This window comes from Oratosquilla oratoria, chromosome 31 (genome assembly GCF_046742065.1).
Source record: "Oratosquilla oratoria isolate Oo_2021 chromosome 31, ASM4674206v1, whole genome shotgun sequence".
Taxonomy (NCBI): Eukaryota; Metazoa; Arthropoda; class Malacostraca; order Stomatopoda; family Squillidae; genus Oratosquilla; species Oratosquilla oratoria.
In genome coordinates, this window is record NC_134807.1 from 18,803,513 (window position 1) to 18,916,450 (window position 112,938).

At 39.9% G+C, this 112,938-nt stretch overlaps 3 protein-coding genes across 11 annotated transcripts in view; 1 reads left to right on the forward strand and 2 right to left on the reverse strand.

Moving 5' to 3' along the window:
* Nucleotides 1-207: 207 nt before the first annotated feature.
* LOC143041468 (ral GTPase-activating protein subunit beta) lies at nucleotides 208-73,753 on the reverse strand. 5 transcript variants are annotated; one of them, XM_076213366.1, is made up of 34 exons: nucleotides 73,685-73,753; nucleotides 65,732-65,887; nucleotides 65,148-65,288; nucleotides 54,281-54,482; nucleotides 53,500-53,664; nucleotides 44,679-44,787; nucleotides 44,172-44,296; nucleotides 43,903-43,986; nucleotides 42,612-42,788; nucleotides 42,357-42,443; nucleotides 40,041-40,172; nucleotides 39,445-39,613; nucleotides 38,366-38,519; nucleotides 36,588-36,815; nucleotides 35,795-35,930; nucleotides 31,982-32,086; nucleotides 29,338-29,463; nucleotides 28,335-28,388; nucleotides 21,709-21,849; nucleotides 20,525-20,610; nucleotides 20,258-20,398; nucleotides 17,451-17,558; nucleotides 16,993-17,191; nucleotides 15,239-15,452; nucleotides 14,629-14,722; nucleotides 12,882-13,040; nucleotides 11,583-11,753; nucleotides 11,330-11,465; nucleotides 9,848-10,009; nucleotides 9,306-9,418; nucleotides 8,046-8,184; nucleotides 7,260-7,395; nucleotides 6,127-6,243; nucleotides 208-676 (listed from the first exon to the last, which is right to left on the reverse strand). In XM_076213366.1, the coding sequence occupies exons 2-34, from the start codon at nucleotides 65,810-65,812 to the stop codon at nucleotides 559-561; spliced, it is 4,509 nt and encodes a 1,502-aa protein (XP_076069481.1). In that variant the 5' UTR covers nucleotides 65,813-65,887; nucleotides 73,685-73,753; the 3' UTR covers nucleotides 208-558. The 5 variants fall into 5 exon arrangements, with proteins under 5 accessions (XP_076069481.1, XP_076069483.1, XP_076069482.1 ...); XM_076213368.1 differs by lacking the exon at nucleotides 29,338-29,463; XM_076213367.1 differs by lacking the exon at nucleotides 28,335-28,388.
* Nucleotides 73,754-74,071: 318 nt separating this feature from the next.
* NP15.6 (NADH dehydrogenase [ubiquinone] 1 beta subcomplex subunit NP15.6) lies at nucleotides 74,072-78,217 on the forward strand. Its single transcript, XM_076213372.1, has 3 exons — nucleotides 74,072-74,282; nucleotides 76,526-76,659; nucleotides 77,921-78,217. The coding sequence occupies exons 1-3, from the start codon at nucleotides 74,103-74,105 to the stop codon at nucleotides 78,069-78,071; spliced, it is 465 nt and encodes a 154-aa protein (XP_076069487.1). The 5' UTR covers nucleotides 74,072-74,102; the 3' UTR covers nucleotides 78,072-78,217.
* An 8,686-nt stretch (nucleotides 78,218-86,903) lies between these two features.
* The window catches only part of LOC143041470 (rho guanine nucleotide exchange factor 3-like), a 497,332-nt gene continuing 471,297 nt past the window's right edge, over nucleotides 86,904-112,938 (reverse strand). For all 5 annotated transcript variants that reach the window (XM_076213374.1, XM_076213376.1, XM_076213375.1 and 2 more), the window contains 10 exons: nucleotides 111,745-112,044; nucleotides 104,702-104,938; nucleotides 104,173-104,332; nucleotides 103,856-103,986; nucleotides 100,510-100,650; nucleotides 99,025-99,182; nucleotides 98,733-98,880; nucleotides 97,284-97,468; nucleotides 96,270-96,408; nucleotides 86,904-95,844 (listed from right to left, as the gene is read on the reverse strand). In XM_076213374.1, the coding sequence (XP_076069489.1) occupies nucleotides 95,653-95,844; nucleotides 96,270-96,408; nucleotides 97,284-97,468; nucleotides 98,733-98,880; nucleotides 99,025-99,182; nucleotides 100,510-100,650; nucleotides 103,856-103,986; nucleotides 104,173-104,332; nucleotides 104,702-104,938; nucleotides 111,745-112,044 (1,791 nt within the window). In that variant the 3' untranslated portion in view covers nucleotides 86,904-95,652. The remainder of the gene's footprint in view (nucleotides 95,845-96,269; nucleotides 96,409-97,283; nucleotides 97,469-98,732; nucleotides 98,881-99,024; nucleotides 99,183-100,509; nucleotides 100,651-103,855; nucleotides 103,987-104,172; nucleotides 104,333-104,701; nucleotides 104,939-111,744; nucleotides 112,045-112,938) is intronic.

Here is a 112,938-nt window from a genome sequence, read left to right on the forward strand (position 1 = left end):
CCTCCCATCCCCCTTGATCTACATACCATCCTTGCACATCTTGTCACTTCCTCCTTGAAACAAATCTATTCCTCTTCTACTCTGAAATCTATCCTTCACCACTTCTCTCAAAAACTTCTGGTATTTGTTCTCCTTTTTCTGTAACCTGTACTTAAATCTAATATAGCATGTTTACTTGCCCAGGGATACGAAATAATTATTAAGTGATTAAAGCCATATATGGTTTATTCAAATAATGAATGTAGACAAAACAATTATGGTTACTCATGGGTACATTATTATACTCTGAAAATCTTAAATCAAGTAACAAATTACTTCATATAACTAGCATATATTTTTTGTGATTAACAGAAAAAAATGCAACTATTGGAACTTTTAAAAATCTTATCTGACCATATGAAACCAGACTTGCCTATGCCTGATTTCTGAAAAGAAGCACAACCATACTATTTCTTTCTAAAAAAATATTTTTGATTGTGTTATCTGTCCTTGATTAATAAAACACAACCACAAAAAAATATTTTCTTTGGCAATTACAGGAGTTACAGAGGAAGATGTCTAACACAATGGGCTTGTGAAGAGCTGGGTGTAGAATTCAGATTCTGTCATCTTGCATCTGTATTTGTGCACAATTTCCTGAATGCGAAGTTTCCGCCGTACATGAGGAGGCTGGTAGCTGTATGAAAAGAAAAGAAAAATGAAGAAAGAATCCAACTTATAAATCATTGTATTTACATGAATCAGATCAAGATTGGTACACAATTACCCATTCATTATATACTTATGGAATATATATTTCTATTTGTTAAGATGATGAAAGCAGGTAAGGCACCTGGTCTGGATGGATGCAATGCAGAATGTCTGAAAAAGGGAGGTACAGTGATGGTGGACTGGCTGGTGAGGTTATTTAATGTTTGCTGGAGAGAGGGTAGAGTGCCGGAGGACTGGAGGAGTGCCTGTATAGTTCCTCTTTACAAGGGAAAAGGGGACAAGTGTGAATGTAGTAGTTTCAGAGGGATTAGCTTGTTAAGTGTAGTTGGGAAGGCTTATGGGAGGATCTTGATTGAGAGGATTAGGAGAGGAACAGAGGGAGTAATTGGTGAGGAACAGTGTGGATTCAGGACAGGTAGAGGTTGTGTAGATCAGATCTTTGTGGTAAGACAGATATGTGAGAAAGCTATAGGAAAGGGGAAGGATGTTTTTTGGGCTCTTATGGATCTGGAAAAGGCTTACGATAGGGTAGACAGAAAGGCACTGTGGGAGGTTATGCAGATATATGGGATAGGAGGAAAGCTTCTAGGAGATGTCAAGAGTTTTTATGAGAGTAGTAGAGCTTGTGTCAGGATTGGAAATGGAGAGCGAGTGGTTTGAGGTAAAGGTGGGACTTCGTCAAGGATGCGTTATGTCGCCCTGGCTGTTCAACTTATACATGGATAGGGTGGTGCGAGAGGTAAATGCAAGGGTAGTGGGTCAGGGATTGGAGATGGTTAAAGAAAATGGAGAAAAGTGGGAGGTGAGCCAGCTGTTGTTTGCGGACAACACTGTGCTTGTAGCAGGATCGGAGGAGGGATTGAGGAAGTTGGTGGCAGAGTTTGGGAGAGTATGTGATAGAAAAAAGCTTAAGATAAATGTGGGTAAAAGTAAGGTGATGAGATGTACAAGGGGTGAAAGTGGCAGTAGACTGGACGTGAGCATTAAGGGAGAGCGACTGGAGGAAATGGATAGTTTTAGATACTTGTGTGCAAATGTGGCAGGAAAAGGTGGAGTGAAGGTGGAGGTAGAATGTAGATTGAGAGAAGCGAGTAAATGCCTTGGTGGATTAAAAAGTGTAATGAGGAATAGACATTTGGGAATGGATGCTAAGAGGAGACTGTATGAAGGAGTGTGCCAACAGCACTGTATGGGGCAGAAACATGGAACATAAGAGAAGAAGAGAGAAGGAGTTTGAATGTGTTTGAGATGAGGTGTCTGAGAAGTATGATGGGGGTTACTAGGCTAGATAGAGTGAGAAATGAGGAGGTGAGGAGGAGAACAGGGGTGGAAAAGGAGCTGGGAGATAGGGTTGATGAAAGAATATTAGGATGGTTTGGACACATGGAAAGAATGAATGAAGAAAGACTAGTAAAAGAGGTATGGAAGGCAGATGTGGAGGAAGTGAACATGAGGGGACGTCCTAGAATGAGGTGGATGGATGGGGTGAAGGGGGCTTTGGGGAAGAGGGGAATATCTGTTGAGGCAGGACGAGAGAGGACAGGAGACAGGGGTGAATGGAGAATGGTTGTATATGGATGATGTTGTGATTGCATGAGGTGGAATGGGCGGGGGGATGAGGGGTGAGGTAGTATGTGTGAGCCAAATTTGACGCAGCCCGAAGGGATTTCTCCCTGTCTTCTCCTTTTATGCAATGGGGGGACGGAGAGGGGGGGGGTCGCCGATTTAATGAAGCGGCCTTGCTTTGGATGTGCTGTGTCTTGCGACACTGCTTCTGACCCAGGGCAGTGGACAAAGTGCAGGGATGACCCGTCATCCAGGAGGTGCTAGATAAGAGGGAGGGTGGAGGGGTGTAGAGTGTATTCAGGGATGGAATGGGTGGAAATGATTTTATGCCTTTTCCTTTTTGGCTACCTCCCTTGTAAGGGGCAAAAAGACTTGGTATATGTATGTATGTATGTATTTGTAAATGCAAGGGTAATGGGCCAGGGATTGGAGATGGTTAAAGAAAATGGAGAGAAATGGGAAATAAGCCACTTGTTTGCTGGCGACACTGTGCTTGTAGCAGGATCAGAGGAGGGATTAAGGAAGTTAGTGACAATTTGGGAAGGTGTGTGAAAGAAGGAAATTAAAGATACATACATATACCAAGGCTTTTTCCCCCTTACTAGGGAGGTAGCCAAAAAGGAAAAGGCATAAAATCATTCCCACCCATTCCATCCCCGAAACACTCCACACCCCTCCACCCTCCCTCCCATCTTAGCACCTCCTAGATGACGGGTCATCCCTGCACCCTGTCCACTGCCCTGGGTCAGAAGCAGTGTCGCAAGACACAGCACATCCACAGCAAGGCCGCTTCATTAAATCGGCGACACCCCCTCTCCGTCCCCCCATATAAAGGAGAGGATGGGGAGAAATCCCTTCGGGCTGTGTCAAAATTTTGCTCACACACACTACCTCACCCCCCATCCATTCCACCTCATGCATCACAACATCTTCCATATACAACCATTCTCCATTCACCCCTGTCTTCCGTCCTCTCCCGTCCTTCCTTAACAGACATTCCCCTCTTCCCCAAAGCCCCCTTCACCCCATCCATCCATCTCATCCTAGGACGTCCACTCATGTTCACTCCCTCCACATCTGCCTTCCATACCTCCTTTACTAGTCTTTCTTCACTCATTCTTTCCATGTGTCCAAACCATCCTAATAATCTTTCATCAACCCTATCTCCCAACTCCCTTTCCACCCCTGTTCTCCTCCTCACCTCCTCATTTCTCACTCTATCTAGCCTAGTAACCCCCATCATACTTCTCAGACACTTCATCTCAAGCATATTCAAGCTCCTTCTCTCTTCCTCTCTTATGTTCCATGTTTCTGTGGAGCCATACAGTGCTGTTGGCACAATCACTCCTTCATACAGTCTCCTCTTAGCATCCATTCCCAAATTTCTATTCCTCATTACACTTTTTAATCCACCAAGGCATTTACTCGCTTCTCCCAATCTACATTCTACCTCCACCTTTACTCCACCTTTTCCTGCCACATTTGCACCCAAATATCTAAAACTATCCACTTCCTCCAGTTGCTCTCCCTTTATGCTCACTTCCAGATTACTGCCACTTTCACCCCTTGTACATCTCATCACCTTACTTTTACCCACATTTATCTTCAGCTTTCTTCTATCACACACTCTCCCAAACCCTGTCACCAACTTCCTCAATCCCTCCTCCGATCCTGCCACAAGCGCAGTGTCGTCCGCAAACAACAGCTGGCTCACCTCCCACTTTTCTCCATTTTCTTTAACCATCTCCAATCCCTGACCCACTACCCTTGCATTTACCTCTCGCACTACCCCATCCATGTATAAGTTGAACAGCCAGGGTGACATAATGCATCCTTGACAAAGTCCCACCCTCTCCATTTCCAATCCTGACACAAGCTCTACTACTCTCATAAAAACTCTTGACAGCTCCGAGAAGCTTTCCTCCTATCCGCATAACCTCCCACAGTGCCTTTCTGTCTACCCTGTCGTAAGCCTTTTCCAGATCCATAAAGGCCCAAAAAACATCCTTCCCCTTTCCTATAGCTTTCTCACATATCTGTCTTACCACAAAAATCTGATCTACACAACCTCTACCTGTCCTAAATCCACACTGTTCCTCACCAATTACTCCCTCTGTTCCTCTCCTAATCCTCTCAATCAAGATCCTCCCATAAGCCTTCCCATACCATACCATATACCAAGGCTTTTTCCCCTTACCAGGGAGGTAGCCAAAAAGGACAAGGCATAAAATCATTCCCACCCATTTCATCCCAGAAAACACTCCACACCCCTCCACCCTCCCTCCCATCTTAGCACCTCCTAGATGACGGGTCATCCGTGCACCCTGTCCACTGCCCTGGGTCAGAAGCAGTGTCGCAGGACACAGCACATCCACAGCAAGGCCGCTTCATTAAATCGGCGACACCCCCTCTCCGTCCCCCCATATAAAGGAGAGGACGGGGAGAAATCCCTTTGGGCTGCGTCAAAATTTTTGCTCACACACACTACCATTCCCCTCATGCATCACAACATCATCCATATACAACCATTCTCCATTCACCCCTGTCTTCTGTCCTCTCCCGTCCTTCCTCAACAGACATTCCCCTCTTCCCAAAAGCCCCCTTCACCCCATCCATCCATCTCATCCTAGGACGTCCTGTCATGTTCACTCCCTCCACATCTGCCTTCCATACCTCCTTTACTAGTCTTACTTCACTCATTCTTTTCATGTGTCCAAACCATCCTAATACTCTTTCATCAACCCTATCTCCCAACTCCCTTTCCACCCCTGTTCTCCTCCTCACCTCCTCATTTCTCACTCTATCAAGCCTAGTAACCCCCATCATACTTCTCAGACACTTCATCTCAAACACATTCAAGTTCCTTCTCTCTTCCTCTCTTATGTTCCATGTTTCTGCTCCATACAGTGCTGTTGGCACAATCACTCCTTCATACAGTCTCCTCTTAGCATCCATTCCCAAATTTCTATTCCTCATTACACTTTTTAAACCACCAAGGCATTTACTCGCTTCTCTCAATCTACATTCTACCTCCACCTTCACTCCACCTTTTCCTGCCACATTTGCACCCAAATATCTAAAACTATCCACTTCCTCCAGTTGCTCTCCCTTAATGCTCACTTCCAGATTACTGCCACTTTCACCCCTTGTACATCTCATCACCTTACTTTTACCCACATTTAGTACAAAAGATGTAGAAGGCAGAGGTAGAGGGGAATGAACATGAGGGGGAGACCAAGGATGAGATGGATGGATGGGGTAAAAGGGGCATTGGGAAAGAGGGGACTGTCTTTTCAGGAATGAAGTTGAGATAGAAGATAGGAGTGAGTGGAGAATGGTTGTGTATGGATGATGCCGCAGTGCATGGGAGTGGGTGGGCGATGGGGGGGAGGTGAGGGAGTATGTCTGAATGGTAATTTGACACAGCACGAAGGGATTTCCCCCCGTCTTCTCTTTTTCTGCTTGAGGAGATGGAGGGGAGGTCACAGATTAAATGAAGCAGCCTTGCTGTGGATGTACTGTGTCTTGCTACATTGCTTCTGACCCAGGGCAGTGGGCAGGATACAAGGATGTTATGTTATCCATGAGGAGCTAAGATGAGAAGGGGGAAAGGGTGGTAGTAAATGTGTGCCTTTGACATAGCTATCTCCCTTACAAGGGGGAAAAAGCTCTTAGTATATAGATAGAAGATCCAGTGTCTTTGATGACATGCCACCATATGTAAGTGTAAAGGTGAGAACCAATGACAAAGTCACTTATGCTTCTACCCTTCCAGTACTTTCATATTCAATAAATACATGTCAGCTATTGTGTTCTCAGATTACATGCATATTAGAATTGATGGCCTACCTATCACTTTCTAGTCTTTTGCGTCTGCACATGTTGAGGGAAGTCTGACGAACTAAGGAACCCAAAACTCGTCGACTCACAACTTGTCCATCTACCAGTGGTCCTGCCATACTCAATCTGCAAAAAATATAAAGATGTAATCTAAATATAAATCATCCAGATAGTCATAATCACGTAATACTCTTAGAATTTAATGCATATATCTGTTTGCACAGTATCTACACTACTAGCTTTACCATATGGATACTATATTGGAAAATGCCAATATAATATTAAGTCTTGGTTGAAAACTGCAATAAAATATTCTTACAAACCTTATGTCCTGGTTACTTTCTTCTATCTATATACCAACAAGCTTCTTTGCCTTAAGTCTCTGCCTCATACAGTGTTGTGGGCACTATCCCCCCTTCATACAGTTTTCTCTTTGCATCCATCCCCAGATACCTATTTCTCATGACACTTTTCATTACCCCAAGATATTTACTTGCTTCCCTCAGTCTACAGATTACCTCCACCCCCAATGCTCCAGTCCCACTTCCTCTAACCTCTCTTTTTTTTTATGACTGGACTCCAGCTCACTACCACTCTTGCCTCTTGTATATCTCATCATCTTACTCAATCAATTGTCATTTTCAAAACTTGTCAACACAGTTCCTGAAGGTGCCACCCTAATGAGCTGGCACTTTATGCTCTGGGCTCCAGATCTCTACCAACTTCAATTGTATTTTCTCTATCTTTCCGTGTAACAGAGCTAACAATGGCAACAGCTTTCCTCCTACAACTGCAAGCTTGTGACACAGAAATAGTTCCCATACTGACCTATGAAGTGCCTAAGGAACATTGTCAGCCAATGTGGGGCTGCAGGTTTCCAGCCACTGAAACTTGAGGCAACAATTATCATGACTCTTTGACTGTGGAAATAAAGTTATATGTTTTACTGATGCTACCAGGAAGATAATTTCTTTGAATATATATCTGACAAGATCACCACATGCAGGTTCCAATCACTCACAAGTCCCAAACCAAATGAAGGCAAAGTAGTACACATGTATATCCATTAGTTAATAATCAAAGAACCATAATACCCATTATCTTTCATTTACACTTTGGACACATAATACTAGTTTCATTACTTTGTATTGTGTCCATGAAGTTTAATGCGGAAAAGTCCATTGGCAAGAGCCTGGATGAAAATGATGAAGACATTGGCCTCTTTCTCTCTCCAACCAGTTCCTTCCAGACCAGTTGCTGTCTCACCATACAGATCAGCTGAAAAAGAAATATATATAATAATAATGAGTCAGTTTAACATTGCAAACTCCTCGCTATCAGGTAGCTATGACAGTACCCTTTATAGAAGACTTTGTAGTGTGGAATTTAATGAACCATACCCTTGGTCCAATTTATTGGTATCAGGGTTCAAATTGCCATCACCTTGATCTCTGACACAAGTAGCGACACTCTAATCTGCTCAATCAATGATCATCTACTACATCATAATAATATAATACAAATAGTAATAATAATAATGTGCATGGTTGTGGTAAAGTTCACAGTAAAATGAAAGAGATTGACAGTTTTTGTGAGAAATAAGATGGATGTGTTTGTATTAAATGGAACTAAGTTGAAAGGGAGGGGCAATTTTTAATATGGAAGTGTGGTGGGGGAGAGTGCTGGGAGTGAGGAGGGGGTATGGGAGGGAAGAAGTGGTAATACTGTTAAGTGAAGAGATGGGAAAATACATGATGATGGGAAATGTCTTTATGGATAATGTGTGATGAGAGCGGCGGGTTTTTGTGAGTGGGAATGAGAGGCTGGCACTTGATCTCCAAAACTGAGCCCCAGATCTCTCCCTCTGAACTTCAAATGTATTTTTTACATCTTTTCACAGAAAAAAATCAAAAAATAAAACTACATACCTGTGGGGAAAGTGCTGATATCTTCAAAGCTCTCTAACCACACAACCATTACTTTATGGTCGCAGCATAACATGGAACTTGTCTGACGTCCTATTTTGCTACGTCGAGGCTCTCCAACACCTGAATGACTTCCAGATGTCTGACATGGAAAAATGAATGATAAATGAGTAAATAAATAACTCAATAATTCAAGATAAAAGGCAGCAAAGGGAAGATGGGTGGAGTATTTCTAAGAATTGCTGAATGTGGAGGGTTGTGTGATGTAAGAGGAAAATGACATGGATATATGAAAAGATGTGCACATAGTACCGAAAATGATGAAAGCTTGTAACACACCTGGGTTGGATGGATGTTGTGGTGTCTGACAAAGGGAGGAATGGTGATAGTGGACTGGATAGTGAGGTTGTTTAATGTGAGCTTAAGGTGGGGAATGAGCCAGAGGACTGGAAAAATACTTGTATAAATCCACTTTACAAAGGAAAAGAGAGTGCTTGGGGGATGGGGGGGTTAGGGAGTTGTTATGTGTGAATGACATCTTGACACAGCCCAAAAGGATTTCTCCCTGTCTTCTCATTTTGTGCATCAGGAGACAGAGAGGGAGGGTCACCAGTTAAATGAAGCAGCCTTGCTATGGATGTGCTGCCTCTTGCTGCATTGCTTCTGACCCACTGGAATGGGTGAGATGCAGGGATGACCTATCATCCAGGAGGAGCCAAGAAAAGAGGGAGGGAGGTGTGGTGAATGGGAGTGGAGTGGGTGGGGATGAAATAGGTGGGAGTGGAATTATGCCTTGTCTTTGTTGAGTGTAGTTGGAAAGGCATAGGGGAGGGTGTTAATTGAGAGGATTAAAAGAACTACAAAGGTAGTGATTGGTGAGGAACAATGTGGGTTTTGGAGAGCTTGAGGACGCATGGATCAAATTGTTGAGCTAAAGGCAGATATGTGTTAAGATTTTGGCAAAAATTAAGGATGTATTTTGATTGTTTATTGATCTAGAGAAGACTTATGATAAGGTCAATCAGAAGGCAATGTGGGAGGTATTTGTTGCCTTGCTCCTGACCTGGGCAATGTGGGTGGGAGGCAAGGATAGCCCTTCATATACAAGCAGTCAAGATACAAAGGAATGTAATGGGTGATAGATGGAAGTGGGATGCATGAGGGTGTGTGCATGCCTTGGCTGACTACCTCCTTTATAATGGGGAAAAAGCCTTTTGGTATACAGATAGATAGATGTACAAAAGGAATATTTATTCAGCTTACCTGTGATGCCTGGGAAGACAGAGAGGATGTTGCCTCCACCTCTGGATCAACTATAGGAAGGGAGTCGCATTTTTCCATTACAAAACGCTCTGGATGATCCACTGCCATGGAAACTGGAATAATTGGTTGGAAGGGTCTGTGTTAAAGTCCTGACCAATGCTAAGGGTAATATATTTCATCAATCAAGCTTATAGGGTCTTGTAAGTACAAACGATACTCAAAAGTATTTGGTGGATATACCTAAAATGTTACACCTAGGTCTCTTAATCCAACACCTGCCAATTGCCACTTGTGTGGACATTTGGGCCCAGGACATAAACCCACTTTGGGAATTAGTGTTTTATGCCCTGGGCTAATTCCTGAAGTGGGTTTATGTCCTTGGCCCAAATGTTTGCACAAGTGGCAGTTGATGAGCACCAGTCTGCCCTATTTAGTCACTTTTTATAACGTGCATTGGAATATCGTGGCAGCATTCTTATCCCTAACTACAGGAGCAGTTTTCAAACACTATTTTAAGCAGTATAAAAACAACTCAATCATACCATTTGGTGCATCATGGGAGCCTGTGCTGTTTGGAGGACTTGGATGGCTTGGCACAACTGATGGAACCACAAAAGCCATTTCACTGAGTGCATCTGCCCAGTATAAAATGTGGGTGCGTCCACTGTAAAGGCAGCCTCCATGGTCAGGACCAGGTGCTATCACTGCAAAAATAAACACACTTTAGTTTTGACATGTACTACATAACATTCTGTGCCAATCATATCTATCTGAATAAGAAGGGCTTCTTCCCCCATATAAGGGAGGTAGCCAAGTAACTGCTTCTGACCCAGGGCAGTGGACAGGATGCAGGGATGATCTGTCATCCAGGAGGTGCCAAGATAAGAGGAAGGGAGGAGGGTGGAGGGGAGTGGAATACATAGGAAATGGAATGGGTGGGAGTGGTTTCTATGCTTTTTTCTTTTTGGCTACCCCCTGTGTGTGGGGGACATCCTTTGGTATATGTATGTATGTAGCTAAGTCAAGGGTATGCACCCATTCTACTTCCATAAACCACCCTTTCCCCCCTCTCATCTTAGCTCCTTGTGGATGAAGGGTCATCCCAGTCTCCTGCCCACTGCCCAAGACAGGGATGACCATGAGGAGCTAATCATACATGTTTCAAGGAGGAAGTGACAAATGTGCAAAGATGGCAAGATGAGTTCAGGATACCATCCAGCATTAAAACCACACCAACACAAAAGTAGGCCTGACCACAAAATCCAACTGCCCTAGTTGCAACCACTGCACATAAGACATCATACAACCTCATCCTACAATGTCCCACACTAATAATTCCTTGACAACCGTATTTCTTCCCCGAGTGACTTTAGGCCAGCCCTGTAGCTGTACCCAATTACCTGGGAGTCATGTTGCCTGCAAGAGACACCTGGAATAATGAATTAACTGATTTTGTAAGTATGTGTTGTGAGGAGCCAAGAAAAGAGGGAAGGAGGGGTGGTGAATGGGAGTAGAGTATGTGGGGATGAAATGGATAGGAGTGGATTTATGCCTTTGACTTTGGCTACCTCCCTTACAAGGGGGAAAAAGCCCTTGATATATGTACGAGTATGTATGTATGTGTCATGATAGATAGGAGTAGAATGGGTGGGAATGGGTGCATGCCTTGACTGGCTACCTCTTCTATAAGGGGGAAGAAGTCCTTGGTGTGTGTGTGTGTGTGTATATATATATATATATACATATAGAGAGAGAGAGACAGAGGTGTTCTGGGGTACTGAGAGTATGTTTTAAAGATTTGTGAACAGAATGTTGCTGGTGTGAATTTCTTGTTTCATCCTTAGGATGTGCTTGGGGATGTAGGTCTCTTGTAAATGACTCGATGAAAAGAGGCAGACAGATTAAATATACCCATGCAGAGGAAAATGCGTTTTCATTTCATATAAATTCACGAATGATATGGATCAAAAGGTCTCCTGTCGGCATGCTCCGCCTTTGTAAATCCTTTGATGCTAATTACTTACAATTGTCTGGTGGAGTTGTCACAGAAAATGCTGTGGCTATAGATCCTGTCCATCCTGGGTGGTGATGAACATTTACTGGCCAACCAAGTGAGGAGAGGAACTCCAGAAAATGTGGGTGCACACATTTTGACGAAACCTATAATAATTTTTTTTTTCCAAAGTTAAATTCTCAATATTAAACTGCTTAAATATATGCAATAACCTTTCAGAATAATGAACACAGGTGAAAGGAAGAAAAAAAAAAAATACTTACAACATTGCTTAATATTTCTTGAGCATTACACTGACCATTTCTAACATAGAATATATGTACTGTGTCAACAGTGCGATTATTTGTATGGTCTAGTCCATCTAGATCATGACTGAAACCTTGAACTGAAGCATCAATTGCCACTAAGGAAGGAACTGGAGATGTATCACACTCCTGTAGGCAAAAATATAAAATTTCAGTATTTCACACACACACACACACATATATATATATATACATACATACACACACACACATCCAGCACAAAAGAGAAAATTAAAGAAATTAGAAAGTATCGAGAGAGCAACAACAAAGATGGCACCAACATTTTCAAAATTGACATATGAACAAAGATCGTCCAAACCAGAACTACCAACCCAGGAACAAAGAAGAGAAAGAGGAGATCTACTGGCCATTTACAGAATCATGAAAGGCATGGAAGTCCTTGACAGAGAAGATCTATTAAAGTGGGATAAAAGAAAAACAAGAGGGCGTGAAAAGAAACTCAAAAAGGATAGTTATAGAAGAAATCTAAAAAGTTTCCCGCACAGAGTGGCGGATGTCTGGAACAAATTGGATGAAACAATAGTATGTGCAAAAACCATACAAGAATTTAAGCACAAACTAGATGCTGAAAGATACAGACAGATTTCTACGAGCATAGCTCCCTTCCCATAAAATACAACTACATAAATACACATATATAAATATATGCATACACACCTACACAGCACATCCACAGTACTTCACTTACTTGGTGACCTTCTCTCCTCATCCCCCCATGCAAAACTTGAGAAGACAAGAAATCCCTTTCAGCCACATCAAGTTGTTGTCCACTCTCAACCATTCTCCACTCACACCGATCCTTTGTCTTCTCCTTTCCTTGCTCAAGAGACATTCCCCTTTTACTCAAGGCCCTTCACCCTTTCCATCTATCTCATTCTTGGTCTTCCCCTCATGTTAACTCCATCCACCTCTGCCTTCCACACTATTATTAATCAAATGACATACATACATATACCAAAGCCTTTTTCCCATTTACACGGGGGTAGCCAAAAAACAAAAGCATAAAAACCACTCCTATCCATTCCATCCCTATCACACTCCACTCCCCTCTACCCTCTTCCCTCCCTCTTATCTTGGCACCTCCTGGATGACAGGTCATCCCTGCATCTTGTCCACTGCCCTGAGTCAGAAGTAGTGTCGCAAGACACGGCACATCCACAGCAAGGCCACTTCATTAAATCGGTGACCCCCCCCCCTCTCCGTCCCCTCAAATGATATAACTCATTATATTCTTACATTAAGAGCTTCAATGGAGAGGAGTCCAAAATGAGACAGTAATAATCTGGCAGTCTGAAATTCGTGGCAGAGTGGGGGAGCTGAGCATTCTGTCTCCACATCAGGATAATGACTGGGGCGTGTTTCCACTTGTCTTCTTACATTTTCTTCGAAGGCAATCTGAAAAGTTACAAGCTGGATAAGAATAAACCTAAACTTTTAATCACATAATTATACCAATGTCCAAGAAAATCCTTGCCCATTCTATTTCTGCTCTTCTGAGTAGGAACATGATCTAACATTTCTTCTTTCTTATTTTTTCTTATCTACTGGCTTCCACTTGTGAGGTAGCATTACCATTTTCAAGAGAATGAGGTCATTATTCATGAAGTGTGAGGAGTGAAAGTGGAGGTAGAATGTAGATTGAGAGAAGCGAGTAAATGCCTTGGTGGATTAAAAAGTGTAATGAGGAATAGACATTTGGGAATGGATGCTAAGAGGAGACTATATGAAGGAGTGATTGTGCCAACAGCACTGTATGGGGCAGAAACATGGAACATAAGAGAGGAAGAGAGAAGGAGTTTGAATCTGTTTGAGATGAGGTGTCTGAGAAGTATGATGGGGGTTACTAGGCTGGATAGAGTGAGAAATGAGGAGGTGAGGAGGAGAACAGGGGTGGAAAGGGGGTTGGGAGATAGGGTTGATGAAAGAGTATTAGGATGGTTTGGACACATGGAAAGAATGAGTGAAGAAAGACTAGTAAAAGAGGTATGGAAGGCAGATGTGGAGGGAGTGAACATGAAGGGACGTCCTAGGATGAGGTGGATGGATGGGGTGAAGAGGGCTTTGGGGAAGAGGGGAATGTCTGTTGAGGAAGGACGGGAGAGGACAGAAGACAGGGGTGAATGGAGAATGGTTGTATATGGATGATGTTGTGATGCATGAGGTGGAATGGGCGGGTGATGGGGGGTGAGGTAGTATGTGTGAGCAATTTTTGACACAGCCCGAAGGGATTTCTCCCCGTTTTCTCCTTTATGCATGGGGGGATGGAGAGGGGGGGTCGCCAATTTAATGAAGCGGCCTTGCTTTGGATGTGCTGTGTCTTGCGACACTGCTTCTGACCCAGGGCAATGGACAGGGTTCAGGGATGACCCATCATCCAGGAGGTGCTAAGATGAGAGGGAGGGTGGAGGGGTGTGGAGTGTATTCAGGGATGGAATGGGTGGGGATGATTTTATGCCTTTTCCTTTCTGGCTACCTCCCTTGTAAGAGGGAAAAAGCCTTGGTATATGTATGTATGTATGTGAGGATTATTGGAATGTTTGTGAGGAGAGGTCTCCGCTGATCACCTTATCATGGGCCAACGAGAGTGCAAGGTTTAGGGAAAGTTTGTTGGGTCTTTCTTAGTGTGTGAGGTTGATCTACCAGGACCCAGTCACTTCATGTAAAGCAAGGCCTGCAGCTCCTTGACTTGTACATTAATGCTGGATTGTTTGTTTGAATGTAGATGGCTTCCAGGAATAGCTGCCAGTGTTCATGTCTAGATATTTTCTTGTAAATGTTTAGTTGTGTGAGGTAGTGTAGTGTGACTAAGTAGATTCACTGGATGGATGGCAAGTTAAGTATCATGTTAGTTTTGTTGTTGTTATACCAATATAGGTGTGAGGTTTAAACTCCTCTATTACATTTGGTCTTCCTGTAATGGTGTTTTGGTGATGTTGGGTTGGTTGTGTATTACCACATAACAAAGAAACCTATCAAAGCTCACCTGATGGTCTAAGATCTGTAGAAGTTTATCATGTTCAAGAATGGACTTATCATCACTCATGATTACACTCTCTAATGAAGGAATACTTTTATCACTGAAAAAGAGGAAACAACTTTTAAATAAAAATAATGTCTTCTACATTATAAAGTAAATACACTATGAACTTATGATAAAGTTTTTGGAATGTATTCAGTACACTTTTCATAAATCTTATTAGCTGCTGTCAATTCATCAATCCATTGCTCTGGGAAAAATGTATCTATCTGGAGTGACTGAGTATAAGACAGTGAAAGATAGTATGTTTTGCATCTTTTGTGTGGCACTTGCATCGAGGGTATTTTGCATCTAATGCCAAGCTAATTCTATATAGGAAGTGTTAGTAATGGGCAATGACTTGATCTTTGGTGTGCTAGCATCATACTTGTGTGTCTTGATTCCTCCTAAACATAATATTACACTGTCCTACATTCACTATTGACAACTTCACAAAAGATCTTCATTGAATGACCTATTGGCTGAATCAGTGACCATGGCTGATTTCTTAGGGGCCATGGGTTTCTTGAATTGGACTAATCTGAAAATGTCTTATGCAAACTTTTAATTGTCTTACACTTTACACAATGGAATTCTGTCAACACTATCTGGAAAGAACTTTGGTTTGACATTGTGTCGGATCCCAACATCATTCATAGGCAGAGGTCGTCCAGGATTTGCGGTGTACAGTTTGGCTGACGACTTATGGCGAGGCAAATGCCTAAGCTGCATTGTCCATGCAACACGACCGAATGGACCACGTATTAATGCAGTAACAGTTGGTTGTGGATCTGTCAAGGAAAGATTTCACATAAATACCAGTGATCGTCACTTATAATCAATATGTCCAATACATTCAGTATTACTACCTAAATCAATACATTGCTTATGTTCAACCATTACTAGTATGTAGGGACACCCTCTATACAAGTATTACTGAGGTTTGGTTTTCTATTGCAACAGTGTACAACAGGATGATAATGAGTTGAATAATATTTATCAACATCACAATTTTTTTTTAGTCTCTTTACAATGTGAAAGGTAGTAAACACTCCCAGCAGAGGTAGCAAATGAATTCAACACAAGTAGATTCAAAACAAAATCCCATAACATGGATGTGCTGTGTCTTGCTGCATTGCTTCTGACCTGGCCAGTGGGCAGGAGACAGGGATGACCCCTCATCCATAAGGAGCAAAAAGAAGAGGGAAACAAATGGGTGATAGATGGGAGTGGAATGGGTGGGGGTGGGTGCATGTCTTGGCTATACCTATCTATCTATATACCAAGGGCTTTTCCCCCCTTACTAGGGAGGTAGCCAGGTCAAAAGGCAAGCACCCTCTCACACCCATTCCACTCCCATCCACCATCCTTTCTTCCCTCATTCTAGCTCCTCATGGATGATGGGTCATCCCTGTATCCTGCCCATTACCCTGGGTCCGAAGCAATGCAGCAAGACACACCAAGGCTGCTTCACTTAATCAGCAACTATCTCTGTTCCCTCATACATCATACATCAATCATACATAACCACTCCCTCTCCCATCCTTCCTCAACACATTCCCCTTTTTCCCAATGCCCCTTTTACCCCACCCATCCATCTCATCCTTGAGTGCCATTAACAGCTTTCCCCAGATCCCATATATCTCCAAAACCTCCTACAGTGCCTTTCTGTCTACCTTGTCATAAGCCTTTTCCAAATCCATAAAATACCAAAACACATCCTTACCTTTTGCTAAAGCTTTCTCACATATCTGCCATACCACAAAAATTTGATCCACACAACCCCTATCTTTCCTAAGCACACACTGTTCCTCACCAATTACTTGCTCTGTTCCTCTTCTAATTCTCTCAATTAAAGCCCTCCCATATGTCTTCCCAACTATGCTCAACAAACTAATCCCTCTGAAAACTACTACACTCACATCTGTCTGGTTGGCTACCTGCTAAACATATAGAGGTGAGCACACATTGAGTGATACTACCTTACTGTTCAATACTCTGCTTTATTTACCTTACCATTGTGCCATATCCTCTTGGGCTTCGGTAACCATGGAGCGCCACCGTTCACAGTCCCTAGTTACTTGTAACATCTGTGCTGGTTTGAGTTGTTTTCCCGTCGCCCTCATCAGCCCATCCATATACTTCTCCCTCTGCTTTCCTCTTGCTCTCCTTCCCTCCACCATTCCTGTCATCACCACCTCTTCCAACCCTTCCCTCCTCATTATATGTCCTAAGAATCTGCTTTATTAATCCCCTTATATTACTTTAGACAAACATAACATTATAAAACCATTATTGCTTTATCCTTGTAAAAAAAAAATACATGCTTACCTTGATGGTTTCCTAATGGCTGTTCCAAAAGAGCCAAGATGATAGTGTTCTGAGCCACAAAGTATCGAAAATGTTGTGTAGCAAGGTCTTTGGTGATGGACTCTGGACCTCCCCATGTGTTGCAATGCTTCAGTAGAGTCACCTCATCCAACAGTGAAGACAGTGACTCAGCTCCACATACAGATGGAAAATTACCAACCTGAAAGTAGAAATTTATCAATTTTTAAGACAAATCGAAGTCTATCCTATCCTTATAAAGGAGGTAGCCAAGTCAAAAGGCAAGTGCCTACTTCCGCCCATTCCGCTCCTATCCACCACCCTTTTCCTCTCTTTCATCTTGAGCTCCTTGTGGATGAAGGGTCATGGAAGGAAGAAAGGAAGAAGGAAGAGAGGAAGAAAGGAAAAAAGAAAGAAAGGAGAGGAAGAATCCCTCGCTGAATATAACAATTATGCTTCACCTGTGAGAGAATGCAGGACAACAGTGCTTCAGCAGCTTCCCTGACTCTCATGCTTGCTGGTTTGAGTTCCTTTTCATGTTTCAATTTTGGTGCTTCTCCTGGTTTTAGCTGGAAAATACAATTAAGAAAACTTTATAAAAAAATTGTGTTAAATAATCTAGACATTTTTATTAAACCTAGGATGCATATGAGTGATAGACACCTATCAATCTATTCTATATATACAAAGGGTTTTTCCCCCTTACAAGGGAGATAGCCAAATCAAAAGGCAAGTACCCACTTCAACCCTTTACACTCCCATCCAGCACCCTTCCCTCCCTCTCACCTTAGTTTGGTACTCTAAGGGGCACACTCCTACAAGAAGTCAAGATAGAAACCCAAAGAAAGAAAATAAACCAGAGCAAAGGTACATACATACATACATATACCAAGGCTTTTTCCCCCTTCCAAGGGAGGTAGCCAAAAAGGGAAAGGCATAAAAACACTCCCACCCATTTCATCCCTAAATACACTCCACACCCCTCCCACCCTTCCTCTCATCTGAGCACCTCCTGGATGACGGGTCATCCCTGCACCCTGCCCACCGCCCTGGGTCAGAAGCAGTGTCGCAAGACACAGTACATCCACAGCAAGGCCACCTGTCAATCAATTACTCAGTTAACCCAGTTCTCTCTTGCAATAAACCTATGGCATGGGCACTGGCTCAGCCCTTACCTACTTCAGTATGACTCAAATTCTTGTGCGCAGCATCGGCTGCCATATGTAATTTGCATCACACTACTCTCATTATAAAATATGAAGTCACTGATGTACTACTCATTCTCTTTTACTCTGAATAATAATACATACATACATATACCAAGGCTTTTTCCCCCTTCCAAGGGAGGTAGCCAAAAAGGGAAAGGCATAAAAACACTCCCACCCATTTCATCCCTAAATACACTCCACACCCCTCCCACCCTCCCTCTCATCTGAGCACCTCCTGGATGACGGGTCATCCCTGCACCCTACCCACCGCCCTGGGTCAGAAGTAGTGTTGCAAGACACAGTACATCCACAGCAAGGCCGCTTCATTTAATCGGCGACCCCCCCTCTCCGTCCCCCTTTGCATATAAGGCGAGGACGGGGAGAAATCCCTTCGGGCTGCGTCAAAATTTACTCACACATACTACCCCGCCCCCCCACCCCCCCGCCCATTACTCCTCATGCAGTCACAACATCATCCATATACAACCATTCTCCACTCACCTCTGTCTTCCGTCCTCTCCCTTCCTTCCTCAACAGACATTCCCCTCTTCCCCAAAGCCCCCTTCACCCCATCCATCCACCTCATCCTAGGACGTCCCCTCATGTTCACTCCCTCCACATCTGCCTTCCATACCTCTTTTACTAGTCTTTCTTCACTCATTCTTTCCATGTGTCCAAACCATCCTAATACTCTTTCATCAACCCTATCTCCCAAATCCTTTTTCACCCCTGTTCTCCTCCTCACCTCCTTATTTCTCACTCTATCCAGCCTAGTAACCTCCACCATACTTCTCAGACACCTCATCTCAAACACATTCAAACTCCTTCTCTCTTCTTCTCTTATGTTCCACGTTTCTGCCCCATACAGTGCTGTTGGCACAATCACTCCTTCATACAGTCTCCTCTTCGCATCCATTCCCAAATGTCTATTCCTCATTACACTCTTTAAACCACCAAGGCATTTACTCGCTTCTCTCAATCTACATTCTACCTCCACCTTCACTCCACCTTTTCCTGCTACACTTGCACCCAAGTATCTAAAACTATCCACTTCCTCCAGTCGCTCTCCCTTAATGTTCACTTCCAGTCTACTGCCACTTTCACCCCTTGTACATCTCATCACCTTACTTTTACCCACATTTATCTTTAGCTTTCTTCTATCACATACTCTCCCAAACTCTGCCACCAGCTTCCTCAATCCCTCCTCTGACCCTGCCACAAGCGCAGCGTCGTCCGCAAACAACAGCTGGCTCACCTCCAACTTTTCTCCATTTTCTTTAACCATCTCCAATCCCTGACCCACTACCCTAACATTCACCTCTCGCATCACCCCATCCATGTATAAGTTGAACAGCCAGGGCGACATAACGCATCCTTGACGAAGTCCCACCTTTACTTTAAACCACTCACTCTCTCCATTTCTAATCCTGACACATGCTCTACTACTCTCATAATAAACACAGAAAATATTATCAAACCAGTTCACAGAATCCGGGAATAACTCATTTAAAACTACAATAGAATATATACATAATCAAGACGTTGATGCCGGCATCCTCATCTACCCACTCTTGCCTCATGACACCATCTTCGTCTCAAAGTGGTTAAGTTACTCACTTAAGAGATTCTGTGAGGCTGTTTGGAGCAACTAAAGGACAGAGTTCAGTGACATGCCACTGGCTAGAACCATAGGTATTTTTCTGAAAATTTTAATGGTGTTGTTTGTACTCCATGGACGTGAGGAGATTGACACCTTCTTCTTCTCTATGTCTGATGATGGATTTACATTTCAACAACAGGTAATTTATGGATTTATCAATAATTTCTATGGCTGGCTGTTAAGTTTGCAGATAGTGACATTTGGAGGTGGGATGTTGTTTTGTTAGTACCATACAGCTCCCTGTCCACATTACCCTGTTTTGTATATTGCAACTGTGGGTAATTCACTGGTTACTGTTAAACACATTCCCAAGTAAGAATGAAAAACAAGACCAATAATTATATCAAGGTCTTCCATACTTAAGAAATACATATTCACCTTAGCTATGGGATAAAGTTACCTGAGATTTAGAGCCTGATATACCAAGTTCTACCACTTCTAACACCGTTGCTAAACATTCTTTATCCTGAAGCAAATACGGATGTGCAACCAACCATACACTGGCACAGTTAAATGCTGCTACAATGGTTGAATGCAAGTCCTGAAAATTATGAGAAATAATTGTGAAAGGCATCAGGAGTACAAAATATTGTGGAATGTTTTTAAGTATATTAATGTCTTTTATAAACTTAATGCATGATACACAAATAGAATCTACATGATCTACCTTGGAATGTGCAGGAGGAGGTCGAGAACACTGGTAGACAATGTAATCACACAACCACTTCACTGCCCTTTTACACTCAAGACCATCTGGTATAGACAAGATACATTCTGTTTAAACTTAAAGGATAATAACTTAGGAAATAAAGAGAGAGTATCACATTCATACAATAAAACAAAAAAATTCATTCAATGATCTGACAGAAAGCTGTATATTGTAAATGTTGTTTTATCTAAACACCATGGCTAGAGTATATAAATGTTTTCAGTAATACCTCTAAGTTATTATAAAAATGTCTTGTTAACCTCTTCACTCCGGGGCACATTGCACGTCTGGCAGCATTAGCTGCCCGACATACGATGTTGCGTCATAATAATCGTATTATAAAAAATAAAGTCAGTGCTCAATCGTTCCTTCTCTTTCACCCATGAATTTTGATGACCATAGAAAATATGATGAAGCCAGTTTAGAGAGAATTGAGCTTACGTAAGTACGACTACAATAAATATAATCAAGATGCCGACGTCGGCATCATTGCATACCCACTTGCTCCTCATGCCGCCTACGTAGGCGTCACCATATGGAAGTGGTTAATATACACAAGTGATTATAGGTCCTCCAGGTCCCCTCTCACTTACTCAGTCTTCTTTCAAACCCATCTTCACCTCGAACCCTTCACTCTCTCCCTTCCTTACCTTAATACAAGCTCTAATACTTGTGTGCAACTTTTTTTTTACTGCCCTCAATAGCTGTCCTCCTAGACCATACATCTACAACACATCCAACAATGCCTTCCAGTCAACCCTGTTATATGCCTTCTCCAAATCCAATAAAGCCCAAATGACATCCTTATCTTTTGCCACAAATTTCTAACACACCTGCCTTACTACAAAAATTTGATTCGTCCACCTTACCTTTTTACTTCCTTCATTTCCTAAACCCATACTGTTCTTCCTTAATTACTCCTGTCCCCATCCTAGTCCTCTCAATTAACACCCACTCATATGCCTTTCTAACCACACTTAACAGAATTCTCATAAGGTACTGCATTCATATTTGTCTTCTTTTCCTTTGTAAAGTGGAACTAAAAATGCAATCCTCAAATACATAAAGAATAATCAAAACAGTTATAATTCTTATCAGTTTAAAGAAGAAAATCTCGGTTTCAAAGAATAATGCATGGTTACCTTGTTCTGGAATGTTGAGTCTTGCCAACCCTGACAATAATTCAAGGCCTGCTAGTGAAATATTAACATCTGACTTCCATGATGAAATCAGCCGATGGCATACGAGATATATAGATCGGACAAACAAAGCATGGGCTGAATCTGCAAGAAGAAATAAACAATAATGATAAATTTTACACATATACATACATACATACACACACACACATACATACATATATATATATATATTTATATATATATATATATATATATATATATATATATAAAAGTAACCACTATTTTGTGAATCACATGTTGTTTGTGATTTCTTTGCATATATATATATATATATATATATATATATATAATCCCCCTTATAAGGAGGTTTATTTCATGTAAAAGATGATAAACATGTGAAATTTAATAAGACACACTGAAAGGATCGCCATGTGCATAAGAAAAAAAATAAATATAAAAAAAGAGCAAATCCAACTGCAACAAACTGGACAAAAATACTTAGATAAGTACAACTTCAAGCAAGCAAAGCTTCTCTAAAACTACAACACATTTCTGCCAAAACATTAATATTACTGAAAAAAGTATAAAAGCATAACAGAATTTAGAAATTGATTTACTTCTAATTATTGTTCCAAAATAAAAAATTACTCTATTGATAATATACACCAAATAATGAATATTCCTACTCCTTTAAAATCACAGGCATACGCACGCACTCATGCACACACGCACACATGTTTGAGATAGGGCCCCATGAACACTGTTCCTTTCCTGTATATTAGAATTAGGTAAGTGTGCACACACACAAATACACAAACACAAACACACACACACACACACACACTAGCACCCACTCTTTCCGAACTAACATATGAGCAAAGACTGTCCAAATTAGAACTACCAACTTTGGAACAGAGAAGAGAAAGAGGTGACCTGCTGACTATCTACAGAATAATGAAAGGAATGGAAGTTTTAGATAGGGATAACTTGTTAATATGGGACAACGGTGAAACAAGAGGACATGAAAAGAATCTAAAAAAAGATAGTTACAGAAGAAATTTAAAAAGGAACAGCTTCCCACACAGAGTGATAGATTCATGGAATAAATTAGACAATGAAACAGTGTGTGCAAACACTATACGAGATTTTAAGAAAAAACTTGATGCTGAGATACAAAGACAGGTCACCACGAGCATAGCTCCCTTCCTGTATAATACAACTAGGTAAATACGCACATACACACATATAGTTTTCCATATGGATGTATATGTGGAATAGCTTAGGTGATATAACCCAAGCTTAAACAATAAATGAGTTCAAATCTAAATATGATAACTGGAAACCAAAGATATAGATTAAGTTGGGACCCTACATGAATTTGAGTCGAGGTATGTTAGAAAATTAGAGAATTGGAGACAGGAATCAACAAACATTGCTCCTTTCCTGTATACCACAATTAGGTAAATACAATTAAGTAAATACATTAGATGAGGAAACACCAAGTGCAAAAACTACACAAGCATTTAAGAACAAACTTGATGCCGAAAGATACAAAGACAGGTCACTACGAGCATAGCTCTCTTCCCGTAAAATAGAACTAGGTAAATACACACACTTACTGATGCACACTGGAAAGGTCAAACGAGGTTGACGCAATGATCGACACTTCGAATTTTAGTCTTCTTAAAATCCTCAAATGGATAATTACCTATCTAGTGTACAGGGTGGAAGCTATGTTATTTAGGGTTAGTGTTGAAGCATGGAATTATTGGTTCCAACTTTGGGAAACCATGCCCTTGGTCCAGCAAAATTGAATCAAGGGCATATTTCTTTAAAGTCCATGCTATAAAGTCCTCTGTAACGGGTACTTGCCTCTTGATACAGGGGCAGGGGAGAGTATATGATGTTAAACTAAATCAATCAATCAATCAAACTTTGAGAAAAAGTCTGGGAAGGAAAATAGATTTTTCTTTTTCTTTTTATGTTGTTCAAGAAATAGCATTTGTGCATTTTTACCTAACAGCAGTATACATGAAAGGAGCAACACTGTCGGAGTGTAATTCACCATGGTCTTGGACCACATGTTGGACTCATGATTGACAGCTACTACCCTCCTGGATGAGAGCTCAGAGCTTACGTATAACCGATCTATGGGTAATGGTGACCTCACACACACACACACACACACCCAACTCCCCACCCACAAGATTTGGAGTAATGGCTTGCAGCGCAGCGATACTGAAATTATTTCAGACCTGGGCAGGATTTGAACTCAGACCACTGGGTTAGCAGTTGTGAGCACTACCACTGTACTGCCGAGGTGTGTGTGTGTGTGTGTAAACTTTGTCAAACATCTTGTTTATGCATACTGTTACCCTAACCATTCTTTCTGATGGAGCTTTCTTGTTAAATCCCTTCAGCACTTGTGTGATGTTTGTAAGAAATGCATTAGTGGAGTGGCCCTCTTTGACTTCATGTTAGTGGGTACATAAGTTATGCTTCTTTCTGTTATTAGTCATCATACTGATTAAACAGTCTTTGTGCTATCCTTGTTTTTGTTCCTGCAAAAAGACCTTGGTGCTTTATAAAACAACTGCACCAGGTTTATGTATGCCATCATTCCAGCTATATTTCTTGCTTGCAAAACCATCATTTTAGTGATCACTACAATACCTGGTGACTATTTACCCATGTAAGGGGGAAAAAGCCTTGGTATATGTATGTATGTATGTATTTAACTCATCCTCTAACTCAGGCTATTTTCCTGTATGTCAGATGTTCTCTATTTCTCAATTCCTCCTCCTATTTTCTCCACTTTTTTTAAAGTCTCTGTAGATGGGGCTAAAAATGTTATCCAAGTGATCAATTTCCTTTTTGTTTGGCATTTTCAATACTTTGTACTTTAGATCTTATTGTATAAACATTACTATTTTTTACTACAATAAACTTTAGGTATCAGAAAAGGCAGATGCAAAACTAATGTTTGCATGCAAACAACTACTTCCCATATCTAAATGAACTACATCCAATATAATAATATCAAGACTACCTCCTTTATCAGGGGGAAAAATCCTTTTCATATATAGATAGCATGCAAAGAATTGACCCGACATGAGACTTGAAAAGGTAGTTCATACTGCCTTCCATATAGCAGTTGTTTAGCTATCATTTGCAGAGTTGAACCACACAACAACAAAACTTAACCAAAGAGAAACAAACACCCGAGCAAGACAACAGCCATATTCATTATGTTAGCCCAGATTCATCTGAGCTCTTATTTAGGCCAACCTAATGTACCATAACCCAATGTTTTTTGATACATGGTGATTTTTAAGATAATTTTTGTGGAGAAAAATTGTATCCTTTGGCATTAGAAGCATGGTTGATTTATGGATAGAGAGAAAAAATATGAATGGCAAGTTTTAAAGAAATCACATCTATAATTCTGAGTGATGACTCAAATGTGCAAGATTAAAGTGAAGATGAGGTTGGGTTATGTCAGTACATCAGATATAGAGCAAGTCTGTTAAAAATCATAGTTAAGTCGCAAATCACGGCAAACAAGTTAATTAAGAGGTCTTAAAGGTTAGTATACAAGACAAACTTAAGAATAAATGGATAAGAAATGATGAAGTGTCGGAGAGAAGCATGGTGGAGTAGAGGGAAATGTCTCCGAGAGTAATACGAGCGAAGGTGAAATTGGGATGGGAGATATGGTCCTGGTATAGTGAGAAAACTGAAGAGAAGAGGGAGACTTTTTGAAGGTAAATGGGGTTCACTCCATCTACCTCTGCCTTCCACGTTCTTTTGGTTAGTCTTTCTTCACTCGTTCTTCCCATGTGCCCAAACTACCCCTGTATTCCTTCATCAAACCCTATCTGCCAGCTCCCTTTCCACCTCTCCTCACCTCTTCATTTCTGATTCTATCCGTCCACATAAGCCCCACCATACTTCTGAAACACTTCATCTCAAACACATTTAAATTTCTCCTTTCTGCCTTTCTGACATTCCAAGTCGCTGCCCTATACAGTGTCATAGACACAATCAAGCTTCAGTATAAACTTTTCTTAGCATTAATCCCCAGATTCCTATTTCTCATGACACTTTTCATTCCCTCCATGATGTTCACTTGCTTCCTTCACTCTACACTTTACCTCCAAAAACACTACTCCATTGCTCGTTCCATGCGACCCTAACTACTTAAAACTATCCACCTCCTCTAGCCTCTCTCCTTTAAGATTTATCTCAATTCACTGCCACACTCACCCCTTGTGCATCTTAACACCTCACTTTCACCCACATTTACAACTTCATCCTACCACATACTTTCCCAAACTCTGTCATTAACTCCCTCAGCAAACAACAAATGGCTCACCTCCCACTTCCCTCTATTATCTCTAATTCCCTGACCATTACCCTTACATTTACCTTCTGTATCACCCCAATGTGTACACTGAACACCTATGGTGATGTAACACAACCCTAGTGCAAATCCACCTTCACATCAAACCATGCACTCTTACCATTTCCGAGCTTGACTGCTCATGTAAAAGCTCTTGACAACCCTTAATTTTCCCCTTATCCAATACATTTACAATACCTCCCACAGTGTCTTCCTGTTGACCCTGTCATAACCTTTCTCTAGATATATAAAAGCCAAGAAAACATCCTAACATTGTGGGTTTAGGAAAGTTAGAGGGAATACATATAAAAAAAATTCTAGTAAGGCAAATATTTGAATTTGGCAAAAGGTACATACATATATTGGTGTATGTATGTACCTTTTCCCAAAAAATTCAAATATCTGCCTTATTAGAAATTTTATATATATATACCCTCTAACTTTCCTAGACACATTACTCCTCCCCAATTACTCACTCTGTTGTTCTACTAATCTTCAAAATCAACACCTTTCCAATTATACCCAACAAACTAAACCCTGTGAAACTACTACATTCATATTTGTCTTCTTTCTTTTGTACAGTAGAACTATACAAGCACTCCCCCAGACCTTTCTCCTCCCTTAGGCACATATTAAACAACCTCACTAGCCAATCCATTATAACTCTTTGTCAGACACTGCACGACACTAATCCATCCCAAGTGCCTTATCTGCTTTCGTCACTTCCAATGCTGTCTGTATTTTATTTTTTCCTGAGCCCTGTCATTTTCTATTCCCATCTGTTATTTTTCTATCTCCACCCACAACCACAATTAACCTTCCCTAACTACCTCCACATTGAACAATTCTGTGAAATACTCTAACATATTCGCCTCACAGCCCTCACTTCTATTACCACCTGTCAATCTCTACCTTTTACCTTTTCCTTTCTATCTGACTCACCTCATTCTTCACTTCCTTCCGAAACAGCTTATTAATATTTTCAAAATTCTGTCAAATCCTACCCCATTTCTCTTCTACTAGATAATAATCTGATATCTTTATATTAATTCAAAAATTCTCCATCAAATTCTTACCCCACCTCACATCTATTCTCCTCTTGGTCTCCCCCACTTTGTGTTTTCCTTACAACTTTTTTACTCTAACTCTTAATGGTTCTGCAAGATGAACACAGGAGCTGACCATTTTGAAACTCCATCTTCAACCCCATCACCTCTATCTGGAGGTGCAGACCTGAGGGGCTGTCACTTGATCTCTAAACTTGGCCCAAAATCTCTCCCTACCAACTTTAACTTTTTTTTTTTCCTTTTCACACTTGAACAACTGCCGGGCTCAGGGACTGTTGCCAGCCACTGTGGGGTTGAAGGTTTTCCATTTAGTGAAACTCAAGGGTACTTGCCTTTGGACTTGGCTACCTCCTTTGTACGGGGAAAAAGCCCTTGGTATATAGACAGAAACCCAAGGGAACAGTTATCATTATCATTACTCTACACCTCTCATATGGTTCCTCATTTCCTTTTTTACAGCCATTCCTCATATGTTCGTATCTCTGCCACCACTACCCTCACCTCTTCAACCCACCATAGACTGCTTCTTCTGTTTCTTCCCATCCTCCTTGTCCCACACTCTTTGTGAACTTAAGCAATTCCTTCTTGAAACATCCACATTATTCCTCTATTCCTGTTTCTCCTTTACCTTTCACTACATCCCATACCTCTCTCAGCATTTCCTGGTATTCTTTCTCTTCATTAAACTTGCTCACAACCTCCCTTCTCCCCTTTTTTCTTCCCCTTTCAATTTACGTCCCACCAGATAATGATCAGTCAATCCACTGCACTCTCATGCAAACTCATTTACATCTGGAACTATTAAAACCTCTTTCTTGGCTGCACTACATAATCCATCAATACCCTCTCAACTACCCTCCTTATATAATATAAGGTCTGGTTAATCTCCACAGAACTATTAGGTTTACAACTGTATGGGTTGAAAGGCCGATAGAAAAACTTAAACGGTAGTATTGCACTGAACATGTTAATTTCTATATAAATGGAAAGGTTGCTCATCTTAAATTAGGACTGGTTAGTAGCTATGTTACATAAAAGCTGAATGGTTATGTCCTAAATAATAACATATTTCTATCAGGTTCCTTGGTTAGTGGATGAGCAGAGAGGTACTATGCATAGCACAGCTACAAAAGGATGGGCAAACAACATCGTTTTACCAGAATCCTCCAGGCTTGTGTGACCTTCACTCTCTGACCCTGACATCCCTCCAGCTGTAATAAAATTCATTTATAAAAATCTTTATATTTGTTGACTGCAGTGACTCAAAATTTGGAGGGAAATGTAACACTTGGTTACAGATTTATTGAGAGCAAACAAATGCACACATCTGCATTGTTTCTGCTATCGGGAGAATGGGAGAATCACTTGTGTCCTTTCCTTTCTTAGGTATATATTTCTTTATCAGTTTCTTTTTTAACTATCATGCGTTGGATATTAAAGACTGAGAAAGTCCATAAAAAAAGCAGTGAAATTTTCAACAGGAATATTATTACTACAAAAAGAAATTGTTTTGGTGAAAAGAAATAGATGTCACTGATGTATATTTACAACAATCTGGTTCCTTTACCATTTTGTGTTTCTACATCAACAAAAATAGACGATACAGTCACTAGAAATTAAGTATAGTATTACAAAAATTAGCCAAGTGCTAAAACCTAGTATAGCTTTCTGAAATTCATATCTTGGTGAACAAGAATAAATAATAGATTTTGAAGTACTACTGAAAACAAAAATGTAATTACCCATTTTGAATTATTCATAATTGTAGGTTTGGGTTAAAAAATGCATGCATCTTTACTCAAATTGCAAAGTGATAAACATGGACCTGTACTGAAAAAAAAGCTCCTTGATGATCAAAAATATCTATTATGAAACATGTGCTACTAAATGTATCAATATTCAAAAGAAATGTAAAAGAAAATTCTTTAGAGCAATGCTTACTGCACTACATGCAAAATAGCTTACATATATGAATGGAATTGAAAACAAACTGAATAAAGTATCTATTTCACTATGACAAAAAAGAGAAAAAAAATATCTAAAGATGAACAGACTTTCACAAGGCTTTCCTTCCACCATTTTAATTTCATGTCTCCCACCTCTTCCTGAAATGACACGAGTCTGCAACCTGTGAATGTCAAGGCCCCTGAGAAACATTACCATTGCTGATGGTGATCGTAGAGGATATGGACGTTGACAGCGGAGTTCCCTCCGATGTGAGGTTAGCTGGATCATCTGTCAGGCTTGGGAAGTCTCCACCATGAGAACTGACTGTATCAGAGGCACCTAGAGGTTCCACACACATTATACTACCTTGCCACAATATAAAATCTACAGCAGTAGCAATAGATTCATTTGTAAAAGATAAAAGCAGAAGTAATGCTTCGTAGCAAAGGAAAAGATAATTTCAGGGTAGGGAACTTAAAGTTTAAGGGATAGTAAACCTTTATTTGCATCAGTTGGCATGTTAAGGGAACACATCCTAATTAATAAAGTAAAATCAAGTCATTCAGGAGGAGCCAAGTAAAGAGGGAGGGAGGGATGGTAAATGGAAATGGAGTATGTGGGGATGAAATGGGTGGGAGTGGATTTATATCTTTGATTTTAGCTACCTCCCTTGTATGTAAAATCAAGTCAATGGCAAATACATTAAATAATTATTGTGATACCCTGCTGTTTTTTTTTTTTTTTTTAGAAACCACTCCCTCAATTTCTTATCTACCACTATCTAATAAAACTGTCCTCTCCTGTTTGTTCTTTATCTCATTTCCCCGACCCCTTGGCATCTACACCCATTTTTTCTCTCTTGGTTCCTCTGTTCCATCTCTTACCTAAACATTCCAGAAACTCACTATATCCACCCTTGTACTTCTCTCCAGCTATCTCTCCTTCCTTTACTTGTGTTGTTTTTTTCACATATGGAGATCAGTCCTCAAGTGCCTACCCTACCACACCTCCTACTAGCAAAAAAAAAAATTAAAATAAACCCAGTCCCATACACATGATCTACATGTACAAAACCAATAAGCTACAATCACACATTCATTAAATGCAACAGCTGCCACTTCTGGTTCCACCTCACATGCACTAAGCTCTCCAACACAAACCAATACACAAAGAACTGGAGCTGTAAATGTCACACAACACATATACCCAAAAACACGCTACAAATAAACAGAAACAGATTCACTAACAAACAGAGCTGTTTCAATCCCTACATGAACTCAACACTCACAAAGCTTTAATCCAAGAAACAAAACTGACACTACAAAATACACTACCCAGTTTCACTAATAACACAATAATATGGGAAGACAACACAATACAAAAGTGAACTCACAACACTAATACACAACAACTTATCCTTTTCCAAAAAAATAACAAAAGAAACTAAACAACCACAAAGACACCACAACAGAGATAATATCTATCCAAACAAATAAAACAACTTATAACATTACAAATATTTATATTCCACCCATTACATCCACCCCCACCCCTAGCTGAGGCTGAATCCCACAGCTCCAACCACTGAACACATTAACACATTACATATTAGCAGGTTCTCTGAATACACACCACTCAATATGAATTGACACACAAAGAACAGATGAAAGATATCACAAAATACTAGAGCAACTCCATAATCTAACCATAATAAGCTTCAGCAACACTCCCACTAGACAAACCCTATAATATAACCAACTAGCAATGTCCACAATGTGTTCACTCTCCCTACCAACAAACAACATGGGAAACCATGAAAGACCACTTCTCACACCACTTTCCAACAAAGATTACCATTGAACTGGAAGAAAAATACAACCTACAACAAGAGAACTACCCGCTGAATATAACAAAAGCACCCCAGCAGCTCACTACTTAAATATCTACAAGAACCTACCACCAGAACCCTACAATGCATCCACACAAAAACACATTCACACTCAGATCACTAAACAAACTCTTAAAGACAGACCACCAAACTCAATATTTCAAACCCTCCTCCCCCTGACATCAGCTCCATGGAAAAACTCTCTCTCAAAAGAAGCAAAAGCCACACTTTGTATACTTGCATTCTGGACATCATCCAGCACTAAGGGAGTATCAATGCAAAATAGGCCTCACCATTGAATCAAACTACCTCACATGTAGACACCATTCACAAGACATTGAACAAATCATCATACAATAACCGGCACGAACAATCCCTTGACAACAACACAGTATTTCTCCCCCGGGTGACCTGTGGACCCAACCAGTGGCTGTTATCCTGCAATAGAGACCTGGGCTAACAAATTGATTGACTGTTATAATGACTCTATCATTCCGCAAACATAGCTTCATATGATATTCAACCAACTGAACACTAACTGTGCATTTAGTTTAGTATCCCTCTAAATAACTATCCAAGTCAGATATAAATTATATTTAATGCCTGAAATTATCACAAGTCTAGGGGAGTAAACTGAATTAAATGAAAGTTTAGCAAGGATTGAATTCTATCAAATGTCATAAAACTATGAGCCAACCAAAAATACTACTATTATAGGGAACTTTATTAACAAGGCTAGAAGGTCGCTTAATTCAAATTTAAAAATTTTATATGCCATTCCTTAGGACAAGCAATCATCACATAAAGCATACAAAACATGAACTTAGACAAGCAAAAGTTTATCATTCTACAAGACAATGACATACCCTGTCAATATTCAGGGCATTAAAAACAACAAAGCAAGTTGGTAACATTCGTAATTTGGTCTTAAGAGTGCCAAATGAGTACTGTATATATTCATAAACATACCTGAAGACATGAGGTTTTGTTCACGATCTGAGGCAAAGTTGTGTTGCGAAATGGAATCCATTGCTTCATACAGTGATGCATCCTGCACACAATAAAGTAATCCTCCTGTAGGAGTAAGTAACCAATGTAGTAAGCAACATTATACAAATATTTTAAAATTGTAGTGTCATATACAAACTTAGCACACAGAAAAAAAAAATTAAATTATCTGTAAAAGCAAATATTAGATATACTTTGTTCTCATCCATGCTCTCTGATTTTTTGTTCATTCTCTACTTAGTTGAGCAGATCAAAAAGAAAAGAAAATAACAGAACAATGTCTGTGGAGAAAGGACGGGAGAGGACAGAAGATAGGGGTGAATGGAGAGGGGTTGTGTATAGATGATGCTGTGATGCATGAGGGGGAGTGGGTGGGGGATGGGGGGTGAGGAAGTATGTATGAGAAAAAAAAATTGACGCAGCCCAAAGGGATTTCTCCCCGTCTTCTCCTTTTGTGCATGAGGGGAGGGAGGAGGGGTCGCCGAATTTATGAAGCGGCCTTGCTGTGGATGTGCTGTGTCTTGCGGCACTGCTTCTGACCCGGGGCAGTGGACAGGATGCAGGAATGACCCGTCATCCAGGAGGTGCCAAGATGGGAGGGAGGGAGGAAGGTGGAGGGGAATGGAGTGTATGGGAAATGGAATTTGTGGGAGTGGTTTCTATGCCTTTTTCTTTTTGGCTACACCCCGTGTAGGGGGAAAAAGCCTTTGGTATATGCACGTATGTATGTAAACATAAAATTCTAACACCCACTCTACCAGACAACCTCCTTAATATAACCAACAAGCAACCTCCCTTGACATAAAAATGTGCTCAGCCTCCTTCCCAATACAAATTATATACATACATACATATACCAAGGCTTTTTCTCCCTTACAAGGGAGGTAGCCAAAAAGGAAAAGGCATAAAATCACTCCCACCCATTCCATCCCTGAATACACTCCACACCCCTCCACCCTCCCTCTTATCTTAGCACCTCCTGGATGACGGTTCATCCCTGCACCTTGTCCACTGCCCTGGGTCAGAAGCAGTGTCGCAAGACACAGCACATCCACAGCAAGGCCGCTTCAGTAAATCGGCGACCCCCCCTCTCCATCCCCCCATGCACAAAAGGAGAAGATGGGGAGAAATCCCTTCGGGCTGCGTCAAAATTTGCTCACACATACTACCTCATGCATCCCTGCCCATTCCACCTCATGCATCACAACATCATCCATATACAACCATTCTCCATTCACCCCTGTCTTCTGTCCTCCCCCATCCTTCCTCAACAGACATTCCCCTCTTCCCCAAAGCCCCCTTCACCCCATCCATCCACCTCATCCTAGGACGTCCCCTCATGTTCACTCCCTCCACATCTGCCTTCCATACCTCTTTTACTAGTCTTTCTTCACTCATTCTTTCCATGTGTCCAAACTATCCTAATACTCTTTCATCAACCCTATCTCCCAACTCCCTTTCCACCCCTGTTCTCCTCCTCACCTCCTCATTTCTCACTCTATCCAGCCCCATCATACTTCTCAGACACCTCATCTCAAAGACATTCAAACTCCTTCTCTCTTCCTCTCTTATGTTCCATGTTTCTGCCCCATACAGTGCTGTTGGCACAATCACTCCTTCATATAGTCTCCTCTTAGCATCCATTCCCAAATGTCTATTCCTCATTACACTCTTTAATCCAAATTATATGATATGGTTTAATATTACAAACTCCCCTCTATCTGCAGGCTCGGACAGTGCTCTTTTACAAAGGACATTGAAGCATGGAATTTAATGAACCATGCCCTTGGTTCGACATTGCCGGTGGCAGGGTTCAAGCCGCCATTCCTTCAACCTTTATTGCAAGTGATGATGCCCTAACTCACTTGGCCTGCGAGCTACCAAAACACATAACATGAGAAATTATGCATAACTTCCCTTAAGACCTATTCTATCTTCATACCAAGAGGTTTTCCCCTTATAAGGTAGATAGCCAAGTCAAAGGCACAAACTTACTCCCACCCATTCCACTCCCCTCCACCACCCCTTGCTCCCTCTTATCTTAGCTCCTCATGGATGATGGGTCATCCCTGTATCCCACCTACTACCCTGGGTCAGAAACAATACAGCAAGACACAGTACATCCACAGCAAGCCTATTTCACTTAATAAGTGACCCCCCTTCTCTGTCCCCTCATGCAGAAAAAGAGAAGATGGGGAAAAATCCTTTTGGGCTGCATCAAGATATCATTCACATATACTCCCTAACCAGTATCAAATTTATCAGTGCAAAAAAATAACACAAATAACATGAAAAATTATGCATAACTTCCTGTAGGATCACTTCTCAATAAAGATAACAATGGAACAAGGAGAAATCTATATCTATCTATATACCAAGGGCTTCTTCCTTCTTATAAAGGAGGTAGCCAAACATAGAACTAGAAGGTACAAGAGAACATTCGTAACTACACAAAGCATGAATGCACAGCAGAAAGAGAAAAAAATTAATAAACCTTCAACATAATCAGTTTCCATCCAAAACATCAATACAGTTTCACCATCAATCATTTATCTAAAACAAGTTTCAAATCCACAACTCCAGAAAATTGAAAAATAATAAGAGGTACAAAAATTCATAGTAGACACAGATTACCCCCAACACTCTTCTCCAATAAAGATGTGTCAAGGGCAATAAAGAAAAAGAAAAACTCCCATGATGAAGGCCAAGATAAGATCTCGAGCATCCATCTAAAACACCTTAGCCCAGGGGCATCCACAAGAATTTTTGTAAGGGGGAAAATTAAAGATATTATATATATATATATATATATATATATATATATATATATATATATATATATATATATATATATATATATATATATATATATATATATATATATATACATATACATATATATATATATATATATATATATATATATATATATGGTTAATAGTATTGGGTTATATCAAGATAATTCTGATCGGCCACATAGGTATATATTCACATTATCTACATAAGTTACATTTTGACTTTCATCAATCATACAATGATATACTATAACTTGAAAATTCAATGAAGTAGCCTTGCTGTGGATGTGCTGTGTCTTGCGACACTGCTTCTGACCCAGGGCAGTGGACAAGGTGCAGGGATGACCCGTCATCCAGGAGGTGCTCAGATAAGAGGGAGGGTGGAGGGGTGTGGAATGTATTCAGGGATGGAATGGGTGGGAATGATTTTATGCCTTTTCCTTTTTGGCTACCTCCCTTGTAAGGGGGAAAAACCCTTGGTATATGTATGTATGAATATGTGACAACCAGCAAAGTTCCAAACACATCCTGGAGGTAGCCGAAGTCAAAAGGCATAATTCCACTCCCACCCATACCACTCCAATTCACCATCCCTCCCTCCCTCCCTCTCATCTTGGCTCCATCTGGATGATAGGTCATCCTTCCATCACACCCATTGCCCTGGGTCAGAAACAAAGGTTTATGCAATAAGTCCTCGTTATACAGTATATATGCGTTCCTGAAAACCTTACTGCAAATTGAAATTACCGTATACCGAACCCATTATAACATGTAATAATAGGATATGGCAGATGTACCTTCTCCCTGCTCTTTCCTCTTCAAAATTTTCTTACCGTAAATAGAATCAAGGGTAGTAATTACCAAATACTGTAACTGTGAATTTACTGGATAAAGAAATACCGTATAAGGAGGACTCACTATACCACAGGCATTACCTGCACACTTCCAATATTTACACCTGCAATGTTTTTTAACTAACCTAACAGCATTTGTGTGTTAGTTGGATCTGTTTCAACTTGGAGTGCATTGGATAGTAAGTTAACCAACTGAGGACGAAGCTGTAAGAAAGTAATTCTTTCTGACATTCCGGCTCCAACCTCCTTCACTGGCAGACCCTGGAAAAAAAATTAAATTAAATTAAAGAATAAATCAGTACATTTCACTGTTTTCTGAAACAATAAACTGTCAGAAGTAAGGAACAGGGGGGAGGAAGAGGAGAGAAAGGAGAATGACACGCAGAGGGTGAAGGAGAAACAAAAGGAAAAGGAGGAGTTGGAGGAAAAGAAGGAGGAGGAGGAAGAGGAGAAGGAGGAGGAGGAGGAAGAGGAGAAGGAGGAGGAGGAGGAAGTGGTGGAGGAGGAAGAGGATACAAAGGAGGAACTGGAGGAGGAGGAACAGTATACAAAGAAGGAGAATGAGGAGGAGGAGGAGGAAAAAGAAGAGGAGGAGGAAAAAGAAGAGGAGGAAAAAGAAGAGGAGGAGGAAGGTCTAAGATCTCTATCATCTTTAACTATCCTACTTTTTCACAGAAATGAAACAGATAAACTGTCACTGATCCCGCCCTTCTTCTTCCAAACAGCAAGTAACACAATTAACTGAGTGCGAGACCAACACACTTTCAATCATACCACAGGAAGTTTTATTCTTCTGAAATATAAATACTAGATAAACTAAGCTATAATGGCTCTGTTAAATAGATACATTATAGGTAATAAAAGAACTTACATATTTTTAAAATAACTACTTTAACAAAAAAAATGTCATATTCATACCTGGAAATGAAGGGGCAGAGGCAAAAGTGAGAGCAGCACATGAATCCCAGCTCTCCTAAGTGTCGTGGTAGAAGTATTGGGTGGTAAGGCAACTTCCTGGTCTGGCAAGATGGCCTCAAGCACAGCTAAGATTGACGGTACAAGAATGACCACTCCTTCCAGGTCCAAACGAAAGAGATCCATACCATTGATAAGAATGCTTGCTGCTGTTTCACTGCATACACCCATCTGAGGACAAATCAAGATTTCATATGAAATACATGGGAACATAAGAACATATGAATGAAGGAGACTGTAAGAGACCATAAGGCCTACACTAGGCAGCTCCGTATCCATCACCACCTGTCATCCCCATCCATAAGTTATCTAATCGTTTCTTAAAACAACTAAAATGATAACATACCTAGTCACTAACATCTTAGTTGTATGATGTTGCCATGGATGTTCAATATATACATGAGGCCCTTTCCCATTTGTACAAGGACAGCTTAGTTCAATCACATACCCACTCTTCATTCATCCCACAACTAACCAACAGCCTAGCTTAGCTCCTTGTGGATGAAGGGTCATCTCTATCCCCAGTCAATTGCTCAAGTCAGATGCAATGCAGAGAGCCTAAGCACCTTCACAGCAGGGTCCTCAACAACTCAAATATTTACAGAGTAGAGAAGAAGAAATTCTCTATGACCACACTAAATCATTCATAACTACTGTCCACCCATACCTATTTTTTTACCCTCTCCATTCTCTCCTCAATGGACATTTCCCTTTACCCCATCCATCAAGCAATCTAAGTGTAGGCCTTATGGTCTCCTTCATTCTTACTCTTGGTCTTCCCCTCAAGTACACTTCATCCACCTCTACCTTCCACATTCTTTCAGCTATTCTTTTTGTACTCACTATTCCTATATGCCCAAAGCATCAAAGTATTCATTGATCAACCCTATCTGATACCTCTCTTTTCACCACCACTCTGCTTCACCCTGTCATTTCTCACTCTATCCATCCTCCTAACCCCCATCATACTTCTTAAACACTTCATCTCAAACACCTTTAGGCTCCTCCTTTCTGCCTCCTTTAACCATTTTGGTACAACGATGTCTACGTGGGCGTCATGAGGATGCCAGCATCGGCATCTTGATTAAATACATATATATATTTTTTGCAGCTGTACACAAGTTACCCCCAGATTCTATGTTTATTATTATTCAGAGTAAAAGAAAACAAGTAATACAGCAGTGACTTTATATTCTATAATGTGAGCAGTGTGTTGCATCATACATATGGCAGCTGATGCTGCACACGCAAATTTGACTCATACTGAAGTGGTTAAATTCAAAGTTTCTATCCCATTCAGTGTCATGGGCACAATCACCCCTTCCTACATAATTCTCTTTGTGTTCATCTCCAAATAGCTATTTCTCATGATGACATTTCTCATTCTCCCATAGACATTTACTGGTTTCCCTTACTCATTAATCCACCCCAACTCACTAGCTATAAGTGCCACATTTGGAGAAAAGAAACACTGTTGAAGGTGATCCTTATATTATGACCAATGTCTGTGGATCTCTTCAGAGGGCTACAGACATACCTAGTTCTTAAGACAGCAATCACGTCACCTCCTCTGAATAAGTATGTGGAATACACTTTATTTATACATATTCTTTTTCTCTCTGAACCTGAAATCAAATGTTCCTTCCTTTAAGTCATACATTCTTTCTTAGCTTCTCTAATACAACATTCCCATTAACATCCAACTTAATTTCTGAACTTACCCTGGCTGACTGGTAAAATCTTCGCCTACCAGTGTCTTCTTGTTCTGGATGAGAAGGGTCATAGACAAGAGCTAATCCTTGGGTCACAGCTATGTAGAATCTTGCCAGGTACACAGGAAGAATTTCCTCTCCAGTCTTTTTGGCACAAAATATTCTAATGCACAGAAGAAAAAAAAGTCAGTATCATAATCAACATCATGATAGCAACATAAAAACAAATTGAAGCACTATGTTAATTGTTAATCTATGTTTAAGCAACTAGGAACCTGCAACCCTACCGTGGTCAGTAATGATTAATCATAAGCCCACCCATATATCTCTAAGTAGTTGCTGGTTGTCAGCTCTCTGTGTGTGTGAAAACTGGTGAATCTAAAAATAACTAACCACCTTGCTTTGTGAGAAAACTATACTAGTTTATTGCAAAAGTTAATTCACTCTGAGCAGTTAAATAATCAGGCATCATTAACTGCCAAACAGGGCTGCCCACCCTCTAACCCCCCTCTCCCACCCGCCTGGATACTTGCTAGCCAAGCAGGTTAGGGCATTGCTACTGTGATGGAAGTCAAGGTGATAGCAGTTCAAACCCTGTCAGTTGCAAGTTGAACCAAAGTTATGGTTCATTAGTTCATTAAATTCCATGCTACAAAATCCTCAAGATAGGGGAGAGTTTCGTGATGTTAAACTGAATCAATTACCATATAGTGTATTGACTGCATAAGCTCTAAAGGGCTGACACTCAGTGTCCAGACTGGGCCCAAGGTATCTCTATCAATTTTAACTGCATTTTTTAAACATTTTCACATATGGAAAGCTGACAACTGGCGACTACATGGAACTGTCTAGTGCAGGCCTTATGATCTATTGCAGTCTCCCCAATTCTTATGTTCTGCCTCCCTCTTCCTACAGCTTTCAGCCAGTGAAACAGAAATAGTCTTAGGTTTCTTACAAAAAAACTGTGGAAGGACCTGAGGATCATTGCCAGCCATTACGGCGTTACATGTTTATCCACTTAGAGAAAGACAAGGTAACAATTATCAATATTACTAAGAAGATATAATTATCAGCCATAGTATACCTACCTACAAAGTGCCCCAAGGGCTTCAGCACGTCCTGCCTCAAATTGTTGAGGAGACAGATGTGCTGGACGATCAGGGTGAGAGTCTTGAGGGGTGGAAGAGTCACTAGATTTACGTCCTTCTGAGTTTGTGTAGACAGACACTGGGCGTCTGTTGCCTCCACTTTCGTTCTCTGGATGAAAATATTAATACAATAATATATGACATACACATAATGCTACATGGCGTAATTAAAAAATAGGTATGACATTTAGTAGAGGAAAAAATATATATATATTAGTAAAGGTGGTCAGTAATTTTTCCTTGATACATATTGACTTGAAATTGACCACCACTTCATCTTGAGCATGTTTATTGCTCAAAGACTCCATCTTCCTAATTGCGTATCTTTCTCCCTTAGAGTCAAAACAAAAGATTACTGTAGTTCACGATTCCAAGTCATGACATTTTGCTCTGCTTAACTTTTTCTTTCCTTTCTTTACACTGCTATCTGCTTTGTGATGTAGTTAGTACATCAAAATAGTGCAGAACCATTCTTCCCCAAAGCTATAAAACTAAATGTTAAATCTAATTTCTTGAAGATGGAATATATTACTTACTATGTTGACCAGATTGACTGATCTGAATACTACAGTTAATAAGGGCTGCTTCAAAAAGCCATGGTCCAAAGAGATGTAATACACTGTTGCACTTTGCCCGTGCACTTGCCAGGCCAATATCAACTTCATTTTCTAAAACAAGAACATAAATACATTAGTGCTTATGAATAAATATATAAAAGCACAATTACAATGCCAGGAAATGCATATTTACAGTTCACCTAATAAACCAAGGAAATATTGATCAGACATCCAAATAGAAATAAATACATGAAGGGAAGCATAACAATGTATACATTTTATCAAGTTAAGGTATGTCATCACACTTAAGAATTATATTCTTGCTAATGTCAGACAGTTTCATTTAGAAACAATCTCCATTCCCCATAGGGTTAGTGTCCATCTCAACTAACTTCTTGAGAAGTGTCGTTACACTTAAGAATTTCATTTTGAATAATGCCAGATGACCTTATTTAGTTTGGAGAAATATCTACTCTCCAAAGGGTTAAAGAATACATGCATCAACTTTGAGTAAATACAAAAGCAAGGACATGGTCAATTAATAACTGCCTCACTTTTTTCTTGTTAGGGACTAGGACCTATGATAGGGACCTGTAAACAGTGGTCCTGCAAGACACAGGTAGGATAGAACAGTCTCCCTGCATAGTGAATGACTGACTGATCAGACAGAATTTGGTGCCTACTGAGCCATAAAAACAAGCATGGAGAGATAGTTAATGAGTAGGTAAAAGCAGAAAGTTTAAAAGCCCCAGCACTGCTTTTCTTGTACTTATTACTATGATAACTGAGGTTTGAAGTCTCTTCCCTCAATATTACCAGTACCAATTCTGTCATATCCAGAAACTAAGCAACATACATACATACATATACCAAGGCTTTTTCTCCCTTACAAGGGAGGTAGCCAAAAAGGAAAAGGCATAAAATCATTTCCACCCATTCCATCCCTGAATACACTCTACACCCCTCCACCCTCCCTCTTATCTTAGCACCTCCTGGATGACGGGTCATCCCTGCACCTTGTCCACTGCCCTGGGTCAGAAGCAGTGTCGCAAGACACAGCACATCCACAGCAAGGCCGCTTCATTAAATCGGCGACCCCCCCTCTCCGTCCCCCCATTGCATAAAAGGAGAAGACGGGGAGAAATCCCTTCGGGCTGCGTCAAATTTTGCTCACACATACTACCTCACCCCCCCATCCCCCCCACCCATTCCACCTCATGCAATCACAACATCATCCATATACAACCATTCTCCATTCACCCCTGTCTTCTGTCCTCTCCCGTCCTTCCTCAACAGACATTCCCCTCTTCCCCAAAGCCCCCTTCACCCCATCCATCCACCTCATCCTAGGACGTCCCCTCATGTTCACTCCTCCACATCTGCCTTCCATACCTCTTTTACTAGTCTTTCTTCACTCTTTCTTTCCATGTGTCCAAACCATCCTAATATTCTTTCATCATCCCAGCTCCTTTTCCACCCCTGTTCTCCTCCTCACCTCCTCATTTCTCACTCTATCTAGCCTAGTAACCCCCATCATACTTCTCAGACACCTCATATCAAACACATTCAAACTCCTTCTCTCTTCTTCTCTTATGTTCCATGTTTCTGCCCCATACAGTGCTGTTGGCACAATCACTCCTTCATACAGTCTCCTCTTAGCAACTAAGCAACATACATACATACATACATATACCAAGGCTTTTTCCCCCTTCCAAGGGAGGTAGCCACAAAAGGAAAGGCATAAAAACACTCCCACCCATTTCATCCCTAAATACACTCCACACCCCTCCCACCCTTCCTCTCATCTGAGCACCTCCTGGATGACGGGTCATCCCTGAACCCTGCCCACCGCCCTGGGTCAGAAGCAGTGTCGCAAGACACAGTACATCCACAGCAAGGCCGCTTCATTTAATCGGCGACCCCCCCTCTCCGTCCCCCTTTGCATATAAGGAGAGGACGGGGAGAAATCCCTTCGGGCTGCGTCAAAATTTACTCACACATACTACCCCACCCCACACCCCCCCCGCCTATTCCTCCTCATGTCGTCACAACATCATCCATATACAACTAAGCAACTAAGCAACTAAGCAACTAAGCAACTAAGCAACAGATCATATAAATTCTATTTGTACTCTTACTCTAACTCCAAGCAGATGATGTGTATCGCTAATTCACTACCATTCTCAGAAAGGAATAGAAAAAAGAATGGTGACACTAACTAGCTAAAACCACACAAAACAATCTATCTTAAAACACTGCATGATTAGTACCTTTCAAGTTAAAGATTATCCATACCTGCTTTGGAATCTGATGCAAGCGATGAAGAGGATGAGGAAGAAGGATGCCGTACAGCAACACCACCAACAATGCCAGTCGGACCACCTTTGACACCACATGGATCAATAAAATTGTTAGGCTATTTGTGAATAATTTAACTTCAAAATGCAAAGATCTATTATACAGAATAAAACTACACATAAAACACTTAAACCCAATCAATATTGCAATTTAAGTAAAACGCAGCAACGAGTGCAACAGTGTATAATTTACCTAGAAATGCATCTACAAGTCCTGATACACCTTTCATTGCTGAGAGAAAAATGGTGGGCAAAGCTTGCAGACACGGATGCTGGCATGGTTCTATCACCAGGTCAGATGTGATTGCATATTTGAGAAAAGCCGGAGTCTTACTTATGACTGTATGACGACTCAGCTCCACGGGGTTACCTTTAGAACAAGAAAATATTTTCTAATTCAGATGGTGTTTATTGATCTTGAACTTCAAAAGAAACCAGGCTGTTCACTCTCAAATGAAAATGGACCACTGCCTATTGATAAAGGCCTTTGATTCAGAGTGAAACAATGGAGGAACCACAATCAGTTGCATGTAATCTCCTATCCCAGGCTTATCTTAATGAGTTAAAAATAAATAAATAAACAATCAAACACATAAGGAGAGAGAGAGAGGGAGAGGGAGAGGGAGAGGGAGAGGGGGGGAGAGAGAGAGAGAGAGAGAGAGAGAGAGAGAGAGAGAGAGAGAGAGAGAGAGAGAGAGAGAGAGAGAGAGAGAGAGAGAGAGAGAGAGAGAGAGAGAGAGAGAGAGAGAGAGAGAGAGAGAGAGAGAGAGGGGGGGGGGAGAGGGAGAGGGGGAGAGGGAGAGGGGGAGAAAGAAAGTGGGAGAAAGTGGGAGAAAGAAAGTGGGAGAAAGAGAAAGGGAAGGGAGAGAAAGAGAAAGGGAAGGGAGAGAAAGAGAAAGGGAAGGGAGAGAAAGAGAAAGAGAAAGGGAGAGAAAGAGAAAGTGAGAGAGAGAGAGAGAGAGAAAGGGGAGGCAGAGAAAGGGGAGGGAGACAAAGGGAGAGAGAGAGAGAGAGAGAGAGAGAGAGAGAGAGAGAGAGAGAGAGAGAGAGAGAGAGAGAGAGAGAGAGAGAGAGAGAGAGAGAGAGAGAGAGAGAGAGAGAGAGTATTCCTTCTTACATTAGCTATACCATTAAAGTAATGCAGTCAATGTCTTATACAAGGAGAGACGGGGAGAGGTGAGAGAAGGTGAGATGGGAGAGAGATGGTGAGAGAGAAGAGGAGAGAGAACAGGGGGAGAGAAGGTAAAAGAGAAAGGAAGAGGGAAGGGAAGAGAAGGTGAGGGAGCAGGTGAAAGAAGGGGAGGGAAAAAGGTGGGGAGAAGGAGGGGAGGAGAGGGAATAGATGGAGGATGGAGAAAGAGTGGGGGGGGTTGATTGGAAGGTAATAGGAAAGGGGAGAGGATGGGAAGAGGAAGAGGAAGAGGAAGATGAAGAGGAAGAGGGAAGGGGAAAAGGAAAAGGGAGAGACAGGAAGAGAAACTCACCTATTATGTGTAGCAGTCGATACCAAACCTGAGCAATACAATCCCTGCTCATTGAATTTGGAATAATATTCAAGTCATCTTCAGCTGTAAGAAAATTACCTGTTCAGTTTCTATTATTGTTTCCTTCTAAGAGATATATATTACAATGAATAATGCACCAATTCAAGCTTTTTCTTTTAGACTGTCCAAATGTATAGTAATAAAGATTGTGAATGACAAAACTTTGTAAAAACTTAAATGTGAAGATAAATGATGTTGCTATCTCTTACATATTGATATTTTGGGGAAATTTGGTCCATACATAAACGCAGTAAGTTTGAGAGTGAGGGCATAATTAATGCGGTTCCATTGGTCGATGAGTCCTGCCCGATGTCGCCAGCACTGACAGCTTTTTCTGTAAGAATCCAAACACATTCATCTTGTCATTAAATGGTATCAATGATACTTGATCCTAAATATATAACCTCAGTAACAACAATGACATACACCAAAGTTTACTTCAAACTAAAGAAAATATTAGTTACATAAAATAATCTTGAGAAATTATAGAGAAAGTAAATTCAAAATCATGGTTTTTGATTGAATCAATCAATAACAATGATATACATCAAAGTTTACTCCAAAATAAAGAAAATTATTATAAAATAAAATAATATAGGGAAATTATCATGAAAGTAGTATGTATGTATTATCAAATAAAATAATCTAGGCAAATTACAATGAAAGTAAATTTAAAATATCTACTGCATCATAAATAATCTGATGCTCACTCTTACCTTAAGGCATTCCATAAAGGTGGAGGTGGGAAGCAGCGATCACAAGCCAAGAGCCAGGTTTCAAACAGAACACTCAAAACACGCTCACACAACTGCTCACCAGCATCATCTATGTTTGGATGGCAATGATTAATTAATTTCTGTTTGCTATGAACTTCACAATATATCTACAAATGACTATCAACAAAGGGTTATATGATTATATTATCTACTCAAAGGAAACTATGCACACTTATGTTTCAAGACATAAGACACATATGAATAAAAAGTTTACCATTTCCACATGTAAACATCTCCTACATTCTCCAATATATTAAGTACATTTGTGTCTGCAGGTGTGTATATGCAGTGTGTTTGCAGGTGTATTTACCGAGTTGCAATATACAGGAGGGACCACTCCCTAACCCCTCTCCATCCTCTGCCCCCTCCCTTCCTTGCATCACAGTATCATCTATACACAGCCATTCTCCACTCACCCCTATCTCCTACCTCCTCCCTTCCTTGCTCAACAGGCACTCCCCTCTTGCTCAACGCCTCTCTCGCCCCATCCATCCATCTCATCGTCAGTCATCCCCTCAAGTTCACTCCCTCCACCTCTACCTTCTACACCTCTTTCACTAATCTTTCTTCATTTATTCTTTCCATGTGTCTAAACCATCCCAATATTCTCTTATGAGCCCTATCTGCCATTTCCTCTTCCATCCCTATTCTCCTCCTCACCTCCTCATTGCTCACTCTATCCAACCTTGTAACCCCTACTGTACTTCTCAGACATTTCATCTCAAACACTTTAAATTCTTCCTCTCTTAAATTCCAAGTCTCTAACCCTTACACTGCTGTCAGCACAATCACTCTTCATGTAATCTCCTCTTTACATCCATTCCCAAATGCCTATTTTTCGTGACACTTTTTAATCCTCCAAGGCATTTATTTGATCATCTCAAGTCTACACTTTACCTCCTCTCTCTCTCTCTTGCCACATACGACCCAAAATATCTCAAACTATCCACTTCCTCCAGCCTCTCTCCTTTAAGACTTACTTCCAGCTCCCTGCTATCCTCTCCCCTTCTACATCTCATCACCTTACATTTACCTTCAACTTTCTTCTATCGCATACCTTCCCAAAATCCGTCATTAACTCCTTTAGTCCCTCCTCTGACCCTGCCACAAGGGCAGTGTTGTCAACAAACAACAACTGGCTCACCCCCACTTTTCTCCATTTTCTTTAACCATCTCCAGTCTTCTGCCCATTTCCCTTGCCTTTACCTCCCGTACTACTCCATCTATGTACACATTGACCAGCCAATAATTAAAAAAAATTCTGGTGTTGTCGGCTTGATACTTCTTTTGGAGAAATGCTTGTTGATGTGTTGCATTGCCGTTTTAGTGATGCCACTTTCCCCTGTGTTGCACCAACTGCTTCATGGGGGGGGGGGGGGGTAGATTTAATTTTGACTTTTTCATGGTTTTTATAGTTCTTCACATTTTGTAATTATAAGTTTTTACATCTACTTTGTTGGTTAGTTTTCCCAGTTTTATTTCTGTTGTTTATTAGGTTTGTGAAATTTATATTTAATTGTTGTTCTTTTTCTTGTTTTGTTAGATTAAATTTTTTTTAATTTAATCATTTCTCTTTATGGTAGCTATCTCATATGTGTAGCTGGGGTTGATGTGTCACAATCTACCCTTTACAAATTTATACAACTGTTTAGGTTCATTTTTATATTTATCAATAATTGTTGAATGGGCTGTTTAAGACAGACCACCAATCTTAATACTTCAACATTCCCAGACATTGATATAGCAAAAGGATCCCTCTCACGTGAAGTGGGTACTATACTGGTGCACTTGCATTCAGGACATCAGAACAGTGCCAACTAGATAGGATTGGCCACAGATACAACCACTGCACAGAAGACAGCATCTCATTCTATGATCCCCCACACTAAAACTCCCTAAACAACAACACTTCTTCCCTGAGTGACTTTGGGGCTGCCCAGAGCCCATTGCAGGAGGCTATGGGTCTCCTGCAAAAGATAAAGGGCAACAGACTGACTGATTATCAATAATCCCCTTTTCAATTTTTTTTTCTCCTAATTCTTCTTTTTATTCCTGATACTCTTGTATTATGTTGGTGTCTATGAGGTACACTTTCAAGTGACAGCAATGACATGGTGGACAGAAGAAGGATTCATGTCCCCCAACACCCTAGAAGATTCAGTCACCAATCCACTATCCACATCAATTCATCTGAAATTGCAACCCCAAGGAACCAGTATTTGGTCTATAAAACAGGAACACTATAATTTGTTTCCATCCTATATTATTTTAGTTTATTTATCTGTCTTACTATTACTAGTTTTCTCTGCTAGAGAAAGCACCTCACCAGTACTTGCATGCTAGCAACATGAAAATAAACCTAGGCCCTTATATGTCATAAATGTACAAGATCTTTCACATATGCACACACATCTTTCCACCTCAATAATTACCACCCTTAGGTCCACTATGAATGCATATACACATTCTTCTTGTGGGTGGAAGCAAAGAGACTGGCAACAAAAGGGGCTTACCTAATATCATTGCAGGGTTGGGGGAATAATGGAGTCTCAGATGTGGAAAGAGTGAAGAGTGAAATAAAAAGAAAATCAGAAGTAGAATGAATTAGATGAAACAATCCAGGCTGACAATATAAACTAATTTAGAGCAAAGTTTGATAAAAGGAGAGATAGAGATGAGACCCCATGACCATAACTCCAGTCCAGTACACTGTATCACTGTTAATTATATAGACTAAAAAAAAAAAACAATACACAGCAATGGACCTGCTGTCTGCACACACCTGAACCCTAAGCCAAAAAACACCCCAACACAAGACATGCTACAAACATGAAGTCACAAACACACAGAGCTGCAAGCTTTCCTTTGCAAACACCATGAATACCTTAGCTGCACATTGTGATGAAGTTGAGCATGTCTTCAAAGAAAACATGAGAGAAAAATCAATCAACCCATCTGTTGTCTGATCTCTTGCAGGAGACTCATGGCTCCCAAGTAACCAGTGATGGCCTCCAGACAGGCCTATATGTCACTCAAGGAAAAAATATTGTGTTGTCATCTGAGGACAATGTATAGCATGAAATATTCAGTGTCCTCTGTGTGATGGTTGTTTCTAAGGAAGTTTGATTCTCTGGCCAGAGCAGTTTTAGAGCAGGGTGAGGTCTTGAATGCTAATGCAGTTCTTATTTATTTTGGGAGGGATTCTTATGTGGGACAGATATTGTAGGGGGGGGGAGTTCAGTATAGGATGAGGTTTTCAATGTATTCTATGTGGTGAGTGCGTCTTGAGCCATTTTAATCTACAGCCAAGCTGATTCTGTGTTGGTACTTCTTTAGTGCTGGGTGTTGACCTGAACGTAGTCATACCAATGGATTATTGCCTTTGGGGGAGTAATATCTTGGGGAGTATGGTATAATACTGTGTTCAGGGGTCTGTCTTGGAGTGTCTACTTTGTGATCTGGGTGCATTTTTCTGTTTGGACACATTCTGGGGTATTGGTGTGAGGTTGTATGATGTATTTGCATTTGTGTTGTGTGATGCTGGAGTTGATTTTTCTGTTGTGTCTCACTGATCATATTTATTTGATTTCAAGCTTTCTTAAAATTGAAATCACTTTATGAGATTGTTTCTTCATTGCAGAAGGAAGCATTGTAGAAGCCATTTTAAAGGCTTAGAAACCAAAAACAGTTTACCATAAGTGCACCACACTTACAGGAGTTGTTGCTCATAACAGACTTATTTTCACCATTATTACCATCTCACCCATGAGTATGGTACCTCGCCTTATGGGAGGAATAAAATATGTTGATGTCGCAGCAGCAAGATGGCTGACAATTTAGGTGCCCTTTGTTACATTTTGGGCAAAATACCAAGAGGTTGGAAATCTCTCAGAATGGGACTATTTCATAAAAGTGCTTGAATCTATTCTGTTTTGGTGCTGTACAATAACACATGTGCCTAATCACACAATCATCTCTTACATAACACTTCTTGTTCACTTCCACTCAATTATTTTCACCTCTACTTCTTAAAATGTGTACAGAGGAAGAAAGTAACTTCTGCTGATAGACCAGCCAACATAGGAGTTGGCAGAATTCTTTTCCTTGCTAACTAAAGCTCTTGTAAAAAAAAAAAAACTAACTAACTAAAGCTCTTGCTACTTAAAACTACTTAAAAAAAAAACAAAAAAAAAAATCCTTCAAATATTTTGTGTGAACCTACATGATGACCCCAATGACTATCATCCTAGTAAGCTATTAGAGATCATGATTTTTTCAAAAAAAAAATTTTTAAATGTACCCCAGTATACGTTCCCTTTTTTCTCTTCCTTTTTGCTTTTCGGAGATCTATTTTTTCTATTATATTTATTCTCAATACAAAACTGCTACAGATAAATGATAAAAGCACTATTCAATTTCTAAAATAATATATGACACTTGCCTTCCTGTTATCATTGTTTACTACCTCCATCACCCCAAGCACCTACGTCTATGTATTTGTGTAGAAAGTACACGCAGAGGGAGGAATGTTTCCACACCTTCAGGGAGATAATAGTACCACTCTTGGTTCACCTACAGTATATTCAACAGTCTTTTCCCTATATTGAAATTTCTATGTATGCATTTTATACATTTTAACAGTATTTGTTTATATTATTTTTTTTACATAAATCATACATGCTAGTCTTGGGCAGGTGTTATATCAAAGATCTGATGCAAATACATTTGAAGTCTGAGATATGTGTTAATCCAAACATTTTTAATCATTCATATCACAAAGACTGACATATGCCCATGTTGACTTACAACTGGTTGGTCAAAAGTAACCTGGTTGTAAAATGACTACTAACTTTATTGTTTGATTCTCCTATTATCATGTTTCAGTTTAACATCATGAAACTCCCTTTAATCAGGAGGCAAGGATGGTACCCCTTACTTTGTATTGTGGAATTTAATGAACTATGCCCTTGGTCCAACTCGCTGGCAGGAGGGTTCGAACTGCCATCACCTCAACCTCTGCTGCAAGTACTGATGCTCTAACCTGCTCAGCCAGTGAGCATCCTCCTATTATCATACCTCCTTTTAAATGTATGTATGGTCTCAAGTTACATACATACATACATATACCAAGGCTTTTTCTCCCTTACAAGGGGGGTAGCCAAAAAGAAAAAGGCATAAAATCATTCCCACCCATTCCATCCCTGAATACACTCCACACCCCTCCACCCTCCCTCTTATCTTAGCACCTCCTGAATGACGGGTCATCCCTGCACCTTGTCCACTGCCCTATACTATTCTAGGAGTTTACATTAGGATATGGAAAACTTTATTTTTTTCATCCTTTAGACATATGGTCTTATGTATATGCTAAATGTGAGTACATAAGTATGTACTTGTGTATATGTATGTGTCTTCTACAAGAGAAAATAAAACTGCATAAGAACATCACATGAAATGCATACAAGTGTTAGTTTAACATAAAACAGCACAGCATACCACTCTGAATTATGCTTATTAAAGCAAGCACCATGAAATATCAAGGAAGCAGGTGAATATAAGAGCAACAATATGCAAGCTCCTGAAGGAGTTGTCTGTAAGAGAAACTCCAAACATGCACAAGCAAGTATGTCCCCGACCACCAACCTTACCTTTGACTAAGGAACCATCCAGGAAGGCAAAAACAGGGAAGGAAGAAACCATTTTGATTAATAGACCCAATTCATCAGGCATGCATGACAAAACATGATCATTGGTCTAATTAGTCAGAACTATTAGTAAAAATTTACTTAAGTCATTTATACAGTTTTCAATGTCACCAACCCACATGCACATAAAAGAGTAAGTAATTCATGTACAATACTAAACTTGCATTAATTCAGGCAACTGTTCATCCTAATTAATGCAGTCACTAATGCATCTTGCATCAGTTGTCCAGTTATGATTTAAATCAAGTAATTTCTATTTTATCATTCAGTCTACTTCTTATCAATAACAAATATGTACACAGTTACTCTTAATTTATGTGAGGGTTATGTTCTTGTAGACCACATATAATAAAGAAATAGCATAACATTGAACATAACAATACTATATGGAATTACAGTACATCCTATTCCCATTAAAAAGTAAATAAATGAAAAAATAATAAAAATAAATAAATAAATACATAAATAAAAAATTATCCTTCCCACCTTAACACATTGTGAATGAAGAGCAATTTCTGACCTCACTGTTTAAGTCAAAGACAATGCAGCAAGACACAGCACTTCCGCACCAGAGGTTATATTCCATATGTGTACCAAAATATCCTGACTCACTCTCCTCACTTCCTTCCAAAATACATTTTTATTGTTTTCAAATTTCTCTGTCAAACACCTACCCATTTTATATCTGCCCTCCTCTTTGCTTTCCTCACCTTGCATTTTTCTTCTCTTCCATTATTGTACTTCTTATATATCTCCTTTGATCCACCTTGCAACCAATCCTCATACACTCACTTCTCTTCCATTACAACCTTCATCTCTTCATTCTATCATTTGCTACCTCTCCTGTTGTTCCCTCTTATCTTTCACATCATACATACCATCTTGGCAGCTTTATAAATCACACAAAATAAATGTAGTAAAAACAAACAAATCAAACACAAGGATTGCCATGTAAGTGAAGTGGCCTTCCTGTGGATGTGCTGTGTCTTGCTGCACTGCTTCTGACCTGGGCAGTGGGAAAGAGACAGGAATGACTCATCCATGAGGAGCTAAGATGAGGAGGGGGGGAATGGAAGTGGAATTGGTGGAAGTGAGTGCATGCTTTTGACTTGGCTTTAGAGGAAAGAAGCCCTTGATATATAGATGGATAAAAATCAAACAAATACATATACACAGACTAAAGGCATTGGGTGCCAAAACAAGTGCTGTGAACTGATTTCTGGCCTTTCTCTAAAATAAACAAACTATGATGCACAGCCTCATTTGGTAAATATGCATCTGTTGTGAACATTGTTTGCACACAATGTTCCCATGCCATGCACAACACCAATGTTCTCCTGCCTCATCCACATGACCTACAGTCCCTCAGTTGATGCATTTGCCTCATGATGAGAGTGCCACCAGCAACATTATAAGTTTTTGACAAAATTTGCCATTTCTATGCAGTCATAAATAATGGTCACAAAAATGAATTAAATAATTATTGCCTAAAGTTTTACTAACTGGAAAAACAATGCCCCACAGTGGCAAACCAAGGCAAATACCAACCCCTCATCCATCCAATACCTATTTGCTTCCCTTTTATCTTGGCTCCACATGAATTAAGGGTTATTCCTGTTCCCTGCCCACTGCTCAGGTCAGAATAATGCAATAAGACACAGCACCTCCACATGAGGGCCCAACAGCCAATGCTGGTTTATCTCCAATGCTTTATTACATGGCAGCCTCCCCCCAGCATCTACTCCAGATTCTATAGAGCAGACAAGAAGGCACATCAATTTACCATCCATTCACAATCACACCTATCTCTTGCCCTCTCCCTTCCCTATCCAAGACCTCCTTCATCCATACATCCATCCATCCTGTTTTCTGTCTTCTAATCAGGTTTATTCCCTCCATCTCTGCCTTCTGCACCCATTTTTGCAAGTCTTTCTCTCTCTTCATTCATTCTTTCCATGTGCTCATACCATCTTAGTTTTCTTTCATCAACCCTATCTGCCAGCTCTATTTCCACCCCAACTCTTCACCTCACCTCTTCATTTCTCATTCTATCCTATCCACTAAGAGTAAACAACGTTGATAACAAAATTACTGATCATGTGGTCATAGAAACTATTGATGTAATATCTACTACTGGACATCTAGTCATCTCTATCTCACAAGCACAACCAACAGAATGGAAAAACAAATCAACAGCATAATACTTAAACATCTACAAAAATCTACCACCCATACCACACAAAACATCCTCACAGAAACATATTCATGTCCAGATAGAGATCAAGCCTTTCAAGAAAGACCACCAAACTCAATACTACAACAACAATCCCCAGATATAAGTCCCACAGAGAAAACCCTCCCACACCAAACAAAAATCATGCTAGCATGATTGGACTCTGGACACATTCTATCACTAAGACAACACAGAATAGTCCTGACTACAGATTCAAACTGCCCCATATGTAACCACACTGGCAATACACAGACAACACAATACATCTTCTCTAAGTGATTTATGGTCCTGAACAGAGGCTGTGGGTCTTCTGTAAGAGACCTGGGGCAATGGACTGATTGACGTCTAGTAATGAAGTCCTCCGGTCTGGCCACTGTCTGGTGCAGCAGTGTTTTCAATAACTGAAATCCATTACTATGAAGTCCATTATACTGAGCATCTACTATTTACATCCAATAATAACAAAAGCTCATAATATCACAATAAACCTGTGATGCCAACTACAAATATCTACCAATCTCTAAATCTTAATCACAATCTACTTAAAGGTATTCCTACACTATCATTCCATAGATTAATACCGAATAAAAAAAATAGAAAACAAGTATGTGTACTTTAAGATAAAAAAATTCTAACACTACATAGACTACAAGGTATACATAAAGTTAATCATACATTTCTGTTAATAATGCTTAAGATATAGGAATCTAGAAAACAAGTACATGATACTAATTTCTATGTTAATAACTAAAATCATGATTGTTCTAATACAAATAAGCCAAGCTATAACAATCCACATTGAGGAAACCCAAACATTTCTTACCCTTAACAGTAGGAGGAGAAAGTAGAGCTGTGTTGATATGAAGCAAAAAATGTAGCAGAGTTTGCCAGGTCTCCTCACTCAGCATGCAGGAGTTCTGAGCAATATTCTGCAAGGTCCTTAGTACTCGATGGCACAGCACTGCTTGACGATTGATCACGTCAGGACCTGCACAGAATGACAAACCCAAAAAATGGAAACACAAGCTCCAGCATCTTTATTATTTCTGTACAAAATAAGAAAAATACAGTATCAACATTCACATTAATCCTAACATTTGTAAGTCATTACCTAGTGCCATTTTTTTCCCCCAAAGGCATCTATCCCTTTACAAGGGGAGTGAAAACCATATACTATAACTCATTTAAGTAATGAAATGTTCATATCTTAAGAGGTAACACCAAAACTATTATGTATGCATAGATGATTTCAAAACAATTCATGCAAACCCAAATATTTAGATCTGTGTCTACCCAAGAGATTGTATGCTAATAGTTCTTGCTTTCACATCCAGTGATCAAGAGATGGTGCTTGTACACCTGTAAGCTTAGATTGCTATATATCCCATGCTGAAACAATCCATAAATTTAAATCTGAATATGAAAATTGAAAAATAAGGCTATAGCCCAAGTTAGAACTATATATGAATTTGAAGACAGGTATGAAAATTGGAGAACAAGAGGAAGGACCCCATAAGGTTTACTTCTTTCCTGAATACTATCATTAGATAAATACAATAAATAAAACTTATATGAAACAGTTTAATATGCATCCAAGAACTTACCTTCTACCCCTCTCGGTACAAACAAATAATAGAAATGGCTAATAATGATGCGGGCATAATGGTTTGGATCTTGACGAATTGGCTGAGGTACACTGATCTTTGCATTAGGCAAAAGTGAAGTTAGCCACTCACAATAGACAATCACACAATCACGAATGATATCGATTTCTGATAATGGAAAACTTAATCCATATCCAAGAGCCTGCAATACAAATAAAATCAAATCAATTCAAATCAATCTTTTATCATACTTAACACATATTCAGAGAAGTAAATTATTATATCTATACTCATTGGTGGCAGGTAGAACATGGATTTTGCTAGTATGATTCATATTCAATACAAGGAGGGCAAAATATCCTTGTCAGTTTTATATATATATATATATATATATATATATATATATATATATATATATATATATATACACACATATATACACACATATATATATATATGTGTGTGTGTGTGTATTTACCTAGTTGTATTTTACGGGAAGGGGAGCTATGCTCGTGGGGTCCCGTCTTCATATCTCATTTTATCTAAACTATTTTTAAATTCATGTATTGTTTTTGCACACACCACTTTCTCATCTAACTTGTTCCAACTGTCTATTACTCTGTGAGGAAAGCTGTTCTTTTTCAAATCTCTTCTATAGCTGTCTTTTTTTATTTTCTTTCCGTGTCCTCTTGTATTTCTGTCATCCCATTTTATCAGATTCTCTCTATCAGTAATTTCTATGCCTTTCATGATTCTGTAAATAGCTATCAAATCTCCTCTCTCTCTTCTTTGCTCTAGTGTCTGTAGTTCAAGTTTTTGTAGTCTCTCTTCATATGATAGTTTTGAGAGTGTTGGTGCCAATTTTGTAATTGCTCTTTGTATTCTTTCAAGTTTTTTTATACATTTTTTTGTACTTGGTGACCATATCGTTGCTGCATATTCCAATCTTGGTCTTATCAGGGTGGTTAGGATTTTCCTCACCATTTCTTCATCCAGGTATGTAAATGCAACTTTGATTGTTCTTATTAAATTATAAGTTTCTCCAAAAATCTTATTTATATGCTTCTCAGGTGACATATTATTCATAACAATGATTCCCAAGTCCTTCTCATTTTCTACTTTTTTTATTCCTTCTTCTCCCAAATTATATGATCCTGTTATTCTGTTTTTGCTTTTTCCAAATTCCATTATACTACACTTTTTTGTATTGAACTCCATCTCCCACTTCCTACTCCATTCCTATACTTTATATAGATCTCTCTGTAGTGATTCACAATCTTCTTCTGTTTTCACTCTTTTCAGTAGTTTTGCATCATCTGCAAAGAAGCTCATATAGCTTTCTATTCCTTCATCCATATCATTAATATATATAGCAAACATTATTGGGGCCAGAACTGTTCCCTGCGGAACACCGCTTATTACTTCATCCCATTTTGAGTGCTGGTTTCTTATCACTACTCTCATTTTTCTTTCTTGCAAAAAGTCCTCCATCCAATTTAGTAGCTTGCCCTGTATTCCTCCTTCAGTTTCTAATTTCTTAAGCAACTTCTTATGTGGTACTTTGTCAAAAGCTTTCTTTAGATCTAAAAATACACAGTCCGCCCATCCATCTCTTTCCTGTATTATATCTATTAGTCTTGAATAGAAACATATTAAATTGGTGATGCATGATCGTCCTTGTCTGAATCCAAATTGCCTTGGATTTAACACTTTGTTTTTTTCTAAATATTTTACCCATCTACTTTTGATAATTCTTTCACAAAGTTTTGCTATTGTACTTGTTAGAGAGACTGGTCTATAGTTGGTAGGTTCTTCTTTATTTCCTCCTTTGTATATAGGTACTATGTTTGCTTTTTTCCAATCTTCTGGAACTTTTCCTTCTTTCAAGGAACTATTTAGTATGCTATGTATTTTGTCTGCCAGTTCATTCCTGCATTCTTTTAGTATCCAGTTTGCTATTTCATCTGGTCCATGCGATTTTCTGACATCAAGATTACTCAAGTGTGTTAATATTTCATTCTTTGTTACTTTTATTTCTTCCATAGGGGGGACTTTCTCTTTCCATTCGTTCTCTTCAAGTTGTATGTTCTCCCTTGTAAACACTGATTTAAAATGTTTGTTCATAATTTCCGCCATTTCCATTTCCTCAGTGTATTCAACTCCCTCCTGTCTTAATTTCTCCAAGTCTTGTTTGTTTTTCAGTTTATTGTTTACAAATCTGTAGAATAGTTTCGGTTGATCTTTACACTTTTCTATGATATCTTTTTCATATTTTCTCTTTTCTTCTCTGCACATTTGTACATATTCATTTCTATAGCAGGTATATATATTCCATTTTTCAGGTCTTCTGTCTTTTTTCCATCTGGTCCAGGCTTTGTCTCTTTTGTCTTTTAACTCCCTACATCTTTTGTTGTACCAGCATTTTACATATTCTTTTTCTTGTTTTTGTCTTGGGACATACTTTTCCACTCCTTTTTTGTAAATTTTTGTCAAAATATTCCATTTCTCTTCCACTGATGTTTCTTCTTTGTATATTTCTTCCCAGTTTTCTTGTTGGAAGAATTCTCTTATTTTATCAAAGTTTGTTTTTTCATACATCATTCTTCCTTTTCTATATTGCTCATTTCTTTTCATATATTTTTCTTCATTAAGTTCCAGTTCAATCAATATATGGTCACTTTTACCTATTGGTGTTTTATATTCAATCTTGTCCACTATTCTAGTTTCAGATGTAATTATTAAGTCTAGTCTCGATGGTTTTTCTTCATTTCTATACCTAGTGTTCTCCTGTATCCATTGTGTCATTGAATGGTCAGTAATCATCTCAAGTAGAGCATTTCCCCATGAGTCATCACCACTCTTTACTGTCATTTCTTCCCAGCAGATTTCTTTGCAATTAATGTCGCCCATCATAACTATTCTTCCTCCGTCTTCCATTATTTTATTTAATGCTATCTTTGTGTCCTCTAACATACTTTTATGTTCACTCTCCTCCCATGAGGCTGTTTTCGGAGGCACATAATTGATCACAAATTTTCTGCTCTTCTTATCTCGGTCTTCCACTTCTATCATAATCATCTCTACTGTATTCTTTCCATATATGACACCCCTCACGTTTATATCCTTCTTAGTCAGGAACATAACTCCACCCCCTTGTTTTTTCTCTCTGTTTCTAATCCAACAATTGTATGCATCATGTCCTACACTGTTGGGTGGTAGTGGGCCTTTTAATTTTGTTTCTACAATTCCCATTATGTCCGGTTCTTTTTCCTTCAAATAATCATTCAGTTCATTCAATCCTGTTATTAATCCATCTATATTTGTGTAAGACGCTCTTAGTTTTCTGCCACTTCCATTGTGTTCTCTGTTTCCCTTATGTTTTTCTTTTGTATGTCGAACTGCTTTATTTTCATGTTCACTACTCTCCAATAGAATCTCTCTTTCTCTGACTCCGTTCTTTCCTCGTTTTTTGCCTTAGCTTCAAGTCTTTTCTGCTTTTCTGCCTCTCTTTCCTCCTTATTCATTTCTCTTTTTATCCATACCTTTTTATATTGATCACTTGTTGTTAGTTTCCCTGTTTTGGATAGAATTTTCTCTGCCGTTGTTTGTGACCTGAATTTAATCTTAATTGGTCTGGTCTTATCTGTACTATATTTTCCGAGTCTGAATTTTTCCTCAATTTCCTTCATAATTTCTGGTTCATCTTCCTGGACTAATTTTAATAAACTGCTTACTCTTTCATTTTCCTCATTGATTCTTGAGGTTCTATCTGGGTTATGTTTCTCTTCCATTCCTAATATAATTATACATTTCTTTTTGTCAGCTAATTCTCTTACTATATTCTCCTTCTGTCTCATCACTTTAATAACTGAGTCTTCATTATCTTTCAATTGCTGTTTGACTATGTCAGTGAATGAAACCTTATTCCCTTCTTGGGTTGTTCTCCAATTTTTAGCTTCTGTAGCTATTTTCTCTCTGTTTTCATTACTATTCTTCTTCAATTTCTCATTCTCCTCCTTTACATTTCTTAATTGTCTTTTTAGGCCCTCTATTTCATCAGTTAAGTTTCTGTTTGCCTTCTCTAGTTCTTCCAACCTTTCAACTCTCTGGAAAATGGAGTCAACATTACCTAACCTACGTTCCAAGTCCTCGATCACCTTATCAACTCTCTCCTCTAGTCTTATCAGTCGGGGGGGTTTGTGTCCCCCCCACCCTCTTTAAATCCCTGGAACATATTCTCGTCACTTTCTACTGTATTGCTCCTCTCTATACTTCTAATCTTTACATTTTTATTAGCCATTTCGTCGTCACTGAGTTGGTCCGGTGGTCGTTTCATGTTGACCTTACGCTTGTCTGCTTGGGCCAAGTCCTCCACTTCCTCATTTCCTTCCATTTCCCCAGCAATCCCTCCCCTTCTCCTCTTTTCCTACTTACCCACTGCCCCACGAGCAATTTCCCCCCCACCCTGTAAGTACAAAAAGGCACTTCTCTTTGCGTTGGGATCCACAATCGGCACTTTTCTTCAGAACGTTCTTCAAGCCGTCCGTTCGTTGAAAGTGTGTGTGTGTGTGTATGTTCAAATTACCAAATTTCAAATAACAAAATATAATTTTTTCCCCTACCTTTATGTAGTTTAGTTAGAATAATGAGTATGTATATATCTATTTATATTTTATATACCAAGGGCTTCTTTCCCCTCATAAGGGAGGTAGCCAAGTCAAAGGCTCACACCCACTCCCATCCACCACCCTTATTTCCCTGTCATCTTAGCTCTGTGTCACATTCTTCATAAATACAGTGAGACCTTTCATTAACAGATGTTAATTAGCTGTGTTTGCGGTGTTTTTGCTGTGTTTTCGGTGTTTTTGGTGCTGTTGTTTAGTGCGTGCAATCACTATGCCACCCAAAAACCACTCCAAAACACCGAAAACACAGCGAAAACACCGCAAACGCAACTAATTAACGTCCGTTAATGAGAGGTCTCACTGTACCTATAAACATACAAATTCAAATATATGTGATAAGTGCTTTAACACAGCCATCCCTCCTCATAAAGGAGAAATGTATGTATACACACACACACATATACCAACAGCATTTCCCCCCTTACAAGAGAGGTATCCAAAAACAAAGGCATAAAATCCACTCCCACCCATTCTATCCCCACATACTCTACTCCCTCCCTCATAACTTGGCTCCTCCTGGATGACAGGTCATCCCTGCATCTTACCCACTGCCCTGGGTCAGAAGTAATGCAAGACACAGCACATCCACAGCAAGACCATTTCATTTAATTGGTGACCCCCCCCTCTCTGTCCCCTCATACAGAAAAAGAGAAGACGGGGAGAAATCCCTTTGGGCTGCATCAAAATATCATTTACACATACTCCCCCATCCCCTACCCACTCCCTTCCATGTATCATAGTATCAACTATACACAACCATTCTCCACTCACCCCTATCTTCTGTCTTCTCCCTTCTTTCCTCAACAGACACCCCCCTCTTTCCCAATGCCCCTTTTACCCCATCCATCCATCTCATCCTTGGTTGCCCCCTTCATGTTCCACATTTCTTTTACTAATCTTTCTTTACTCCTTTCCATGTGTCCAAACCCTCCCAATACACTTTCATCAACCTCTATCTCCCAACTACCTGGCTACCACTGCTCTCCTCCTCACCTCCTCATTTCTCACTCTATCCAACCTAGTAAACCCTATCATACTTTTCAGGCTTTTCATCTCAAACACATTTAAACTCCTCCTCTCTTATGTTTCATGTTTCTGCCCCATACAGTGCTGTCACCACAATCACTCCTTCATACAATCTCCTCTTAGCATCTGTTCCTAAATGTCCATTTCCCATTATACTTTTTAATCCCCCAAGTCATTTATTTGCTTCTCTTAATCTAAATTCTAATTCTACCTCCACTCCTCCCTTTTCTGCCACATTTGCTCCCAAGTATCTAATGCTATCCACTTCCTCCAGTCTCTCTCCCTTAAAACTCACTTCCAATTTGTTGCCATACTCTCCCATTGTACATCTCATCATCTTACCTTTACCCACATTTATCTTCAACTTCCTTCATTTCCATACCTTCCCAAACTCCATCACTAACTTCATTAATCCCTCCCCTGATCCCACTACAGTGTTGTCAGCAAACAACTGGCTTATCTCCCATTTTTCTACATTTTCTTTAACCCCTTCCATACGGTGCCGCACACGTAGGCGTCATGAGGAGCAAGTGGATTCGCGACGCTGCCATATCGGCGTCTTGATTATATTTATTGTAGTCGCCCCTGTGTTTTTACATTCTCCCAAATGCGCCCTTAATCCCATTCTCTGTGGTTTTCAAAATTCGCGGGTGAAAGAGAGAACGATCGATATAAGCGGCGACTATATTTTATGATGCGAATATTAATTCGTTACGTCATACGGCTGGCATTGGCTGCTGCCCGCGAGATTTAAGTCCCGTATTGAAGTGGTTAACCACTGCAACTACCTTTCTCTCCCTATCCTCCTTCACATTTAGCAACTCCCTAAAATACTCTGCCCATCTTCCTCTTACTGCCATCTTTCCCATTATCATCTCTCTCCATCTACACCTTTAACCTTTTCTTCTCTACTTGATTTGCCTCCTCTTCCTCTTAATTTCCTTCCAAAACATCTTTTTTATTACTTTCAAAATTTTGTCATACTCTTACCCCCATTTCACATCTGCTCTCCTCTTTGCCTCCTTTATTTTATGCTTTACTTCTCTTTTCTCTGTAACTCTCATATGATTCTCGTCTTATTTTGTAACTAATCTGTGAATGCTTGTTTCTTCTCTTCTATAACCTTCTTTGCTTCATCATCCCACCACTCACTACACTTCCTTCTATTTCCTCCTGTCCTCCTTGTTCCACACACCATCTTTGCACACTTTGTGACTCCCTCCTTGAAATATCCCCATCCCTCCTCCACTCCTAGTTCTACTCTATCCTTCATTCCCTTCCACTCCTCTCTCAGCTTCTTCTTGTACTCCTCCATTTCTTTCTTATTTAAGCAATTTACTCTAAGCACCTCCCTACCTTCTATCCTTTTCCTCTTTCTCCACCTATCCTCCACTCTCAACTTACCTTCCACCCAAAAATGATATGATATTCCCCCACCCTCTCCCCTTAGAACATGTACATCCAAAACTCTCCCCACTCTTCTCCTGATTACCACTACATAATCCATTACAGCCCTATCTACCACCCTTCCATCCACCACCCTCTCCCATGTGTACTTATGCTTGACTTTCTTCATAAACACTGTATTTGCTATCATCAGCTCTCTTTCTAGACACATCACCATTATCTCTCCACTACAATTTTTTCCTGGAACTCCACATTTCCCAACCACTCCATCTATTGGTTCATCTACCCTAGCATTAAGATCTCCCAATACCAATATATTGACATTTCTCTCTAAACCCTCTGTGCTCATTTAAATATATCCAAAAAGTCTCCCGTTCCTCTACACTCTTCTCACTACCAGGCCCATATGCACTTACAAAAAACAACATCACCCTTCCCCATATTACCTTCATCCACATCAACCTTGAAGAAACCTCCTTCCATTCCACCACAAGTTTACCTATCTCGTCACTTACTAGTATAGCCACTCCTCTCCCTCATCCTCTCTTCACTCCTGACACCCTCCTAACTACACTCCCAAACTCAAATTTGCCCCTCCCTTTCAACTTGGTTTCACTTAATGCCAATACATCTATATTTCTTCTCACAAACATACTGCCTGCATATCTCTTCCCTTTTACTCTCATCTGTACCACATCCATGCACATCAAAAGACCCAAACTTTAGGGTACTGGTTGGAAAATTCTTCCCAGACCCTCTTATGCTTTTGCTTTTTTTAATGTCCCCATTGGGGCTACAGAGAGTAGGATGTCTAGTCATATCCCTGTTCTGGTTTTGTCACCTTTTATGACTCATGTGGGAATACTCAGTGGTAGTATTCTTCTCCCTTACCACAGGGTTCAGCAAAAAAGGAAATGAATATTCAGAGAAGTGGTACAAGACAATACAGACGCTCCTCTACTTACGTTCATTCATTTTACGTTTTTTCGATTTTACATTTGAACCGACTGTAAAAAAAAAAATTGTAAAAAAAATTTTTGAGTGAATTTTTAGTTTAGCACGCTCTCCGTAGTTCAAACGATACTTACGCATGACGCTGCGTCCATTGTTTACATGGCACAAACGACAGACTGAACGTGCCTTGCCTCCTCCTCCTCCTCCACCATCTCAATTTATGTTGCTTGAATTCAATTTATTTGAAATTAATGTTATTATTTTACAATGTTATGTGTATAATTAATGATTTAGGGGTGTTTTATAAGATACGGTAATAGAATTTACGGATGTATAGTACAATAACAACTTACGTTCATTTTCAACATACGTTCGGCCGTTCGGAATGTAACTAAACATAAGTTGAGGAGCGTCTGTATTAAGAGTGGGGGGACAGGATAACAGAGGGACAGTCACAATATAATAAAGTATCATCATTTTTCTATGAATAGAGATTTCCTTTATCACAGACAAAATGATGTGTGGCTCTGATCCATAGGGGCTTCCCAATAAGACCCTAAAGTGTCAGCTGCATGCTACTGAGGAGCTTTTAACCCCACAATAACATGCAGCCAACACCCCAGACAGGGAAAATATCCCAGCTGAAATATCCCAGCTGAAATATGATTTAATGTATATGTGACTACTGCTGCTTTGCATTCAGCTGGTAAATCTTGTAACTCTTTTCTTATATGTTCCCTTTTGTCATTGAGTTCTACTTCAGCTCTGATCCAAGCACTGTCCAGTAATCTGCTTTTTATCCTGTCCTCCTCAAGCATAGCTATTAATTCATCTAGTGGCTTATTTAGGTTGCTATCAAAACAAAAGATTACTTGTGTAGGGAAATCATAAGCTCAGTACACATAACCAATATGAACTGCATCTGAGTTTGTTTCTACAAATCAATGTATTCTTATCTCCTCCATGAATCTTGTAGCTTAACCACTTCAGTATGAGTCAAATTCTCATGCACAGCATCGGCTGCCATATGTATGATGCATCACACTACTCACATTACAAACTAAAGTCACTGCTGTATTACTTATTCACTTTTACTATGAGTAATAATAAACACAGAAAACATGTACAACTACAAAAAAAAAAATATTATCAAGAGACCAACACTGGCATCCTCATGTACCCACTCACACCTCATGATATCTATGTAGACATTGTCATACTAAAGTGGTTAAACAAATTAAATTAATAACTGCAACAGATGTTGGATTGTTAACACTCTTGATTGACACAGTCCTTACTGTCTGTACAGTATCTTCAAACACTGTTATATCTCTACAGCAAATTTCCTCTACTTCTTGAACACGTGTAAATACACTAAGAGTTTCTGAAATACCTACATGCTATCCCCTAAGGTATTTACTTGCTTCTCTCAATCTATAATTTACCTCTACCTCCACTCCTTTTCCTGTTACATGCGACCCCAAATACCTAAATTTATCCACTTCCTCCAGCTACTCTCCTTTAAGATTTACTTCCAGTTCACTGCTGTCCTCTCCCCTTGTACACCTCATCACCTTACTTTTAACCACATTTAACTTTAATTTTCTCCTATCGGATACCTTCCCAAACTCCATCACTAACTCTCTTAATCTTCCCTCTGATCCTGCCAAGAGCAAAGTTTCGTCAGCAAACAACAATTGGCTCACCTTCCACATCTTTCCATTTTCTTTAACCATCTCCAGTCCCCTACCCATTACCCTCGCCTTCACCTTCCTCACCACCCCATCCATGTACACAATGAACAGCCAGAGCAACATGACACATCCCTGATCCAGTCCTACCTTTACCTCAAACCACTCGCTCTCTCCATTTCCCATTCTAGCATAAGTTCTACTATTCTTGTAAAAACTCTTGATTGCCCTTAAATTTCCCCATCTAGCATCTGGGAATGGATACACAGAGAAGATTGTATGAAGGAGTGATTGTGCCAACAGCTTTGCCTGGGGCAGAGACATGGAATTTAAGAGAGGCAGAAAGGAAATGTTTAAATGGGTATGAGATAAAATGTCTGAGAAGTATGGCAGAGGTTACTAAGCTGGATAGAATGAGAAACAAGAAGATGAGGAGAGTGGGAGTGGAAAAGCAGATGGCAGATAGGATTGATGACAGATTATTGGGGTGGTTTGGACACATGGAAAGAATGAGTCAAGAAAGATTAGTAAAAGAAGTGTGGAAGGCTGAGGTAGAGGAAGTGAACTTGAGGGATGACCGAGGATGAGATGGATGGATGGGGTGAAGGGGGTGTTGAGAAAGAGGGGAATGTCTGCTGAGGAAGGAGGGGAGAAGGCAGGAGATAGGGATGAGTGGAGAATGGCTATGTGTTGATGATACTATTATGCAAGGAAGGGAGGGGCAGGGGATAGGGGGTATGGTGTGCTTATGTGTAAATGATATTTTGACACAGCACAAAGGGATTTCTCCCTGTCTTGTCTTGTCCTACATGAAGGGATGGAGGGGGGGGGGTCGTCAACTAAGTGAAGTGGCCTTGCTGTGGATGTACTGTCTTGCTACATTGCTTCTGACCCAGGCCAGTGGGCAGGATTGAGGTATGACCCATCATCCAGGAGGAGCTAAGATGAGAGGGAAGAAAGGGTGGTGGAGGGGAGTGGAATGAATGGGAGTAGTTCTCTACCTTTGACTTGTCTACCGCCCTTGCAAGGAAGAAAAAGCTCTTGGTATAAAGAATACATATATATTACTTCATTCTATTTAAAGAAAAAAACAAAAACACTTACTGGCATAAGAACCTGCAGCTGTTTATCTTGAAGTATCTTACTATGAATAGGAGGACCTGGTTTTGTGAGACCTAAGCATGTTGCTAGATGCTTAGCTGTTCCAGCAACAAAATCTCGTCCAACGTTCCATGGGACAGCATCCTGAATATTACAATATGGGTGAGATGAGGCATTTGTAAAAGAAAAAAAGGATCAATTGTAGAATCTTCCCTCCACAAACACACACCTATATTGACTGACAAAGGTTCAGAGCACTCATGGTAATGTTTTTCTATTACTTAATTTATAGTTCAGTTTGGGAGCAGTTAGGCTTGGGAGGAGTTACATTACATTAGATTAGGTGTTTAAAAAAAAAAAAAAAAATCATCCACAATCTGAGTGACAGCATGTGCCCAAGTGACAGAACAGATTGATAACTGAGCACTCCAGACCCCCACCAATCAGTGTGTGTGTGCGCGGGTGCTGGGGAGATTTTACAATTGATAAAAAAAAATTAATCCATAAAGGAACTAAATGTTAAATATCAAATAATTTATTTACACATTTCTACCCTACATATCAGAGTATAAATTTTGAGTCCATACCTTAAATGCAGCAATTGCTGCTTCATCACCCCAACCCTGCTGTGGTATAAGGTCTGAAGACCAATCATTGAAGAGGCTCATCTTCAATTTGTTGCTGAGTTTACATGATCCAAAGCCTTACATAATGCCTTTGGTAACAGTTTATGATGGCCAATACTGAAAAAGTGCAATATATTTATATTAATAATAATAATGATAATAATAATAGCAATAAGAGTAATGATAACCAATAGACCCAAAAGGATTTCTCCTTCTCTTCTCTATTTTCACATGAGAGGATTAGGAGGGTTGCTGTGTAAATGAAGTGGCTGGCTGGTTCTGCTGTCGATGAGCTGTGTCTTGCTACATTGCTTCTGACCTGGGCAGCAGGTAGAGAACATGGATGACCCTTCATCCACAAGAGTTCAGATAAAATGGAAATAGATGAGAGGTGGGAGAGGAATGGTGGGGGGATGTGCATGCCTTGGCTGCCTACCTTCCTCACATGGGGGAAGAAGCATATCAATTAATACCCTCCCATATGCCTTTCCTACTTCATTCAACAAAATGATCCCTGTAAAACTACTATTCACATTTGTCACCTTTTCATTTGTAAAAACAGAACTATGCATGCACTCCTCCAGTCCTTTAGCACACTCCCCTCCCTAAGGTACATAGTAAACAACCTCACCAGCCAATCCACTATAACTCTCCCATTTATCAGATACTCTACATGTTAGATTACTTTAAACATACATCTCATTGAGTTAAATTTAGTTTGGTAGTTCCAAAATCCAAAATTAATTTTTTTGCCATCAATCAGAATAAATGACAAAATCCATGAGATGCAGGAAAGATATCAATCTTATGCCTAACACTACCCCTTAGCTCAAAAAAATTATCTGGAGGTAGTAAAAATAAACTATGGCATAGGATTTATTGTTCTACTTAGTTTTTCATCAAACAACTTCATTCATCTGAGGGAAACCTCCCATATTCTAAAGGCATAATTTACTGCATCACTGTAAATTGCTATGAAGGCTTTGATACATGGGTTCCCAATAGGGGGTCATGGCACCCAAAGGAGTCATAATGTAGTTTCTGTGTGTGTGTGTATTTACTTGGTTGTTTCTTACAAGAAGGGGAACTACACTCATGCTGTCCCGTCTTGCAGTGTCTAGTTTGCTCTTAAATTCATGTATGGTTTTTGCACACACTATTGTTTTGTCCAGTTTGTTCCATACATCCACCACTCTGCGTGTATTTACCTAGTTGTATTTTACAGGAAGAGAGCTATGCTTGTGGTGACCCGCTTTTGTATCTTTCAGCATCCCATTTGATCTTAAATTCTTGTAAAGTTTTCACTGTTTCCTCATTCAATTTGCTCCATATACCACCACTCTGTGTGGGAAGCTATTCTTTTTCAGATCTCTTCTATAACTATCCTTTTTAAGTTTCTTTTCATGTCCTCTTGTTTTTCTTATATCCCACTTTAATAAATCACCTCTATCAAGGACTGCCATCCCTTTCATAATTCTGTAGATGGTTAGTAGATCTCCCCTTTCTCTTCTTTGTTCCAGGGTTGGTAGTTCAAGTTTGGCCAATCTTTGTTCGTATGTCAATTTGGAGTGTTGGTGCCGTCTTTGAATTCTTTCTAATTTCTTTATACTCTTTTTAGTACTGGGTGTCCATAGCGTTGCAGCATACTCCAATCTTGGTCTTAACATGTATTTACCTAGTTGTATTTTACGGGAAGGGGAGCTATGCTCGTGGGGTCCCGTCTTCATATCTCATTTTATCTAAACTATTTTTAAATTCATGTATTGTTTTTGCACACACCACTTTCTCATCTAACTTGTTCCAACTGTCTATTACTCTGTGAAGAAAGCTGTTCCTTTTCAAATCTCTTCTATAGCTGTCTTTTTTATTTTCTTTCCGTGTCCTCTTGTATTTCTGTCATCCCATTTTATCAGATTCTCTCTATCAGTAATTTCCATGCCTTTCATGATTCTGTAAATAGCTATCAAATCTCCTCTCTCTTCTTTCCTCTAGTGTCTGTAGTTCAAGTTTTTCTACTCTCTCTTCATATGATAGTTTTGAGAGTGTTGGTGCCAATTTTGTAATTGCTCTTTGTATTCTTTCAAGTTTTTTTATACATTTTTTTGTACTTGGTGACCATATCGTTGCTGCATATTCTAATCTTGGTCTTATCAGGGTGATTAGGATTTTCTTCACCATTTCTTCATCCAGGTATGTAAATGCAACTTTGATTGTTCTTATTAAATTATAAGTTTCTCCAAAAATCTTATTTATATGTTTCTCAGGTGACATATTATTCATAACAATGACTCCCAGGTCCTTCTCATTTTCTACTTTTTTTATTCCTTCTTCTCCCAAATTATATGATCCTGTTATTCTGTTTTTGCTTTTTCCAAATTCCATTATACTACACTTTTTTGTATTGAACTCCATCTCCCACTTCCTACTCCATTCCTATACTTTATATAGATCTCTCTGTAGTGATTCACAATCTTCTTCTGTTTTCACTCTTTTTAATAGTTTTGCATCATCTGCAAAGAAGCTCATATAGCTTTCAACTCCTTCATCCATATCATTAATATATATAGCAAACATTATTGGGGCCAGTACTGTTCCCTGCGGAACACCGCTTATTACTTTATCCCATTTTGAGTGCTGGTCTCTTATCACTACTCTCATTTTTCTTTCTTGCAAAAAGTCTTCCATCCAATTTAGTAGTTTTCCCTGTATTCCTCCTTCAGTTTCTAATTTCTTAAGCAACTTCTTATGTGGTACTTTGTCAAACGCTTCCTTTAGGTCTAGAAATGCACAGTCTGCCCATCCATCTCTTTCTTGTATTATATCTATTAGCCTTGAATAGAAACATATTAAATTGGTGATGCATGATCGTCCTTGTCTGAATCCAAATTGCCTTGGATTTAACACTTTGTTTTTTTCTAAATATTTTACCCATCTACTTTTGATAATTCTTTCACAAATTTTTGCTATTGTACTTGTTAGAGAGACTGGTCTATAGTTTGTAGGTTCTTCTTTATTTCCTCCTTTATATATAGGTACTATATTTGCTTTTTTCCAATCTTCTGGAACTTTTCCTTCTTTCAAGGAACTGTTTAGTATGCTATGTATTTTGTCTGCCAGTTCATTCCTGCATTCTTTTAGTATCCAGTTTGCTATTTCATCTGGTCCATGCGATTTTCTGACATCAAGATTACTCAAGTGTGTCAATATTTCATTCTTTGTTACTTCTATTTCTTCCATAGGGGGGACTTTCTCTTTCCATTCAATCTCTTCAGGTTGTATGTTCTCCCTTGTAAACACTGATTTAAAAGGTTTGTTCATAATTTCCGCCATTTCCATTTCCTCAGTGTATTCAACTCCCCCTTGTCTTAATTTCTCCAAGTCTTGTTTGTTTTTCAGTTTATTGTTTACAAATCTGTAGAATAGTTTTGGTTGATCTTTACACTTTTCTATGACATCTTTTCTCTTTTCCTCTCTGCACGTTTGTACATATTCATTTCTATAACCGGTATATATTTTCCATTTTTCAGGTCTGTCTTTTTTCCATCTGGTCCAGGCTTTGTCTCTTTTGTCTTTTAACTCCCTACAACTTTTGTTGTACCAGCATTTTACATATTCTTTTTCTTGTTTTTGTCTTGGGACATACTTTTCCACTCCTTTTTTGTAAATTTTTGTCAAAATATTCCATTTCTCTTCCACTGTTGTTTCTTCTTTGTATATTTCTTCCCAGTTTTCTTGTTGAAAGAATTCTCTTATTTTATCAAAGTTTGTTTTTTCATACATCATTCTTCCTTTTCTATATTGCTCATTTCTTTTCATATATTTTTCTTCATTAAGTTCCAGTTCAATCAATATGTGGTCACTTTTACTTATTGGTGTTTTATATTCAATCTTGTCCACTATTCTAGTTTCAGATGTAATTATTAAGTCTAGTCTTGATGGTGTTTCTTCATTTCTATACCTAGTGTTCTCCTGTATCCATTGTGTCATTGTATGGTCAGTAATCATCTCAAGTAGAGCGTTTCCCCATGAGCTGTCTCCACCCTTTACTGTCATTTCTTCCCAGCAAATTTCTTTGCAATTAATGTCGCCCATCATAACTATTCTTCCTCCATCTTCCATTATTTTATTTAATGTTATCTTTGTGTCCTCTAACATACTTTTATGTTCACTCTCCTCCCATGAGGCTGTTTTCGGAGGCACATAATTTATCACAAATTTTCTGCTCTTCTTATCTCTGTCTTCCACTTCTATCATAATCATCTCTACTGTATTCTTTCCATATATGACACCCCTCACGTTTATATCCTTCTTAGTCAGGAACATAACTCCACCCCCTTGCTTTTTCTCTCTGTTTTTAATCCAATAATTATATGCATTATGTCCTACACTGTTGGGTGGTAGTGGGCCTTTTAATTTTGTTTCTACAATTCCCATTATGTCCGGTTCTTTTTCTTTCAAATAATCATTCACCTCATTCAATCCTGTTATTAATCCATCTATATTTGTGTATGACACTCTTAGTTTTCTGTCACTTCCACTGTGTTCTCTGTTTCCCTTTTGTTTTTCTCTTGTATGTCGAACTGCCTTAGTTTCATATTCACTACTCTCCAATAGAATCTCTCTTTCTCCGACTCCGTTCTGCTCTCGTTTTTTTTTTTTCTTAGCTTCAAGTCTTTTCTGCTTTTCTTCCTCTCTTTCCACCTTTATTCATTTCCCTTTTTATCCATTCCTTTTTATATTGTTCACTTGTTGCTAGTTTCCCTGTTTTGGATAAGATATTCTCTGCCGTCGTTTGTGACCTGAATTTAATCTTAATTGGTCTGGTCTTATCTCTACAATACTTTCCGAGCCTGAATTTTTCCTCAATTTCCTTCATAATTTCTGGTTCATCTTCCTGAACTAATTTTAGTAAACTGCTTACTTTTTCATTTTCCTCATTGGTTCTTGAGGTTCTATCTGGGTTATGTTTCTCTTCCATTCCTAATATAATTATACATTTCTTTTTATCGGCTAAGTCTCTTACTATATTCTCCTTCTGTCTCATCACTTTAATAACTGAGTCTTCAGTTTGTTCTCTCATTTGCTGTTTAATTATGTCAGTAAATGCAACTTTACTGTTTTCTTGAATTACCTTCCATCCCTCTCTGTTTTCTTTATTATTCGTCTTTAACTCTTCATTCTCCCTTTTTACTCCTTTTAACTGTCTTTTTAGGTCTTCTATTTCCTTAGTTAAGTTTTTGTTCACCTTCTCTAGTTCTTCCAATTTTTCAACCCTCTGTACAATGTTGTTAACATGACCGAACCTACGCTCCAAGTCCTTGATCATCTTATCGACCTTCTCTTCTAGTCTTGTCAGTCTTTTGTGTCCCCCCACCCTCTTTAAATCCCTGGAAAATATTCTCATCACTTTCTACTGTATTGCTCTTATCTATACTTCTAATCTTTACATTTTTATTAGACATTTCCTTGTCACTCAGCTGGTCGGGGGGCCGTTTGTTTACCTTTCGCCTGTCTGCCTGGGCCAAGTCTTCTCCTTCCTCATTTCCTTCCATTTCCCCAGCAACCCCTCCCCTTCTCCTCTTTCCCTACTTTCCCACTATCCCACGAGCAATTTCCCCCCCACCCTGCAAATACAATAGGCACTTCTCTTTATTTTGGGATCCACGAAACTTCAATTTTCTTCAAAACGTCTTCTATGCCGTCCGTTCGTTGAAGTGTGTGTGTGTGTGTGTGATGATGGATAACTGGAGACATCCAAAATACAAACTGAAACTATATAAGCAATGTGTCAACTAATTCAAGAGAGAGGTGGAGTGGCATACAGCAGTGTTTGGGGTGTGTCCTTCCTACCTGCTAAGAACCCCTAGTCTAATACATTTTACTCATTATCATGTTCTACTTATAATAACTTTCTGCTCACAAAAAAAATTCCTAGGAAACAAAGATTTTAATTTTAGCGACTGTTTTTTTTTTCTTTGTTTTCATTTGTCTTTCCAATTTTTACAATAAATTTCCTAACTGGGTTCTTCAATAACTACTGGCTTCGACTTCCTTGCTATCCAATTCTTGACTAGATTTCAATGACTGTACATAATGTATATATTTTTGAATATGCATTTCCAACTGCCTCCTTACAATATCAATAACAACTAATCTATTAGATTAGCATTACTCAGTCAGAATGTAGTTGATATGTTTGCACCATGCATACAAAATTAAAATCATAATTTTTTTTACAAAGACAAGCACCCGGACCTGGCTTTGCCAGGTGTGCTTGGTCTACGGCGAAGCTTGCTTCGCTTCGCTTGGCAATATTTTGTAAAGATTCTCTTAGCAATATTTCGTAAAGATTCTCTTGGTAATATTTCGTAAAGATTCTCTTGTTAACATTTGGTAAAGATTCTCTTGGCAATATTTCGTAAATATTTTCTCATTAATATTTCGTTAAGATTCTTTTGTCAGAATTCCGTAAAGATTCTCTTTTTCTTGTTCGCACCACTTTCTTTTTCCATGGTAATATTAGTGTTTCCGGTGATGACTCATTTCTGGGTTGGGCCTTGCGTAGGAGGTTGGAAGGTTTAGAGAGAAATGTTTTTTTATGTTAGTGGAGTGGAGATTCTCTTGGCAATATTTCGTAAAGATTCTGTTAGCAATATTTCGTAAAGATTCTCTTGGTAATATTTCATAAAGATTCTCTTGTTAATATTTGGTAAAGATTCTCTTGGCAATATTTCGTAAATATTTTCTCATTAATATTTCGTACAGATTCTTTTGTCAGAATTCCGTAATTCCATTTTTATGTATATAGATTCTCTTGGCAATATTTCGTAAAGATTCTCTTAGCGTTATTTCGTAAAGATTCTCTTAGCGTTATTTCGTAAAGATTCTCTTGGTAATATTTCGTAAAGATTCTCTGAGTCTGAGTAAGATGTGTCCCCGGGAGTTAGTGTTTCCGGTGATGACTTATTTCCGGAGTAGGAGGTTGGAAGGTTTAGAAATATTTTTTTATGTATATAGACATTTATACATCTTTCATAACTTAGTTTACTTACTTTACTTAGTGAGACACAGGATGGAACCAAAGTAAAAGGTAGGTAATTTGGTTAAAAAAAAAAAAAATCATATTTATTATGCTGTAAAACCATGGAAACTTCAAAATATGAATATCAGACATGGTACCAACATTATAGATTTAATTTCAAAATTCCCCCATCATAGTATGCAGGTGAATTATTTACATTGTCCATAATATGATAATGTATAGCGTAATTATTAGTTTTTGTTGTGATCCTTAACCTTCTACTGATTTATTTCACTTTTTCTTCTCTAAGCAAACTATGATCTTATAACTTAGAATAGGCTAGTTTGACAAAAAGAAATCTTTAGACTTTAATATTTTCTATAATGGACTTGTTGAACCTTACTCTATTCTTTGTATGGACTCTAAATTATGTCATGCCCCCACCCCACAAAAAATAATGAAAAATAAATATAAATACATAAATATACTTACTTTCTTAAACAAAATAATAATAATTCCCACAGCAGATTTAAGGAGGCACAAGGTGAGGAGTAACTTATTATCTTATAAAATAAACTGGCCATTTGTGACAGAGACAACGTCCTGAACCTATGGAACCAGGCTAAACCACATCATAAAACCCAATACTTAGTATCCTACCCTCCAGTACTTTGTTCCTATTAAACATTACATAGAAATCCTCTAGTTTTGGTGTACTGTATATGTTAAAGAACTTTACTCTTTTGGGATAAGAAATATATTACTAGTTACACTCAACACCCACTTAATATATGCAATATACCTTGGTTGCACAAAGTTTCCTATGTATAACATAAAAGCTACAATAAAATATTTATATATAAATATATACATCAATTATTCTTTTCGCTTACTACTTTGGAATAGAGGGAGTAACCTTTTGTCGCAGAGAAATCGCTGGTAAACATAGGGTGGCATCAAGTTGCTCATGACTATTTCGCTAAGTTTATACAAATAAAAAACAGACAAAAATACATGGATAATGCATGTGATATATGTCAAATCTAGTGAAAAAGAAGAATACTAACAAATTTCATACTTATTATGATACCTCTGCAATAATGACCAGTAAAACATTATATATATTTAGGTGATTGACGAAGCAGTAAATATCATGTATAGGCTATATTTAGTGTATCAGACTGAATTGAACTTCATCTAAATTTGTATACATCTTTTATTTCCAATACTGATAATATATATAATTCTTGCTACTTGTCGTACGCTTAACAGGTTTCATCATTCGATATTTTCATCGCAGTTTCTACCAAGATGGCTGCCCTCACACGACTTGGCCGGGCTGCATTTCGCTTAAATCATGCGGCAGTTCGGCCCAATATGACTCGTATTGCAGGAATTTCAACATCCAAGAAAAATAAGGACACAATAACAGTTACTGAACCATTAATAAAGGAAAGTGAAGCGAAGACTGAAGCGGTAGCAGAAACCAAGGTATTGGTCTGGCCTCTGTTACAGCCATAAGTATTTATTTACCTTCTGTAAGGTTAATTATTACCCAGTGCAGGATGTTACGAGATTGGTAAACGAGAGGTATGAATAATAATCAGTGTATGCTTTGCTTTTCAGGGCATTTTAGATAATTGCAATATAATTAGTCAAACCTAAACAGTAATCACAAAAAAGTATGGTAAATTCTTCTATTCTAGCCAAACCTAACGTACATACCTAACCTAACCTGCATTTTGTAATACAGTACCTGTAATTCTAGAGGTCATGGTACATTTTGGAAGTGCATACCTACGCAATATAGCCATAGAAAATTATTAATTTTGTATATTTAAATTATAATACATCAATAGAATATCAATATGCAATTTTCTAGGTGGAAATCATTAGCAAAAAAGTTGCTAATACTAATTCATTAATGAGTGAAGTCACGGTGGTTGAATGATATGCCATGTTGGTTTTGATAGATGTCGAGGTTGAAGAAATGAAAGGATGATAACTTTGTCTATTCTAATCTAGCCATTCTAACCTAATCTAACCTAACATACATAACAACCTATATTTAGTAATTCGGTACCTCAAATTCTAAAGATCATCCTGATCGTCGTCGTCACAGATCCTGACAGCCTGATTATTATTGTACCTCAGGCAATTAGCAGACGGCGGTAGAGCCCCGTGTTCTCTCAAAAAGTCCAAGGAAGCCCTATTGTGTTTCTAACAGCGCTTATTACTATCACCTGGACTTGGAGAACATCTGGTCCACAACGTGAAAGTCATTATCTGACAGTGACTGGACTAGACTGTGTCCTAGCAGCTTCATTTGTTAGTAAATTTGCTTGTATCAAGATTTTATTTATTTCTGCCAAGAAAGTCGCATATTATATTCATGGACATGTATTATAAATTACAAAATTGATAATTAATTTTCTCATGCTACATTGCATAGCTGTGCACAACTAAAATAATACCATTGTCACCTTCTACCTCCAATTCTATACTATGAAAATAAAAATAGCATTTAAAGAACTTGATGCAACTTTGTTGGTTTGTGCATAGCTTTTAGCAATGTTTTCTGTTATTAAATTCTGCCAAGAAGAAATATTTATTACATTAATGTATAAAAATTAATATTTAATTTTCTAATGCTATATTGCATAGGTGTGCACCTAAAAAACTATTGTTTTCTATTGAATAGTTGTGATAGGTTAGGAGCTATTGGACTGTAAATTTCATGTTAAATATCCATTTTTGTGGGATACTGGAATTTTACTGGTTACCTATGTGAGCTTGGTTTGTTTTTGTTGAGCCAAGGTAGTCCTCAGCCCCCTCCAGGGTGTCATTTAGATCCACTTCATAGATCACTTCTATCAGCTTCTTCAAAGAATTTCTTCATGTTGGAGAAATCTTCCTTGCCTGTGAGAGTCATTCCTTGGGTCCTATGTGTGTATTTACCCAATTGTAGTATACAGGAAAAGTGCAACACCCATGGGGTTCTCTCTCTTCCTTGCTGAATTTGTGTATGATTCTGACTTGGTCTATATAATTTTCCAATTGTCATAGAGTTTAATTTGTATATTGTTTTTGCTTGGGCCATATCACCTAAAGTATTTATGCATCTATATGGAAAATTATGTTGTTCACACCCTTTGAACATTGTCTCGATTTATTCTCATGACTTCTTAAAACTGTCCCATCCCTAGTCAAGAGAACTCTTTTAATGTAGTCTGTCCCATATAGCAACCTAAATACTGCAGTCAAATCACCCCGTTTTCTTTGATCTTTCAATGTTAACAGATGTGTTGGTTTTAGTCTCCTTGTATGGTTTATCTGCCAGACTGGGAACAAGTTCGGATGAAGCCCTTTGTATTCTTTCAGTCTTGCTTATATCCTTCACTCTGAGCGGGCACCATACCACAGATATATTCTAGTCTTGGATAGGTCATAGTTTCAGTGAGTGAGTACTTACCTAGTATACAGGAATGGAGCAATGCTTGTGGGGTCCTTCTCTTACCTAGCTTCAAATTTATGGTTCCAACTTAGGCTATATTTTCCAAGTATCATAGATTTGAATTCATGTGTTGCTCCAGTTTAGCCATACCACTTTAGCTATTTCAAAGTGTGTGTGTATGCATATGTATCTTGCCTTGCATTATTCTTAATTTTTGTGCTACTTTGTTTTAAGTATTCATATCGGTAGACTCATGAATAAATTTATATGCAACTTACAGAACTGGGTGAGCTGGGGTTTCAGCATCAGATCAGAAGAAGAAGACAATTCAATGATGCACCTTATGTTCTTCTTCACTGTCACCGTATGTCTCGTCGGTGGAGGTTTCATCTTAGCCTACATGCCTGATTATAGGTTTGTGAGATTTTATATACAATGCATGTATTTTTTTGTAGTCTTATTATCAGGTCATCTCTGTATTCTGCCCACTGTCCTGCATTGCTTCAGACTCAGGGCAGTGGGTGGGATACAGGGATGACCCATCATCCATGAGAAGCTGAGAAGGAAGAAAGGACGGTGGGTAGGAGTGAAATGGGTGGGAGTGGGAACTATTGCCTTTCAACTTGGCTACTTCCCTTGTAAGGGGGAAAAGTTCTTGGTACATGGAATAGAATAGAATGTTATCTTTCTATATATCAAAAGGGTTCTTCCCCCTTATAAGGAAAGTAGCCAGCCAGAGCATATGCCCTTCCTCTGCTCATACAACAACCATCAGTTTTCCCTGTTAGCTCCTTGTGAATGAAAGCCATCCCTGCCCCCGTCCATAGCCTATTGCTTGGCTAAGAAGCAATGCAGCAAAACACAGGACAGCCACATTGGGCCAGCTGCTTCATTGACACAGCAACCCACCCTCCTCTTCTCCATATGTGGAAATAAAAGTAGAAATGCCTTCAGGCTGTCACTTCATTTTCCATACACATCTTTCTCTTGCCTTTTCCCTTCTTTACTCAACAGACATTCCCCTTTTACTCAAAGCCCCATCCCCATCCATCCATCTCATTCTTGGTCTACCCTTGAAGTTCACTCCATCCACCTCTGCTTTCCATGCTCATTTTGCTAGTCTTTCTTCATTCATTCCATGTGCCCAAACCATACCAGTATTAAAAAAAAATCTTGTGGTTTTTCATATTTGTAACCTACAGTGAAGTTGGGAATAATTGATTGTTCTATAAACATTGCTTCTGACCCAGGCAGTGGGCAGACAGGGATGACCCTTCATCCACAAGGAGCTAAGATTAAAAGGAAATGATTGATGGGTGTGTATGTGTGGGATAGGTGGGGATGGGTGCATGCCTTGGCTGGCTACCTGTTGGTATATTGATAAATAGAACAAGAACAATGAATTATCCCCAACCCATCTTCATTTACCTGTCCTGCCTAAAACTTTGTTTGTACCGAGATGGGAGGGAGGGTGGAGGGGAGTGGAGTATATAGGAAATGGAATGGGTGGGAGTGTTTTCTATGCCTTTTTCTTTTTTGGCTACCCCCCCCCATGTAAGGGGGAAAAAGCCTTTGGTATATGTATGCCTAAAACTTTCTATTTTGTCTTTGAACTTTATAGATACATACACATATACTAGAATGCTTAATGAATTGTTTTGTTTTTTTCATGTAGGATGAGAGACTGGGCACAGCGAGAAGGTTTCCTTGAACTACGCCGGCGAGAGGCAGAAGGTTTACCCCTTATTGACCCAAACCTTATCAACCCAGAAAATTTTGAACTGCCTGATGATGAAGAAATTGGAGATGTTGAAATTATTATTTAAATTAATATTATATAGTTCTTTATATGGTTACTTGGATGCCATAATGTAATCTAAAAACTAGAGCATTATAGCTGTGGTTGGTTACATCTATGTTGTGAGAGCTTGAAAATGGTGTAAATACAGAATAAATAAATATTTCATAATAATTGTCTATATCATTAGGAGTACTGCCTTCTTCATCTTTATTCAAGTTGTACATCCACCATTCAGAAATGAGAAGCAAAAGCCAATATCTTCTGGTATCTATTCCTGTGGTGGGGGGAAAAGAATACGGCCACCAAGTATTCCCACTTGGATCGTAAGAGGCGAGAGAAAGGGACGGGGATTGGGACCAGGCATCCTTCTCCCTGTGGCCCCACAGGGGACATTCCTAAAAAAAGTAAAGGCATAAGAGGGTCTAGGAGTTTTCCAACAACACCCTAAGGTTTGGGTCTTTAAATGTGTGTGGATGTGGTATAGATGAGAGTAAAAGGGAAGAGATAGTATGTTTGTGAGAAGAAAGATGGATGTGTTGCTTTGAGTGAAATAAGTTGAGAGGGAAGGGCAGGTGAGAGTTTGGGAATGTAATTGGGAGGTTCTCAGGAGTGAAGAGAGGGCGAGGGAAAGAAGGGGTGGCTATACTAGTAAGTGAAGAGATAGGTAAATGTGTAGTGGAGTGGAAGGAGGTTTCTTCAAGGATAATGTGGATGAAGGTGAAACTGGGAAAGGAGATGTGGGTTTTTGTAAATGCATATGGGCCTGGTAGTGAGAAGAGTGTAGATGAAAGGGAGGCTTTTTGGATTTAAATGAGTGCATAGAGGGATTAGGGAGGAACGTCAATGTAGAAGTATTGGGAAACCTTAATGCTAGGGTAGGAAATGAACCAATTGATAGAGTGGTTGGGAAATGTAGAGTTCCAGGAAAGAATTGTACTGGAGAGTTGATGGTGGAGATGGGTCTTAGAGAGTTGATGATAGCAAATACAGTGTTTTGGAAGAAAGTCAAGCATAAGTACACATAGGAGAGGGTGGTAGATAGAGCGTTAATGGACTATGTAGTGGTAGATAGGAGTATAATAGGAAGAGTTAAGGATGTACATGTGCTAAGGGGAGAGAGTGGGGGAATATCAGATCATTTTTTGGTGGAAGGTAAGTTGAGAGTGGAGGACAGATGGAGAAAGAGGAAAAGGATAAAAGGTAGGGAGGTGCTTAGAGTGAACTCTTTAAATGAAAAGAAGGAGTACAAGAAGCTAAGAGAGGAGTGGGAGTGAAGGATAGAGTAGAGCTAGGAATGGGGATGGTTCAAGGAGGGAGTCACAAAGTGTGCAAAGATGGTGTGTGAAACAAGAAGGAAAGGTAGTGAATGGTGGGGTGAGGAAACAAAGAAGGCTGTAGAAGAGAAGTGAGCTTTCACAGATTGGTTACAAAATGGGATGAGGGAGTCATAGAGGTACAAAGAGAAGTAAGGTAAAGGAGGCAAAGAGGAAAGCAGATGTGAAATGGGGTAAGAGTATGACAGAAAAATTTGAAAGTAATAAAAAGATGTTTTGGAAAGAAATTAAGAGAGGAAGAGGAGGCAAATCAAGTAGAGAAGAAAAGGTAAAAGGTGCAGATGGAGAGATAATAATGGAAGAGAAGACAGTAAGGGGGAAGATGGGCAGAGTATTTTAGGGAGTTGCTAAATGTGAAGGAGGATAGGGAGGGAAAGATAGTTGTTGTAGGAAGTGCTAAGAAAATGACCGTGATGAGTGAGGAGAAATAAGGATGAAGTGAAGGCAGCTGTTAAGATGATGAGAGCAGGTAAGGCACCTGGTCTGGATAGATGCCATGCAGAATGTCTAAAAAAAAGGAGGTACAGTGATGGTGGACTGGCTGGTGAGGTTATTTAATGTTTGCTGGAGAGAGGGTAGAGTGCTGGAGGAGTGCCTGTATATTTCCACTCTACAAGGGAAAAGGGGACAAGTGTGAGTGTAGTAGTTTCAGAGGTATTAGCTTGTTAAGTGTAGTTGGGAAGGCTTATGGGAGGATCTTGATTGAGAGGATTAGGAGAGGAACAGAGGGAGTAATTGGCAAGGAACAGTGTGGATTTAGGACAGGTAGAGGTTGTGGAGATCAGATTTTTGTGGTAAGACAGATATGTGAGAAAGCTATAGGAAAAGGTAAGGATGTTTTTTGAGCTTTTATGGATCTGAAAAAGGCTTATGACAGGGTAGACAGGAAGGCACTGTGGGAGGTTTTGCAGATATATGGGATAGAAGGAAAGCTTCTAGGAGCTGTCAAAAGTTTTTACGAGAGTAGTAGAGCATGTGTCAGGATTAGAAATGGAGAGAGTGAGTGGTTCAAGGTAAAGGTGGGACTTCGTCAGGGATGTGTTATGTCGCCCTGGCTGTTCAACTTATACATGGATGGGGTGGTGTGAGAGGTAAATGCAAGGGTGGTGGGTCAGGGATTGGAGATGGTTAAAGAAAATGGAGAAAAGTGGGAGGTGAGCCAGCTGTGGTTTGCAGACGACACTGCGCTTGTAGCACGATTGAGGAAGTTAGGGACAGAGTTTGGGAGAGTGTGTGAGAGAAGAAAGTTGAAGATGAATGTGGGTAAAAGTAAGGTGATGAGATGCACAAGGGGTGAAAGTGGCAGCAGACTGGAAGTGAGCATTAAGGGAGAGCGACTGGAGGAAGTGGATAGTTTTAGATACTTGGGTGTGAATGTGACAGGAAAGGGTGGAGTGGAGATGGAGGTAGAATATAGATTGAGAGAAGCGAGTAAATGCCTTGGTGGATTAAAAAGTGTAATGAGGAATAGACATTTGGGAATGGAGGCTAAGAGGAGATTGTATGAAGTAGTGATTGTGCCAACAGCACTGTATGGGGCAGAAACATGGAACATAAGAGAGGAAGAGAGAAAGAGTTTGAATATGTTTGAGATGAGGTGTCTGAGAAGTATGATGGGGGTTACTAGGCTGGATAGAGTGAGAAATGAGGAGGAGAACAGGGGTGGTAAGGGAGTTGGGGGATAGGGTGGATGAAAGAGTATTAGGATGGTTTGGACTCAAGGAAAGAATGAGAGAAGAAAGACTAGTAAAAGAGGTATGGATGGCAGATGTGGAGGGGGTGACCTAGGATGAGATGAATGGATCGGGTGAAAGGGGCTTTGGGGAAGAGGGGAATGTCTGTTGAGGAAGGACGGGAGAGGACAGAAGACAGGGGTGAATGGAGAATGGTTGTATATGGATGATGTTGTGATGCATGAGGGGGGATGGGGGGTGAGGGAGTATGTGTGCAAAATAAATTGATGCAGCCCAAAGGGATTTCTCCCTGTTTTTTCCTTTTCTGCATGAAGGGACGGAGAGGGGCGGGTCGCCGATTTAATGAAGTGGCCTTGCTGTGTCTTGTGACACTACCTCTGACCCAGGGCAGTGGACAAGATGCAGGGATGATGCATCATCCAGGAGGTGCCAAGATAAGAGGAAGGGTAGAGGGTGGAGGGGAGTGGAGTGTATTTAGGGATGGAATGGGTGGGAATGGTTTTTATGCCTTTTTATTTTTGGTTACCTCCCTTGTAAGGGGGAAAAAGCCTTTGGTATATGTATGTATTTATACCTATCATGAGTCATCTTATCTCCCTATGTAAATGAGGATAATAATCAAGAAGTGAGACTCAGGGACAAGACTTCAAGAAGAAAAAGACCAGCTACTCTCTCTGCACCTGCAAGTGGTGCTTCCTGGATTCAACTTCTATCTGGTAGATGGCAAGAATGAGGCAGTGGACATGAGTGGGGAGTGAGAAATGTACAAACTTGACTTCTAAACTATGAAATTGTCTAATGTTTCCAAAGATATGAGAGTGGAAGGAGTATCATGGGCATGGATAGTACTTAACTTTATATCTTAGGCAACCAGCAATTAGAAAGTTGAAAGTTGTGGTTGATTCAAGGACTATTAATATGATGTCATTGGTCTTTTAAATATGGTTTTCTTGACCAGATATATTATCATCTTTTATTGTCTTAATATTCTATTATTTTTCCTTCAGTGTGTTATTGTAGTGGTGAAATGTGGACTATTTCCACACTATTGTCAAATGTGTTATGTGACATTGTTTGGATTGGAGGGCCTGCCATGGTTGTTAACCTTTTCAATACAAGTAAAATTCTGTATTACTTGTTCTCTTTCACTCTGAGTAATAATAAACACAGAAAAAGTGATCAAACCAGTTAACACAATTTGGGGGTCACTTAGTTACAACTGCAAAATAAATATAATCAAGAATGCCGACACCAGCATTCTTGTATACCCACTCACACCTCGTGATAGTTACATAGACATCATCATATTAAAGAGGTTCAGGTTTTCACTTTGTCATATTCAGTTCTTCATTCTTGTTCTATTAATGGGGTTTCTACTTAGACTACATATTCCAGTGCTCCACATTTGTCTTCACATTTATCATATACTTTCACATGGGCATTCCTTTGTTATTGACAGATTGTTAATAGATTTCAGGACAAAGAATCAGGGACCACTTTGTTATGGGATGGGTCAAGTTGGTGGATGGACTCCAGAATTGTTATGGACTAGTTTACCAGCCCTTTTATCCTTGTGGACAATATCATACCACCATTATATCTTCTCTTAGTTGAGTGTATTTATTGTTTGATTTACATTCCAGTTTTCTGTAGAAAGTTGTGTAGAGATGACAGAAGTATGTTTTGTCAACTCAGGATTTGGGTGGTTGTTATTATGGACTACAGTTTACCTGGGCTTTTTTCTTTTGGACAGGCTCTTACAAATGTCATGTGTTGTCTTCTATTGGTGTCAAGCCTATTTATAATTTCAATAGTCTTGTTTCCTGTTGGAAGCTGTGGGGAGATGATAGTGTTTTGTCACTTAGGATTTGGTGTAGGCTTTCCTAAAGTTTGGGAGAAGCCTCTTAATTTTGTTCACAGGGAAGTGAGGTAGGAGTGGAACAGAAAGAATTTGGTTTTGGGAGGGCTGTTGCTCTATCCTTGTTATTGGTGTTTGTATCATCATACTATATTATGGGTTAATATGTTGGGGGCAGCTCCCCAGCCTATTCTAAGTATGGGTAGGTTAAGTTTGGGGCACCTTTCTCAGCCCTTTCTTCATTTGGGGTGAGCAAAGCAATCCTCAATAGGGCTCCTCAGTTGTGTTGTGTACATCCTCGCACAGAATGACCACTAGGCGTACACTACCTGCTGTGTGTGTTACAACTAAGGGCTTCAGGAGATCACTATCTCTTGGCCCTACCATCATGCATCATAACCAGAGGTCTTTTAGTTGTTAATAGTGAAAATTAAATTGTTAGTTAATGAGAGAGATGGTGACTGAATGTACCACATCTCAGTCATATTCTCACTCTGTTATCCAGGGGCTCTGCTTGGAGATGATGAGGTGGTAGTACAATGAGACCCCTCATTAACGGACGTTAATTAGCTGTGTTTGCGGTGTTTTTGCTCTGTTTTCGGTGATTTTGGTGCTGTTGTTTAGTGCGTACAATCACTATGCCACCCAAAAACCACTCCAAAACACCGAAAACACTGCAAACACAGCTAATTAACGTCTGTTAATGAGAGGTCTCACTGTAGTTGGTTTTCTCTTCTGTTTTTAGATTCCATTTTATGATCTTGCCTCCCTCTTCTTTGGTTGGAAACAGATTGGAAAGGGTTCCAAGGTCTTGAAGAGATTCATAGTAGACAAGGAAAGCCATACCCCCTATTGATGTGGTGTGGTTAATATACTCTATTACATGTTCTCTGGTTTCTCTTGGACAGCTGGAACTTTCTTTGAATTGGAAATGTAGGCTTTTGGGTGGATAAGGGGAGGGGATGAGTGCGTTTGTGGTGGACTGGGGTCGGGTGGGGGGTTGTATACTGTTTGCATTCTTTTCTTGGAATAGATGGGATGTAGGTGAGGGGAGGGTTGTGAACAGTTTTGTGAATTGTGACTAAAGACCCCAGGTATTCCCTGCACCCCAGTTATGCACCTTCACCAGAGGACTTCTGATTGTTTGGTGGGAAAAATTAGACCATTGTTATTTAGTAGGAGAGGACTGAAAGTGCCTATATACGCTATCAGTCTCCATTGTATCCTCAACTCCTAGATGGGAGAGTAACCCAAGAAGACCACTTTGAGGTGGCAAAGAAGCATTTGGTTTCCCTTCAGCCTACTGAATCCCACTTCAAGATCTTGTATCCCTCTTCTTAGGTAGGAGATGAGGCAGAGAAGGCTTCAAGACTTCAAAATAGAATTCATAGCAAGTAAGAAACCTGGCCCATTGTGGAACCTATTGAGGTCTACTCAGTTGCTGTTCCCTTGACTGTGTGGCCATGCAATTCTGTCTCCCTGAGGAACACCACAGCTGGAACTGGGTTTTCCCACAGATCCTTTATAGAGTGATATGTTGTTAGCATGCATGACTCAGATCGTCACCCCAGACTTCAACAGGGTGACAATTCTTCATGTGGGCCATCCTAGGGTGACAATTCTTCATGTGGGTCATTCTGGGTTTACAATTCTTCAGTTGTATAAGTTGATGACAATAAGTAAAGCCCCCACTCAACCTAACCTAACTTAACCTAATCTTTACTCCACTGTTGATATTCAATGTACTGGGGTGACAATTCTTCAGGTGGGATCTCATGGGGTGACGATTCTTCATGTGGGCTTTATGGGGTGACAATTCTTCATGTGACCCCATGATTCTATACACTGCAGTACAAAGGGTACTCAGCTGTGCAGGCTTCTGTCATATTTTATTGATCCCTTTGCCCCAGTACAGCAATACCACCACTGGGCCTATATCATTTCCCATGTAAACTGTGACTAGGAGCTTCTGGAGTCGTTTATATCCTGCTCCCACCATCATGCATCATTGCCAGATGACTTTTGGTTATTAATGGCAAGAATGAGCTTATTGTAAGAGGAAAGTTTTGACAGTGAACATGCTGTCAATCTTGGTTGCTGCCTCACACTCAATTTCAATCTCCTGATGGGATTTGAACTTGTGATCTTGACATCTTGCCTCCCTCTTCCTAGACAGAAGAAAGTGGAAAGCTGGAAGATCTTGAAATTAGATTTAAAATTGATGCAAGACATTTGGGCAAGAAAATCTTGCCTCTGGTTGCCTGGAGATACTGGTATCCAGTGCTATGAACTGTAGGGAAAAAAGATGAGCTTCTCACGAGAGTAACTTTCATCATACAGGAAAGGTATGGGGGCAGGAACATGGAACATAAGAGAGGAAGAGAGAAGGAATTTGAATGTGTTTGAGATGAGGTGTCTGAGAAGTATGATACGGGTTACTAGGCTGGATAGAGTGAGAAATGAGGAGGTGAGGAGGAGAACAGGGGTGGTAAGGGAGTTGGGAGATAGGGTGGATGAAAGAGTATTGGGATGGTATGGACACATGGAAAGAATGAGTGAAGAAAGACTAGTAAAAGAGGTATGGAAGGCAGATGTGGAGGGAGTGAACATGTGGGGGCAACCTAGGATAAGATGGATGGATGGGGTGAAGGGGGCTTTGGGGAAGAGGGGAATGTCTGTTGAGGAAGGACGAGAGAGGACAGAAGACAGGGGTGAATGGAGAATGGTTGTATATGGATGTTGTTGTGATGCATGAGGTGGAATGGGTAGGGGGATGAGGGGTGAGGTAGTATGTGCGAGAAAAATTTGACACAGCCCGAAGGGATTTCTCCCCGTCTTCTCCTCTTCTGCTTGAGAGGACGGAGAGTGGGGGTCGCCGATTTAATGAAGTAGCCTTGCTGTGGATGTGCTGTGTCTTTTGACACTGCCTCTGACCCAGGGCAGTGGACAAGATGCAGGGATGACCCGTCATCCAGGAGGTACCAAGAGGGAGGGTGGAAGGGAGTGGAGTGTATTAGGGATGGAATGGGTAGGAATGGTTTTTATGCCTTTTTCTTTTTGGTTACCTCCCTTGTAATGGGAAAAAGCCTTTGGTATATGTATGTATGTATAAAGGAAAACCAAATTGTATGATATGAAGAATTTATTTTGCAATAAGAAAAGGGATATTTCCATTCTATCAACAACAAACAACAAATGAGTTGCCACTGATGAAACCAAAGAATGTTAAGCATAGAAATATACAATACACAGTTCAAAAGTGGGACTAGAGTGCCCTACCTTTGTCATAACATTATCTTTGCAAATCATGGACAAATTGCAGCATTTTAATTATGGACATGCAAAAATGCAATAAACCTATGCAATGCATGGACAAAGAGTAGGATTAAGTTAAATTGGACATGGAGAGCAAAACAATAGTCAGAAAAATCACAGTTCTGGTCTAATATGGCTTAAGGAAGACATAAACAAAACCCGAAATATGTCACAAACTTAAATGAATGAGAATGGGAAATAATACAAATTGTTAACCTTTGGCCTTCATGTCCATGCCTCTCTTATAAGACTTGCACACACGAGGAATGTTCCGGTGCTGCACCGGTTCTATTTGGACCAACAAGTGCAGGGATGTGACAAACTGTACAACAGGAACAGTTATTATAATACTTAATGGCCTAAATAATGCTCCAGCAAATATCTTGGTCCACTTTGTACTCTCTCTTCATAATTCCTAATACTTTCAACATTTTTTGCTTTACCAATACTCTTTGCCAACAAACATTCATCTACTTTCATTCTCTCTACCATCATTTCTTTTACTGAAAATTTCTCTTTCTCATTAGGATTTGACTTGCATGCAGGTAGTGTGTAAACTTATTAACCAACTCAAAAGTCTTTCCAAAATCTCATCAATTATGTTTTATCCTTTCCACTGCCATTTATCTTTTTTTTTCCTTTTATTTGAGTGTGTATGTGTATGTGTGTGTATGTATATTTACCTAGTTGTAACATACAGGATAAAAGCCACATTCCTATATTAGCATTCTCTATGGTCAATTCTGATCTTAAATCATCCCATATATTAATAATATTCCTTTATTCATACTATTCAGTGAATCAATATCTATGTATGGAAAACTATTTTATAATGTCCTTTAATTTTCTCCCTTCCCACATCTTGTGGCCTCTGGTTGTCCTTTGTTCCCACACTAACAGGTCCTTGTTATCAGGTACATCCCCACTTTTCATGGCTATAAACACTTATCAGATCACCTTTCTTCTAATACTGTTGGTAGCCCCAAAATATCCACTCTTTATAGATCACCAAGATCTGGAATATTTTTAGTTGCTACTCTCTGAATTTTCTCTACTTTTTTCATATCTTCTTGTGTGGTGACCACACTTCTGTAAAATATTCCAGTTTAGAGCAAGTCATGTTTTTGATAACCTTCATGTCTTTGTCCATATAGTGGAATGCTAGTCTTATGATCTTCAATATATCATACTCGTATGTTTCTCAGCAATTCTTGAACCCATTTCCAGCTTCACTCGTATATCTTACCCAGATCTTGCAACAACCTACAATCCTCTATATTCCTTATTCTCCTCAAGATCTTTGCATCATTAACAAACAAGTTAGTATAAGTGGTCAAATTGTCCATCATGTCATTAACATGTATCAATAACATTACTAGTGCTACCACTGATCCCTGTGGGACTCTACCAGTAACTTCTCTTCATCCAGATATCCTGTCCCTAACTACTGTCCTCATTAATCTATTCTTCAGTCTCCCATCCATTCTAACAAATTTCCTTTGAGACCTCCTTATGTCCTAGTTTCCATGATAATGTATATATGTGTGTGTATTTACCTATTTGTATTGTAGTATACAAGGAGCAATGTATGGGGGTTCTGTCTCCTAGCGTGTGTGTGTGTATGTATATTACCTAACATTTACCTAGATTTAGTATACAGAAAGGAGGCTATGTTTAAGGGCTGCTATCTCTTAATTTCCAATCATCAAATCTTGTTTTAAAATCATGAGTCGCTCCAGCCTGTTATATATTACCTTACACTATTCCAGGAGTTTCTGCACCTGTACGGGAATATATTTATTCACATCTTTCAGACCAGTAATTTTTTTAGTTTATGACCATAGCCTCTTGATGCCCTCCTATCACAGACCATGAGGTCTTCTGTCACATTTGTCCACCCTTACAATGCCCTCAACACCACAATCAAGTCCTTTCATTATTTGATCCTTTAATATTGGAAGGTCTGTTTCCAGCCTCTCCTTATATGATTTACATGTGAGGCTGGGAACCATTTTGGTTGCTGCTCTTTGTACTCTCAATCTTGCTTTTATCTTTCACTTTGTGTGGGGATCAGGCCACTTGGGACCAATGATGGGTACCTGCTTGTGGTGGTTCTGCAAGGTGGATGGTGGATCTGCCTATTTTCAAAACCTATCAGAACATAACACTTAGTCTCTAGACTGAGCCCAAGATCTTTTTCCATCAACTTCAACTGTAGTTCTCACACCTTTTAACATGTTTAGCCGACAACCAACAATTGCTCCCTTCCTCCTAATACTTTCAGCCAATTACATAGAAATAGTCCCACACCAATACAACACAGACAACAGCCTAGAGTTACTTCCTCAACAGATCTGTAAGTGTTGAAAGACTATGTCAACTGTTGTGGAGCTGCAGGTTTTCCACCGAACGAAACTTGAAACAACAATTATCATTACCATACTACTACTGCATATTCCAGTCTTGGACAGATCAGGGTCTCTTGGTTTTCTTCATCTTCTCATACATATGGCGAAAATCCACCTTTATGTTCCTTAGCAGACTATACATCTCTCCTACAATTTCATTTATATGTTTCTCAGATGGCAGAGCATCCTGTATCCACACTCCCATATCTTTTTCCTCATTCACCTTGGCAATTTCCCCACTTCCCATCAAATAAACCATCGTCTCTTTGAACTAATACCCATTTCCAAAACCACATTTTCTAGCAATGAATTTATTTTCCACTCTTGGCTCCAGGCATCTATTGCACATGTTAGCATGAACATAGCTTAATGTACCTTCCATCACTTCATTTACATAGATGACACACACATACCCCATCCCTTGCTCAAGGGGAACAGTAATGGCTTGCAGTGTTAGTGAAGCTGTTGGCAAGGTTGAAACTTTGCCTTCCTGCAGAAGTATGAAGCTTGCCACAAAACTGCTAGGGTGTGTTCATGTGTTTGTGTATTTACTTATACCCGTATTGGGGTACCAGCAGCATGGGAAAATACAGTCAGTATTTCAGGGGCAGACTGGGGCACCCCTACAGACCAGAGCCACACATCATTCATCTATATTTGAGTTTAATTTACTTTAAAATCTCTACTAAAAAAAATGATGATATTTTTATACTACTGCTGTCCTTCCTCTATGCTGTTCCCTTGAACTTGTCCTTAGCATTTCCTGATCCCCCTGTGTAATCATGTGTGCTATAGAAAGCAACTAAATGGGACAGTATGATGGGACTAGGAACTCTTCACTCTATGTTTCTCCTACAAAAGAGTCGAGGCATAGGAAGGTTCTGGGAGGACTCCAAGAACCCTAGTGAATATGTTATTGATGAAAGTAGAGTAAAATGGAAGACAGCGTTATGTCTGTGAGAAGAAAGATGAGTGTGTTTGCAATAAGGGAAACCAAGTTGAAAGGGAGGGGTGAATTTGAGTTTGGGAGTGTGGTAAGGTGTCAGGAGTGTTGAGGGGGCAAGAGAAAACTGCTGAAAAGTTATGAGACAGGGGAGTGTGTGGTGGAGTGGAGGGAAGGGTCTTCAAAGATAACATGGATGAAAGTGAAATTGGTAAAAGAGATTGGGTATTTTTGTTAGTGCATACAATCCTGGTAGAGAGACAAGTGAAGAGGAAAAGGGAGGTATTTTGGACTAAATTAAATGAGCATGTAGAAAGTTGGAGAAGGAATATAAATGTAGTGGTCATAAAGGATCTCAATGCTAGAATAGGGGACAAGCAGACAGATGGAGTACAAGGGAAGTACGGTGTGTCAAATGCGAACTCTAGTTTAGAGATGTGTTTAGAAAGGGAACTGATGATAGCAAACAGTGTTTTAGAAGAGACAATCATAAAGGCATTAATGGATTATGTAGTGGTACCCAAAGGGAAGACTGGAAAGTTCTGAACATAAATGTTTTCATGGAAGAGAGCAGGGGATTGAGAGATCATTATTTGGTTGAAAAGAAACTGAAAGTGGAGGAATGCAGAAAAGTGCTGGGTGCGTGAGAAAAAAAAAAAATAATAATAATAATAATAATAAAAAAGGGGGGGAGGGAGAAAATACCTAGAGAAATTGAGAAAAGTATGGGAAGTAGGGTATGATAAAAGAGAAACAGAAGTATTGGAAACATGGGTATTTTTGAAGGAAAAGTGATAAAATGCACAAAGATGGTGTATGAGTCAAGGATGATGGTGGGAACAGAAGAGACAGCAAATAGTGGGATGAAGAGTGGTGAAAGAAAATAAGTTATCTTTTAATGCTTGGCATTTTTTGCCAAGCTTCATAAGCTTGAGGGATGGAAGGGGGTGGGGGTAGGGAGTGGTTACGTGTGAATGATATTTTGACACAGCCCAAAGGAATTTCTTCCCATCTTTTTTTTTTTTACAAGAGGGAACTTAGAGGGAGGGTCACTGATTAAGTGAAGGAGCCTTGCTGTGTCTTGCTGAATTAATTCTGACCCAGGGCAGAAGGTGGGATACAGGGATGACCCATCATCCATGAGGAGCTAAGATGAGAGGGAGGAAAGGGTGGTGGATGGGAATGGAATGGATGGGAGTGGAATGGGTGAAAATGAAATAGATCGAAGTGGGTATATGCCTTTTGACTTTGGGTACCTCTCTGATAAGAGGGGAAAACTCCTTGGTATATAGATAGAGGAAGCTTGGTTGAAAAGTAGAACTAGAGAAGCATATGAGAGGTACAGAGAGAAGAGAGGCAAAATGCAAGGTGAGGGGGGGGGAAAGAGAAGAGCATATGTAAAGTGGTGTGCTTCTCATAGAATTTTGAAAATATTAAGATGTCTTAGAAGGAAGGGAAAAGGAACTGGGTAGAGAACCTTACAAGGGAGGTAGCCAAAGTCAAAAGACATAAATCCACTTCCACCCTTTTCATCCCTACATACTCCACTCCCATTCACCACCCCTCCCTCCTTCTTTTCTTGGCTCCTCCTGAAAATGTCATCCCTCCATCTCACCCACTGCCCTTGGTCAGAAGCAATGCAGCAAGACATAGGACATTCACAGATGGGCCCCTTCATTTAATTGGCAACCCCCCTCTCCATCCCCTCATGCAGAAAAAGAGAAGACAGGGAGAAATCCCTTCAGCCTGTGTGCAGATGGACAGTTATCAAATGGATTGAGGATGGTATGAGGGAAAAGGGTTGAGTATTTCAGACTTTTGTTGTATAGGTATGAGAGGTTGATTGTGGCAGTGGGAGATTCTAGGAAAGTGACTGGTGAAAGAAGAGAAATGTAGAGCAATAGAAAAAGATGAGATACATTGAAAATGACAAAAGCTGGTAAGGCACCTGGGTTATAAAGGCATAACATGAAGTGTCTCATGAAGGAACTGTAATAGTGGACTGATTAGTGAGGTTGTTTAATGTGTGGTTAAAGGAGGAGAATGTGCCAGAGGACTAGGAGGAGTACATGTGTAGTTCTAATTTAGTATGAGAAAGGAGACAAATATGAACGTATAAGGTTTAGAAGGATCAGTCCATTAAGTGTAATTAGAAATGCATATGGGAGGGTATTGACTAATAGGATTAGGAGGGGAATGGAAGGAGTAATTAGAGAAGAACAGTGGATTTAGGAAAGGAAATGGGTACGCATGTCAAATTTTTATAGTAAGGCACATATGTGAGAAGTTTTTGGTAAAAAGTAAGGATATCTTTTTGGTCTATGGATTTGGAGACAGTTTATGACAGGGTTGACAGGAAGGCATTATGGGATGCCTTGCACATGTAGAGAATATGGGGAAGGCTGTTGAGGGTGGTAAATTTTTTACATAAAAATTTAGGTTGAGTACAAAGCCCTCTGTGAGGGGCACCGTCCTAGCCTCCCAATAGGGGGGAGTGTGTGACGTTAAACCATATCATCATCAGTTTAGGTTAGGAATAGAGAGTGAATGTTTGAAGTGAAGATGGGGGTGCACCATGGTTGTTCAATGTGCACATGGATAGGATGGTATGGGAGGTAAATATATGGGTGATAAGTGTAGGTTAGAGTGGAAGGAAGTGAGAGGTGAGTTAGCTGTTGTTTGCAGATGACAATGCACTAGTGGCTTGGTCTGAAAACCAATACCAAAAGAAAATGTAGGTAAAATCAAGGGGATGAGATGTACAAGGGGGTAGGGTGGTATGGAGTTGGAGGTGAATTATAAAGAAGAGAGGCTGGTAGTCAATCAACCTGATGCCCCAGATCTCTCTTACAGAAGACCAATGGCTACCAGGTAATTGGCAACAACCTCAGGGCAGGCCCATAAGCACTCTGGGAGGAAATATTGTGTTGTTGCCTAGAGACTGTTAGTGTGGGGCAGTGTAGGACAAGGTGCTCAGTGTCTTCTGTCAGGTGGTTGCATATAGGTAAGTTTGATACTGTGTTGGTACTTATTGCTGGATGTTCACCTGAATGTATGTGAGCTAGTGTTGTTCTTACTTTCCAACGAGGGAATTTTCTGAGGGCTGATGTCGGGGGTGGTGTGTGTCAGTGAAGTACTGATTTTGGTGGTCTGTGTTGAAGGGCTTGTTTAGTGTTTTGGTTGTGTATGTGGTTTTGTGTGGATGTATTGTGGTACACGTGCAGATAAAACACAGTAGCCCCACCGGAGAAACTGAAGAGCTTTCACTATCAAGGGTGACATATACCAGAGAACAGTGGCAGTGGATCTTCAGTTTATCTTACCAATGTGTTGGAACATTCAATTTGCTTGTGTGTGTGTATATATAGATATTAGTACAACCAAGAAGAATATTTCTTGTGTAGAAAGATAGGGTTAAATGATAATACTGATAGATGCAAGTGGGGAATGGTTGTGAATGGATGAAACATTGACGTGGTCTGAAAGGACTCCTTGTCTGCTTTGTAAATTCTTCAGTGAATGATTGGGAAGGTCACCATGTAATGAAGTTGTGGGGATAAACCAGCTTTGGTTGTCAGGCCCTACTTTGGAGGTGCTGTGTCTTGCTGCATTGTCTCCAAACCAAGCAGTGGGAAGGAGACAAGGAACTAAAACATAAGTTATAACAAATGGATTTTGGATGGGTGAAGGTTGGGTTTATGTTTTGATTTAGCCAAGGGAGGTAAGGGGATATAAGGGATATAGAGCCAAGGAATATTAGGGAGAAAGGGCCTTTTATTACATGTATGTATACATGTACATAGGTATATACATATTATTTATCTATATATGTATACATGTGTGTGTATGTGTGTATGTATAATCATTCAGATATTTCAACTGTTCATATAAAATCCATCTTTTATGTTTTCACAAAATCAATAAACTTTCAACAAGTAGATACAAGGTATACCTAATTTTCTTTTTCACATTCAAACTAAGAAACATAATTTTGCTGCCATTCATTTCATTAAAGCGAATGTTTTTCAAATTCTGGAATAACTTGGTTCTGCACATGTTTCCTATCCAAACTGCTTATCTTCCTTTCCTTGTTACTCATATTCCCTTCAATTTTTTTTTCAACTTTACATTTTTATTGTCACCTTTTCTTATCTTCATTACTTTACTCTATGAATTTTCACATAATATATGTTCAGTACAATTGCATATGGAAGATTTTCCTTTAAATACAATGCGGAAAGTACACTCAACTGTATCACCTGGCCTTTGCTGTGCCTATGTTCACCCATTTAAAGAAAAGAGAAATCATGCATACAGATTCAAAGACAACGATTTGAAAATATTCTATGAATAAGGATGGGAAAGAAAGAAAAACAAATGCACAAACATGCCCACACATTCAAACTAAAATTAAATAAAACATCAGGTGAATAATTTTTCTACAATTGCTTGGTACAGCAAAGGTGATAATGTCCTTAGTGCTCAATCCCCCCCAATTGGTGGGAGGAACACAATACAGAACTTGAACAAACTGAGTATCAGGGACAGAGTCAACTCATCTGCATCAAACCTGGTCAGAAAATATCACTTTAAAATGAAATTTGGAGCATATGTGTCATTGGACTGCATCCCATCAGTCTTTATTAGTGAGGGTTTCAACTGTAATTAACCAACTCCAGATAAGAGCTAGAAATTTAGGATGATTTGATTATACGACACTAGGGACGTTTAGCTGAGCAGGTCTGCTTGATGAAGCTGAGTGACTAGCCGTAACTACTGGGATGGCAAGGCTGTTGGTACACCACCAAAAAAGGGGAATAGGCACTCATGGACACTGGGTGTCATATACAAAACCCAAAAGAAACTTAAACATATGCACATCAAGGCTCGTGGTTGCTCACACTTATTTTCATTTCATATTGTACTTTCATACATATAATGAGCAAGAAATATCTTAACATTATTCAGATTTGATGTGAAACACTTTTAAAAGCAGAAATACTATTAAGTTTATAGGAGTGAATATCAATATTTACACATATATTTTGTACCATGTATCTAAATTTGTCTGAAGGGCAAGTAACATCTGCCTTCTCGGATCAAGTAGAAGTGGATCATAAAGGTAGTTTCAACAAGAGGATACAGAATTGCCATATCACCACCTTGGTTACTGGAACAAGACCAAGTATCCTTACAAACAAGAAAGTGTCCCTTTTTAAGTACAAGGGGCATCTTAAAGGATCACTTGTTAGAACATTTGCATCATGCATTGCACTAGTCTCCATACTTGTCACATTCCACAATGTATAAAAACCTGCCAATAAAGGGTATCTGTTTATGGTTGTCCTGCAGGATAAACATCAGAGAGAATCATGCTCTCTCTGCTTGTCTTGAAATCCCATCAACACCTTCATCTCCGTCTGGAATTGCACCTTTGAGGGGCTGGAATTTGGTCCCTGGACCACGCCCAAGATCCCTCTATATCAAGTTTGATTGTTCTTCACTTTTTCACACAAGGAGATGTGACAACTGTCTCATCCTACTAGCTGGTGATACAATTAGACTTATAATAATATACAACAGTTCATCATTTCTTCACAGAGAGATCTACGGGAGGGCCCAAGGACCATTGCTTGCTAATGGGACAGTGAGTTTCCAGTCAGTGAAACTCGAGGCATAATTATCTTTATTATCATTACAACATGAGTCTTTGCCAGGAACCTTTTAATGAATTATGCAGTTGTTCTTCACGCTGACACTGGTTATTCAAATTTGGCATAGTTGGCCCTACTTTGATGCCAAATAAATAATACCTCCACCAAAGTGTTTATCCTGAGCCATGTATTGTGTCAGGTCAAGTTAGGTCACTTACTCTGGCAGTGCATAAAATGTAAAGATGAAAATATTGGGGGAAGGACATAGGACAGGAAGCTGAAGGAACAGTAGCAGGAGGACTGGAAATAGTAGAAAAATATTATGAACATTATACTGGCTTTCACACTAATCCTACAAGTCAGATAATGATCTCTATAAGTGATATGTTGGCCTGTAACCCTAATCCTGCAACAAATCTGAGGACGATCTTGACATCTGACGGCGTGTTGACCTGCGCCTTCTTGAAGGTGGCTCGTCCTCCTCATCACACTCACTCAAACGATGAAGGTACGACCATGAACGTGTTCGCATTCTTCCTAATTCTCTTGGAACATCATCTTCCACTCTTAAAAACCTTGATGAATGAGATAACTGGAAAAGGAGGAAAGAGAAAAAAGAAAGAAAAAAAAATTGTGTAAGTTGTTAGTAATGGTATTACATATCTATTATCTACATATTACATATCTATTTATTAATAATCAATTAAGAAAACAAGAAAAGAGGGATACAGGGGTGGTGAATGGGAGTAGAGTATGTGGAGATGAAATAGGTGGGAGTGGATTTATGGCTTTGACTTTGGCTACCTCTCTTGTATGGGGGTAAAAACTGTTGGTATATGTATGTATATATGTATGTATGTAGGTAAATGTGAGTAAAAGCATATTTTTCTCACACATAAGAGTCTGGGCAATAGTTATGCTTTCACTCAGCCACCCTCTCATAGGGGATTAAAGCCTTTGAAAATGTATATCTTCTCAATTTCTTCCATCCAACCCTGTTGTTCTTTCCCTCCTCACCTTTGGCGTGGACTTTCTCGGAGGTGGGATGAGAAGCTGAGAGCGACCTGTCAGGCTGCTGTTACTGAGCTTAGTAAGGGCCAACTCAGATTGATTGGGTGTAGACAGGGCAGACTTGCTCCTACGGGAAGAGCCAACACTGCAACAGAGATAATTTGAAAAACAGATCAATATAGTGAAATACTGTACAAAGAACAGTGATTAAATAAAGATCTACTAATCTATATACCATGGACCCCCTGTAAGGGAGGGAGCCAAGTCAAAAGGTATGCACCCAATCCATCCTCTCTTAGCTCCTCATGGATGAAGGATCATCCATGTTTCTCACCCCCTTTTATATATTTGTTCTAATGAACCCAAGGCTTTTTCATATTCTAAGAAAGCTAAAGACAAAGGTTTATCATACAGTAATTTTTCTTGATCAGTCAATTCACTGGGCCCAGTGGATACCATGTCAAACTCATGAACAGGTGGTTGAGAGTTCAATTCCCAGGACCCACTGCATGCTATGTTGCATTGGTTCCTGACAGCCCTGGCCAGGCAGGGCGACAACCCTAACAATAACCTAAAAAAAACAGTGGCTTGCTGCAATTGACAGGCCTTGCCCTACCAAGGGTTTTTCTCTTCCCACTGCATGGGAGTGGGATGGTGAGTTTAATTCATTTTCTGTTGATGGTTTCAAGTGAAGTATCCACTTCTGAAGCCTGCCAATTCTTTTGCCTTTCATTTAAAATTCTACTAGAGTATTTGTACAGATTTTAGATAATATTTGATATACTTTTGAGAACAAACTAATTGGTTGGTAATTACTAAGATTTTTCTGGTTTCCTTTCTTGTGAAAGCAACACTAGATTATACACTAACAGGGTGTAAATGAGCACATTCACATTATAAATGCTCTACAGAACATTTATGGAAATATTATTGCTGTAATTCAACAACACAGAAACTGAAAAGATAAAGATTGAAAAAGGAGACAGGCAAGGCAATACAACTTTACCTAAGCTTACTTACTTTGTGATTTGAGTATGACTTATGTCAGGTTCTGAGAATCTCTTTACATTCCACGTTACTGGAGAAGCATAGGAGGACAGCGATGCATTGGAATCACTTGAGCGACGTAAAGATTTTCCACGACCAGCTTTGTTTTCTTTCCCATTAGAAGTAATTATCTTTTCACCACCATGCTCTTCAATTACCTGAAAATTAAGTACAAGGTACTGATTATCAAATACTGTGGACTCTCTATGTTATATAGCAACCAAAGCCTTGACAAATAATAAAAAATGCCAAATAAATTCACAGTAACCCCTCTCAGGCATGTTGACATCAATGGGTAACTCCACAATACTCCACCAGCGCATGTGACTATCTCTGATTTTGTATGCAGGTAGTACCAATGATGCATCACCCCAGTGACCAAGACAAGTGGTACCATATTTAGATAAAGATAATACTAATAATACATACATATACCAAAGGTTTTCCCCCCTTACAAGGGAGGCAGTCAAAAAATAAAGACATAAAATCCACTCCCACCCATTCCATCCGCACATACTCCACTCCCATCCACCCCATTAATGACACATTAAACTAATAATAGTGTATTAACAAATATAAAAATGTTACTATACAAATAATAATACATACATACATATACCAACAGCTTTTTCCCCCTTACAAGGGAGATAGCCAAAGTCAAAGACATAAAATCCACTCCCACCCATTGCATTCCCACATACTCCACTCCCATTTACCCCCCTCCTTCCCTCTTATCTTGGCTCCTCCTGGATGACAGGTCATCCCTGCATCTAGCCCAGTGCCCTGGGTCAGAAGCATACTCCCTTACCCCCACTATCCCCCACCCACTCCCTTCCATGTATCACATCGTCCATACACAACCATTTTCCACTAACCCCATCTTCTGTCTTCTCCCTTCCTTCCTCAACAGACATTTCCCTCTTTCCCAATGCCCCTTTTATTCAATCCATCCATCCCATGCTTGGCCGCCCCCTCATGTTCACTCCTTCCACCTTTGCCTTCCACACCTCTTTTATTAATATTTCTTCACTCATTCTTTCTGTGCAAATAACAATAATTAATATCATACTTTGTCAATTCAAAACTTATTATTACAAGTAACAGTTATAAAAATAAACATATGTAAATGAATATCATTTACGAGCTCAAAAATGGTAGCTACAAATCAGATCTATATACAAAGGACCTCTTCCCCCTTATAAGGGAGGTATAATGAAAGAGTGAGAGTTGTAGGTAAACTCTATAGGGAAGTAAGTCAATGTCTTGGAAAGGAAGTGCCTAAATGTGATTAAGTTTCAAGAATTATGGTTGGCGTTAAAATCAATCAATCAAGTGACCCAGGTCAAACTTGCAGATATGTATATCTAGTGTATAATCAAACATACCAAATTAACTGAATTACCATGGCAGACTCTCTCTTACTTTGGAAAGGAAATGAATCCACTGTTTCCAGTTGTGTTCGTCTGATGCAATGAGTGTGTGGCTATGTCCATGGGCACCTTCCCGCCATCCAACACGGAAAAGATGCTTACCTCCTATGCTCCCACTCACACCACCAGCGAGGGAAGATCTGAAATAACAATAAACATTGATGATGATGACTGATGATTGATGATGATCTATTTATCAAGGCCATCTTCCCCCTTATATGGGAGGTAGCCAAGTCAATGGCATGCACCCACTCCCACCTACCCACATTACAATGAGTACTCACCTCAAAGATCCAATTTTGTTTTCAAAATGTGAAGTAGAGAAAACATGAAGAGATGATGCAGGAATTGGATGCCGGTACACTTGATACATCATACCTTGATCACGATGAGCTCGCCGTGTTAGTACCATACATGTATTGAATAGAAATACATGTAGTTTCTGGAAGATACAAGGAAACAGAGATAATCATACATACATATACCAAGGCTTTTTCCCCCTTTCAAGGGAGGTAGCCAAAAAGAAAAAGGCATAAAATCATTCCCAACCATTCCATCCCTAAATACACTCCACTCCCCTCCACCCTCCCTCTTATCATATATATATATATATATATACATATATATATATATATATGTATATATATACATATATATATACATATATATATATATATTTATATATATGTACATATATATATATATAAATATATACATATACATACATACATATAATAATGGCTATTTCCTCCTTACAATGGAGGTAGCCAATAAACAAAGGATAATCATATAAGCTATATAAAAAAAAATGCAACTAATCTACTGTCGTCTACAGTTTATCAATCTTGGAACTTGCAACCTTAGTGCAACTAGCAAGGGCCCTCGAATTTTACATAAATCTCCTGATGCATTAGATTTGTGTTTGTGTTGTGAGTGTATTTACATAATTGTAAAATATTTCTTATTCAGTAGCATGTAGATGGGGGGGGGGGGGAGTGTGAAGGGGCGATGGCCCCAGATATCCAAATGGGGGAGGGGTATCCAATCAGATCATTTGGGGAAAGAACTTAATAAATCTAGTTGATTTATATTCAAATCAATCAAGTGTTTAGGTTTCATCTGAGTTTACACATTCAAAGTATCTTCCTTTCTCATATTTCTCAGCACTATGGAGCCTTATATATAAATTTTTGAGGCATACAATCAAGGAGTTGGCCCTGGACATCACCAAACCTCTGCACACTACTGTTTTTATCTACATATTCTACAGAGAGAAGAGTGGAAAAAAAAAAAAAAAAAAAAATACAGAAGGAAAAACACTCCAATTCAGAGTCAAACACTGGTGTAGGAGAAGCGTCTTCAGATTCCTTTTTTGAAAAAGTCAAAGTTGTAGGCAGGTGGAAAAACATCAAAGGAGGATTCTAAAGCCTTCCATAGAAATAAAAAAGCCATCTTCACCCCATCCATCCATCTCATTCTTTCCCTCAAGTTCATTCCATCCACCTCTGCTATCATGTCTAGTGTGTTGTGTAATGCAGTGTTTGTTAAGTGGATGACATGTCTTTGAGATCAAGCTGAACTGATCCGTGTTATTGGCAGAACAAAAATGTGCAAAGAAGGGCAGAGAAAAATATCATGCCTCATGGCTCCTACATTCCTTATTTGTGTCCATAATGTGTGTTGAGTGGAGTGGATGACAAGGTTATTAGACCGTTACCTAAAATACAACAACTTGGTACACACAAGAATGCATAACACATTAAACTTACAGTGCCTCTGTTGTTCCTGAGGATGCCTGAACAATAGAGAGAAGTCGCATGGTCAATTTCATCAATGTGCTGGTCTGTATCAAGGTATTCTAAGCGGGAGATGGCAAGCTGGCACTGGGCTTCACCTGTTGACCTGTCCACCTTCAAAGACATAAGTATAAATCATCATCTTGCACTTTGAAAATCTCAATTTTCTTTAATATATATATATATATATATATATATTTATATATATATATATATATATATATATATATATATATATTTATTTATACAACACTGAATGGGTCCCAATGAACAGATTTATATTTATCAACCACAATTCACTTTAATTCTAAGCCATCAACATCGAGAAACTCAAGGAGGCCAACATGCAGAAATTGAAACATGGTACAGCCAAGGATTCAAACCTGCGCTAGCACGGTTCAGTTGCTATCATTCCTCACATGTTAGCACAGGTTCGAGTCCTTGGCTGTTACACGTTTCAATTTCTGCATATTGGCCTCCTTGAGATTCTCGATGTTGATGTCTTAGAATTAAAATTGTGGTTGATAAAAATTATATATATGATTAAATACAGCCACATTTTCACTATCTGAATATAAATACATATATAATGATTATTGTATTATGATGCAGCCTTCATAAAAATATAGGAAGAGGAATATCTTGAAAATTTCTTTAACACTGAAATTATCTCACCAAAAAGTAACAATAACACACAAATTCATTAGCTTGTAACAATATAAAATTCTGCAGAGCAAACTAAAAGGTGAAAAATGTCCATCTACTGTGACTATAACTTGAAAATGGAAAAAGGTATGTGAAACAATATCTATCCCAAAAATATGTAGAACCTGTAAAATTACAAATAATTACAAATAACGAAGAAAATAAATAAATAGAACCTCATAAGTACAATCGATCTGTAGCTTCAAATCTTTCTTGCAAGAAACTCACATCCAAAAAAATCTGACCAGTTTTCCCAGTCCTCTTTTTTTGTTGTTTATTTGCTAAGATTTCTGTACTTTGTTGTTGCTTTTTTATTAGTTTCTTTCCTTTCTCTTTTCTACTAAGAAGAATCTAATACTTGGGCTGTATTTATCTCACACTATATACTACCATTAGGTAAATACAAACACCTCCATCTTTATGCCACAGGCCTCTTCCCCCTTACAATAGAGGTAGCCTGCAAAGGCATGCATCCACTTTCACCCATTCCACTCCCATCCACCGCCCATTTGTTTGCCCCTCATCTTAGCTCCACATGGATTAATACACCTCTAATAACATTATATAACTTGTACATACATACATACATATACCAAGGCTTTTTCCCCCTTCCAAGGGAGGTAGCCAAAAAGGGAAAGGCATAAAAACACTCCCACCCATTTCATCCCTAAATACACTCCACACCCCTCCCACCCTCCCTCTCATCTGAGCACCTCCTGGATGACGGGTCATCCCTGCACCCTGCCCACCGCCCTGGGTCAGAAGCAGTGTCGCAAGACACAGCACATCCACAGCAAGGCCGCTTCATTTAATTGGCGACCCCTCCTCTCCGTCCCCCCTTGCATATAAGGAGAGGACGGGGAGAAATCCCTTCGGGCTGCGTCAAAATTTACTCACACATACTACCCCACCCCCCACCCCCCCGCCCATTCCTCCTCATGCAATCACAACATCATCCATATACAACCATTCTCCACTCACCTCTGTCTTCCGTCCTCTCCCTTCCTTAACAGACATTCCCCTCTTCCCCAAAGCCCCCTTCACCCCATCCATCCACCTCATCCTAGGACGTCCCCTCATGTTCACTCCCTCCACATCTGCCTTCCATACCTCTTTTACTAGTCTTTCTTCACTCATTCTTTCCATGTGTCCAAACCATCCTAATATTCTTTCATCAACCCTATCTCCCAAATCCTTTTTCACCCCTGTTCTCCTCCTCACCTCCTCATTTCTCACTCTATCCAGCCTAGTAACCCCCACCATACTTCTCAGACACCTCATCTCAAACACATTCAAACTCCTTCTCTCTTCTTCTCTTATGTTCCACGTTTCTGCCCCATACAGTGCTGTTGGCACAATCACTCCTTCATACAGTCTCCTCTTCGCATCCATTCCCAAATGTCTATTCCTCATTACACTCTTTAATCCACCAAGGCATTTACTCGCTTCTCTCAATCTACATTCTACCTCCACCTTCACCCCACCTTTTCCTGCTACACTTGCACCCAAGTATCTAAAACTATCCACTTCCTCCAGTCGCTCTCCCTTAATGTTCACTTCCAGTCTACTGCCACTTTCACCCCTTGTACATCTCATCACCTTACTTTTACCCACATTTATCTTTAGCTTTCTTCTATCACATACTCTCCCAAACTCTGCCACCAGCTTCCTCAATCCCTCCTCTGACCCTGCCACAAGCGCAGTGTCGTCCGCAAACAACAGCTGGCTCACCTCCCACTTTTCTCCATTTTCTTTAACCATATAACTTGTAATAACAATATACACAATATATTCATCCCTCTGAATCCTCTCTCCCCTGTAAGGACAGAGTTCACCTGGCAAGACTGCGATGCAGCCACCATCCAGCTCTTCTAAGCTACCAGAGGAGGCTGGATGACTGTCTAGGACAGGGGTTCTTAACCTTTTTTCTCCAATTCCCCACTTTTTAGTGAGCCAACTCTCCATTTCCCACCACAGCATCGGTCTTTGACAAATTCGATTTTAACCCATGCAGTGTTGACATTTCTAACACCAGAAACAAACAAAAAGAAAAAAAACACATCAATTAAAAAAAAAAAAAAAAGACAGTGGTTCTTCTCTCCGAGCGGTCATTCCCCACTTGGCAACTCCGCCATTCCCCACCAGTGGGGAATTCCCCACAGGTTAAGAACCACTGGTCTAGGATGTAACACTTCACCCCATACTATACAACATGTTATGGAAGATTGAGTTGTGCACAATAATGCATGCCAAGAACACAATATACACTCTATAAGGGATTTGTATGAAAGCCCTGTTTCAGCCATGGCATTCCTTAGGGAGACGGGACTGCTTGGTCAGACAGTCTAGGGAATGACAACAACAACAACAACAATATAAACCTCTGATAACTGAATCTAACCCATTACTAAAAATAAAAAAAAATCACTAATAAGTAGAATGTTTATCAGTCAGAAATTTAAAACCATGGTCTAACAACTGAAGTCTTCTTATTTGATCCTCTTACTTCAACTATGCTATTGCTATTAATATAAACTTAATAGGAAAAACCATATCTGTAGTATTAGTATTTGGCAAAAAAAAAAATAAATAAATAAATAAAATAAAATCTCACCTCACTGATGATATCCCCTAGGATAGTAATGGCCTCTGCAAGCGGTTCACAGTCTTCATGGTCTAAGTCAGTATATTTCAATATTTGTTTGAAGAGTAAAGGGTATTTCACTAATCGGGACCGTGGTACATCTGGGAACACAAAAAACATGTGATAAAAAATTATATCCATACATACATTCTACAACTGCCCACCCCCCATGACCTTTGTGCATGCTGTATTTGAGGGTTTGAAAGTACCCAAAATATCAAGAATAATACACGATGACTACAGATTTGGTGTATGATACCTAAAAAATTTTTTAGTAAAAAATATACCTAAAAAGTTCCATAGGTCCAGTTTTCTGGAAAACGGCGACTCAAGGCATCGCTGGAGAAAGTCTTCAAAACGTTTGTCAGAAGCCTTCTTGTCATCAAGGAAGGCCTTGGCTGCCACTTGGTTTGCACAGTAGGAGATGTAAGCCTTAAGCCTAGGTACCTACAAAGTCCAAAAGAAAAATATTAAGTTCACACATTATATTTTCCTTTCTTACATTGTTATGTTATATAGAAGAAGAAGAAGAAGCAGGAGGAGAAGAAGAAGAATCCTTCAACTAAAAATATTCCTTTCATCCAATCTCCTCTACACCCTACCAAAATGGAATTATGCTATCACCTCTATCCTTTAAACCAATATTGGTACTTGAAACATTCTTCAACAATGGTATACTGTTAATCAGTACTTGATCCTAACAATACTATTACTGAACTGTTTCCTTAAATAAATATTCTTTCCATTTAACAACACAACTAACTATTCTGTACAGTTCTGATATCTTAACTGACATTCAAAAAACTATCCACATACCCATTGAAGCAATGTGTTGCCACAAGAATGTGTTCTTCCATGCTGGTCACGGCACATGACGAGAGCAGCAGCGAGGTCCTTGTGGATGGGAAGCAACGAAGGAAGATCTCCGAAAATGCGGCTTACTTCCTCTGGCTGCAGTATGTGTAGATGTAGCAGAGAATCGTGGTAGGTCCTTTGCACCAACTCAAGATCTTCAACCATATCTTCTTCGCCACTGTAGACCTCAAAGATTGCCTGGGTACAGAAAAAAATTCAGTTAATGAATCATTGCTCCAGTTCTCTCTTGAAGGAGACCTATGGCTATGCCATGCCAACTTGGGTTATATCTCCTTATTCTCCAATTATCATACATTTATGTTATATCAAATCAAATTGGCTCTAGGAGGAGCTAAGATGAGAGGGAGGGAGGGAGGGTGGAGTGGTGAATGGAAGTGAAATGGGTGGGAGTGGAATAATGCCTTTTGACTTTGGCTACCTCCCTTGTGAGGGGGAAAAACCCTTAGTGTATGTATGTACGTACATTTAAATTCGCGTATTATTCCGACTTGGGTTACATGATCTTCTAAGCTATTCCAAGTATGTAGGCTATCTATATTATGCGGGGCTGTGTGCGTATCTACTTAGTTGCAGTGTGCGGCGTTGGATCTGTATTCACGAGATTCCCGTCTCTTTATCCTATTCATCAATCTTTGCCTTAAATTCGCTCATATTGTTGGCATGAGTTATATTTTCTTCCAATTTAATCCGCAAGTCAACATTTTTGTGTGAAAAGCTACACTTCCTAACACCTTTCAACCAAGTTTTCATTTATTTACTAAGATCATTGATCTTTCATCCCATGCCAAAGATACTTGTGCTTGTGTACCCTGAGCGAGGTCAAAGTTTAACGAGAAAAGAAAAAAAAAATGAAGGAAGCGAACAGAGAAAACCGACGCATGTAAACAAAGTAAACAAAGAAAAACGAAGCGCGTTATAGACATTTAGGGAAATAAATACGATATCGCATACAGATGCAAAACACCTCGAACTGAATCTGAAGCTGAACCTGAAAGATTGCGGCGGACGAGTTCTGACCGAATCTGGGTTAGGATGAAGCCGGTCGGACGATTTAGAGGCGGTCGTAGACGTGAGTATGGGAAACGTTACGGCGGAGAAAACGACTGGATTGAAAATAGGAGACGGGCTGAATGGCATACGATGGAAGTTGTTGCACGGATGTGAAAGAATGAGAAATGCATACGGGGCTAGAAAGAAAATAAATATATAAAAAGGTAAAGAATAATAAACAAGTAAATAAATAGATAACCAGATTGATAAACAAATAATAAATAAGCAATAAATATAAATATCATAAACGTGCGTGGGCGCAAAGTTCGCGGCTTTGGGAACAACACATAATGTTGATGATAGGACACAGAAAAATTGGTGTCGCCCTTTCGGATCGTTCTGTGGTAAGGGGCTGAAATGGGGCTGGGATGGTGTCTAACATGGGGGCTGGATGGTGTCTAACATGGGGGTTGGAATGGTGCATAACATGGGGACTGATATGGAGGCTGGATGGTGTTTAACATGGAGTCTGAAATGGGGGCTGGGAGGGTGTCTAACATGGGGACTGAAATGGTGTCTAACATGAGGACTGGAATTGTGTATAACATGGGCTCTGAAAAGGGGACTGAAATAGTGGCTGGGCTGGTGTCTAACATGGGTTCTGAAATGGGGGCTGGGTTGGTGTCTAACATGGGGTCTGAAATGGAGGCTGGGAGGGTGTCTAACATGGGGACTGAAATGGGGGCTGGAATGGTGTCTAACATGGGGACTGAAACGGGGACTGGAATGGTGTCTAACATGGGTTCTGAAAAGGGGACTGAAATAGTGGCTGGGTTGGTGTCTAACATGGTGTCTAACATGGGGTCTGAAAAGGGGACTGAAATGGGGCCTGAAATGGTGTCTAACATGGGGTCTGAAATGGGAGCTGGAATGGAGTCTAACATGGGGGCTGAAAAGAGGTCTGGAATGGTGTCTAACATGGGGGTCTGGAATGAGGACTGGAAGTTTACGAGATGTACGAGCGTTTGGAAAAGAGTGATGGCTTGGAGACCGATACAGGTGGGAGAGTTGGAGGAGAGAGAGGGGAGTGCTGGAGGTATGCAGACGAGCAGGGGGGGGGGCAGGATAAAACTGGAGAGGAGGGAAGGTGAGGGGCGGGAGCAACTAAAGGTGAATGGGAGGGGCTCTGAGGGGGGACACTGAAAAACTGCGGAGGAGGAGGGGGAAGAGGGGGGAATGGGGACGAGGGGAGACAAGAGGAGGAGGAAGAGGGGGAGGAGAGGAGGAAGAGGGGGAGGAGAGGAGGAAGAGGGGGAGGAGAGGAGGAAGAGGGGGAGGACAGGAGGAAGAGGGGAAGAGAGGAGGGAGAGGGGAGGACAGGAGGAAGAGGGGAAGAGAGGAGGGAGAGGGGAGGACAGGAGGAAGAGGGAGAGGAGAGGAGGAAGAGGGAAGGAGAGGAGGAAGAGGGGGAGGAGAGGAGGAAGAGGGAGGGAGAGGAGGAAGAGGGAGGGAGAGGAGGAAGAGGGGGAGGAGAGGAGGAAGAGGGGGAGGAGAGGAGGAAGAGGGGGAGGATAGGAGACGAGGGGAGAGGAGAAAGAGGAGGGGAGGAGGAGGAGTATGTGATATATAGGGACTTGTGGAAGAGAAGGCGAATGGTATGGTGGGATTGGGGACACATATTGTACATGACTGTATCAACGAGGAACATAAGGACGTAAGAATGGAGGAGACTACAAGAGACCCTAAGGCTTACACTAGGCAGTTCCATGTCTATTTCCACTTATCATCCCTAGTCATAGGTATCTTCTCTCAAAACAACCAGTTGTTTCAGCGCTCACTACATGGCTACTAAATCTATTCCATTCGTTAAACATTTTGTTGGCAAACTAGTTCTTGTCTATTTCTTTCTCAAAATTCCATTTTTCTCGTTTAAGGTCACTGGTGGAGATTGGCATGGGTGGCGGGGGCGGTCAGCTAAGGCTGAGGGCGGCACGAATACGCCCATATAAATATTAGAATATCCACAGAGTAGTTAACGAATGGAATAAACTTAGTAATCCCGTAGTGAGCGCTGAAACTATCGGTTGTTTTAAGAGAAGGTTAGCTAACTCGATGGCTGGTGATGGTAGGTGGTCATAGACATGGAACTGCCTAGTGTAGGCCATATGGTCTCCTATTCTTATGTTCTTATTTGCGAGCTATACCCCCAATCAAATAGTGATTACTGTAATATCCCTTTTGTCTTCATTTAGCTTATCTGAAACACGGGCTGCATGCGACTTGTCATCCTGTTGTTGTCAAGACTTGTTTTGACATGTCAAGACATGTTTTGTGTTGGTGTAAAATGGATTTTCATTTGGGCGTGGGGCCCGGCGAAACGAGTTTCGTTGAAGGACTATTTTTCCTCCCACATCCTACCTCCAACCTTCATTTGAATAACGAAAATATGACTTCGCTTACAGAAATCTAGACTTCTCTTGAGAACATTTCAGCAGTACGAGTATGTCTAACAATCGTATAGGTTTACAATTTCTTAGTTCATCATTCAGCTTTGATATATATATATATATATATATATATATATATATATATATATATATATATATATATATATATATATATAAATATGACGGAAAGATAATTTGATATTTGGAGATTTGAATATTGTAACCGAAGTCGTTTTTACTCAAACGAACTCTCAACTGTCGGCGCTGGTGAAGCCCGTGGAAGAAGCCCAGTGTGATAACCCCTTCACGACGTCAAACGTTCCAGATCTGTCATTGTTTATGTCAGCTGATTTGAGGATGATACTTTTCTGCAAGAAGGGAGGGATGGAGGGGTAGGGGGTGCGCTTATGTGTGAATGATATTTTGACGCAGCCAGAAGGGATTTCTCCCCGTCTTCTCTTTTTCTGCATGAGGTGACGGAGGGGGGGGGGTCGCCGATTAAGTGAAACGGCCTTGCTGTGGATGTGCTGTGTCTTACTGCATTGCGTTTGGCCCATGGTGGTGGGTGAGATGCAGGGATGACCCGTCATCCATGAGGAGCTGAGGTGGGAGGGGTGGATGGGGTGGTGAAGGGGAGTGAAATGGGTGGGAGTGGGTGGGTGCCTCTGATTTGGCTACCTCCCTTATAAAGGGAAAAAAAGTTCTTAGTATATAGATAGATTTGAGGAGGGAGGGGCGGTGTGGGTGTGGGAGGGGGTAAGGCGCATGCGTGTAGCATAGGATGCTCAGAAGGGAGGTCAAATGGGAAGGTAATAGAGGCGTGGGAGTAATGACCATCTGCCCCCCCCTTCCCCCTCCCCCGAAGGAGGTGCGTGGGAGTGCAATGGTTGAAGAGGGGGCGGGGTGGCAGGGAAAAAATATTGAGCAAGAGTTCGTAGTTTTATTGAAAAAAAAAAAAATCAAACGCAACATCGTTCCTCATATTGCACGAACCGAAGCAAATTGGGACGATGGGCCTTTTTCTCATCATGGATAAATTATGGTTTAAGAAGGAAATAGGCAAAAACTGCTTTACCAACGGAGTGGTTAATGAATGGAATAGAATTAGTGACCATCTAGCGAGCGCTGAAACTATTGGTTGTTTTAAGAGAAGAGGTAACTTTATGGATAGAGACGACATGGAACTGCCTAAAGCAGGCCTATTGGTATATTGCAGTATCACTCATCCTTATGTTCTTAAGTTACTTATCAACGTGGTGCCCCGCTGAAGGCAGAATAAAAGAGTATGTACCTCTCAGTGCGGAAGGATTTTTTACAAAGGATTACACAGGCGGAGCATGCCGACAGGAGACCTTTTGGTCCATAACTAGGTCGGATGGGGAAAAATGTAATAATGATAAATAAATTAAAGAAAAATAAATACAAATTATAATAATATAAATAATAATAAAATAAATAAATAAATATAGTTAGATAACAGGTAAATAGTAAATAACAGTAAATTGACAGATAACTAATAGTAAATAAAAATCAAGCAAATAATAATAAACAAACAAATTTGAACACCAGCCCTGTACTAACAGAAATGACGTCAGAACATCAACCAAATGTCCCACGGAGGCAACGGAGGCCCTGGTCGACAGAGAGGGGAGAGGGGAGAGTGAGAGAGAGTGAGAAAGAGAGAGAGAGAGAGGAGAGAGAGAGAGAGGAATTAAAAGAGACACAAAGGGGGGAGAACAGAGGGAAAGAGAGACTGAGCAGTGTGGGGGTGAATTAGTGTAATTTCCGTGGAATGTTTATTAGTGTCATGTCCAATATGTCTCCTACCCTCCCCTCCCCTCCCGCCTGCACGTGAAAGAACGCATGTACGATAACGTACGGCGATAACAATTTAAGGCATGAGAGCATTCAACACAATTTCATTTACTGATATTACATGCATACATAAATATATATATATATATATATATATATATATATATATTACAATTGTTTGGAAAGTGGTAAATATAAATAAATCCTTTATGTTTGAAACGTAAATTTACAATCAGTGCATTCTGCCAGCCATAATCTACGGGTGTGTGACTTGGAAACTAACGAAGGCGAAACAAAACTAAGGATTGCACAAAGGAGAATGGAGAGATCAATGATGGGAATAACGCTGAGAGGCCGAAAGAAAGTTGGGTGAGAGAGCAGACTAGAGTAAAAGATATTGTCGAGGCGGTAAAAGAGAGGAAGTGGAATTGGGCAGGTAAGGTCACAGCATTACCCATAGATCGGCCATATATGAGTTCTTGGCTCTCTTTCGGGAGGGGAATGGCTGTTGATCACGAGTCCAACACGTGATCCAAGACCATGGTGGTGAATCACACACATACACACACACACGCGCGCGCGCGTTCACACACAGCCTCTCTGATCTGAAAATAATGTGTTTTTTTCTAAAGCGCTGTTTCTAAACTTCCCTCATAACTCCCAAAGTTATTTATTGGTTATTACATCGAAGGTCTGGCTCGTGGATCAGGGCCAGCTGAAAAGCCGTTACTGCGGCCCAAGTTGTCATTGATCATGTCTTGTAGTACGTGGTTGGCTGAATGGGCTGGGTGGTTGGCTGGGCGGTTGCCTAGTATATCCTAAATTTAATATGAATCTTTTATTTTTCCCAACAATTAGCAGAATCAATTCTGATATCCATACATTTTGTTTCAACTGATAAACAATGACTTAGTGAGCGTTGAAACTATTGGTTGTTTTAAAAAGTTAGATGGCTTTCTTGATAGGGATGACATGTGGTAATGGACATGGATGTGCCTAGTGTAGGCCTTATGGTCCTTTGCAGTTTCCTTCATTATTATGCTCTTATGAAAACGTAATTCGATTCCTGTAAAGTTTATTGCAATTATGACTGCCAATGAACGACGACAAGAAAATTATTCCTCTCGAACGATCTCTACATTCTGTCTGAAGGGCTTCCACTGATTTGACTCAACTTTAAAACAATATTGGGCCTGAAGGGGGGGGGGTGAGTTATGGGAGTGGAGGGAGGAGGGGGAGAGGGAGGGGGAGAGAGAGAGAGAGGGAAAGAGGGAGGGAGGGAGAGAGAGGGAGGGAGGGAGGAGGGGGAGAGAGTGAGGGAGGAGGGAGAGGGAGAGAGAGGAAGGGAGGGAGAGAGAGGAAGGGAGAGAGAGAGAGAGAGAGAGAGAGAGAGAGAGAGAGAGAGAGAGAGAGAGAGGGGATGAGGAGAGGGAGAGAATGAGGAGAGGGAGAGGATGAGGAGAGGGAGAGGATGAGGAGATGAAGAGGAAGAGATTAATGGTTTCTATTCACCAAAGGTTATTTCACACATACCGACTTTTCGCCGTGCGCCGTCTACGACAGGACGCCGTGCTCTCAAATAACCATGGTTGTCAATGGATGGTTTCGCACGTGGCCGTGGCTGTGACGTGTAAAAGCGTCTATAGACACTCATGGTTATTCGAGATCACGACGTCGTGTCGTGGACGGCGAAAAGTCGATACGTGCTTTGCTCTTGTGGCGGCCACTTACCTCTTGGCGTTTGATTTCGTGCTGCGACATTTGAGACGTGTCGTGGGCGAGGGACTCGGCCCAGGTCCGTGACGGGCGGCGCCGTGTGGGCGTGGGCGGCGGCGGCCGGTAAGGCGTCAGGTTTGTCGAAGATCGCCTCGAGGAGCAGACCGAAGAAGACACGGAGGAGGAGCGCCGGAGGGAGAGCTTGGAGGGCGAAGCGGGAAGGGAGACGGAGCCCGGCGAGCTGACGGAGGTCGGCAGACCCCCGATACGTGAGACGCTGACGGGGGAGCTGATGCGTACGCCGCTCAGGGAACGCTGTAAGGGAAACAGGAGATGCGTGAGGACAAGGGCGTCGAGTGCGAGGTAGCCGGCAATAGCAATGGTCAAGGTACTACAGCCACAAACAACACGTCGACAATGATAAAAAAAAAAACAATCCTTTAAGAAAAAAATAGTTGTTAGAGTAGATAGGTAAGTCCATCTATCTATCCATACACCAAGGGCTCTTTCCCCCTTATACGGGAGGTAGCCAAGTCGAATAAATAAATAAACATTAACAATAAAATCAAGTACATCTAGAGAACAAGAAAAAAAAACCTAGACAACATTATAATCAGGGACCTCACATAGTGTGTGTGATTCACCATGGTCTTGGATCACGTATTGGACTCGTGATCGACAGCTATTTCCCTCCCGAAAGAGAGCTCAGAGCTTATATACGAGTATATGACCGATCTATGGGTAATGCTGTGACCTTACACGCACACACACATACACCCAACTCCCCGGCCACAAGAGTTGGAGTAACGACTCGGAGCGCAGCTTTGTTATATATATATGACGGAAAGGTAATTTGATATTCGGAGATTTGAAAATTCAAATATTGTAACCGAAGTCGGTTTTTGCTCCAACGAACTCTCAGCGGTCGGCGATGGCGAAGCCCGTGAAAGAAGCCCAGTGTGATAACCTCTTTTACAACCGCTACAAGCATCACCGTGAGTTTGTAGAAGTGTTCCACAAACAAGAGAATAATGCACGAGAGAGAGACTTTGCACTGCCCATTTAACCCCGATTTATTTCTGCCGTAATGGACTCAAACAGAAACGATGGCCCGTTTATTTCAGGCCCGAGTTCGGCGGAGGGCTAAAGGTTAACGTGACGGCACACTAGGCTAGCATGCTACTCGCTTTCGCTACTTCGTTCGAGTAG

Excerpts from the sequence above, each read along its gene's own strand:
- NP15.6 (XM_076213372.1), top strand. The coding sequence starts at position 74,103 with ATGGCTGCCCTCACACGACTTGGCCGGGCTGCATTTCGCTTAAATCAT. Across the intron at positions 74,283-76,525 it reads AAGCGGTAGCAGAAACCAAG|AACTGGGTGAGCTGGGGTTT; the intron begins GTATTGGTCTGG and ends TGCAACTTACAG. Across the intron at positions 76,660-77,920 it reads GCCTACATGCCTGATTATAG|GATGAGAGACTGGGCACAGC; the intron begins GTTTGTGAGATT and ends TTTTTCATGTAG.
- LOC143041468 (XM_076213366.1), bottom strand. The coding sequence starts at position 65,812 with ATGAGCCTCTTCAATGATTGGTCTTCAGACCTTATACCACAGCAGGGT. Across the intron at positions 21,850-28,334 it reads CACAAGCCTGGAGGATTCTG|ATTCAGCCCATGCTTTGTTT; the intron begins GTAAAACGATGT and ends TTCTTCTTGCAG. Across the intron at positions 11,754-12,881 it reads TCTCCATTGAAGCTCTTAAT|GAGTGTGATACATCTCCAGT; the intron begins GTAAGAATATAA and ends TTTTGCCTACAG.